The sequence below is a fragment of the Lutra lutra genome, chromosome 12 (genome assembly GCF_902655055.1).
Source record: "Lutra lutra chromosome 12, mLutLut1.2, whole genome shotgun sequence".
Classification (NCBI taxonomy): domain Eukaryota; kingdom Metazoa; phylum Chordata; class Mammalia; order Carnivora; family Mustelidae; genus Lutra; species Lutra lutra.
Window position 1 is genome coordinate 21063197 of NC_062289.1, and position 144179 is coordinate 21207375.

Below are 144179 nucleotides of genomic sequence, written 5' to 3' on the forward strand. Positions count from 1 at the left end.
AAGTAGTCAGAGAGGCAGAGAGAGGGGAGGAAGCAGGCTCCTCTGATCCCGGGACCCTGAGACCATGACCCAAGCTGAAGGCAGAGGCTTAAACTACCGAGCCACCCAGGCGCCCCTAATCAATTTTTTCTATACAATAAACTCAGCCCTCAACTCTTAAGTCCTGTGTGTACAAAAACCGAAGTTTATCATCAATCTGATAAAATGTGCATTACATTTTTCAGTCTTCCAAACAGTTCTTCACATATCATCTTGAATTTTGATAGTACATTTCTATAAGTATTAAGCATCACATAGAAAACGTGCTTCTCTGGAATTTAAATCAGTTTTCTTAATCACTTTGACACTGTTCTTTAAACTCAGTTCTGAATGATGAGTTGGCAGATCCAAATGAATTCCACCCAGATTCCTAAAGGGTTGTCATAATGGGTTAAGTTAGTCTTTCAACACAAGGGAGTATTTACCGAGCCAAAGGCCACTGATAATTGTCAAATGCCTTTATACAAGGAAGTCTAAACTAAGAAAAAATCCTCCAAAATATGATAAATTCTAGGTGGATTCAAGGGTTCTGGTCATTTTAAGAATTTAAGGGTAAACCCCGAGAAGTGGTGGGAATGTTCCAAGTTGCCATTTTTCTCCTTATAAAGCTTTACAAAGTTTCTGGACGATAATCAATCCAGGGATCTAAATCCAGAATCCAATCACTTTGGAGCATAGTGATATTCATCTAATGGGACACTGTGACCCACTTCTTTAATCTGAGCTCCTTGGCAAATTTTGGTAGAGGCTGGAAAGGGAGTATTGGGTTATCTATCACCTCCTTAAATGAACTGTCGAGTTAGCGAATATAAAATGAGATATTTTGTTACGCATTAAATGGGAAGCAAACGTAGGTAAAATCATATAGAGAGGGAAGTTAACCCTACAGGAAATTAAGTAACCGCAGTCCTTCTGACATTCCTCCACAAATGACTCCGGGGCTCGACCCGCCTTCCGGGCTCTGCGCTCGCAGTGGCGGTGGGGGCCGGGGGCCGGAAGGGCGCGGCCCGGGGCGGAGCGGGTGGGGCCGGGGGCGTGTCCTCGAGGAGGCGGAGACAATATGGCCGCCCAGAGCGCTTGGAGGACCTAAGAGGCGGCGACCGGGGCCACGCCCCGAGCGGGAGGGCCGCTCTGTGCGCGTCCGCTCTATGATGCTTGCGCGCGTCCCCCGCGCGCCGCGCTGCGGGCGGGGCGGGTCTCCGGGATTCCAAGGGCTCGGTTACGGAAGAAGCGCAGCGCCGGCTGGGGAGGGGGCTGGATGCGCGCGCACCCGGGGGGAGGCCGCTGCTGCCCGGAGCAGGAGGAGGGGGAGAGCGCGGCGGGCGGCAGCGGCGCTGGCGGCGACTCCGCCATAGAGCAGGGGGGCCAGGGCAGCGCGCTCGCCCCGTCCCCGGTGAGCGGCGTGCGCAGGGAAGGCGCTCGGGGCGGCGGCCGTGGCCGGGGGCGGTGGAAGCAGGCGGGCCGGGGCGGCGGCGTCTGTGGCCGTGGCCGGGGCCGGGGCCGTGGCCGGGGACGGGGCCGGGGCCGGGGCCGGGGCCGCGGCCGTCCCCCGAGTGGCGGCGGCGGCCTTGGCGGCGACGGCGGCGGCTGCGGCGGCAGCAGCGGTGGCGGCGGCGCCCCCCGGCGGGAGCCGGTCCCTTTCCCGTCGGGGAGCGCGGGGCCGGGGCCCAGGGGACCCCGGGCCACGGAGAGCGGGAAGAGGATGGACTGCCCGGCCCTCCCCCCCGGATGGAAGAAGGAGGAAGTGATCCGAAAATCTGGGCTCAGTGCCGGCAAGAGCGATGTCTACTACTTCAGGTACCGCCCTGGGGGCGGGGAGGGGTCATCGGGGTCAGGTCAGGGTCAAGGGTCAGCAGCTGACCTGGGCAGGGGATGTCTTGATGAGAGCAGGGCCTGAGGGAAGTGGCAGAGACAGGCTGGTCTGGTAGTTGAAGGTCCCTGAGCTCTTGGGTGAGAGTTGACCCCAGTACAGTGACAGGACAGGCACAGTGTCTGAATGGTGAGAACCCGGAGGGCGTTTTAATGTTGACGGTGCTGGGGAAAATGTTTGGTGGAAAAAAGGGTACTCTCTCGCAAGGATGGTTAGTCCATAGAAGGGTTAAAAGAAGGTGTAATTCATCGAAACTATAAAACCCAGTCACTGTTGGCTCCTGTCCCAGCCTTTCCCAGATTCATCATCACAAGAGTGTTTAATCATGCACATGTGGAAGAATTCGCTATCTGCAGTAATAAGGTTTCAGTTACTTTGTGAGATCCAGGAAAGTTTGGTATAAAGTAGCTACTTGGAATGCCTGAAGTTTCCTGGAACTGTCTTGGTGTCGCAGAACTTACTCACTTTTGAAAACTGAAACACTGTAATATGTTGTTAGACTCCTAGGCCAAAATTTGTCCCCCAGGGGATGTTTGGCAATGTCTGGGGACATTTTTGGTTCTGATACCTTGGGAGGGTATGATCCCGGCATCTAGTGGTTAGAGGCCAGGGTTGTTGTGAGATATTCTGTAACACACGTGATGGTCCCCACACAAAGAATTATCTGGCCCAAATGTCACCAGTTTGAGCAATCTTGGTCTGCATGATTCAGGTTTTCACCTCATGTGATCTTGCAGTCCTGTGGTCATGCTGTCCATGTCATTGGATGATCCACTAAGCTGAGAGAAGTGCCTGTGGCTATTGATATCAGTGGAATTTTCTTATCAAAAAATTTACTAACTTTTAAAAATAAACCATCCTATTTATAGAAGAGAGTATAAACATGTTATATTCAGTGGTGTGGAGGGCCGTTTTTTTGGGCTGATTGAATCATTTTTCAGGGAATACATTTGCGTGTTGGAGCCCGTTATTGCCAGCCATTTAGCCATTGGAATAAAGTCTTAAAGGATTTACTTTCTTCATCAAGTAGGTTAATACACTGGCCCTCAGGGGGTAGAGGGGAATACACATACATACACTCAACAATGTTTATGAATTGAGAGTACTTTTAAATAGATCACCGCCGGAAAATATGTAAATATGAACATATTCCTGATGGTTGTTCAAATATATGGAAGAATAGTTTCTGTGAATTTATTTCACCTTTTCAAGAGAAAGAAATGGAAGTGGTGTTGCATTAGAACTTATTTTGTCACTTGATCAGAGACCACTTGTTTTGAAATCTTAAATGACAAAATGGCAAACTTAGTCTAAACATTCAAAGGTGATTATCTTATATTTCCCCATTATTAAATACTAAATTTACTTCAGTAATACTGAAAAGGTTATTGTGGAACAATTGTTACTCCTCTCAAGTTCACTTGTTTCATTTAGTGCTATTCACAATTGCTCACTTTTGCACATTCTTTCATTAACAACTTATGTTTTCTTTCTAAGCGGATAATATGCTACTTTCTTTCTGTGAGCTATGTATTGACTGGTAGCCAATTATATATATATATTTTAATATATTTTTTTAAGATTTTATTTATTTATTTGACAGACAGAGATCACAAGCAGGCAGAGAGGCAGTCATAGAGAGAGAGAGGGGGAAGCAGGCTTCCCACTGAGCAGAGAGCCCGATGCGGGGCTCGATCCCAGGACCCTGAGATCATGACCTGAGCTGAAGGCAGAGGCTTTAACCCACTGAGCCAACCAGGCGCCCCGATAGCCAATTATATTTTTACAAGAATATTCTGTGTCTGGGATTGAACTCCTTGAGGAATAGGTGGCTAGTCTGTTCTCAGTAGAGCGTCTTAGACTTTGAATTTCACTCTCCATGGCATTTCTCCTGGGATATAGTTTGTTTGGTTTGGGATGACGTATTTGTTCAGACTAACTTTGGGTTATTGCAGAGTGTTTTTTGTTGTTTTCCTTGTAGTAGCTGGAAAAGTTATTTAAAAAGGCGTCTTGCCGTAGTGCTAATTTTGATTTGTGGTCACTTAATATTTTTTTAAATGTGTTGTAAATTTTTACAAGTGTATTTAATACAAATGTATTTAACTTTTAAATACAAACTCAATAAATATTTTATGGTAGAAAAGCTGATATAGTTAATTTAAAAAGAACTTTCCAAACAAATTGATCTTACAGTAAATGAGAAACCAGTATAGTGATACTTTCAGAATTAAAATCTTTTTATTAGCCAGTGCAGCATGATTTGCTTTTTACTTATTTGTACAAAATGAAAAGACACTTTGAATAGATTTGTGCTGCATGTGTTTAGTTCAGGGTTGGAAGGAATGTTGTCTAATTGTTTACTGACTACCTACAACATGTTAGTTACTTTTCAGGATTGTAACACTCACTCTTGATAACCTTCTGAGAGGTTACATTCAGAGGTAGTGCGACCCAGGGTAGCATGATGTGGTATTTGTAATACAGCAGTTTTTCTGACTTTGACTTCCTTTTGCCGTGATGAATGATGGTGGAGGGCACCTACTCATAGTGAAGGTGAATACATTCTTTTTCAACCAAACTGTCACACTTTGCATATCAGCATCCCCATAAATGCCTCAACCTTTAAAAAAGCAGTAGCTGGGGGGGGGGGGGGCTGGGTGGGTCATTCGTTAAGTTTCTGTCTTCCGCTAAGGTCATGATCCCAGGGTCCTGGGATTGAGCTCTCTGTTCATAGGGGAGCCTGCTTCTCCCTCTCCCACTCCCGCTGCTTGTGTTCCCTCTATTGCTGATTCTCTCTCTGTCAAATAAATAGATAAAATCTTAAAAAAAAACAAAAACCAGTAGCTCACAAACACCAGGCATCTCTGTTAATAGGTGGCTTAAGAGTTAACTCTCCCATTGGTAATGTGAACACCTGCACGCATTTGTTCACACAGATTCTAATAATGCTAACTCCTGAATTAGCCTGCCCCTGGGGAGATTAATTTAAACAAATCTGTGCCTGTTAACGTAGGGTATGGCTTACACTTATTAATTGGTCTGAAATTAAGCTCAATCGTGAAAGCCTCAAATTTTGGTAAAATGGTGTTTTGGCTGTTTCCTGAGACTGCCAGGTTCTAATAGGAAGGCGTGCCTTGAGTTGTCAGTTAAGCAGTGTAATTATGCCTCCTGTCAGGATTACTGATAGTGTGTGGCAGTTCATACATTATCATATAAAGTGTGTTTTTAAAAAAGGTGTGGTTAGATAAAGTTCTGGATCCATTGGTAATAGTTTCTGAAAGTTTGTGGCCGTCATATAAACCCATTATGTGAACAGTAATATTCTAACTGGTCTACTTGACTCCTGTCATTTCTAGTTTTTGGTTCCCTGCAGTTGCTGACTGGTATTTTTGAAATTATTTTCCTCTGCATAGGACCCTATAGGAGCCAACTCATGCCTTTTTATCAAGTCCAAACTTGTTGGTTTCTAGACTTTTAGTTATCATTAGGGTTAAAGATCTGGGAATCATGGCAAACTGTTAAGCTGCTGTTATAAAATATGTGGTTGGATTTTGGAAACAATAGTAAACGTTTTTGTTTCTTGTGTCAAAATTATGATGCATTTGTACCTGATCACTTCCCTGAAAAAAGGATACAGGGGAACCAGAGAACAATTAAAATTATCATAGGGAACAGGTGCATGAAGAGAGACTAAAGTTATTTCACTTTGATCTGGAAAGAAGAGGACTCAGAGGCAGTAAAATTGAGGTCTATAAAATCATGAATGAATGATAAAGGTAGAAGTCTCTAGGGAAGGCAGCAGCGCACAGGGATGAAGAGGTCAGGAGTTGGTCTTCTAACTGCGCAAAACCATTTGGTGCAACCTTGAGCTTGTCACTTACACTTCCTGGTCCTGTGGTTTGTCAGTTTGTAAAGTGCATATGATTTTTACCTGTACCTCATTGTGTTACAAGGATTCAATTTCACATCACTGAAATAAATACGTAGATCTCTTAAAGCTTCAGATATGTTTAAGGACTGATTAAGGAAAACAATTCATTAACTAAAGTTGTATGAGCTGAACATATACATAGGTTTAAAAAAATGTATAGGTATATCTGACTTGCTACCAGAGATTGGTATGCTGCTTTGAGGGCATGAATTCTGAGTCACTAAGCATGTCAGAGTTCAACCAGGCCTTTCCCTCTTTTTTTTTGGTCTTTTATCTTAAAACAAACAAACAAAAAACCACCACCAACAACAAAAACCTCTGCCTTGTAGTCTTTGTTGGGAAAAACTAGCTGAATGGACCAGGGGAGAAATTCATCATCACAGTTCTTAAACATTAAAGTCTCTTTGGCTTTCAGTAAATTGTCTTTTCCCCTAATAATCGGGTTTCTGGCCATCACTATGTAGTTTAGCCTGGTGTCCCATCTGTTACTGTACTGTTTTTTTACGAAGAACCTATGGCTCTCTCACATAGCTGTCTTTCCTCCTAGTACAGTGCTGAACACATAGATGCTAAATAAGTGTTTACCAATTGACATGACTCTTAAAAATATGTGAAACAAGTCTTAAATGACCTGTTAGCCTTTGCTTTATATTTTCTGGTGGTGTGCTGGAGTGGAATTGGGTGAGATAGGAAGTCTAAACATTTTCTAGTTCCTTATTTTCATCATTAATATTGAGGATATTATGGAAGGCCAGAAAGCATTTTAGAGATATAGGTACAATGGTAAGTAAAATGCTCATAGTGCAAAGATACAAGTGAGAAATCAACATTTGAATTTCATTGAGTCTGAGGGTTTTTTTAGCATAGGATCTCAGGTGCCTTAATTCTTTGTGTGTTCTGTGTCACAGTGCTCATAGCTTTGGTAGCCATTAGTATTTATTTTTTTTAAATACTTTACATATATTATCTGACTGGGTTCTTCTAACACTGTTATCTATAGGTACAATTCTCCATTTTACTGATGGGGACTTAGGACAGGGAAGTTAAGTAACATGCTTGAGGTTGTACTGTTGGTAAGGGCAGAGTTAGATTCCTGATGCAGGGGATTTAACCCCAGAACTTTTAACCACCCTGTTCTCCTGCCTCCCATAGAAATCCCTATGTGTAATCCTCAAATATTGCAACATTTCATGCCTAATTTACTTTATTGAGCTTGGCAAGATACTAAAACCATGCAATTAGTTACTATTATATTTGTACCTTAAGTTGACAAAGGGTAAATTTTAAATCCTCTTTGGTACTGAAGCTGTTGTACTGAAAGATGATCTTCCAGCTCTGTGTAATATTGGAGAAGAAAAAAAAAGGGAAAAATTGTAAATCAACATAATTTAAAGCAGTTTTATTCTGGATAATAGAAGTGGTCATTTTGTTCAGAAATGTTTCCCACCTTGTCTCTTACTCGCTCTTTCCATATATTTTTAACTTAGGATTGACCCTATTATTTCTCAGATATTCATATAGGCAGCATGTTGCCTAAGGAGCAAGCTATAGGTCATCTTCATTTTTAAAAGGTTTCACTTAAATTAGAAGAAATCACATTGTAACTTGAGGGTTAAATGTAGCTTATGAGATAGTTTTATATGTTTCCTGCACAAAGCTCCTGTGCTTCTTTCAGAGTTGAGGTACAATTGAAATGTGCCCTACAGACCAATTAAAAAAAAATCTCTTTAGTTGGAGGGAGGAACTAAGTGTAATGTTTATTACTATGTGCTTACTGCATAATTGCAGGTTTGACTTGCTTTTAGTCTTTTTTCTTCCTTTTTTTTTTTTTAAAGACTTTATTTGAGAGAGAGAGAGAGAGAAAGAAAGAGCAAGCACACACACAAGGTGGGGGAGGGGCAGAGGGAGAAGCAAACTCCCCGCTAAGCAGGGAGTTGGACAATGGGCTTGATCCAGGGACCTTGGGATCATGACTTGAACTGAAGGCAGACGCTTAACTGATTGAGCCACCCAGGAGCACTTTCAGTTTTTTTTCCTTGATATTGCCTGATTGAACCCTGGATCTGGAAATAAAAGATAAACAGCTATGGTGAAAATTGTGCTCTGGTAGTTCTTTCTCAGCTGTACCATCACAGCTGTTGGTGTTGTGCTAGAGGAAATTTTGTTAGGGTGCAACATTGCCATCTGTCCTCCATTTGATTTTTAAAAGCTGACATGCAAAGTCTCACCTGCCAGAACCCCCACAATACCTGTAAGAGAGGAAGTACATAGCTCAAAAGGAACCGATACACATATATTCTAAAAATAATCTCAAATTGATGATTTTTTTCAAATTGCTTTTAAAAAGTTTCATTTGTGAGATATAAACTCAAAATTTAATTTTTCATAATTTTAATTAGTGGGATAGAAGCTGGTCATTTGCAAAGGCGATGATACTTTGTTGATATTTTGACATATTGCCTTCCATTCCGTGCATATATATGTTTCTGCTCTTTTATTGTTTTTATACTGGAAGAATCCATAGATAAGATCAAGGATGAGTGTCCTTAAAATGATTTCCAGCATGTATGCATGTCTTTAAAAAGGCCTTTTCCAGAGACCCCTAGCTCTTTTTTCAAAATACAGTCTTTTGGGGTATACTTACCTGTCTATTTTTTATTGTGGAAAAATTCAGATACCTGCAAGAGCAGAAGTAATTAGGCAAGTATAATGAATCTCCCATGAGCTCATCAATCAGTTTTAACAGTGATCAACTCTTGGCCATGCTTGTTTCATCAATATTCAGCCCCCTTTTCCACATTATAGTTTTCATTTTTTCTCTATGATAATAGAGGTAATAGAATTTGCTATCAGTAATATACTGTTTGCATGTAATATTTGTTACATAAATGCTAGTTTATGGAATGAGAATGATTGGCACATAATTTGGATTATATTTAAGGTCTTTTATACCATTTAAATTGTGTTGGTGATTCCTTAATCAAAAAGGTGGAATGCTGTCACATTTTACCAGCAGTCAAATTGTATATAATTTTTTTCTTTAATGATGCTTTAAAAATAATTCTTTACTCCAGCCCCAACTGCTAAGGAAATTCTTTAGTGCTCAGTTTTCCCAAACTCCATATTAAAAAAACAAGCAAACAAACAAACTACTTTCCACTTTTCAGGGAATATATTCAGTTTGTATATTTTAATGTTTATGTTCTAAACATTTCAATATAGAAATTTTCAAATGGATATATAAATGTAGAGAAAATCATATAAGAAATTACCAAGTACCCAGTTTAGCAATTGTTAATTTTATTTCTTCCATATCCCAATCCACTACCCCTGACTCAACCTTCATTATTTTGAAGCAAATCTGACATCAGATAATTTCATTCATAAATGACTACTTCAGTATGCTCTTTGTGAAGATAAAACTATATAAAAAGTTTTATAACCATGCAGAATTCAGTATTTCAAAACTAGAATACAAGAGATGCGAATAAGCAGTTCATGATTATTTACCTGTTACCGGCAGGTAACATTCCACTACTTCATTCTGGGAAAGTTTTTTTTTTTTTTTTTTTTTAAGATTTTAATTATTATTTATTTGACAGACAGAGATCACAAGGAGGCAGAGAGGCAGGCAGAGAGAGAGGAGGAAGCAGGCTCCCCACTGAGCAGAGAGCCCAATGTGGGGCTCCATCCCAGGACTCTGAGATCATGACCTGAGCTGAAGGCAGAGGCTTTAACCCACTGAGCCACTCAGGCGCCCCCATTCTGGGAAAGTTTTATGGAAGAAGTATAGTGTGAATTGGTATTTCTGGGCTCTTGGGGATCAGGGTTGGAGTCATGCATTATAGATCAGGTAAAAGGTAAAAGATATTCAGTAAAGGACTGAAGAGGGAAACCATTCGGCCTGTTCGGAATAAATAAACCAATATAGTTAGAGCAAAGGTCACTGGGTTAAGAAGAGTGGAAAGTAGGTTTTAAAGCTTCTAGGAGGTAGAGGAAAAAGAATGTTACATGCAGGGCTAAGGTGTTTGGCTTCCATTTGCTAATGGGTTAAAGTCATTGAAGGCTATTAAATTGAAACTCTGGTCGGAGTGGTGTTTTAGGAAGAGTCGTTTGGATAGTTGAGAATGCAGAGACAAGCAAATAGAGTCACTTATCTTGTCCTGGTGATTTAGACCCAAGGTGATAAAGACTTGATTAGGCAACAACAAAGGAAAGGAAGGATGGATTCAAAGCTGAAAATGAAGGAACTGGATTTAGTAACTGACAGGAGATGGGAGAATCTAAGTAAGGCAAGAGGAGATAAAATCTACAGAGGGCTGAGACGGGTCACTTTAGGAAAGGCCTGCATGTAAGGATTGGGAGGAAGGGAATTAGAGATGGGGATGACTTGTAGGTAGATTTCTTTGTGTGTATGGCATTCGGCTTTGAGGCAATGGCATGTATTATTTAAATTAATTGACTTGGCAGTTTTCTGATTACATGTTTTTTGTACTGAAGTACAAAAAGTTAATTTTAATTTCAGATCTTAGTCTCAGCCAAAACTTGACTTGTGGAGACAATTGTTATATAAAGTTAGAGAAATCTTTTTCTTTTACTCTGTACTCGTAGCTTAACAAGTAAGCTTTAACATCTAAAGAAGGTAGAAAACAGGGGCACCTGGGTGGCTCAGTGGGTTAAGCCTCTGCCTTCAGCTCGGGTCATGATCCCAGGGTCCTAGGATCAAGCCCCGCATCAGGCTCTCTGCTCAACCTGATGTCTCTCTCTGCCTGCCTCTCTGCCTACTTGCGATCTCTCTGTCAAATAAATAAATAAAATCTAAAAAAAAAAAAAAAAAAAAAGAAGGTAGAAAACAATAGAAAGTTGATGTTTCTTTATTCTCAAAACGTTTCCAGTGCTGTAGTTTAGAGAATTTTTAGTGTGGAGGTTTTTATTATTCCTCACAAAGTACTGTTGGCAAGTGATGCACTTCTGAACACGATCTTCAGCCGTATAGCCACCGTCTGCTGTCCGGGCGCAGTGCTCCTTGACACTCATAGGCCAGTTTCACCGAATTGCACTCTTATTATTGCCATTCCCCCAGTTCATCCTGTTAGAAACTGGTTTAAAGATATATTTGTGTTTGCTCAGAGTCTGGTCTCCTCATAATGTTTGACTAAACATCATGACGATCCGTGTTACCCAAGTAACATGAAAAAAGAAGTTCTGCTGTGTTAGGGGAGTGTTTTCAGAGTGCAGTTGCACAGGCAAGCAACAGGTTTTCAGAAGAATTAGTTTTTATATGGAAACTGGCAAGGCATGTGACAGTTGCTAGCTCAGGGAATGATGATTGCACGTGAATTTATAGAGTTGATAAAATGAGAATATTACTAAATTAAGATGACCACAATTTAAGTAGTTTCTGTATCTCAATGAAGTTTTTTTTTTAAAGTTGAAAGTCAGATACCAAATGAAATTTCTTATTTTTTGATCATCTTTAGAAACCTCTAAGGATGGAGTTAGGCTTAAGAAGTGCTTTAAACAGTTTAGGGGCACCTGGGAGGCTCAGTGGGTTAAATCCTCTGCCTTCGGCTCAGGTCGTGATCCCAGGGTCCTGGGATCGAGCCCCGCATCGAGCTCTCTGCTAGGCAGGGAGCCTGCTTCCCCCTCTCTTTCTCTGCCTGCCTCTCTGCCTACTTGTGATCTCTGTCAAATAAGTAAATAAAATCTTTAAAAAAAAAATGAAAGCAAAGACACAGTTCAAATGATGAAATGTTCTTACATGAAAAAAAGTTCATGTCTTTATTTTAATTTAATCATTCCTTTAGGGTATTTGAAAGGTAGAGAAGTTAAAGGTGAAATCACAAGTCGGTTCAGGGCTGGCATATCTGGGGGCAGTTGGTAGGGAATTTTTTTTTGTGGTTGAAAGTGAAATATTAGTATTTCATTACTGGGATTAGAAGTAATCACTTTGGTTAGAAACTGAAAATGACTAATATCCTTCACTAGTCTTCTAGAATTTTTTTTAAAAAAGTAATTTTCCTAAGTTGTAGTTTGCTGCTTTTAGAATAAAAGCTTAGTCACGTTAAGTTCTGGGGGACTGCAATTTACCGCAGCCATCTTAGAGGGCAGACTGGTAACTTCGTCTAGGTTAAGACCAGAGCTTAAGTGACAGGCAGTCTTTTTGTTAATCTAGCATTATTTCATCTGCCACTGCCAGGTTCGTTTTGGTGCTGTGCACATATTTTATATCTGATGGGCAGAATTCTTATTTAACCATTCTCTTGGGCCTTGCCTTTCTATATGCTTGTCTTCATCCTGTACGGAGGAAGGTCCCTTGTTTAAAAATCTCCTGGGGCAGGCAGGTTGACATTCCTTTTTTTTTTTTTTAAAGATTTTATTTATTTGACAGACAGAGATCACAAGTAGACAGAGAGGCAGGCAGAGAGAGAGAGGGAAGCAGGCTCCCTGCCGAGCAGAGAGCCCGACGCGGGACTCGATCCCAGGACCCCGAGATCATGACCCGAGCCGAAGGCAGTGGCTTAACCCACTGAGCCACCCAGGCGCCTCCAGGTTGACTTTCCTTAAAGCACCAAGCATAAACTATAGCAGTTACAGAGAAGAAAATGGCTTATACCACTGTTCTGAAGGCAACAGTGTGTATGACGAGTACTGTAGCTATCCAGTACGGATGCTTCATAGAGTTCCATCTTACGATGGGGGACAGTGAGTTTGGTATGAATACCAGACTGGTTACTAGTTGATATTCCACCTTTTTTGGGGTATGTTAATGGTTAAAACTTGATTTCCCCTTTCTTACTTCATTGCTAATTTAGTTATCAGTGGAGTGTCTTAGACCTTTCAGTTTCCATTTGGTTTTTAAAATTAATAAACACAGGAACAGTTTAAGCCATATTAAATTGCTAATCTAGATCATAAACTAGGCAATCACATTTCATGAGTATGGCTTTTTTTTAAAAATTAATTAATTAATTTATTTGACAGACAGAGATCACAAGTAGGCAGAGAGGCAGGCAGAGAGAGAGGAAGGGAAGCAGGCTCCCTGCTGAGCAGAGAGCCCGATGTGGGGCTCCATCCCAGGACCCCGGGATCACGACCTGAGCCGTAGGCAGAAGCTTCAACCCACTGAGCCACCCAGGCGCCCCATGAGTATGGCCTTTTACCTGAGTTCTTAAGTATTTAGATTTTCTTAATTTGGAGAGGAGTGTCTAAAACTGATCTCTAATGAGCTTTGGTCTGTGGAGGAATGTTGTAGTGAGGCTCTAGTATGCTTTCCGCTGCAGTAGGTAACGGGCATTTCACCTGTTCATAAGGAATGACTCATTGCAGGGCTCACTGGAGAAATTAGTCAATTGATTTCTTTTCTTTTTTTTTTTAAGATTTTATTTATTTATTTGACAGAGAGAGAGATCACAAGTAGGCAGAGAGGCAGTCAGAGAGAGAGAGGAGGAAGCAGGCTGCCCGCTGAGCAGAGAGCCCGATGTGGGCCTCGATCCCAGGACCCTGGGACCATGACCTGAGCTGAAGGCAGAGGCTTTAACCCACTGAGCCACCCAGGCGCCCAGTCAATTGATTTCTTAAAGAATGACTTTCTAGTTGTCTCTAAGCTAGATCCTTAAAAATAATAGTGCTTATCTTTTTGTGAGAGGTTGCTACCTTGGTATTTTCATCTTCTGGAACACTAGTCTGTCGAAGCTAAGTCCATTCTTAAGCTCAGCTTTTATTGCACTAATGAGGTGTCTCATCAGAGTGATATCTGATTGAGAATGTCGGTTGTGACCTCCTTCTGTAGGTTGCATTTTAGAACTTGAATTGTGTTGCAGGAATACTTACATTATGTGATTGTGGGGAAGAAAATGCTGTGATGATCATCTTCTGTCTTGAAGTCATTGGTGGCAGAATACCGTAGAGTTTGTGACAAAGTGCAATGTGTTGGTTTGGATTTGACCCAAAGAGAAGTTTTGCTCTTCCAGGGCAGTTCTTTATTGCTTGGTTTCCCAGCCAAAATACTCTGTTGTCTTCCTCTTCAATTATTTTTCATTTATTGTTGGCAGTTCGTACAAGGTTAAGTTCTGGATAGGACATGTTGGCTTTTTGGAGAAATATTTTAGAATTCTTACAGTTTTCTTCTGGTAACATATTTATGCTGACGTTAACGTTGATTTTAGCAAATTTGGCTCCGAAAATTTATTAGATGAGATGGGGCATTCTTCCTATAAAAATTTTCTTATAGATGAATGCTAGATAGCAAAAAAAGTTTTAGGAAAGACTAGTTTTCTGTATAATTTTGGCACTTTTATAATTTTTCGGCTTCGACAATATTTCTTATGACAGGTAAGTTATTCCTGATAAGCTTCTCACGTAGGAGTTTGGCCAATAAAACTCATGTCAGCAATGTACAAACACATTTGCAAATGTTTGCCTCCTGCTTTGAGTAGTTACATCAGGGAGCATTTAAATATTGTCAGAATTCAATATTTTTTCTTTTGTAAATGTGAGTTCAGATTGGTAGCCCAAAGAATATATGGATTCCAAGTGTTTTTATATGCGTGTTTTTAATAAGGATTGTTGACTTCAGAAGAATTTTTTCTGAAGTTCTGATCACTGCTAACATTGTGTGTATGTAATACTTACAAAAAAAAAAGCTCTTTATAAGTCAGTTTAGAGATAAGTTTGTAATATTGAAGACATTTGCAGTGTGTGCATTGTGCTGTGCTTGCAGTTTGTACAGGGATTCTGTCCCGTGGCTGCTGGGTGGCTGGTGGGTGGCTGGTGGGCTAATCTGCGGTAACGTCTATTATGTACTCTGTTGGTGTACCTAGTGGAGTGTAATATTCTGTGTTACATTATGTCTTCTTACAGGGAAGCTATGAAATTCCTTTAAAACTTTGCCATTTTTTTGAGGAACAAAGATGTAAAACATGTAAAATTCTGGTGTGGTAACAATCAGGATAGGAAGAAAAATGTGAAAAATGTTTATGTAGAGATCTAGGGGAAACATTGTTATCTTTTGTACAATGAATGTTCTCTTTCTTCTAGTCCGAGTGGTAAGAAGTTCAGAAGCAAACCTCAGTTGGCAAGGTACCTGGGAAATACTGTTGACCTCAGCAGTTTTGACTTCAGAACTGGAAAGATGATGCCTAGTAAATTACAGAAGAACAAACAGAGACTGCGGAATGATCCTCTCAATCAAAATAAGGTTGGTGAATTTACTTAGAGCATATGGTTGCTATTTCAGAAGCTCTCCACAAAGTATCTTACACTGTAATTATGTCACTAGAGTTTTGGCTGCCTGAAACTCCCAATCTCTTCTCCCCCACACCCCGCACACCCAAAGTATTTGGACTTACAGATCTGATTAATTTTCTGGTAGTTGGCAGTACTTTACGTAAGTAAATTGTGCATAGTTGAAAATAGTATTTCAGTATCTGTCTAGGCCAACATAACATTTTTGGCCTACTGGGACTGTTTACAAAAGATTTCTGTGTTTATGTTAATTGTCTCTTCTTTTTTTTTCCTTAAAATAGTTCCTATTTCCCAAAAAGAGGCAAAATTCTAATGTGGCGAGTACGCTTACCACATAGTTTATGCTTACCTATCAGTTTTCAGAATTAGGATTTGAGAAAGGGCAATTTTTATTTTGACTTTTGATGATGTTGAGGTTAATGACTTCTAGCAGTAATATTCACATCCTAATATTGTGATTGGAAATTTTTCCATTAGCTCTTAATTTTATTGAGCTGCTTAGTTAATGGTTTATTGTATAAGAATTTAAATAGTAGCATTTGGATTATTATGCTAATTTAATTGTATCAGAGCACCCAATATCTTTATCAATTATATCAGAGCACCCAATATCTTTACTTTAGCTCCCCCCAAGAGCAGCTAATCTTATATAACCATTTTGATTCCATTTTTCTTCCTTCAAATTTCAGAGATCTGTATGTATTTCCACCACGGTCATTTCACAGACTATGTGAAAATAGAGGAGGGAAAAGTAAGGGTTTTTCTTTCTAGGGTGTATATAACCTTGATACAACCTCTCATGCTGCTTGGGAGTACTGTGTTCATTTTAGGAACCCTGAGGCAGTGTGTAGCATGGGATGGGCTTTGGAACCAGGCAGGCGTGGTTTGATGTACTGGCTCTGTCACTTATTAGCTCAGGAAGTCATGGGTAACTCTTTCTAACCTCTGATGGCTTCAGATCCCTCATTTGTAAAACTAAGGTAATGAACTCTTTCCCTTTGCATTATTGCAAGGAGTAAATAGGAATTTATATGAAAACATCTAATAAAGGATTTGACCCATGTGAGTTCCTCTCCTTTCTCCACTGCACTTTCCTAAGCACCAAACTTCCTTGGTGAACATTGCTTGGTGGCCATATGTACATGGAAATTTTTTGACCCAAGATTTTTTCCTCTGTATCTTTTTACTCTTCCTGAAGATGATACAGGTCTCTGCTTTATGTCTCTCTTTATTCAGAATTCAGCTTAATAGTTTGTTAATAATAGTCTAATTTCCAAAAATTGGTATGGGGGACCGAGTACATTGTTTCTTCATCTGTTGCATTGGTTACCATGCATCGATTTACCGTAGGGACATTGTTAGGCACCTTGTTTATAGGCGGGATGGGAAGGGAAGGCTGAAATTGCTTTCTCTGTTGCTTAACTGTGGGGGTTACTTTGGGTTGATAGCTATGAAGGTGTTAAGGGTAAAAGATGGTGGTGGTAGAGGAAGCGTCAAAGAAAGCGAGAGACTGTAGTGTGTATAGCTCTGTGATTCAGCTTAAGAAAACCCTTATTTTAGGTTGATTTTTCTCCTTAAATATATAGAGCAAAATTAAGATTTAGTTTTCTAAAACTGCCTTTAAAAAAAAAAACTCTAACCACAATGCTGGGTACCTATCAAAAGGGGTCAGATATTATGAAATGAATGGGATGCTTTCAGGCCGCCCTGTTGTTTTCAGAATCACAGTTAAACTACACTAAGTATATGAAGATGTGTTCTTGATAGTTATGATTCTCTAAAAACCAAAAACTAATTCGTCTCTTTAGTTTGTGTGCACCTTTATGCTCTAGCTGCGCTGGACCGCTCATCGTCCTGCACCATGGCATGTGCTTTCAAGATTCTGCTTGCTCATGTGCTGTTTCCTCTGCTTGGAATGCGCTTCCCCCCTTCCCCTCCATCTGGTGAACTCCTCCTCATCCAAGGCCCAGCTCCATTGTCTCCACCTCTGTGAAGCCTGCCCCTGCATTCTCCAGGCAGAACCAGTCCCTTCTTCCATAATGCCTCCCTGGTGCTTTGCCATTGTATTTGTGATTGTTTGTCTGCTTCGACTAGACTGTGAGCTCCATGAGGGCAAGGACTGTCTTTCTTTTTTTTTTTTTTTTTTTTTGGTGTAGGTAGTCCAAAGCCTAGCACACGGTAGGTACTTAGTAAATGTTTGCTTCATGTTTATTTGAGTTAATATCCACCTCATTCCAGAAGTTTATAGTGGTCATAAATATTGAATAAATTAATATACCATACATTATTTTGAAAGTGCCTTTCATTGTCATTGTTTTCTGAAGTTTCTGTCTGAATTTGAGGGGGGGCATAGTCTTATTTTTGCACCTGATTTTATTTTAATTAAACAGTCACAAAAATGGAGTTTTGAAGTTTTAAAAATAAGCTCTCTTTTGGAGTAATGCCAATATTGACTATCTCTAAAAAAGCAGAAAATGTCTTTGTGGCTAATTCTGTATTATTGCTTTAAAAAAAATAATACAGTATGGAGAACACTGGGAGATATAAATTGGTAAATGGGAGTGTTAGCTAGTTTTGCTATATAGTTATAAACTTGGCTAAAGTGCATAATTGTGTTGTTTTTGAGGTTTTTAAAAACCCTCGAAAGAGGGATGCCTGGGTGGCTCCATTGGTTAAGTCACTGTCTTCAGCTCAGGTCATGATCCCAGGGTCCTAGGATCTAGTCCCCAGAGGGCTCCCTGCTCAGCGGGAAGCCTGCTTCTCCCTCTGCCTCTGTTTGCCACTGCCCTGCTTGTGCTCTCTCTCTCTCTCTCTCTCTCTCTGACAAATAAATAAATAAAACTTAAACAAAAAAAAACCCTTGAAAGAATTTGAAATGTTATTAAAATAAACTTCGAAATAGGTTAAATTGTAGTTTATAATGACTGATTATAAACTGAGATCTTAGTTTATGTTCCATATCAAAAGTAAGTTTACTGGATGCAGAATACTTCAGGTATGGTAGAGAAAATATTTTTTGAAGATCTTTGCAAAGTGGCAGTTATTTTAGGATGAAAGGGTACAGTGGAATGGGCATTATCTTTTGATTAATATTTACTGTTTTTGCAGTACCTATTCCTTCTTGTCTCAGTCTCAGTCTTAACCTTACTCTGAAAATCTGTTCCATTCTTGATCATATTGTGCCTTACTGATTTGCCACTACCATAGTTATTTCCAGTTGCCACCTCCATCTTTCTAGTGGATAAAGTGTATCTATCAATTAGGTTGCTGGAGCTGTTCCATTAGGTTAATGGAAAAAGACTAGACAAAGATTTGGAAGTCCTCAGTATGGAGTTTGAAGTGATGAGCAGCTTTCTCCGAAGCTTACTCCGAGGAAGAAATTAGAGTTATGTGGTGATGGAAATGTAGCCACTAGCCATGTGTGGCTGGCTAGTGAGTAGTTGGAATGTGGCTAGTGAGACTGAATAACTAATTTTTAGTTTTGTTTAAGTTTAAATAGCCACATATTTCTGGTGGCTACTGTATTGGACAATATTGAGAGCTATGCCTCTCAATATGTAAATAAGACAACAAAACCTTTGCTTAGAAAGCTAAATATTTAGGCATTTATCCAGGCTTTGATCTTTTAAAGAGGGGTGTTTTAAGGTTTCAGAGATATGACCCTCAATTTTAAAAAGGCAGCTTATTTCTTAAAAGGGTAAGTTTCCTTAAAAATGTAATTGGAAAGACCGGGATTGGATTAAAAAAAAGAATAGGATTAAAAAAAAGAATAGAGTGATTCTGGGTACAAAATATGTTTTGGGAAATCCAGTAGTTTGGTTTTGTTGTTAGCAGTTCCTTTTGTTTCAGTGTTTCAGATGTGTAAACATTAAAATGAAATTCTTATGTTTCTAGTTCTTAATAGCACTGAAATGTGTATAAATTAAAGCTACAAAACTAATACTGTCCAGGTTCCCTAATGTTAATGTGACATTTGTATTTTTATAAAATGCTTACAATATGTATTGGTAGGCAACAAGTTAATTCTTTAGATTGGCTTGTCAGTGCTACTAATACCTTGGAAAGACTCCGTTCTTTCATCACATTTCTCTATTCACACAGATTTGATACATTGGGAAATAAAGAGCATCATGTTGTCTTGTACGGAATTAGTTGTATAAGTCTGCCATTATTGATTTCTCATAATTTACTTTGGTTTATGGTAGTAGCCTATTGTGATTTTATAAATACAGTCTTGGGTTCTATATGGCTGTGTCGTAGGTATGTAACTGGGTGAAGTAGAATGTGCTTATTTTAATTATTCTCAACAAAATAATAAAAATTCTTGTAGTGAGCTAATATATCTTGGGGCCAGTATCTGCAGTTTGGGAAACTAAGTGAACAGGTAGTGATGGTGGGAATCAGACTGGGTATTGGATCTAGAACGGGTGCAGTGTGGAGAATGGATTTGGGAAAAGATGAAACTGGAAGGTAGGGATAGTGGGCTGTTGTAGTCTAGAAAAGTAATGGCAACTAACACTATAGCAGGAGGTATGGAAAGGTATGAGATTCAGTCAAGAGAAATTAGGTATAAGTACTGATGATTGTAGAGAGAACTGTTCATACCTGCTGCAGTTTTGGCTTGAGTCACTTGGGGTGAAGGTTGATAAAAGAATAGGGGAGGAAGAGCAAGTTTGGGGATGGGGTGAAGAAGACCGGTTACAAGTTTTATTTCTTGGAGTTCTGAAGGGATCTGGTGCATGCCCAGGAACTCTGCGGTCATGCTTTGAGAACTCCTGTCATTGTAGATTGTCATAGCTTGTTAGAATCGCTTAACAAAGGTGCAAATAAGAGAAAAGTATCTTGTCACACTGTTAGTAGTGAATAAATGAATAAATTAATTTTGCTGAGAGTAAGAAGGAACTTCCAGAAAGGTAGTAGGAGAATCAAGAAAATTTGGTGTTCTAAAAGCCTAGGAAAGAAAATTTTTTTTTTTTTTTTTTTTTTTAAAGATTTTTTATTTATTTATTTGACAGACAGAGATCACAAGTAGGCAGAGAGGCAGGCAGAGAGAGAGAGGAAGGGAAGCAGGCTCCCTGCTGAGCAGAGAGCCCGATGTGGGGCTCGATCCCAGGACCCTGGGATCATGACCTGAGCCGAAGGCAGCGGCTTTAACCCACTGAGCCACCCAGGCGCCCCGAAAATTTTTGTTAAATGACACGGCGAGATCAAGGAGGATAAAGACTTTGTAGTAACCATTGGTTTCCAAATTAGAAGGCATCTGATAACCTTTCATAACCAGTTTTGAGGGGCCTGGTCTTAAGAAGTCTTTCTTAAAATGCTAGAAAGTTTCTGGGAAATGAGAAATTAGAAGCAAATTTAGCCTGCTTATTTAAAAGTTTTAAAATTTAGATTTATTATTATTTGATTAGGTAATTTGTACACAGGATGAAAGAATAGTCAGTAAAAAGTCTCCCTCTCCAGCCTTTCATGTGTGGTTTTCTTCCCGAGAGGAAACTGTTCTTAATCGGTTGTTTTGTATGGCCTTCCAGAGCTTCTGTGCATTTAAAGACATGGGCATATATGTGCATTTTTATCCCTCTCCCCATAAAAATGGTTAGACTACTCTTACAGAGCTTGAATGAGAGGTGGAGGAGAGAGGACAATATTTAGAATGCATGACCAAGGAACATTATTATTTTTTCCTTCAGTGTATGAAAGAGGCAAATGGAGAAGACAGGCAGGTGTCCAACCAGAGAGAACATTCTTCAGGAAGCCCTCCAGGAACCTTTGAACTGAGTGCAGTATTTTCTGTTATGCATTTTTCTGAGGAAAGAGTCTTATCTTTATCAAATTCTCAAAGGAAAATAGAGCTAAGGAAGTTAATAATGACTGTTTTAGAAGCAGGAGAGGAAGCAAGGCCTTGGCAAAAGATATGAGGGACCAACTCACTTGTTGTATCACAAATTAGGCCTTTGTCGAACAGATAAGGGATTTTTTCAGTTATTCCAGTAGTACCTTAGGGGGCTGACTTATTTGTATCCTTGGGACCCCATGGTCAACTAGTACTAACGAGCTCTGTGGTAGTGTCAGTTCTAATTACCAGCACCTGGTAGAGCACACTGTGTGGTTAAGAACTGCCTCTTGGATTCTTCTAGAATCTTTCCATCCACACTGGAAACAGTGACCTCATTCCTTCTACCAACAGTCCTGACCTTTAGAGAAAGTAACTAAAATCTTTTCCGAAGTTGCTGGTGTCCTCTTCATCAGTGTATTAAGCATTCGTTGAATGGAGTGTCTTCTAGTAGTCTGCTGCTAAATGATGATAGCCTGGACATGTGGTGGTGGAAAGAAACAGTTTCTAGATCTGTTTTGAATATAGAATTTACAGGATTTGCTAATGATTGGGTGGGGAAGAAGACAAAGAAAATACTCAAGTGTGAGACCTTAGTTTTTAGATGAGGGGGAAGATTGGGTTACCATTCACTGAGGTCACCTTAGGAGAATTTATATGGATGGATAAAACACATTTTAAACATGCATAGTTTGAGTTGCTTATTAAACATCCGAATGGAAGTGTCATGAATGCAGTTGGTATGCTGATTGAGAGGTCTCAGCTGGAAGGTCATCGGCACATAGGTAGTAGTATTCCAAGTGATGGGACTAAAGGATATTACCCAGACATAAGGATCTCAAACCAGCCTCTGAGAAAATCCAATAATTAGAACTTGGTTAGAGTAGAAGGAATCAGCAAAGTGGGTTGAGAAAGAATGTCTAGTAAGATAGAAACATGGGAGAGGAGAAAGCTTCAAAAAGAAGCGTGGTCAGTTACACTGATGCCATTGAAGGGTTGAGTGGAGGAAGACTAAGAAACTTCCATTGAATTTGGCAGCATGAAGCTAATTAATAACCTTGGTTTTCAGTGGCAACAGAAGCCAGATTTTAGAGGGTTGAAAATGAGTAAGAGAGAAAATTAGCATGGGCAAATCTTTCAGTAAATTTTGTTTGGATAGAGAAGAGATTCACCCAATGGTAGATAAAGAGATGCTCATTTGGTTAAACTCCCAACTTAAAGGACTTTGACAAGTTTGAGAAGAATGGGGTCTGTAGCACAAGTGGAGAAACTGCAGAGGTCAAGAAAGTCAGGCACATTTGCAGTATGATGATGGTGGACCATAGAACTTGTGCTGGGTAGGGTGGAATGTGGAAGTGGTTAAGGCCGAGTGAGAAAATAGGGCAGTCAATGGACAGGAGGTATTGCTGGGGTGAAAGAAACGCAGAGGGCCGTTCTGAGAAAGTGAGCTGCAATGATAGGAAGTAGGAATTGGAGAGTTGGATGCTTGATTGAGATACTGGAGATGGTGTAGTTACTAGCTATAATTTTAATTGAGTGAGGTTGGGCAGAGGAAGAGATCAAAGGACTCAGGATGTTGGGTGAATTATCCACATGGATAATGAGGTCTCTCAGAAGGAGGATAAGAGTTGGGATGGAGAGAAAGACTGAAATGGAAACTATGTAAGTCTAGCGACGTAAGGAGAAAGGGAGGAGAGGAAAATGTAGTATAGCCAGGTATGAGCTTCAAAGAACTGGTATTTTTAAAGGATCAAAAATGGAGAAATTATTTGAGAAAAATAGAGAGTTATGATAAAACCTATACCACCTCTTGGCCCTTGGATATGCGGTTGAGAGTGAGAAGGAAAAAGGGAGAAAGGAGTTGGGGGAGGGAGAAAAAGAGAAAAGTTTCATTTGAGAGAACCTGAGGGGCAATAGTATCTTCAAGGGATGGCCAAGTCAGTAAGTGCAGGAGCTGGAGAGAATGTTTAGAGAAAATGTCGAGGACTTAGGAAAGCCTAGTCGGTCATTCAGGAGTGTACAGTATAAGATTGGGAGTGGGATGGGTCAAAAAAGTTTAAAAGCCACTGAACAATGGGATAGATGAATGGATGTACAGAATATTATGGGGATGAGTGATGGATGATAATGTATGATCAGAGGGAATTGACTATTTGGTTACTCCTGATACAGGAATGTGATGTGCAGTGGTATTAATTTTGGTAAATGTTAGAACAGAGTATACAGTTGAAATATGGTCCTGACTGTGGGCTGTCTGTGTGACTCAGACAAAGACACTGGCCGGATACCTACAAGTATATGTGTTAAATAGTAATAGATGGAGGAAGTCTTGGGACCGTTTCTCTTACATTGATAATCTCAAGGCAGATAATACAGATGACGATTCTTTACATAATAAAATTGAGATGGATATTGTAGACTGTATTAAATTATATTTTCCACCTATTTAGCACCCGTAAGTTTAAAGCAGAAAATGAGACTTGAAGAGTAAGGTCTGCATAACCAAAGTTTCATGTATAATAGACATTTTATGCAATCATTTATCCCACAGAAAATTTTTTTAGCACATTCTGTGCTTAGGCATTATTGCAGACTCTGAAGATAGAGCAAGGGAAGTCCCTGTCATTATAGACCTAGAGGTCAGGAAGAGAATTAAACCCTACAGAAAATAATTTGTGTGACTCTTTCCACAATTCTCCCAAGGATGTGTACACAGCTAGTGCCAGGCCGGATGTAAAGGAGACAGTTTCACAGAGTAGCTGCCTTAGTTTGAATAGAGCTGCTCTGTAAGTATTGGATTGAAACTCATTCCCATCTTTTGCATAAGTCCTTTAATGACCTGCTATTCGCTAAAGCTGCAAGAAGTTATTTTTCAAGTAGAACTCTTCAGAACTTGTTTTCAGTGATGAATTTCAATCCTCCAGCTTTTCAGTTAACTACAAGTCCTTTTTTTTTAACAAGTCCTTCTTAATGAGCTCAAAGTGTAGTCCACCTATTTTTTTTTTTTTTTTTTTTATATTCCCATTGATCTCCTTAAAAAATCTTGTTCCTCACTTGGGATTTTACACTAAGTGGATTTTTCAGTACAAAATCATAGATTCCAGATATTCTTTACTTTTTTGCAAAAGCTTATGGAGTTTCCACAACTTTGTGGATATACTAAAAAAACACTGAATTGTAAACTTTAAAATGGTGAATTTTATGGTATGTGAATTGTATCTCAATTTTTAAAAAAATTGAAAGTAAAGTGCACTGTTCTTGATTTTGTGAAAAGGCATTAACTAACTGGAATAAATCTGAAATTATTTTTTGATGATAATATTGGTTTGGTCTAAAGATACCACTCAGTCTCCCCTCTCGAGAAGCAGGAGATGGCTTTCCTCCTGGAGAAGCTTAATAGGTTTAAGTTCCTAAATTTCTTTCTTTCTTTCTTTTTTTACAAAATCAGATAGAGATCACAAGTAGGCAGAGAGAGAGTGGGGGAAGGAGGCTCCCTGCTGAGCAGAGCCCGGTGGTGCCGGGCTTGATCCCAGGACGGTGGGATCATGACCTTAGCCGAAGGCAGAGGTTTTAACCCAATGAGCCACCCAGGTGCCCCTCTTTTTTTTTTTTTTTTTTTTTTTTTAAAGATTCTACTTATTTATTTGACAGAGATCACAAATAGGCAGAGAGGCAGGCAAAGAGAGAGAGAGGAAGCAGGCTCCCTGCCGAGCAGAGGAGGTCCCAGGACCCTGGGATCATGACCTGAGCTGAAGGCAGAGGCTTAACCCACTGAGCCACCCAGGTGCTCCTGAAATAGCAACTATTTATTCAGAATTTACAAGCCAATGTGACTATAAAATACATGCCTATTTTGTTAATTATTGTCTTTCCCTAACCCCCAGAATGTTAGCTCTGAAGCAGGGACTTTTTGTTTTGATGATGGTCTTGTACCCAGCATGTGGCTGGCACACAGTAGGCAAATTTGTTCAGTGACTGAGCGAAAGCTGCATTGTAGCAGCTTCATACATGTATCACCTTGTTTGATCTTTGTAAGGATTTTTTAAAAAAAAAGATTTTATTTATTTATTTGACAGAGATCACAAGTAGGCAGAGAGGCAGGCAGAGAGAGAGGAGAAAGCAGGCTCCCCGCCGAGCAGGGAGCCCGATGCGGGGCTCGATCCCAGGACCCTGGGATCATGACCTGAGCTGAAGGCAGAGGCTTTAACCCACTGAGCCACCCAGGCGTCCTGATCTTTGTAAGGATCTTATGAGTGGTTATTTACAGATGAGAAAAGTGACCTTAGAAAAAATAGTCTTTGCTTTTCACATTGGGGTATGAATATCTCTTGGGGGGTATGTACTATATGGAAAGCCATAGAATTAGGATGGTACTTGAATGATACTTGGACGTATCAGTTTTACTTGATCATTTTGGGTAGGTAGAACAGCGTTTTTACATTAAAACAAACATGGCTTGGGGCGCCTGGGTGGCTCAGTTGGTTAAGCGTCTGCCTTCAGCTCAGGTCATGATCCTGGATCCTGGGATAGAGCCTTGAGCCCTGCTTCTGGCTCCCTGATGAGTGGGGAGTCTGCTTTCCCCTCTGCCCCTCCCCCTGCTCATGCTTGCTTGCTCTCTCAAGTAAATAAAATCTTTTAAAAAACTTAAGGGGCACCTGGATCTCTCAGTTGTTAAGTGCCTGCAGCTCAGGTTGTGATCCCAAGGTCCTGGGATTGAGGCCTGCATGAGGCCTGCATGAGCCCCACATTGGGCTCCTTGCCCGGCGGGAAGCCTGCTGCTCCCTCTTGCACTCCTCCTGCTTGTGTTCCCTCTCTCGCTGTCTCTGTCAAATGAATAAATAAAATCTTAAAAAAAAATACAAAAAAACTTAAAACATGGCTAATTTTTAAAATGAAGTACAAAATTTGCAGGATTTAAGATAAAAATGAGTCCTTTTGGCTCTAGTCATAGAATATGTACAGTTCCAAACTGTCATTCAGCTTTAATTCAAAGCCAGGCTGGGAACAGTGATTATTTAGAATACAAAATTAAATTCCTGCTGTTCGGACTATGCTGTGTGACGGCTTACATGGTATACACAACAGGGATGATTTTAAAAGTATTTCTGTATCCTTAACTTCTGTGTGTACTCTTTCCTGTAGTTGAACTAAGCATGCACCTGAGATGGAGGTACAGGCTCTTTTTTCTCCTGTTCCCCTTTCGTAGTCTACCTTCTCTCATTTTATAGGAGAGCACACTTTTTACTTCTCCGCAGTATTACCGTGATGCAGAATGTGTGATCTCTAGTAAAGGAGTAATTTGAGATACTGGTATTGATGCCAAGAAAATGAATTACTTGGTAACAGTTAAGTCTTTCTGCCAGTATAATTCTTTGTCTAAAATTTATAGAGAACTTAATGTAGATTTTAATTATTAAAAATTTTTGATGATTCACAATGCAATATTTTGACATATAACTCAAAAGAAGTTCAGAGATTGACAATAAAACTCATTCTATTTACTCATTTATACGAACAAGTTTTCTTGGTGTTCATCTTTAAAAAATGAAAAATAAGGGGGCGCCTGGGTGGCTCAGTGAGTTAAAGCCTCTGCCTTTGGCTTAGGTCATGATCTCAGGGTCCTGGGATCGAGCCCCACATCAGGCTCTCTGCTCAGCAGGGAGCCTGCTTCCCTCTGCCTCTCTCTGCCTGCCTCTCTGCCTACTTGTGATCTCTCTCTCTGTCAAATAAATAAAATCTTAAAAAAAAAATGAGAAGTAGGAACAGAATTGGTTCTAAATCTTGGCCCATTCTAGCAGCTAGTAATACTCATCCAAGCCCATGAAGTTAGTTCTAAATTTAAAATGTCTTCTTTAATACATCTAATTTTTATTTCACTTACTAATGTGTAATTTACTGTTTGGGGCAGTTATATGCTACTGAGGTAATAAACCAGACATTTATTAACTTTTTTTTAAAATCACTAAGTACTTTATGATCACAAGAAGTTTAAAAAATAATCTCATGATGTATAAATGATCAGTGAAAAGTTTTCAAGTTGAAAATAGGAAATAACTTTGGGAATGGAATTATTCAAAGAGAAAAAGGAGTGAAATAAAATGTTTAACCATTAAAGAGTTTGTTCATGTGTAAGTGGTTGGTGGGTATATTTAGATGGTGTTAGATACGTCTTAAAGTGATATGTTTATTATCAAAATGTCAACATTTAAAATACTGTAGTACATTCTTTGCAATTACTTACATTAAAGTTTGAAATAGTCTTGATGTCCGCTTTGAAATGTAGGTGAGGTATTTTCAAATATTTTTAGCCGGTAGGAATGTAGAAATGTTTGAGAAATCACTGGTTGATGACACATGCTCTTCATCCACCTCTTTAATTACCGGCTTTTCTAGCCTGAGTCAAGCTAGGTCAACCGAAAGGCTACATGATAATTAGACCACACTGGTATTTAGTCCCTTTAAGAACCACTCTCTCCAAGTTTCCTTTAAATTTTATGTTCTTGGCTTTTAAGGGAGGTCACTGAAAAAGAAAAAGCATTTGAAATTTGCTTAATATTTGTTGTGATATTAGTGCCTTTAATTTTTTTCTAGACTTAATACCAGAACAGCTTTGTTTTCCTTATTAATTGGTATGTTTCCTCCTCTCTGACCTGATATCTATATGATTTAATGTTTCTCTTTTCACCCAGACTTCTAAAAATTTTAGATCCACTTTTGGTGCTCAGTGCTAGTATTGATCACTATTAGTCTTTTCAAAAGGAAATTTGTTTTCCCCTGTCACCGATTCTATATTTTTAAAAATTAATTTTTATTGAATATTTGTTCTTTCTGAGTGTACAAAGATCCACCTCAGGTATTTATTGGAAAAAGATAAAGTAAACTTTTGAAAAGAATTTATAGATTTATTTTTGTATTCCTCCCAGCACCTAAGGGGATAGAAGAGAGTCTCAAAAATTATTTGAGTTATTTGAGTACTTCCAGCCTAATATACACATTATTATAAAATACATTAAATTTTGATTTGAGAGCTAGCCTATATACCGATATTTAGCAAGGTGGGAAACTTTTCTTTCTAATATTAAAATGTGTGTGTTTGCTAATTTTTTTTTAAAGATTTTGTTTATTTGACAGAGAAATCACAACTAGGCGGAGAGACAGGCAGAGAGAGAAGGGAAGCCGGCTCCCCAATGAGCAGAGAGCCCAATGCGGGACTCTGTCCCAGGACCCTGAGACCATGACCTGAGCCAAAGGCAGAGATTTAACCCACTGAGGCACCCAGGCGCCCCATGCGTGTTTACTATTTTAATTTTGTGATACAAGAAACTTCTGCTTTACTTTTTCTTATACTGAAAAGAAAGATTACAACTATTAAAGTGTTTGCTTTATAACTCCTAAGTTTATGACGGATTAGTCGTTATTTAGAAGGATTCAGACGGGGGTACCTAGGTAGCTCAGTGGGTTGGGCCTCTGCCTTCGGCTCAAGTCCTCTGATCTCAGGTTCCTGGGATGGAGCCCCGCATGGGGCTCTCTGCTCAGCGGGGAGCCTGTTTCCCCCTCTCTGCCTGCCTCTGTGCCTACTTGTGATCTCTGTCAAATAAATAAAATCTTTGAAAAAAAATTTAGTGTTTTTGTGACAGTGTGGGAAAACCAGTTAGTCCAGTTTTTCAGATCACATGCCACTGTTTTGGAATACGAAATTAATTAGTACAAAAATTCTGTCTTCAGAGCTTTCAAGCCAATTAAAGGGAGAAAACATAATAAAAATAAAAATAAGATCAAGATAAAAGTAACACAGTAGCTTCTTGAATAATTTCTTACTCCATCTCACTGAGGAATGCACTCTTAATCAGACAGTGGAGTTGTGTATTTTGAATACTTTTAGCCAGATTTTTCTTCTAAGTTTTACTTAATGCATCAAAAACACAAGTTAATGAAAAAACAAATAACGATCTTACCACTGTAGCTCCAATAATTTTATACGTTTCATGCTTCCTTCCAGTCTTTGTGAATTCAGGATTCATTTAGAATAGACCCTGCTGTCTCTAGTCATTTTTGTAACAATGAGAATCTTAAGAGGCTCCACTGTTTCCTCATAAAAAAAGTTGCAATATACTTCTGTGTCTGCTGATGCCATCTTGTTCTAATACCAGCAGAGTATATTGTTCTTTAATAAAGAGTGGAAACATTAAAAACCAAACAAGGTATTATTTAGTGATACATACTAATTTTAACTAGTAAAGGAAAAGTTCTCTATAAGTTTAAGGTTGAATATTAACTATTTTAGAGTTTGGGTAGCTTCACCTATGGCCTCAGAATGCTCTACATGTCATAAACGAGGGGTATCCAAACCTGTGCATCACAGAATTACTGGGAGAGTTTTCTTTCTTTCTTTCTTTTTTTTTTTTTAATATTCGTTTATTCATTTGAGAGAGAAAGAGTGTGTGGCTGTGTGTGCATGCACAGGTGAATGGGGAGGGGGGGCCAAGGGAGAGAGAAGCAGAGCAGCAGACTCCCTGCAGCGCAGAGCCCCATGGGAGGCTCAATTTCAGGACCCTGAGATCATGACCTGAGCCAAAATCAAGAGTTGAATGCTTAGCCGACTGAGCCAGGTAGGTGTCCCATCCAGAAGAGCTTTAAAAAAAAAAACACATTCCTGGGCTTCACACTTTTAAAGATGGCATTCTAAGTGGTTATTTTGCAGCCTGTCAGTCAAATTGGCTTACTTCTAAATAATTTTTTGAAAATCTATAAAAATAGGAAGCTAAATGCCTAAGAGACATTGTTAGTCTTATTTAAGATGAATATATCTTGGGGCCCCTGGCCAACTCAGTTGGAAGAGCAGGCGATTCTTCATCTTGGGGTTGTGGGTTTAAGCCCCATGTTGGGTGTAGAGATTACTAAAAAAAAATAGTAAAAAAAAAAAAAGGATGAATATGCCTCATAAAGGTAAGCACATACATTGGAAAAGGACTGAGGCAGAGGAAGGACAAGCATGCCCAGTACATACAGAGAAGAGGGGGTGGGCGGAAGGGGGTTGTGGAGAGGATGGTAATGGAGACATATTTAGTAGTGGGTCCAAGTAATACCATAATTGTGCTAATTGTCAGTTTAATATATTCTGATGCTTACCTTTCTAGACATTGGTAACACTTTTTTTTTTTTTTTAATATTTTAGATAGGTCTTTAGGTTCTTCAGATTAACTTCCCCAAAAGGAGGTTAATCCCAAGCAATATTCTTTTTTTTTTTTTTTTAAAGATTTTATTTATCTGAGAGAGAATGAGAGAGAGAGAGAGCATGAGAGAAGAGAGGTCAGCAGGAGAAGCAAACTCCCTGCTGAGCAGGGAACCCGATGTGGGACTCGATCCCAGGACTCCAGATCATGACCTGAGCTGAAGGAAGTTGCTTAACCAAGTGAGCTGTCCAGGCACCCCCAAGACATTGGTAACATTCTTAAAGCAAAGGTCACAAACTCAACACCTAGGGTTCAGACAGGTAATGCAAACATGAGTTGTTGAGAAATTTTGCTAGAAGAGAACCCTTGACACCTCTTGTGAGCAGCCATTATTAATTAGTTATGGCCTGCTGTGGCCTAATCAAGTCCAGTATTTCTAGATCTTTTGAGTTTTTAAGAGAAGCTAGAATCTGGATTTTATGTGAAATCTCTAGATTTGTAGATGTTCGTTCATTTTATTAAACAGTAAAAACTGAACAAAATACATCTATAGGTTAAACTTGGTTCTCCTGCCACCAATTTGCAATCTTTGTTTCAGAGTAGCATTTCTCCCAGTGGTCCCTGGGTCAGCAGCAGCAGCATCACCTGAGACCTTAGTAGAAATGTGAGTTCCCAGGCCCCACCTCCGATCTCTACTGAATCAATCTCTAGTAGGAATGAGGCCCAGGATTCTGTTTTAAGAGACCCTCTGGGTGGTTCTGATGTGTGCTGAAGTTTGAGAACCATTGTTGTGAAGCTTGGAAGTTGATAGCACAATTTTTATTTGAGGATGGTTGAAAAGACAAAAATCCATTGACTATCCTATAGATTTATCAAGTATATTTCTGTGTCAAAAATACCAGAGGTATATTTTTTTCAGATACAGATGACCATATATGTATGTGTGTGTGTGTGTGTGTGTGTGTGTGTGCATGCATATATATATACATATGTATGTGTATATATATATGCATGCACACACACACACACACACACACACACACATATTCAAAATCAGAATATACAATGATTAAATCACATTTTGTTTTTTTTTCCCCTTCCTTGTCCCCCTGCCCGTCTACCTCCCGTGGTTGTTAGAACATTCATTGCAAATGAACTTAATAACAGCTCTGCCACATTTTGACTTCACTAGAACACACCTTAGATTTTATTTACTAGTCGATTACAATTAGTTAAGTTTGTAGCCAAATTGAGTTCTGTTTGCTAGAATTAGAACTTCCATTTCTAATTCTCTTTTTATATGGGAGTGAAATTTAACTTATGTGGGTTTATGTAAGTCTGGCGTCCTGATAGCTGACCAGTTCACATTTCAGTGGCCAAGTATGCCATTATTTTCCTCCATTCTCAAGTGTTGAGATGATTGCTGTACTAATTACTGTTCTGAAAACCCTCCTTTTTTTTTTCTTAAGATTTTATTTATTTATTTGACAGAGATCACAACTAGGCAGAGAGGCAGGCAGAGAGGGAGAGAGGAGGAAGCAAGCTCACCACCGAGCAGAGAGCCCAATGTGGGGCTCGATCCCAGGACCCTGAGATCATGACCCGAGCTGAAGGCAGAGGCTTTAACCCACTGAGCCACCCAGGCGCCCCTGAAAACCCTTTTTGTGTTACCCATAAATGCATTTGTTCATTTAAAAATCCCAGTATCATGCTAATCAAATTAATTATGAATTTCATAATTTTCTTATATTTTAAAGTACACAGAAAGCTTTTAAATGAGAAAACTTAATGTATGTCTTGGATAATGAAGTGCTAAAGATGTGAGCTTGAGTATTTATAATGCTGAGATTGAGAAGTTTGGAATAATCTGATTTAAAGTAATGGATAATGGTATTTGTCTTTCTCTGATTGACTGACTTTGTTTAGCATAATCTCCAGCTCCATCCATATGATTTCACTCGTGTGGAATTTAAGAAACAAAACAGGGGTGCTTGGCTGGCTCAATCAGAGGAGCATGTGACTCTTGATCTCAGAGTCATGAGTTTGAGCCCCATACTGGGTGTAGAGATTACTTAAGTAAGTAAAAAAAACTTAAAAAAAAAAAAGAGACAAACCAAGAGACAGACTCTTAATTATAGAAAACTGTTGGTTACTAGAGAGGAAGTCGGTGGGGGGATGAGGGAAGTAGGTTATGGGGATCAAGGAGGGCACTTGTGATGAGCACTGAGTGATGTATGGAAGTGTTGAATCATTATTTGTACATCTGAAACTAATATTATACCATATATTAACTAACTGGAATTTAAGTAAAAACTTGAAAGTAATGGATAACAAATTAATTCATCAAATTATATTTATATGTAATATTTACTAATGAAAACATGCTTATATCCACAGGGTAAACCAGACTTGAATACAACATTGCCAATTAGACAAACTGCATCAATTTTCAAACAACCAGTAACCAAAGTCACAAATCATCCTAGTAATAAAGTGAAATCAGACCCACAACGAATGAATGAGCAGCCACGGCAGGTAAGGATCTAATTGACTCTCCAGTCTTATTTGTCAGAAAATTCTGGTATTTTTACCATAGTTCAAGTAAACTGGTTAAAATGGAAAATATTTGGAAAGAAAACTGTTTTATGTCCTAGGCTATTGCATGAATGCTGGAGAATAATATCATATTTAGGTAAAATGTTTTAGGAAAAAAGTTAATTAAAAATGAATCTAAATTAATATTATGGACTACATTTTTATGCTTTTGTGTGGTAATGTACATTAGATTTGCTTCCGCTAATCTTAGTTTTTTCCTAAAGATTATCTTTCCAGGGGATAATGTTTCCCAAGGGGATGAACCATGCAGTTTGTGTTGCTTAGCTTAAAAATATTTTCTATTTATAGAGACTACTTTTTGTTCTGATTTCTTATTATATGAAAGCTGCCCCTCCCCTTTTGAAAAACAGAATTAAAATAAGCTTTGTCAATATGGTATATTGTCCTGTGACTTCCATTTTTGCAGAAATTGAGTTTATATTTCTCTCTCTTTATTGCTTCAAGCTGTATTGCACCAGAATCTGTTCTTAGAAAAAAAGTATTATCTGAGAGGCCTCCCTGCTGCTTAATAATGTCACATAGACAGGGGAGGAAGACTTGACAAAATACTTAGCTTTCCAAGTAACCTTGCTTATTCACTCCCTAATTATGGTCAAAATCTTAGGTACTTCGGGAATTTTTAGTAGCAATTGGGGTGAGGGAGTGGAGGGAGAAACATCTGTGCATATTTTTTCTCTCCTTTCTCTGCCTCCTCCCACTTACAGATTAGAAATGCTGATTTACCGACAACGATTATCTTTTGCTCTCATATTCCCCGTTTAGATGCCTCACTCCACCTTTTCATTTGAATTTTGTTTTTCACTAGTCCCTCAAGTGTCTCACCTCCAGACTTCATAAAGGATTGGGCCAAAACTTTCAGACAGTTGCTCTAGAAGAAACTACATAAAGAAATCCAGTTCCCACATCCTCTGTAGTGTTTTTTCCTCTTCAGGTGAGCCAGGAAAACAGAAGATATTTGGAGCCACATTGGATCAGCATCTTGCTATAGATGTCTCAAGATTTGAAGTTCTAAACTTGCTTTACTGTTGGTCCCCAAGAGATTCAACAGGGGCCATGTAAGTGTATCACATCCAATATAAAAGATGCATACCTGCATGTGCCTTTAGGCTCTTGTCACCACTTAGGTTTTCTTTGGGCCATTCGGCATTCTGTACCAGGCTTTTCCCTTCCATTTTACGACTGCACCCAGTGATAGTCACCAAACCACTGGTAGTTTTAGTATATTCATGACAACAGGGAAGGAATTCTGCCATTCTGAACTTTGCCCACCTTGATAAAGCCATTCCCTGATTGTATTCTTTCTTAGAGACTGTCTAAAGTCTTGAACATCTTGTCCTTTGGCTTTTTGGTGATTTTTAAATCATTTCCTTGTAAAGATTTTTATCAATTGTAATTTTTCAAAGTATGTAATTGGGTAAGACAGTTTGCTTCAAAAAGCCCAAAAGATAAAGAAAGTGGAATAACTAGTAATAATAGTTCCATATTGGAAATTTGAGTTGTCTTACTGAGAATAGGTAGTAGATGGATTTTAGTCTCATCTTTTCCTTGTCAAATAATTCTCAGTATAGTCTATAAACCCAAATATTTTACAGACGAATTGAGTAGCAAATTATAGTGACTTAAACAGTAATTTAATTGTTCTCTGTACCTAAGTTCAGTCACAGATTTGAACAACTGTAGTGATTATATTCACCGGGTGTTTACCTGGCTGTAGAGACACTGGTAATGGAGATTTTTGAAGCTGAAGTAGTCAGATCAATTGCTCCTTATTCACTGATACATTGGGTAGTTTTACATTTTCCTTCTTTTATTAAAGTTTATTACATTGTTTTCAATCGAAAAGAGTATGTCAAAAAAGTTAAATCCCTCCCCCCATCTTATGTCATTTTAACTCAGATCTTTTGAGGGTTTTATCTTCCTTTTAGCTTGCACAGACAGGAAATGTTAAAATTATTTAGGAGGTTACTTCTCCAAAAGTTTGAACTGTTTTTCCCTTTATCCTCATGTCACCTGACAGTTTTTGCTGTTTTTGATTATACCAAGACATTAGTTGACTTTCCCCTGTCTTTATCTTCAGCATTAGAGTTGAGGTAATATTTGACTATTGTCGCACTAATAGGATTTCAGAATAAAGGACTGGGCATTGGGCAACTCTAGGAAAATAGCAGAGACAACTTTTATATTAATGTTTTGAAAATCACAATGTCATTCTGACTGTTGCAGTATAGATCCTGGTTTTTAAGTAAAGGAAAGATGTTGATTTAAATTATATTTTGACATGTATATGTCAGATATATTCTAATCAGCTCTCATTGTTGAGGAGGTAGTTGACAAAAAAAAAAAAAAATAGGCAAAAATAATTCTTCCAACTGTGCTTTTCCACAGCCTCGCTGAACCAGATTGGCAGTATAAATTGCCAGATAGTCCATTTGGAGAAGTTATTTTGATCATCCAGTAAAAAAAACTAGACAAAGAGGTTTCTATTTTTGAGGTTCCTGTGGATATAAATGTTTTTATTACTTAACTATGTCACAGTCTTTTAATAAGGTATTCAAGCCATTGGTATTGTAATTCTTTTTAGAGGGTTGAATTTTGAGACCTAGAACTAGGATTAGATTTTTGGATCTTAACTAGGTTCCACTTTGAATAGGTTGAAGTGATTAATTTAGATGTGAAGCAATCATATATATTAATAATTCTGTCTTATATAACATCCTATGCCTGCATCACCATATGACAGTCTGATTTGAACTCAGTAAAATATATGAATTATAAATTTCTAGTGTATTGATTCCTTGAAACTGCCTTAGCTTTAAAATTACAAATTAGGGCATGTGAACAAAAATGCATTAAACAGAATTCAGCAGGGATTTCTGCCTATAATTAAAACTACATGGTAGAGATGGAATCTGTAAAACCTGGTTATGATAGGGTGAATATATTTATATGTATACTATCAGCATATTTGATAAGTGCTTTTCCTTTCATTAGTTTAAAAAGATATCTGGAGGGGCGCCTGGGTGGCTCAGTGGGTTAAGCCGCTGCCTTCGGCTCAGGTCATGATCTTGGGGTCCTGGGATCGAGCCCCGCATCGGGCTCTCTGCTCAACAGGGAGCCTGCTTCCCTCTCTCTCTCTCTCCCTCTACCTGCCTCTCTGCCTGCTTGTGATCTCTCTCTGTCAAATAAATAAATAAAATCTTAAAAAAAAAAAAAAGATATCTGGAGTGGGGTGAAGGGTACTCTACCAACTATAAGACTATTATCACAAACAGTAAGATCACTGAAATGTCCTTTTCTGGTCAAATATGTAAAGCATGTCCAGAAATCTTTTTAACCTAATTAAATTATGATTTTGTTGTTAAGGGTATGTTTCCCAGCTTTCTTCATTCAATATATGAAGAAATCACGTTTCTGTTTCTTATCTCTTTGATGCTGTCACCTTTGACACTTTCTGGTCTCTTGCTTTTTCTTTTATCCTCAACTCAAAGAAGCTTCATTGTTGAACCATTGCTGCTTCTTTTTAATTATTATAGGGTGCTCAGAGGCTACGGATGTTTTTGATAGTCTTTGAATATTAATTACATATCTTACAGAATATTCACTTTTTTTAACCAAAATATAAATATTTAAAAATCAGCAAAGAAGTGGATTTAAATGTTATATTTGATCCTGGATTTTTTCCTTGTCTTTGCTAATTCTTCTCTTAAAAGATAAGAAACTTTACTCTCTTCAAGAAGTCAGACTTTTTTTTTAATGATTTTCCCCCCAGTTTTATTGAGATATAACTGACATATAACCTTGTGTAAATTGGAGGTCTACAATGTGATTGTGGCTTGATACACATATACACTGCAAAATGATAACCACAATAAGGTTAGGTAACGCAGCCATCACTTCACACAATTGCCATTCTTTTGTTGTGGTGGTGGTGGTCTTGGTGAGAATAGCTCAGATCTCTCTTAGCAACTTTCAAGTATACAATACAGTATTGTTATCTATGTTCACCAAGCTGTACATTAGGAACCCAGAATTTACTCATCTTATAACTGGAAGTTTATGCCCTTTGACCATTTCCTCTCCATTTACCCCCACCCCTGGCCACCACGAGTCTTCTCTTTGTTTCTATGAGTTCAGCTTTTTTAGATTCCACATGTAAGTAAGATCATATAGTATTTGTCATTCTCTCTCGGACTTATTTCACTTAGCATAATGCCCTCAGGGTTCATCCATGTTGTTATAAATGGCAGGATTTCCTTCCTTTTGATGGGTCATAATATTTCTTTAAGCATTCATCTGTTGATGGACACTTACGTTGTTTCCATGTCTTGGCTATTGTGAATAATATTACTGTGACATGGGGTTGTAGATACTTCTTAAAGGAAGTGACTTCAATTCCTTTGGATATGTACTCAGAATTGGGATTGCTGGATCAAATGAGAGTTCTATTTTTAATTTCTTGAGGAACCCCACATTGTTTTCCATAACAGCTGTACCAATTTACGTTCCTACCAGCAGTGCACGAGGGTTCCCTTTTCTCCACATCCTTGCAAGCACTGAATAGCCCTTGTTTTTGTTTTTGTTTTTTAAGAATTTTTAATTTATTTATTTGACAGAGAGAGAAATCACAAGTAGGCAGAGGCAGGCAGAGAGAGATGGGGAAGAAGGCTCCCCGCTGAGCAGAGAGCCCCATGTGGGCCTCAATCCCAGGACTCTGGGATCATGAGCTGAGCCAAAGGCAGAGGCTTTAACCCACTGAGCCACCCAGGTGCCCTCTTGTCTTTTTGATAGTAACCAGGAGTGAATATTTTAAAATATGTTAGAAGAAACTTTTAAGATGAGATTAAATTTTAAAATTATGTGTACTCTAAAGACATTGTGTATGAAAAGCTTGTAAAATATTTCAGTATTTAGTTATTATAACCCATAAAATTAGTCTTCATTCTAGACATTCTAATAGCATTTACTTCTTCCTAACCTCAGAAGGTTACTTCTAGTATTGTCCTATATTAGTGATTTTGTGATTGAGAAATAGACAAGCTAAAGCATGGAATTCCATAGAGGATATTATATTCCTTTTCTCTAGATAGAAACATTGGCTGCCTGGGCAGAGGAACTAGACGACATGTTTTCTGGTACTACTTAAAAGCATTATTCTGGGTGATGTAGGAAAGATCCCCTGTACAAAGGTTCAAATAAATAGTATAGACATGTGCTATAGGTGTTCCAGAAGGACGATTTTACTGTGGCTAGGAGGGTTGGTGAAGTCTTTGGAAAAGATACAGGACATATGCTGGACTTTGCAGACTGAGTGGATTTAGAAAAGCAGATGGGAGGGTGAAGACATTCCAATTAGGGAGAGTAGTGTTAGCAAAGCTCTTAAAATGGGAATGGGCAAGGAATGAGAAGATAAGTTGTTTGGGTATCAGGGTTTCCATGGGAAGTAGTGGGAGTTGAGAATGTTGTAATGGGCTTCCTTAAATGTCAGTCTTTACAATTTTAAACATGTTATCATTTGCTATATTTATAAGAGAAAAAATTTGGGATAGACAAAATTTCTCATAATTCTTTTTTTATAATATAATTACAATAGTATTTTAGCATTTTTTATATTCTTTCAATTTTTTTAATTTTTTAATTTTTTTTAAAGAAGGTTTTATTTATTTAACAAAGAGAGAGAGAGAGAGCACAAGTAGGCAGAGAGTCAGGCAGAGAGAGCAGGGAAGCAGGCTCCCTGCTGAGCAGAGAGCCGGATGCAGGGCTCTATCCTAGGACCCTGAGACCATGACCTGAGCTGAAGGCAGAGGCTTAACCCACTGAGTCACCCAGGTGCCCCCAATACTTTTTAAAAAAGATATTATTCATTAGAGAGAAAGAGAGTGAGCATGAGTGGGGAGAGGGAGAGGAAGAAGCAGATTCCCCACTGAGCAGGGAGCCTGATGCGGGGCTCAATCCCATGACCCAAGCTGAAGGCAGACACCCAACTGACTGAGCCACACAGCTGCCCCTATTCTTTCAATATTTTAATGTATCTTTTGATAGTATCTTTGATCATCTTTTGATAGTCACAGTATATATACATATATAGACATACTTTAATATGTATACATACCATTATACACGTTATCCATGTTTTATATAATTAATGTGCTATGATTTTATGATTAATTTATATTGCTCCAACAACTGTGTATTATGCTAGCATGATTTACTTGACCATTTCGATAGTGTTATTTCCAATTTTTCACTATCATAGGTAGTTCTCCAGGGAGTCTATATATGTACATTCCTTCCTATATTTTACATTGTTTCATCAGACTAGATTCCCAGAAAACAATTAGTGTGAATATATAATGATTTTTGATAGATACTGGCAAATAAATTGCCAAAGGTTTACACCAATTTATTTATTTGTTTATTTATTCAAAGATTTTATTTATTTATGACAGAGAGAGAGCCAGAGAAGGAACACAAATGCAGGGGAACTGGAGAGGGAGAAGCAGGCTCCCCGCTGAGCAGGGAGCCCAGTATTGGGCTCCGTCTGCAGGGAACCTGACCTGAACCAAAGGCAAATGCTTTATGACTGAGCCACCCAGGTGCCCCAGGGTTGCACCCATTTAAAAGTCTGTGGATAAGTTATGTGCACACCAGTTCTAGCTTACCTTCATTGCCATTGAGCATTATCGGTATTTCTTCTTATTGGTAATTCAATATATAAAAAAAAAGGTATTTCATTGTAAATTTGCATTTATTTGAATACCCATGTAGTTAGACAAACTAAAGCATTTGTGTTTAACTTTGCAAATGAGAAGTGTTTAGAGTATTTTGAATAAGGGAGTAGCTTTTTTACTACCCCTCTGAACTGAATGTAAATGCATCTCCTTGTGGCCTAAGGCTAATTCCAACACCTGGCTCCCCAAATGCCTTCCCTCCTACCTTGTCAGAGATCTCACTCTATGGATTATGTCCACTACAATTCACCATCAACTTCTCTCTCTAAATAGCTTCTTCCCCAAAGCTTTTAAATATACACAAATCTTCCCTATCTTAAAAAAAATTATTCATTTTACTCTGTGTCCCTTTTAAGATTTGTTTTCTTTCTTTTCCTTTGATAGTCAAGTTTCTTGGAATTGTGTGTATTTAATACCTACCTTATCTCTTAGTATTTATATCTCTGAACTCCCACTTTTGTTCCTGCTCAGCCATTTGAATGGCTCTCATCTAGATTGCTGATGATTCCTATTAAATTGGATGGACAAATTTCAGTCCTTTTTTTAAATTAAAAAAAAAAATTTTTTTTCCTAAATAAATTTCAGTCCTTAAATTGCACTACTTGACCTGCTTTAGCATTAAGCACTATGACTACCCCTGGCTCCTGAAATACTTTTTTATTCTGTGACTCTGTACTCTTGGTTTTCCTCCTTCCTTGTTTTTTCTCACTCCCCTTCTTCGGTTCCTTTTTTTCTATCCATCTTTTAAAATCATGGGGCTTCCCAGGGAATACTGTGCATTCTCTCTATATAAGGCCTGCATGGATGACTTCATTCATTCTCATGGCTTCAGTTATCTTCTATATGTTAATGATTTCCAAATTTATGTCTTTACGCTGAGCTTCAGTTGTTTGTATCAATCCACTATTAACATTGTTTGCTTGGAAGTCTCACCAGCACTTCTTTTTTCTTTTTTCTTTTTTTTTTTTTAATTAATTAATTTATTTATTTGACAGAGAGAGAGATCACAAGTAGGCAGAGAGGCAGGCAGAGAGAGGAGGAAGCAGGCTCACTGCTGAGCAGAGAGCCCAATGCGGGGCTCGATCCCAGGACCCTGAGATCATGACCTGAGCCGAAGGCAGAGGCTTAACCCACTGAGCCACCCAGGTGCCCCAGCACTTCTAATTCATCTTGTAATCTCAATCGTCCTATCAAACCGGCTCTTTCTTCTGTGTGCTGTATCTCAGTGAAAGTACCACTGTCTACCTGGCTGCCTAAACCAGAACCCTGAACATCATCCTAAACTTTTCCCATTGTTTACTGCAAACATCTAATTAGCCAGCAAGTCCCATTGACTTTGTAAATACTCACTTGCTCCATCTCTATGCCAGGTAAATGGCATTTCATCTCCTTTCTCTGCTTCTTGTCTTATTCTCTTCAGTTCATTCTTCATACTGCATTCAGAAGCTCCATCTGACGTGAAGATCTGATAGCGCTATTCTTCTGAAGACGTTTCAATGATTCCTGTTAAATTTTAAGGAAAAAGCCTCTAAATATGATGTATAAAGTCAAAACACCTGACATGACTCACAAAGTACTTCATAATTTGGCTTTTGCTTATCTCCTTGGCCTCTCTTTTCTTGTTCTACACGTGAATCACATGAAACTTTTTGCAGAGTTTTGAATGTGCTATTCATCCCCCCACCCCATGCCCACATCCTGCCCTTGCATTCTCTGGTCATATCTCATGCTGCTTTCTTTCCTACATTTAATTACCCATTTTCTACTCCTCACTCAAGTCTGAACTTAGATATCCCTTTACCTGTTCAGAGAACCTCTTATCAAGTCTGGAGTTAGAGTTCTGCCTTAGTATCTCTCCCTTCTCTTCTGCTCTAACTCTATTAGTTATTCATTGCTTTATCCACAGTATCTCCATTATGTTAGTGTTTAATATGCATTTGTTGAGTTATGAATTAATGAAATTTTTAAATTAAAAATACTTTAACTGAGTCTTCAACCTGTGCCAGCACTTAGCTAAGTAGTGGGGATACTGCAGTGAACAGAATAGCTCCTGATCTCACAGATCTTATCTCCAACTGTGATAGGGGAAGAGACAGACAAATACGTATATATTTATCATGGTATGATAAAGTGCAATGAAAAAAAGAGCAAAGGAGAGAATATGTGTTCTTCAACAGTGGAGAAGTATTGGGAGAACATTCTAGATAGAAGTCTTAATCTGGTTATTGTATGTAGTATGAGAAATGACTTAAGGCTAGGAGAACACTGAAGAAACTACAGGAAATTAAGGCATAAATGATAAGGTCTATTTCATGCTAGTCATAAAGTAATTGACAAAATTTGTTGACTTATCAGCCATGCCCATGAGGAGTCTCAGAATTTAGGTAATGGGGAGAAAGATACCATTGATAGGAATATGGAAATATTGAGGAGTAGCTCAGTTTTTAAAAAATAATAAAATATGAATATGAGTATTAGAAAATTTGTACCCTTAAAGCAATCATGGGATCTCCGGGTAGTAAAAGATGATGGATTAGAGCCCAGGAGAGAAAACTGGTTTGAAGACTTGTCAGTTTTTATGGAGGTAGTAGTTATGGTGAGAAGTTAGATGTAAAAAAATTTTTTTTTCTTAAGATTTTATTTATTTATTTATTTGACAGAGATCACAGGTAGGCAGAGAGGCAGCCAGAGAGTGAGGAAGGGAAGCAGGCTCCCTGCTGAGCAGAGAGCCTGATGCAGGGCTCGATAGCAGGACCCTGGGATCATGACCTGAGCCGAAGGCAGAGGCTTTAACCCACTGAGCCACCCAGGCGCCCCAGTTAGATGTAAATTTTTAAAAAATTAATGAATCCATGGGTTATTCATTCATAGTAACCTTTAATCATCATGTATTTTTGTAGTCCATCTAAAAAATATTTCAGCTATCATGTAGGGAGATCCATGACATTTTTCAAAGTTTTAATATTTATCTAGGTAACATAGGAATATAGATGAAAAAAATACTAAAAAATTTATGTTTCAAACGAGTAGTTTCCTACTTTTTATGTCTTTTAGTCTCATTTCCAGAAGGATTTATTCTTAATTCTCGCTGTTTTCCTTTATAATTGCCTCTGTGTTTCTGAATAATATACTTAGTCTGCTATTTTGTTGTTGTTGTTAATTTTTGACATTATTTCTTGATTTCTCGCAATGGTAAATGAGTACATAGTTCGCTGCTATCATGTTCCCAACCAACATAGTTTTATCATGTTTTTGGTTTAATAGGGTCTACATTATTATGACTGAAAATATTCATGGGTAGGTCAAATAATGCCCAATCATCATCATCAGAATGGCTTTCATAATTTGTTTTTGTTGTTAATCTTAAGAATTGTATGCTAGTTTTCTTTATAGTTAATCTTCCCTAATGCCTTATTATTTCTGCCACAGGCCTATCAGTAATATTTTTCTTATGCTGAAATCCATGGTGTTCCATCTTGTGTTTTTCCTGGAGTCACCTTGATTCCCCTTAGGCTGGATTCGTCCGCTAGTCCTGCTGGGTAGCTGTGGCTCTAGGGATTTCCTGTGGTACACTTCTGCCCTGGACTTACCTAGATTTCTGTCTTCTTCTGTCTCAGTATACACTCTTAATTGTAGCTAATCCTCAAGTACCTTTCTCGTAAAATATAGTGGGAAGTAAAGTTTTTGAGAACCTGCCCATTAGAAATAACTTTATTCCTCTTGGACATAATCAGGTTTGACCCAGCATCATTTACCAAAGAGAGCATTCTTTTTCATTGCTCTGCATTGTCACATCCGTCATAAATGAAATGGGAAAGGGTGGAGGTTTTATGAAGGTCAGTTTTTGGGCTTCCAGTTTTAGTTTTGGTATATCTGTACATGTGAATCAGCTTCTACACTCAGGCCTATTTCATGAGTCTGTTTGTCTCTTCTTTCCTAATAACTCACTGTCTTCATTACTGTAGTTTTATAAAAAGTCTTGATATCTGGTAGTATACATTTCCAGCTTTGTTATTCTTTGTTCAAGATTATCTTGATTAGTTTTGACTTTTTTGCAGTTCCATATAAATTTTAGACTCACCTTGTTCACTATTCTCCAGAGCTGCTAGGATTGTATTCTACAGGACAATTTGGGGGAGAATTATCATTTTTACAATGTTGAGTCTTACAATTCACAAATCTTATATATTCCTCTGTTAAAACATAACATTATATTAAAATTTTAGTTTTTAGTCTAATGATCTTATATATCTTTAATTGATTTCTAGATATTTGATGTATTTTGATGCTACTCTAAGTGATTACATTAAATTATTTTTGTTTTCTAGTTGTCTGTTGCTAATATATAGAAAAATTTGATTTTATAGATTGTACTCATTTATCTTTCTAAATTCACTTATTAAAGTAGTCAGTGAGCCTCTTCAACTTTATACATGAACAAACAAACCTGTCATTTGCAATTGAGAATTTTATTTCTTCCCTGCTGACCCTTAAACCTTTTTTTTTCTAGTCTTATTTCACTAGCTAGAACTTCTAATACAGTCTTGAATAGGAGAGATAGCAGACATCTCTCTCTCATTCATGTTACCAGGGAGTGATTTTAGTGTTTCTCCATTAAATATGATACTTGATGTAGGTTTTTTTGGTAAATACCTTTTTTAAGATTAAGGAAATGAAATTCATTTCTATTCCTCATCTGCTAAGAATATTTTTTTGTGAATGGGTATTGAATTTTATCAAATTCTTTTTCTCTACCTAGTTAAATGGTGAAATGGTTTTTATTCTTTATTCTGTTAATATATTGAATTACAGTGATTAGTTTATGTGGTGGATTGCACTGCTTGATTTTTTTTTTTTTTAAAGATTTTATTTATTTATTTGACAGAGAGAGATCACAAGTAGACAGAGAGGCAGGCAGAGAGAGAGAGAGAGAGGGAAGCAGGCTCCCTGCTGAGCAGAGAGCCTGATGCGGGACTCGATCCCAGGACCCTGAGATCATGACCTGAGCCGAAGGCAGCGGCTTAACCCACTGAGCCACCCAGGCGCCCTTGATTTTTTTTTTTGAATGTTACATGAGCCTTAAATTCCTGGATTAAGCCAAACGTGGTCATGATGTATTATCATTATTACTGTTGTTTAGATTTGCTGTTATGTGGTTTAGGATTTTTTGCATTTATATTCACTAAGAGATTGATTTGCATTTTTCTTTTCTAGTAACTTTCTTCTCAATCTTTAGTGTGGAGGTTTTGCTGGCTTTGTATAATAAGCTAGGAGGTGATCCTTCTTTTATGTTCCCTGAAGAGTTTGTATAAAATTGGTACTTTTCTCTGTGTTTGGAGCATTCATTGTGAGGTATCTCCTTCCTCTGCCCCCCCCCCCAACTTTTTTTAAATGAGAAAGCTTGAAATTAGGTTCAGTTTATTTGATAGGTATGTAGATGAATATTCATATTTTCTATTTTTTCTTTTAAAAAATGTATGTATGTATGTATGTAGGTAGGTAGGTATGTGACGGGGAGAGAGAGAGCACAAGCAGCAGAGCAGCAGGCAGAGGGAGAGGGAGAAGGAAATTCCATGCTGAGCAGAAAGCCCAGTGTGGAATTTGATCCTGGGACCCTGGGATCATGACCTGAGCTAAGGCAGACACTTAACTGACCGAGCCACCCAGGCTCCCCTCTATTTCTTCTTGTATCAAATTTAAGAATATGTTTTTCTAGTATTTGTAGATTTCATAATTTTCAAATTTAGTGGTTTAAAATTGTTCCTAACATTTCGACAAGTATTACATGCCCGCTCTGTGTAGGCTCGTTTGATAACGCTCATGACAATCTTCAGACAAGTGGATGGTACTGCCCATCCATCCCCCTCAACTCTGAGTCTTGCTGTTTGCATCATTCTTCCAGCCTCTTTTGCCCAAAGTGTTATCTTTTGCCTTAAGGACAGATCTCACTATAGTTTGCCCAGTCACATGAGTCAAGCTTTTCCTTGATTTACATAGTGATTTTCTTGTCATGATCTTGCCCTTTCATCCTGGGCCACTCTCACAAAATGAGGAGGCAGCTAGGGTTTGACTTTGATGTTTACAGACCGTGGTATTTAAGTTAAGTTGTTTCTGCTGACCAGACCTAGACAACTCAGATGTCATACGGGGTTGATTTGAAATAGAGCACTTTATGAACTGGACAGTGAATTCCTTCTGGGCGGAAACATCATTCTTCTGTATAGCCCTAACCCAGGGTCTTGCATATTTAGCTTTTCATGAGTCAGTGAATATAAAGTGCACATTTTCTGGGTTTTGCTTTAGTCTACAAATACGTGACAAGGCCCTTTGTTCTTTGATTAGCTTAGAAAAAGCCTTAGAAAAGTGAATCAAATATTCATTGAATTTATGAAATTCTAACATTAGAAAATGAGAAATTCAATAAAAATTGTGTATTTTCAAAGAATTTCCTCATTTTTTAAAATCAGTGTTTTGATGACTTGAGACGGATAAGACAGTGATTAGGATTTCTATTTTACTAGTGAAAACACAATCAAAGAGATTAAGTGACTCGGGTAAGCAAGGCAGCACCTCTGTTTAGTAGTTTAGTCCAGGATCAAAACATTCAGCTCCCAAACCAGTGTCTTCCTGTTACCCTGTACTCCTTCTACATAGCCGTAGGTCCATCTCTAAAACATGTGAGTGCCAACGCCATGTCTAACATGATGGTTTTCACAGAGATGAAGACTGTGCTGAGTAAAATTCTTAAAATTGTGAGATTTTATTTATTTTTTTTATTTATTTATTTTATTTTATTTTTTTTTAAAGATTTTATTTATTTATTTGACATAGAGAGAGAAGCAAGAGCGAGCACAGGCAGACAGAGTGGCAGGTAGAGGCAGAGGGAGAAGCAGGCTCCCTGCCAAGCAAGGAGCCGGATGTGGGACTTGATCCCAGGACGCTGGGATCATGACCTGAGCCAAAGGCAGCCGCTTAACCAACTGAGCCACCCAGGCGTCCCAAATTGTGAGATTTTAAAGGTGACTCTAAGTTCTTCTATTTTACAAATTATTAACAGATTCTTTAAAAGGTATATCCCATTCATCATTGTAAATATTTGTTTTTGTTAGAAAAAAATTCTCATAGTCTTATTTCCTTGACTCCTACCATTAGTTTTAATTTGTTTCTTAACAGTAATAGAAAATACAGAAGCATATAGAGAACCGTCATAAAAGAGACTTTCCTAAGTCTTCTGACAGCAGATGATTTCAACAGTGAGGTAGGGCTTGAGTCAGGAACTGGATTTGGTAATTACGAGGTTACTGTGACCTTGGGCAGGTCAGTGTTAATATACTACACTTGATCTTGGCCAAAAGGCTGAGAAGCGATCAGTATTAATATACTAATAGGAGTAGAGTAGAGTTTAGGAGGAAGAGAATGAATGGAAGGTCCAGGAAATAGAGGGAAAGTTTCTTTTCTAGAAGAAAGAGGAAGATAGAGCTGGTTTGAGGGAGAAGTTGTGTGTGTGCATAGGGACATTTTTTAGGTTATCAGTGTTGGAGTATATCAGTCTCTTCAGGGAAAGAAGCCCACGGAGGGGAAGAAGGAAGATGGAAAATGTAGGAAGAGAAGTTGGGCAAATTGTTGGGGCAAGAACGGGAGGAGGCCGAAGATATGACCAAGAGCCAAGTGTAGAGACAATCTGAGAAAAGCAGCAGGATACTTACTCCTCTGAGACAAAAGATAAGTAAAGAAAGGGTAAATGACTTGGAGGGGTCTATTGTAGAAGGGATATTTGAAGAGGCTCAGGGCCCTTGCGCTTGAGCTCCTGGCTTTCTGGTCAGCACAGAGTCTGTGGTTACAGCTTCTTGGCATAGGAGCTAACTAACGTTCAGCTTGTGGTACATATTCAAAATAAACAGTGAGAAATAGTTCAGATATATAGGAGTTTTAGATGAACTTGGTTTCATTATCGAAATTTCAGTATGTTTCTGTATATAATCAGTTTACTCTTTTGGTGGAGATTATAATTTCAAAAGGTAAGGGAGGATGTATTTTCAAACAGTATATGAGGGCTAACCTCAGTTTTAAGGTTTTCTGTGGCTCAGTTTGGTGAGATGCTTTTTCTCTGGCCTTTTAATTTAGAATTGCTCAGGTCCTACCTGTAGGTAGGACATTAAGATCTTATGGAAATTAACACGTTCAAGATGTTTGGTTCTGTTTTGTTGCTCTACCTAGACTTGAATACCTAAAATCATTCTGAATGGAGGTGCGCCTTTCTTGGTAGTTGGTGGCAGATTTGAACATGCATGTGGTCTCTGACCCTTTGGGAATAACAAAGAACTCTTTCTAAAATCTGTACATACAGATTCTTTCTAACTTATAGGTTGGGATATAAAATGTCATGTTTCAGTTATTTGAAACTCTACAGCTTCCAGTAGAAATGGTTTTATAAATGGTTCTAGAATCCCAGACCGGCCTATAAAAGACCATTTAATCTTAGGTGTGTCTGAATTATTAAAAATGATTACTGTTTATAACCATGTTTCTATCTGGGAGTGCCTTAAATTTCAACTCTTAAGGTAAGAAATATTTCTCCCACCTCAGCTTTGTCTTACACCCTTGCCTGGCAGTGACAGAAGACGTGCCCAGCTCCAAGCTCCTTGGCATGGTTCTTACAAGGCTCAGGAGTGATGATCTCTGATCGAGACTCTTGAAAGTAGGGAAAGGAGCTGGCGGCAGTCATGGCATCTACCAGTGGAGGGCTCTTCTTTCTGTTTCAGCAATGAGATTTGGGCCCCTAGCTCTGTAAACCTCCCACCTGTCCTCTTTGTCTTTCTCTGAACCAGGGGTTCTCAACCAGACCTGATTTTGTACCATCTTCCCCCATATACCCAGGGAAATTTGGCAATGTCTAAAGCCATTTTCGGTTGTCACAATGGGGGGAGTGCTGATGGCAGATATGGCACTGATGGCTGATGGCAGGGATGCCACTAAGCAGCCACAACAAAGAATTGTCCAACCCAGAATGTTAATGATGCCAAGACTGGGAAACTTCTTTGGGCCGTTGCTCCTGGTTCAAGTTTTTTTGTTTGTTTGTTTTGTTTTGTTTTGTTTTTCTTTCTCTTCCTGCTTCACTGCATAATGGAAATGTAGTTTGTATTCCTTGATTCTCTCCTACCTTCCATTCTTGAAATAAGCTCAGAGCCCTTTTGAGGTTTTTCTAAGGGCTTTACTATCATCACAACATGGAAATAGATGGAATAAAAATAACAAGAAAATTACAGTTTCAGGAAATCTTAATTAAAAGCTACCCATGTTATCCACCGGACTTTAAATAGAATAAAATTCTGATCCTTCTCTGGGCTTCCCACTGATCTTCCCCATAATGGTTTCCTCATTCCCTGGGTTCCCTCCTTCTTCACTCATACTACTCAACTGTAGGGGCCTTGGCAGTGATCCTTTCACAGTCTTCCAAATGAGCAGTGGCAGGAGGGATGAAAAATCCTTGTATTATTGGGGCGCCTGGGTGGCTCAGTGGATTAAAGCCTCTGCCTTCGGCTTAGGTCATGATCTCAGGGTCCTGGAATCGAGCCCCGCATTGGGCTCTGCTCAGCGGGGAGCCTGCTTCCTCCTCTCTCTCTGCCTGCTTCTCTGCCTACTTGTGTTTTCTCTAGCAAAAAAGTAAATAAAATTAAAAGAAAAATCCTTGCATTATTTTAACTGGGAATTATAGGAAGGTTCCTTTGTGCATAGGCCCAGCCAGAACTATTTTCCGTCATCTTCCTTCTTTTATGAAATTCACAGAATGAGATTATATCACAGCATTTTCCTATATCCTGCTGCATGGCACAGGGGTCTCCTTTCCCTGCTAGTTTCTCCTTTCCCCCGGCACTGTGTTTCCCACCTTGGATGTCATGGGTGTGCGGGTGCACAGGCCCCATGCTTAGGACAGCCCAGGCCTATTGCTATCGTGAAATTCTTAATACTTTTTGAACAAGGGACTTCATGATTTCATTTTCATTTCACTGAGTCCTGCAAATTATGTGGCTGGTCCTGCTCATCAGAGTTCTCCCGACCAACTTTGGTCTAGGTGAGAGGCAGTCTGGCTTGGATGAGAGGAGGAAAAGGAGGAGTTTTAACATATTTGTAGAAAGAAAACCCCAGCTGAAAATCTGGGAGGGAAGGGCAGATTCAAATGCATGTGCTCAGTCTTCATGTATGAATAGTTATCTTTCAGAGTGGATAATTTGTTGATTTGTTTATATTTATTAATTTTAATAAGATGTCCATTTACTTATTGAATGCTATTATGTGATCAGTATGCTGAAAAATGTAGTAAAATGATAATTGCTCTGTACTGGGCATGTTCAAGTGTTTGTAAAACCTCCTCATTTAGTTTCTGAAACTCTTTAAGATTGTTTTTATTTTCCCTTTCCCTAGAGTTGGAAAATGACATTGAGATAGGTTAAGTTGTTTAACTTTAAAAAACTAGTAAGTGGATAGGTTAAGTTGTTTAACTTTATAAAACTAGTAAGTGACAAAGCAAGAATTTGAACTCAAGCCCACTACCAGTCACTCTGCTACTCAGAAGTTAACCTTCCTACCCTTCCTGCCCTTGACAATTTACTGTCAAGTTGATGCTATGAGCATAAACAGAAGGTCAGTTTCTCCTAATCAGTGAATTTTTTTTGAACAATACACAGGCACAGCAGTGCTTTTCAAATTAAATATAAGGGTTGATGAAAATAATACTGGTATATTTGATCTACATGCTTTTTAATATTTCATGAGAAATAGATTACTAATATAATTAACCTAAAATAGTATTCTTATAGAAAAAATTACAAAGTCTTCAGTTTTGTATGCTCACTAAATCACTCCCCCTTCCTGTTTATGAAATGCCTGCTACCACTCTGTTGTGAGTGGGACTCAACTGAAAGCATTTTCTTGGATTAGGGGGTCTCAGACTTTAATTTCCATCCACCAAATAAAAATTTGATGTTCAATGGGGTCGGTACTTGCAATTAATTCTAAGAAAGCTAATTTGCAGAGAATATATATAGCATTGGTTCTTTGGGTTTTATCATGTAAGCTTCCCCAAATTATGGTTTGGTATCTTAAAACTCCATGCTAGCTTTAGCCTAAACATTACAAGCCTGGGTCTCTTAATTCTCCCCAAGGAGGAGGCAGATATCAGCACAAATTGCCTACAATTGACGACTTACACAGTCTTACTTAGTAGGCAAATGGATTAAGAGTAACTCAATAGGGCTGCCTGGGTGGCTCAGTGGGTTAAGCCTCTGCCTTCAGCTCAGGTCATGATCTCAGGGTCCTGGGATCAAGTCCCGCATCGGGCTCTCTGCTAGGTGGGGAGCCTGCTTCCTCCCCTCTCTCTCTCTCTCTCTACTTGTGATCTCTCTCTGTCAAATGAATAAAATCTTAAAAAAAAAAAAAAAGAGTAACTCAACAATTTTCTTGGCATTTTTAAAAACTTTTGTCAGCCTGTGATTTCATGAGTGGAAGTGTCTGAGGCCTGTTACCTTCTGATCTAACATAGAGCCAAATATGTAAATGCTCTTGCAGAGCTGTTATTGTTAAGATCAAGACCATTTAATCACACTGACCTGAGTTTTAATTGCAGCTGCACCACTGACTAGTTATGCAACCCTTGGTAAGTGACTGTACATGGGACTAATAATGTCTTCTTAAAAATGCTGTAGGAAAGATTCATTGGATTTCTGTACATAAAGCACTGAGCACAGGACCGGGCCTCTGGATGGGGCTTGGTGGTGGGTAAGTGGTAGGTTGTCCTCTTCCTCCTCCTCTTTTCCACCAAGAGAATGTGACTGAGCCTCAGCAGAACTTTGGGTCAGCCCTTTCTCTATTTATGCCTAAACAATTTGATATGCTCTTAAATATACCTTGACACATGTCTTCTTGCAGTGAGGAAGAGAAAGGCAAATATATTCCTCCAGTTCTCTGCAAGGACAGAGTAGAATAATATACTTTTTTACTTTTCTGGTGTAATCAGGAATAAAACTCGGAGATCTTGGTGATCAGTATAAACCAGCCCTATGTGTGCACTACCATTCTTTTTTTTTTTTTGGGCTTAGAAAGATCTTTTTTTTTTTTTTTTTTTTTTTTACAGCTTTATAAACATATATTTTTATCTGCAGGGGTACAGGTCTGCGAATCGCCAAGTTTACACACTTCACAACACTCACCATAGCACATACCCTCCCCAATATCCATAACCCCACCCCCTCTCCCAACCCCCTCCCCCCATCAACCCTCAGTTTGTTTTGTGAGATTAAGAGTCACTTATGGTTTGTCTCCCTCCCAATCCCATCTTGTTTCATTTACTCTTCTCCTACCCCCTCAACCCCCCATGTTGCATCTCCTCTCCCTCATATCAGGGAGATCATATGATAGTTGTCTTTCCCCGATTGACTTATTTCGCTAAGCATGATACCCTCTAGTTCCATCCACGTCGTCGCAAATGGCAAGATTTCATTTCTTTTGATGGCTGCATAGTATTCCATTGTGTATATATACCACATCTTCTTTATCCATTCGTCTGTAGATGGACATCTAGGTTCTTTCCATAGTTTGGCTATTGTAGACATTGCTGCTATAAACATTCGGGTGCATGTGCCCCTTCGGATCACTATGTTTGTATCTTTAGGGTAAATACCCAGCATGCACTACCATTCTTTCAACACAAACCAAACCAGTCATTCATAAACTGAGATCCCTGGGCCTGCATCAGACTCACCTAAGACATATACCTATGTCTGTATATAATAAATCTGGCCCCATAACCCAGACCTACTGGACAGAATCCCTAGGGCTGAGACCTTGGGATATACATTTAAAATAAACCGCTGTGGTTATCCCTCTGTGTGAGAACACATAGAAATACTGACTGGTACTCTCGTCTTCCATCCTTGCCTGCTTAAGCTATTTCCTTGGCTTACTTTGCTGCTTTGTAGGACTCTTACACATTTCTTTCAAGATCTGCCTCTTCCTGAAAGCCTTCCAAGATTCTCCCAAATTGAAGTTAAGTTTGTATCTGCATTGTTGTGGTTGTCATGGTCTACCTTGTAGCGTTTTGCTAGTTTCCCACCAAACAGCACTGAGAGGGCAGCGATGGCCAGTTATCCTAGTAACTCTCTCCAGAGCCTAGCAAAATACTTCACACATAGTGGGTACTAAAAGAATATTTGTTGAATTTGGATTGATCCTCTGATTACTTTTTTCCAGTAAACCATCTTGTCCTGACTTCCGCAGAAAAGTAGATTCCTTCATAGCACATATCAGGCTCAGGGTTTGGAGGGCAGTACTAATCAACATAACTAGCCCAAGTTCCCAGTGCATCAGAATAGGGATGTACGTTTGTGTGTGATTTGAGCAGTTCCTTTGCAATCCCTGTTTCTTCCTTATCCTCTTCTTTGGATATCCTCTGGAAGCCAAGTTGAACAAATCCCCCAAAGTCCCAGTTAAATCCACAGCAATTAAGAAAATAAAATGCTACTATAGTTGTATCTGGGTTGGTCTTATTTTCAGAAAGCAGATTGATCCTCTCACTAAAGAAGTAGCTTTCATAACACACTACCCTGTTTGTCCCCGAGGACTCTGAGATAGACGAAGTACACCCATCTGTACTTCCACTGGTGGGGTAGAGGTACTTCCTCCGTCCTTGTGAGGAGCAAAAGTGTGGAGATGAGCTCCAGCATCCAGAAGGGTGGTTCCTTCAAAGCCATGCAGCTCCTGTCATTGATATTTTAGACACTGTTGTGGTTTGGGATTACCTTTAATCCCAGCTTCTGCTTCTCCATCAGCTAGTCAGCTGGATAGGGCATTGCCCAGATTTTTGGCAATATAATGTGAAGCTCCGAAATTGGAGCTCTCCAGTTTTCTTACATGCTGGAGGGTGACAAAAACAAACAAACAAACAAACAAACAAAAACCACACCAGGGTATAGAGACATCTAGAGAGTCTAATTAGTGGGGATTAGAAAGATAATAACTGAGGTTGATAGCAAATTTTGGGATTTTCTCTAAATATTAAATCACCATTCCTTTAAAGTGTTAAATTGATTATTTGGCCTCACATCAGGCAACAGGGTTACACTGAGAATATCAATGGATTTGGCAGGTGAAATCGGATTTTCACTGGGTAGGTCAGGATTTATGAAAGCCACAGTGCTTCTGGAGGTGTGATGCAAGAGACTGGATAGCTATGGTAGAGGGAGGCTTCTTACAAATTTAGGGAGATTCATCTTTCTTTCTTTCTGTCAGTCTGTCTGTCTTTGGACTTTTAGTGGCTGGAGAAGGAATGTAATAAGAACTCCAGATGGCCACGATTTGTCACCTAGTATAAACAAGGAATTCACAAATGAGCAGGTCAGGAAATTTTAAATTTAGGAAGAAGAAGACTTCTCCTCTCCCTGTACCTCTCCACAGCATGCAGGGTTATAAAATGATCAGAGGTAAAGAGAAAAGGTCATTGAATTTGGTAAGAGGAGCTGACTACCTCCTAAAGTAAATTTGGTGAAATGAGGAAAGGGATGGGGTAATAACGTTGAAATGGGCCTAGAGGATGGATTCTGCATATTGGTCATTCCTTAAGGAACTGGCTTGAAAAATAAAGAAAATGGTAATTCTAGCAGCTGGAGAAAGTTCATATATATTAAAAACCAGAGAACAATTACAGCACCCCCAAAGAATTCCCTTGTGCTGGTCTTTGTAGTCAGACCCTCCCTCCACCCCTAATCCCTGGCAACTATCCCTATAGTTTTTTCTTCCTTGGAATATTATATAAATGGAATCATACAGTGTATAAAAGACTAGCTTCTTTCACTGGGCATAATGCTTGTGTCAATTTAAAAAAGTATTTTAAATTACAAAGAAGCCCCCAGCCCCAAAACAAAACAGGTAATGGCCTGAGGAAATGAATGTAGGGAAGGTGAGTTAGGAAGATATGGATTTGTAAAGAGACATCTATCTCTTGAAGACTGTTTCAGTTCTCACAAAAATTAGGTGAGCTGATTAGTGTTGAATGAGTGGTAGAAGGGACGGAGAGCAGGGCACTGGTCACCCGTACCCTCCATGCGTCATCTTTGATCAAACTAGCCTTTTCTTCCTTCTCTGGCCTTTCCCATATCTCCCGCCTCCTCTGGGGAGCATGAGTCGGGGTAGAAATACACGTTCAACATACACACATACGCACACGTAAATCCATGTAGCTCCATTTTCATGGCATAAGCATTTCATTTATAGAGAGGTTTTTGGTGCATATCTGATTCAACTCCAGGCTCCGTTGGGGGCTGTCAGATGGCGTGTGATGATGCCAGGACTTGTAATCTAGAGCCATACATGTGTTTCTCAGTTCAAGGTTTATTCTGCAAAATAATCCTTTCTAAGTTTTGTATCATTATCCTTTCAATTAATAGGAATTTAGAAATTGAGAGTGAAAAATTGTGGAATGTAAATAATTGAACTTTTGATATCTAAAATTAGAATTTTATATAAAATATTAGTGATCATATCTGTACATAACTTCCATACTTTGGGTAGTGTTGATTTATTTTGCAAATTAAGTTATAATTTCATTATAAAAGCACTTACTAATCTCATACTCACGGATTCTTCCAGATACTTTTTCCTTTTTCATTAGGAATTAACTGGCGTTTGTTTTCTTTGTTTTTTTCCATAGTTGTGATAATCAGTACATAGATGATATTATTTCCCACAAAAAGTAAATAACAGGTGGGGTTTCTTGGGACATTTATCACATTTATCAACTATTACCTTCACCTAACTATTGTTTACCCATGATGATTAATGCATTCATTTCCTCATATATGTTGACCATGTTTTCTGCTGATGACATAATTTATAGGGAGATGTAAGGAGTCGTTACCACAGAGAAGAGAGTGAAGCGTTCCATTGCAGGTCACTCTTGGTGCTCGCAGGGGGGTTATTAGAGATCCAACATACTACTCTTCTGCCATAAGGAGATTTTATTGTATCTTGCACTTATCTGGAGGGCAATTACCTGGCATTTTTCATATATCTCAGAGTCAAAATATAAGCCCTCAGAGTGGTCAAAATTTGCGAAAAGTCAATATGATAAACCTTGCGCCAACTCCTTGACAGGTTCTTTACGGATATGGCCTTGTTAGACTCCACGTTAACCTTATGCTGTCCTCATTGCTGTCACATTTACAAAAGAGGCAATGGAAGGTTTAGACATCTAGAGCTGGGGTTTCAGTTTAGGTTTGTGTGTCCCTCAAGATTCTCACTCTGAGTCCTGTTACTCCATATGTGGGCATTCAATATTTTTTTCTGTACCTACTTGTGACAGGCCCCATGTGTCCAGGGTTAAAGACAGGTACATGGAGTCCTAAGGAATTCCTATATCTGTTTTTGGGCTGTAGTAAATAAGAGAGAGCCTAGGAAAGAGATAAAGCTTGAGGACAAAGACACAGTGTATTTCATCTAGTGCTGTGTCCACAGTGCAGCTCCTAGTTGGAGCTCAGTAAATACCTGTGGAACAGATGGATGACATTACTGAGAAGTAATAACTAACTAAGAGAGAAAATGAAGTATAGGAAGGTTATAAAAGCAAACAGCAGAACTGTCTTGGACCATTTAGTGTTTGAACAATTGCATTCCGCAGTGGCCCCGTGGAGTGTGAGGAGCCTTCATTGTGCTGACTCAAGCCCAGAATGAGGATGTAGGGCCACTGAGCCACTAAGGTGACCTGGGCTCCACACAACAGGGGGAAAGTTGCCCATGAAAGGGACACCCTTTTTAAAGAGCAAGGGAGTATGCAAAACATTTTAGAGATATTTCCATTAAAACTGGCTCTTTACCCCTTAAAAGTATGCCAAAGGGCTAACCTTCAGTATTGTAGAAAAATCACACAGGTGGAGGAGCTTTTTCCCTAATGATATTGGATGAAGGGGTATTACATAATGTGTTTTCTTTTCCCTCATAAATTATAACACTAAATTTTCATACCAAATGAATCTCTAAAGCTTCAAGTTATATTCTTTGGAAGAGACCTTATGAAGTACTATATGTAGTAGTAGATGGCATATAAAAATCTGTAGTACTGTAACAATTGAGTAGATTGCATAAAATAAAACATCTTTTGATTAATGTCATTGAAAGAATTGTGATGTGTTGAAATAATTCATATTTGGAATGTCACTTAGTATCTATAAGGAAAAAGATGGGGAAATTAGGAAACTATTGAAATGATTTCAATTTCATCATTCAGCAGCATCGATGCGCTACTTTCTTGTCCCAAGAATGTGTATTAACAAGTGATGTTTTGCCTTACAGCTTTTCTGGGAGAAGAGGCTACAAGGACTTAGTGCATCAGATGTAACAGAACAAATTATAAAAACCATGGAACTACCTAAAGGTCTTCAAGGTATTATCCAAATCCAGTTGGGCAGTATCTGCTCTGTGCCAGGCTCTGTGGTAGCTGCTGTGGAATCAGAAATGATGAAGACAGGGTCTTTACGCTGGGGAATTGGATGCCTTGCTGGATGATGTTCTTTTTGTGTTTTAGTAAACCCAGGAAAAATGGATCTGAAAAGCTTGTGTGTTGCAGGGATGTTTCAGATTTTTTTCTGTTTAAAAATTTTGGCTTTAGGTTAGGTTCATCATATAAATTAACCCATGTGCTGCTTTTAGAACCAAATGCAGCTGAATGGCAGAATTTCTCAAGGTTCCTGCTCAAAGCAGCATCTGGCTCCAGCACTTGCCCTTTCACTCTTCCTCTTACCTAAAGAACAGCTAACAACTCTTTTGCCTCTCCCTGCACCAACTCCTGCTGCCTGTAGCCGTGGGAACAGGCGCACCTCGGTCTAGTAACAGCAGCAAGTGCGGTCTGGGTTGTAGAACTCAGTTACCTAGTGTGCCTGTCATTTCCTATGTTACTTCCAATTATAGAGAAGCATTGCTTCTCAGGCATTAGAACTTTGGCTTCTAAATGTTGATAGTGTGGATTGCTCAAAATTTCTCCTCATTCATGGTTATGACATTGTGTCATCCCTCTATGTTCTTGAAAATTATTGCTTTAACTGGTTTAATAAGTTTAGGACTTTAAGCAATGCGTTTAAATGTGGTCATGTTGCCTACCAGTAGTCCCCTAGAAGTAGTCAAGGTATGCAATTATACTATTAATTTGGATATTTTGTTTGGCATTTGAAAAAGATGTGAAAGCTGTAGGTAGAACATGCTTGCATTGGCTTTTCCTTTGAAATCCCAAAACAAAGAAAATTGTGGAGATATTGGTAGAAATTAATGTTAAAAACTGTAAGAGAAACTATTCTAGGACTTCAGGGATACATTAATAGGGAGACTTGGGTATAATATGACTTTAGAATGCATTTAGATCACTAAAATACTTGACCCTGCTTGAGGAAATGTAGCCAACTTTAAAAAGTTGGCTTGGAAAATGTATTTTGAAGTTGTGTTAAAGTTTTATTGAAATGCTCAGCCATTTTGTTACTGTTTTTTTTTTCTTTAAGGTTTAGTTTTTTATTTTGGGTGGTGGGGCAGAGGGAGAGAGAGTGAAGCAGACTCTGTGCTGGGTTCGGAGCCCACATGGGGCTCGATCCCACAACCCTGAGATCGTCACCTGAGTCGAAACTAAGAGTCAGATGCTTAACTGACTGTGCCACCCAGGAGTCTGTTGTTACTGTTTTCTTTTAATGTGAATTCTTTGGTATACCGTAACTATGAGTAGATACGATATTATCCTTTACTTCTTTGGCTTGTGTCGTTTTAAATATATGATTCCAGACAAGCATAAACATATCAGTTGTTTTAGGTTACATAAGATTTGCTTAGCACATCTAGAAATTTCCCAAAATTTAGCTGGTATATATTTCTAATTGCAGGAGTTGGTCCAGGTAGTAATGATGAGACCCTCTTATCTGCTGTTGCCAGCGCTCTGCACACCAGCTCTGCACCAATCACAGGGCAGGTCTCCTCCGCTGCTGTGGAAAAGAACCCCGCTGTTTGGCTGAACACATCTCAACCCCTCTGCAAGGCTTTCATTGTCACAGATGAAGACATTAGGTAAGGCCGTTTAACATGGCTTCAAAAACTTGTTCTTTACACTGGATACATTTTAACAGATCTTTTGTGAAATTAACAGAAGGTTTATGGATATCGGGGAGGGTATGTGCTATGGTGAGTGTTGTGAAGTGTGTAAACCTGGCGATTCGCAGACCTGTACCCCTGGGGATAAAAATATATGTTTATAAAGCTGTTAAAAAAAAAAAAAAAAAAAAAAAAAAAGGATGAATCCCCAAGTTTTGTAGCAACATGGACGGGACTGGAAGAGATTATGCTGAGTGAAATAAGTCAAGCAGAGAGAGTCAATTATCATATGGTTTCACTTATTTGTGGAGCATAACAAATAGCATGGAGGACAAGGGGAGATGGAGAGGAGAAGGGAGTTGAGGGAAATTGGAAGGGGAGGTGAACCATGAGAGACTATGGACTCTGAAAAACGATCTGAGAATTTTGAAGGGGTGGGGGGTGGGAGGTTGGGGGCACCAGGTGGTGGGTATTGTAGAGGGCACGGATTGCATGGAGCACTGGGTGTGGTGCAAAAATAATGAATACTGTTATGCTGAAAAAAATAAAAAATAAAAAAAAAAAAAAGAAATTAACAGAAGGTGTTAAAACAAATACATGCTTGGAAAAAGGTGGAAGTGTCATGGTGGTATCCGAAGGACCCATCGGTTGTACTCTCTCTACATTGTTACTGAGTGTCTTCTGCACTTGGGAGTTCTGGCTTTCTGCTCTGAAGTATCCCTCGCATTCAGTGATGCCTTTTGTGATTGCTTTCCTGCATTGGTTTCTCTGCAAACCAATCTCTCTTTAAAGCAGATCACAACCATGCTGCTTTAAGCAGAGTTGTGTTTTTAGAGTTCAGTTTGCTTATCCTGATTATATTTACTCTCTTAAGCTCAGTTTAGAGATTTATTTATCTCCACTTCATCTTGTTTCAAGTAAAGATTTCAGGTGGTTTCAAAGACAGGCACACACACAATAAAGCCAGATGAGAAGCCAAATGGCAAAGATCAAGCAAAGGGTAGCACATAAAGCAGTAAAGCAGTCAGGAGAAAGGCAAGGATACAAGCTGCATCTCTTACCACCTTCTGCTTCCTAAGACGGGGCCACAAGTTAGGTTTTTGTTTTTGTTTTAAATATTGTATTTATTTATTTGACACAGAGAGAGAGAGAGATCACAAGTAGGCAGAGAGGCAGGCAGAGAGAGGGGGAAGCAGGCTCCCTGCTGAGCAGAGAGCCCAATGCTGGGCTTGATCCCAGAACCCTGGGATCATGACCTGAGATGAAGGCAGAGGCTTAACCCACTGAGCTACCCAGGCGCTCTGCACAAGTTAGGTTTTTAGCAGCAAATAGTGAAAAGAAAACATACAATCCAGATTGGTAATGCCTAGAAAAATGTGCTCAAAAGGAGCAAACTATTTCAGATATTAAGACCAGAAAGAAATTCTTATATGGGATTTATGAATTTGAGTATCATTACCTTATAATGAGGCTGTAGTGTATTGTATTTTCTTTAAAAATAGGACAGTGTGTCTACTTCACTATTTCTACCCTCTGAATGTTAAATCAGGTTTTATTGGAGTATTATTCCTAGACAAAACCAGCAGGTGGCACTTTTGAATCATATAATTTTAAAATATGTTTTGTGTTTGTATTTTTTTTTCTAAATCCATAAAAAGTTGGCATGAAAATGTTTTTAAATGAATGAGTCTAGCTACATTTGTAATTGGAAAGCCTTTCTTGGGTTTTAAAGTAGTTCCTTTTGCCAAGATGTAGCATAGCTCAAAGTTGCATTCATGTTTACTGATTGTATGGAATTTACGATCAGCTTTATTTTTAAAGAAAAACAAAATGTAAAATCACGGGGAGAAGTCACCTTGCTCTTTGGCTTATTCTTACCCTCGAGGGAGGAAATTCCTCTGGAGGCAAGTTCTTACCTGTCTTGGAATGAATACCCAGTTAATCAGCAGGGTTTCTGCCAGGTTATCACGGCTGTTGACTGAGGGCCTCTGAGTGATGTCATGAGAATGCTGATGGCTTTAACAGCAGATCTTTTGATGGTAGAGGAAATCTCAAAGCCAGATCTGCATGATTTCCTTTTAGGGTAAACTTGTTTAACAAATTTTCCATCTGATTTCATTGTAGTAACAGAAATTATTAAGCAAACATTTCTTACTGAATTAATGCAGTTTCTAAATAAATTACTGCACATGGAACTTTTACCCTTTCTGTAACTGTGCAGCCAATATTCTGTTTATATTAAACCTTTAACTAAAGACTATTAAACACACATATATATATTAGCATATTTGATAATGTTTTCATCCATGGATGTATTTGGGGTTTTTTTTTGTTTTGTTTTTGGGGCTTGGACTCATGACCCTGAGATCAAGATCTGAGCTGAGATTGAGTTAGACTCTTAAACTGAGCCACATAGGCACCTTCTGTATTTGTTTTTATTTTTTTTTCTTTATTTTTTTTTCTTTAGATTTACTTATTAGAGAGAGAGAGAGAGCTCAAGCAAATGGGGGAGGGGGAGAGGGAGAGAATCCCAAGCAGACTTACCACAGCTCAGAGCTGGAGGTGGGGCTCGATCTCCCAACCCAAGATCAAGATCTGAGCTGAAATCAAGAGTCCCTCGCTTAAGCAACTGAGCCACTCAGGTGTCCCTGTATTTGTTTTTTATTATAAGTAACAAGTTCTCACAAACTTAACAGCCTAAAGCAACACCCAACCACTCACAGTTCCATAGGCCAGAAGCCTGGGCCAGACACAAGTGGATTCTTTGCCCAGGGTCTTACAAGGCTGAAACCAAAGTGTTGGTTGGACTGCATTCCCTTCTGGAGAGTCCTCTTTCAGGTTCCTGTGACTGTTGCAGAATTCATTTCCTTTTAGTTGTAGGACTGGGGCCTCTGAGTATCTTGTTGGATGTGGGATAGGGCTGTTCCCAGGCTTTAGAGTCAGATGGCAGTGCCTGCCCTGAAGTCCCCTCCACATTCCCTCTCCAGCTTTTTTCCAGGAAGGGCATAGCCCCTTTTAGGAGTTTCTCTTATTAGGCTGGGCCCTCTGGGATAATCGCTTTTGATTAACTCAAGGTCTGTCGATTAGTAACCTAGTCATAGAGGGATAGCCCAGCCTATTTACAAGTTCTGCCTATCCTTAAGGGGAAGGAATTATATTAAGGAGTCTATCCAGGGCCAGGGCAATGTTAGAATTCTTCCTGCCACAATGGGCAAATGCTCTAATTTCAGCTTCCATAAGTACGGGAAGTAATGCTCAAGACAAAAGAGAATCAAGCAAACATTAGAGTTTAAGATATACTTTTCCAGCCAAAAGCACAATTTGCTCTATTTTCTTCCTAACAGGATTACTCTAGGGCACTTGCGCAGATTCTCATACTCTCTTATTAGGAGTGAGAGATTGCTAATGCGACTGATATGCCATTTGTCATAAACCTTGAGTCACAAGGCCAGAGGCAAGACTAACTAACTATGTAAGAAATAAACAGTGTGTTCTTCTTGACCCTGCTCCAACTATATAAAAATCTGTTCAACTCCAGTTCCTTTTAATATGACAGAAGCTAGAGAGCTCAGACTAACTCAGTGACAGTCTCCTTCTTTGTGAAAATTCAATAAAAAGTGGAAGCCTATACCTTTTAACTCTGTGCTGTTTTTGGACTTGGGTACAGAGGACATTAAAGTTTTTGTGCCTATGTGATTTCTGTTAGCGTCTCATCTTGGATAGAGTCTCATGAAATAGATCAGATGGAATCTAGTAAATGTAACTTTACAAATGGTTGAGGACACATAAAGTGCACATACTCAGTGAATCTTAGCACCAATTTCCAGAACGTTCCCCTCCTACCCTTGTGCATTCCCAGGTTCGAGCAGTGCTGTGCTTTGTTTTCCTCAATATCAATAGAGAATATCACCCCACCCCACCCTGACTATGGAACCCTCAGTATTCCTTGTTGTGTCTCTTACTTGTTACTGTTCCATTTCCCATTTGACATCCATCCTAAATGCCTTTCCCCTGGTCTCAAGAAGTGCTTTGTCCCACTAGAAAGTCAGGGCTAACGCTTCTACACGTACCTTTGCTTCTTTCCCTTTCATGTTTTTTTTCCTAAGACTCTTAACTTTCCATTGTTTTCCCTTCTCTTGTGTTTCTTCTTGGCCTCCTCTCTTGGCTCTGGATGTGAATTGCCATTTACTAGCTTGCCTCATTAGAACTATTTTAGGGGAGCGCCTGGGTGGCTCAGTGGGTTAAGCCTCTGCCTTCGGCTCAGGTCATGATCTCAGGGTCCTGGGATAGAGCCCTGCATTGGGCTCTCTGCTTAGCGTGGAGCCTGCTTCCTCCTCTCTGCCTGCTGTTCCGCCTACTTGTGATTTCTCTCTGTCAAAAACAAACAAACAAACAAACAAAAAAAAAACAGCTATTTTGGGAATCCCTCTTTTGTACTGTCAGGGAACTGAATTTTTTTCTGATTTTGAAACCTTAAGTACATAACAATAGACTTTCTTCCTGTGCTTTGTTTCCCATCAAATGGTTCAGAAACTTTTTTTTTTTTCTTTTATGACTTGGTATTACTAACTTTCACTTTTGAGGTTCCACTGCAATCCCCCAAACACAGAGAAACTTGTGGCATGTTCTTAACCATGCCACTCATGTCAAGGAGATGCTGTTCAGTTTCTCTCCATGGTACATAGGGTCCTGTGGTCTTGGCTTCTTTATGATGCTGCTGTCAGCAGGACTGGGAACCCGGGAGAGAGCTCTGTCTGTCTTTCCCCTAACATAGCCGCAGAATGCCAAACTCAGTCATGTCCTCACTTCATCTCTCTGCTTGGTTGAAAAAAAAAATCTCTTCTTTATTCTCCGATAATTTTTTTCTTTTATTCCTGCTTTCAAGTTATTTCTAATATCCTTTATAACAACAACCCCAAGTCTTGACGTTTTTGAAGTTGAAGAAAAAGTCACTGAGCTAAATCTACTCCTACCAGAATTCTCTGTGAGGTGTGGAATACCTGCTTATCTAAATATTCCTCTTTTTGGCAAGGCTCACCTTCTGTGCAGTTTGGTTTTGTGGGCGTAGGAGAAAGTCTTGCAAAGTCTGGGGAGAAGGAAATGTATTCTTCTCAGGAATTTGCATGATTTTGAACTAAAGATAACCTGTAGTACCAGTTGCATATTCCCATTACTTGCCAGACTGTCAGTGTATTTTTACTGTATTTTGTAAAAGGAAACAGGAAGAGCGAGTACAGCAAGTACGCAAAAAATTGGAAGAAGCACTGATGGCAGACATCTTGTCCCGAGCTGCTGATACGGAAGAGATGGATATTGAAATGGACAGTGGAGATGAAGCCTAAGAAGATGATCAGGTAAACTGGGAGCAGAGAGAGAGAGAGAGACTTACCACTGACGGTGTTTTTTTTTCTTGCTTTTGGCCTTTGTAGCCTGCCTCAGCCGAATCTAAAAAAGCTTCTCCGCTGCAGAGACAGGCAGGTACTGTTTTTGGCCTCCTCTCTGTTTAAGAATCGGGTCCTTTCGTCCTCTTGACATGCAGACATTCACGGCCCTGCAGCCACTCGCAAGGGATCTAACCTCCTTCTTTAATGCCAGGTGGAAAACCTGCAAGGTGTCCTTAGAAACAGGCAGGGGAAGGGACAAAGGACTCTTCCAGGGAGGGGGCAGTGGCTGCAGGAGATGAAGGTGGCTGTTGTCCCCACCACGCTCTTTCTGGGGTCTGTTGTGCCCTCCTTAAAATTACGGCTGTAAGGTAGGCAAAGACCCTTGTTTTTTCTAGGTTCTCTCTAGCGCAGGCTTGATACAGAAAGAATGGGAAGGTCATTTTATAAGAGAATAAATAATTTACCTTACAGCATACAAACTTGGACCCTATTGTGAGCTCACATGAGTGTCACAGGCAGTGTCCTGATGGCTGTATTTTCTCGTTAGGTTGTTGTGGTCAAGTCCCCAAGGGCTCCTGCGGCACCTTGCTTTCCAGCTGCCATCCTGCTTTGCTTTGGTGGGTCTTGTCTTATTTTGTGCTCCCCATAAGCCGATTATTTATTTGTGTCCTTTGAAGCCAAAACTGAAGGGTATCAGGGAGAGAAAGAGAGACAGAGGGAAAAGGAACAGAGAGTCCTAACTCCAGTTGTTTTGGGACCTGTCCTGCCTGTCCCTTTCAGTCTGGGGACCTGCCCCTCATCCCACTAGTCATTCTTACCTTCAGTGCTAGTTCTGGGGACACAGTGGTGGCCACGACCACACAGTCCCTGTGCTCACAGAACTTACTGTATAGTTGTATTGAACAAATGCTGACATAGCTCCGTAATTACCAACTGCGATAAGTGCTCCGAAGGAAAAGCAAAACTACCCAGAGAGCCGGTGGCAGGGGAGCTGGTATGATGTGAAGGGTCACCAAAGCCTCTCTGAGGCGGTGACGTTGACGTTGAGTCTCAAGGGTGAGCAGCGGTAGGCCAGAGTCTGGGTAGAAAGGGTTCCCATCAAAAGAAACAACAAGGAAAAGTTGCTGCCTTTAGGGAACAAAAAAGAGATCTTCACAGTTAGAATGTAATCTGGGGAGGGTTGGGAGAATGTGAAGAGGTAAATCGAATCATACTTAGCCTTATGGGTTACTGGTTAACATCAAAGCCAGTGGGAATCCACTGAAGCCTAAGGAAGGTGATGAGATGTGCTCATTAATAAGATCCTTGTGGGGGCCCCTGGGTGGCTCAGTCATTAAGCATTTGCCTCTGGCTCAGGTTCTGATCCCGGGGTCCTGGGATCGAGCCCTGCATCAGGCTCCCTGCTCAGCAGGAGGCCTGCTTCTCCCTCCCCCACTCCCCCTACTCGTGTTCCCTCTCTCGCTGTGTCTCTCTCTGTCAAATTAAATTAAAAAAAAAAAACAAAACTTAAAAAAAATGGTTATAAGATCCTTGCGGCTGTTCCCTGAGAAAGAGGATGGGAGCAGGAGAGCCTGGAAGCAGGGTGACCAGTGGGGAGGCGGTTGTAGTCTGGCAGCGAGAGAGACAGTGGCTTCACAGGGGTGTTGACAGTGGGTGCAGAGAAAAAGAGTTAAGCAAAGGTCCATTTGAGATGTATTTGGAGACAGAATCGAGTGGATCAGGTGAGTGAGTGGAAGTGACGGGGGAGAGTGGTATGGATGGCTCTAGGTTTTTCCCTGGAACCACCGTGGGGAGGGCCAGGGGCCTGTTTGGTATAGACACAGACGGGGTACTCTGTGCGGGGAGGCTGAGTTCATGGTTCACACAACCATCCCATCCCATCTGTGCCTTTGTGGGAATTCAGGGAGCGCAGCTCATGCCGCAGGGATGAGAAATCAGGTAATAATTGTAATGCCTTCCATTACATATTCAGTGACAGTGTCACCATTTGGTGACCATTTTCTGAACACACAGAATGTTGCAATCCAGTTCAGTGCTATTTTAAGTTTTTTTTCTTCCCCCTTATTGAGGACAGGGAGATGCCATGTTCATCTTAATTCTTGTTTTCTGCTCTGGCAAGGGTATGTTTTATGGGCTCTGATGAGTGTGGTTGGTGTTGGTCAAATCCTTCGGAGGGAGGCCTGAACCGTGTTTCTTTTGTCTGAGGGCTTCCGCCACACTGTCTCTGGAACGCGGGGTGGCCATCGGGACGGTGTCTGTGCTTTCTCAGAACGGACTCTAGAAAAGCCCTCCTCTTCTTCAGAGCTTTCCAGCTTTTTGTTGTCTCTCGGGCTCTCCTAAAAACAGTTTAAGACAGTTGAGGATCATCTAACTGAGGTTTCACTAGACCCTTGCTGGCTTCGCAGATTACTTTGCAGGTGCATATCAAGGCGGCACCCTAAGTTATGTGAGCCAGCATGTGTCAGGGACGAGGCACTTTGCTCATATAAAAGCTGGCATTGCTCACTGCCTGGCACAAATGTGGTTAATGGTGGGAACAAACTAATTAATACTGAGTGATTAGACTTTTAATATATACTTACTATAGCTGTTATTTCGGCATGTTGGGTAGAGAGAGTTTCATAGTGTATGTATCACACTGCAAACTTGAGAATGGTATTATTAGACCAGGCTAGTGGACTTGAAGGTTGTGGAAGAATTAGAAGCATTCCTTAATTAGCAAATTAAATTTGCCTAACTGACTCATTTAGCTTCCTGTACACTTAAAGTGTTTCATAAACCAGACCACTGCTGCTGGACTTCATTATGTGTTCATGATAACCTGCAGAATAGGTAGGACTGGGCTTGACCAAAGGGTAGGTCATGGCCCTCGTCACATGGCTGTAAGAGATGGAACCAGCATCACGTAGTTCCGTTCGGGTCTGTCAGCCTCATTGTGACATGGCTCCCTCACGCTCCTTATTAGCAACGTGGGCCTTGATTTAATTGTTTTACGTATGTCCTCAATAACAGGTTGAGATTTACTGTGTTAAAATTTTACAGTCATAACGGGGTGCCAGGTTATCAAAATTTTAGGAGTGCTTGCAAGAGGAAGAAAACTGTAAAAACCAAAGATGTCAAAATATTTAGCTACAAATGGGATACAGGATCAGATCTATAAATAGTCCTGTCAGCAATTGCTCCTACCAGATCAGCCAGGTCAAATGATGAGAAGGCTTCAGTGCTTGTCAGCCATGAATGCTCCGAAGTAAAATAAATCATGGTTAGTTGACGTTTTTCTAAATTCTCTCAAAAATTTTGTGTTTGGTGGGAGGGATGGGGTGGCGGGGTGGTGGACATTGGGGAGGGTACATGCTATGGTGAGTGCTGAAATGTGTAAACCTGATGATTCACAGACCTGTACCACTGGGGCAAATAATACATCCTATGTTAATAAGAAAAAATAAGAAGAAGGGCAAAAAAAAACCTGTTTGGATTTAGCTGTCTATTACGGTTTTCTTTTTTTATTTGTATGATTTCTTTTTTTGTACAGGTTTAATTATAGATAGAAAATATTTGCGTCAGCATACAAAGCTATACATTTGATTTCTCTGAAAATGACATGAGTATAAATTTATTATTAAAGCACTTGAAATAATGAGGGGATATGTTGAAACTTTTTTTATGTGCAAAGTGCTATAACTAAATGTTAAGGCTTTAAAAATGTGGTTCTAAGTGAAATTAAGCTTCTAAGTACTTTTTTAAAGTTCTGCTGACCTCACCTGAGAAATCATCGCAGTACTTAAGTTTGTTTGTTTTTCCTTACAGGTAACTTTCGACCAACTTTCCCCAAGAGCAAATTTCTAGAATTGAACAAAAGCGTTTCCACTGGGTTTTGCTTGTAAGAAAAAACGTACCCGAGCACATAGAGCTTTTTAATAGCGCTAACCAATGCCTTTTTAGATGTATTTTTGATGTATATATCTATTATTCAAAAAATGATGTTTATTTTGAGTCCTAGGACTTAAAATTAGACTTTTGTAATTTCAAGCAGGACCCTTAAGATGAAGCTGAGCTTTTGATGCCAGGTGCGATCTACTGGAAATGTAGCACTTGACGTGAAATATTTGTTTCCCCTGTTTTAATATGAACCGATCAGGAGTACCAAATAAATCTCCCAATTAAAGATTATTGTGACTTCACTGTATATAAACAGATTTTTATACTTTATTGAAAGAGGACACCTGTACATTCTTCCATCATCACTGTAAAGACAAATAAATGATTATATTCACAGACTGATTGGGATTCTTTCTGTTAAAGAGCACACATAATAAGTAGCCTCCCCCCTTAGGATTCCTGATTTATAGTCAGCTGTGATCCCTGGGCCTTAGGTTTCGAACGGAGGTGGAGAGTACCGTCTGGTACCGTCCAGATAGTACTGCCAGGTCCACATCTGTCGGTTTTTTTCTGGGACACTTTGGATCTTCTAATGTCCACTGGCCCTGCGAGTTAGCAGGTGCAGGTTAGACCCTTTGCCACAGAGAGATGCAGCTTTCTAGACGGAGGTGCTTCGTGAGCCAGATCGTATCACTTTTCTAATCAGTACCTGGCCTCCGCAGTATTAGCATCTGGTTGTTGTTAAAACTCCTCAGTGTAACTTCATTCCCGCTTGAATTCCTTGATACCTAGATTACTAGAACTGGCACAATGTCATTAAGTGAGTTTTAAAATCAAAACATGTTTAAGTTAATCTGATGCCAAGGAAAGGAGGGGAGTGTTCATTAGCAAATTTAAACACATTTTGAGAAATAATACCTTTCTGTGGGAAGGGTATACGTACTTCTTCACTCTGAGTTCTTCTAACATTAGACCCAAAAATGATGTGGTCCCCAGTGTGACCAAGTCCATGTAACTGTCACATGTACATTCTATTGCGGCTACCTCCAGCACCCTTCCCATTCCTAAGGAAGGGAGAGAAAATAGTCAAAGCAATACATCTGGCTAGGTGGGGGCTGTTGTCTCTCTGGACCTTATGCCAAACTACGTAAATAACACCTTTTTGGAATTCCTGATTTATGTTCAACTTGGATCTCTGGGCCTTAGGCCACTAGTATCCTCAGAGCAGTCTCGCTGGCAAATGAGAGGGATGCTTGCAGACGCTGGGCAGACCACTGGCCAAGGAGGCATGTTCTGGGCCCATCAAACTGCCCCAGTGGGGCTGGCAATAGGAAGTTAATACTGATTTCTTTTTAACACCTGTTGTAACTACTTAGAATGGATGTCCAAAGGCTTTTCTTAGACTTCCTCAAGTTCATGAGTTCTCTTTTGTTATCAAGCTTGGGGTAACTTCACCTTGGGGGTCACATGTTCTTTTTACAAAGTTATCCAACCAAGATAGACATGCTTTTATGAACAGCTTTTGTAAAAGCAAAAACACAATGTACACACATACACAACTTTGATTTTTGTTCTTCTATACTTTGCTCAGGTAGAGAACAAGGTATGAAAGCCATTACATGGTGTCCAACTGGGACCATCTCATAAATCCAGGTATTCCCAAGATATCCACAGGACAACATGTCCAGAATGAAATTCATTATCTTATCCCCCAAATCTACCACCATCTTGCATTCCCTAACTAGGGTAAAAGCAAGTCCTCTGATCCAATTGCTCAAGGCAGACGCCCATGAGTGATCCTAGATGCCGCTCTTTCCCTTGCATCCACTGTCCCATCAGTCCTGTTAGAACTGCTAGGTGCACTTCTCATACCCATACCTCTTCTCCATTCCCGCAAGCACCACCTTCCTACAACCTCCTTTCCTCTCCTCTGGACTTTCAGTCCCTTGCTCCCTCCCTCCCTCCTTCCTTCCCTTCTCCTTCTCTCTCCACTGCTCCCTTTTCTCCTCCATGTAGTCATCAGAATGGTCCTCAAAACCAACATGACCGTATCATTTCCACACTCAAAATTTCACACCTCTCTGTGTAATTTTTAAGAATTATTTTAAGAACAACTTTTTAAGAGTGAGCACTTTGCAGTGAAGAGAACCTGTGTTTGAACCCTGATTTTGCCATGTGTGTGACTTGTCAGGTTACTTAATCTCTTTGAGCCCGTTCCTCCTCAGTGAAATAGGAATAATAATACCTACCTCATAGAGTTGTCGTGAGGACTAAGTGAGATACTGTTTATAGAGTGTTTAGCACAGTGCCTGGTGCATAGTGAGCGCTCCGCTGGGGCTTGCTCTCGTTATAACCCCTGCAGATGTCTGTTTTATGTCACTTCCAAGAGGCATTTTCTAATAACTGTAACTATTCTCCACCCCCCATAAGACTCATTTTCTGCCTCAGCACTCCTGTTTATTTCCTTTGTAGAATTCTTCCACATCTGTATTTATTTGTTAACTTTTTGTCTATCTCTTACTAGAATGTAAGCTCCATGAGAGCGAGGATGTGTCTGTCTTGTTCCCTGTTTCAATCCCCAGCACTTAGCCTAGTGCCTGGCACATAGTAAGCACTTAATAAATGTTTGTTGAATAAATGGATGAATGATCAAAAGGCTCTTCATGGTCTGAAATCTGCCCATCTGTCTGCCTCATCCTGCCACTCTCCCCACTGCACCTTCAGCGCAAGAAAAACCGCATTACTCAGTCCTTTGAAGTGTCCCTTGGGCCTCTGTGTCTTTGCACCTGTCATTCCCTTTGCCTGCCTGTCTACATGGCAACTTCCCGGTTATTGGTCAAGTCTCAGCTCAGTGGCTACCTCCTCTCTGAAGCTGTTCCTGATTTCTCCAGGCAGATGTTCTTCCCTCTTCCAGATTCCCACTGCATTTTGTAAATACCTCCATGGAAGCACTTTACTGTATTGTATTGTAAATTTGTTTGCATGTCTGTTTCTACATTTAGACTGTAAGCACCGTGAAAGCAGAGATTGCATCTTTTCATCTTAATGCCCCCAGAGCCTAGCACAGTGCCCAGCACATAACAGTTTTGTCAATAAATATTTGCTGAATGAATTTGTAAATGAACAATGAGTCTTGCACTGGGACAGGTATTGCGAGACGTATGTATTATCGAGGGAAGGAACGCCCCCGGTGACTTCCAGTGTATTTCTTTGTCCTAGAAAAGAGATCTAGAAAGCATTATGTAATCTCTCTGAATATAAGATTACTTGTTTGAATTTTAAAGATAAGTTGAATAAAATAGGTCTTCATAAATGATTGCAAAAGATATAAAAAAGCTTTGTGATCTCTCAAATGCTACAAAGTCCAAAATAAACATTTGCACTATTAGTATTTCCATAGTAAATGCTATGCGAAAATGTACAGCAATAAATTTTGAAGCTTTAAAAATGTTTGTGTAAGTCTGGCCCGTGCTTCCTGGACAGAAGGTGCTTTAGGTTGGGGTGTAGGTCCCCAAAGCTTCTGGAGCTCATTCAGTGACCTTTCATTTGCTGAGACAGTTGCTCCATCACAGGCGGGGATGTCTGCGGAGCAGAAAGGACGGAAAGCTTCTCCACAGAAGCAGAGGGAGGCCGAACTAAACCTTGTGGGGCCGTAGCCCCTGCCTGGGCTGTCACAGTCCCCGACCCCGCTTGCCTTCGCTGCGGGGATTCAGACATGACCTCCATACAAAATACACTGTAACGGTCCCCGCGGAAGGTGCAGGTTTACGATGATGGTTCCATCAGACACTTCCAACAGGATTCGCTGGAGATGGCTTTGTGATTGGGAACAGGAACAGAGAGATATCATCCGCATGTCTCAAAGGGTCTGGGGTGGGCTCCAAAAATTTAAATTACACACTGATTTCTCTAGAAGGGCGTATATATATAAGTTACTTTGTTGATTACTCAGCTTTTGTTTTTATAGCAGGAAGACACGTTTTTATTTCACTTCTATAGCATCTCATAATTTATAGAACACTTTCACCCCCATTAATGTCATGTTTGAATTTTAACTTACGTTTAAGCTATGTTATAGGCACGTTATCCCCATTTAAGAGTTGAGGAATCTAAGAAGCAGGCAAGTTAAAGGACTTACTCTGGCCAGAAATATGCAGAGGTCTTCTGTTTCTAGAATGCCCTGCAACCTTCCAATGCTCTTCCTCACTTGGGTTTCAAGCTTGGGTTTCAAGCTGCATTTCTTTCTGTGACTTCAGAGAACAACACAGTTTGGTTTATTAAGTGCAATGTGACTCTCCTGAAAGCTTATATAGGGCAGGGTGCTTTTTATTTTTATTTTTTTTTAATAGGAAACCTGCTTCTTTTATGTGGGAATGGACAAAGCTTTTCCATTGATCTCTTCTGCTAAGCAATCTTTACTGGGATTACTTCTCTTTTATAAGAGGTGGGAACAGATGCAGTTTCTTACTTAGTCACAGAATGTTGGGAGTTCTTTTTCTCTGGGGGGTTAGCATTTTCTTTCTGCTGTAGTACATTCAGCTTTTTGCTTCATGAGCTTGATGCTGTAGGAAGTCCAGCGGCAAGATGCAACTGGACTGTAGGCGCTGGGGAAAGGGGCTTTAAAGTGGGGTGTGTCTACACATGCATCTAAGGCATGAATAAAAGCATTCACCAGGGGTGAGAAAAATATATGCCCTTTTGATATTTGTTTGCTTCTCATCCTTTTGAGATCTAAGTTTTTGAGTGTTTTATTATACACATATTGGTAGAGTAGCACATGCATGTAATTTATAAGTAAATATCCCCAAATAATTGGGATATATGCTTTTGTTTTTGAACGCTTTTTTAAAGATTGATTTATTTTAGAGAGAGAGAGAGAGAGAGAGATTGTGTGGGGTGAGGGGCAGAGGGGGAGAATCTCAAGCAGACTCCCCACTGAGGCGGGGATCCTACACAGGGCTCGATTCCATAACCCATGAGATCATCACTCATGAGATTATGACCTGAGCTGAAACCAACAGTCAGATGCTTACCCAACTGAGCCACCCAAGCACCCCAGAAAGGGTTTATTATTAAAAGGGTTTGAAGACCACTACCTCAGTGCAGGACTCCTTATCTGGGGCTCAGGGACCCCTGGAGTCGAGGAGCCTGTTCTTGCCATTGGATGCAAAGGTTTGTGATAACCTGCGCGTCTGAGGTAGCCACAGCCTCCACAAAATTCTCGATGGAGAATATGTGTGCCAGCGGCTGGTGTGTGGCGCGCATTTCACAAAGAGTAGCAGCCCCTTCCCTCCAAACAAGCCGAGTGACTTTTCGGGGGATTAGGATCTGCTTTCTGAGGAGCTACCCTGAATTTTTCTGACTGGGCAAGCGTTCCTTGGACGAAGAGAGAACCCAAGCAGGGGATATTTGGGGGAGGGGGGAAGTGGAGGATGAGCTGTCCCAGTGCCCTGATAGCAATGTGATTTACACTGAACTGCTTGGCACCCAACAACAGCTAGTTGTGTGAAAATAGAAACATTTGGAAACGTAAGGAGAAAGATACAAATGACAGCACGGTGAAAAATGCTGTTTATGGTGGCATGAATGCCTTCTTTGAAAATCTTTCCCTCCCTCCCCTGTGTCCCTCAAAACATAGAGTCACTCAGTATAATGTTATAAATGAGGAAACCACAGCTGTATAGCTATAACAGTTATTTTTAAAAAACTGTGGTGCTGCCTCGGATCAAACCAGATTTGAGTGTTCCCAAAGCTGCTGTGAGAAGGGATGGATTAGTCACCTCACACTCGGCCCTGGGGAAACACAGTGACTCAGTGAACAAAACACATTCTGCTTTCCTGGAACTTTAAACTCATTCAGGGAACAGTCACAATCTTTGTTCTTCTAATTTTTTTTTTTAAATGAAATCCAAGAGGCTCCACTGCCATATCCCTGAAGACCAGTGGAGAGGCAAGAGGTAACGATGGGAGATCCCTACCTGATACGGAGGAATTCAGGGAAGAGATAAATGTGAAAAGGAAGAAACCTATACTCTCACGAACATGTCCACTTAGTGCGCTCTCTTGTTAATTCAGATGTCTACACCTAAATTTAGATCATATCCTCAAATAGAAAAGGAAACCTCTTATCTTTTCCATTTCCTTATTTAACCATCTGTGGCAGGCACAGAGGGTTGGTTAACCCACTAGCCATTTGCAGATGTTCTGGTGCCAACCCTCATGCTCCTGATTAAGATCTGATGCTTAGATCTTCAGCAACTGTCATGACCTCAAAGAGACAAATATGAAGATGAAAAACCAGCACTGCAAGGAAGGTGGACTGGAAACCCAGCAAGAGGCCAGATTCTCAATGGCGATGTTGAATTCTTGGACCAGCTCTGATCATACCTCCCCTGGGCTTTTTGTTAAATCAATAGTATCAACATGAAATGAATGAATCTCCCCCCACCAAGCTATTGCTAACTGGTACATGCCCAAATTTAGACTTTGTTTTGTGTGCTAATGTTCAATAAGTCACCCAGAGTTCTTTCAAGTTTTCCTTCTCATTATCATTTTTCGTAGGTTACTCATATCAGGCTTTGTTAACCCTATCTGGGTTACTATAGTGATTTCTATCTGCTCTCCCTGCCACTAACTCTTCCAGCCCCATGCCTTTTTAAATATTGTTGCCAGGTCTCGCTCAAGTGCCTTTAGATTATCTGATGTTCTGAGTCACATTTCTGCTGGGTTTCTATCCTTTTGGACCAGGTCTGAATTCCTCAGATAACCCTCTTGTCCTTGGTCTACACAGCTTACCTACTGACACTCCCAGCTATAACCCCCTTTCTAAAAACATCTTAATTTTTTTTCAGTGTTCCAAGATTCATTGTTTATGCACCACACCCAGTGCTTCATGCAATACGTGCCCTCCTTAATACCCACCACTAGGCTCACTCATCCCCCTGCCTCCCTCCCTTCCAAAACCCTCAGTTTGTTTCTCGGAGTCCACAGTCCCTCATGCTTTGTTTCCCCCTCCAATTTCCCCAAATTCACTTTTCCTTTCCTTCTCTTAATGTCCTCCATGTTATTCCTTATGCTCCACAAGTAAGTGAAACCATATGACAATTGATTCTCTCTGCTTGACTTATTTCACTCAGCACAATCTCCTCCAGTCCTGTCCATGTTGATAAAAAAGTTGGGTATTCATCCTTTCTGATGGAGGCATAATACTCCATTGTATATATGGACCACGTCTTCTTTATCCACTTGCCTGTTGAAGGGCATCACAGTTTGGTGACTGTGGCCATTGCTGCTATGAACACTGGGTGTTCATTGCTGCCATGAACACAGATGGCTCTTCTTTTCACTACATCTGTATCTTTGGGGTAAATACCCGGTAGTGCAATTGCAGGGCCATAGGGTAGCTCTATTTTTAATTTTTGGAGGAATCTCCACACTGTTTTCCAAAGTGGCTGCACCAACTTGCATTCCCACCAACAATGTAAGAGGGTTCCCCTTTCTCCACATCCTCTCCAACACTTGTTGTTTCCTGTTCTGTTGATTTTGGCCATTCTAACAGGTGTAAGAGTAAGGTGATATTTCAATGTGGTTTTGATTCGAATTTTGCTGAGGGCTAGTGATAATGAACATTTTCTCATGTGTCTGTTGGCCAGTTGTATGTCTTCTTTGGAGAAGTGTGTGTTCATGTCTTCTACTCATTTTTTGACATGACTATCTGTTTTTTGGGTGTTGAGTTTGAGGAGTTCTTTATAGATCTTGGATATCAGCCCTTTGTCTGTGGTGTCATTTGTGAATGTCTTCTCCCATTCCATGGGTTGCCTCTGTTTTGTTGACTGAAACGGGTTTTTTGGTTCCTTTGCTGTGCAGAAGCTTTTGATCTTGATGAAGTCCCAAAAGTTCATTTTCACTTTTGTTTCCTTTGCCTTTGGAGACTTGTCTTGAAAGAATTTGCTGTGGCCGATGTCGAAGAGGTTACTGCCTATGCTCTCCTCTAGGATTTTGGTAGATTCCTGCCTCAGATTGAGGTCTTTCACCCATTTCAAGTTTGCCTTTGTGTATGGTGTGAGAGAATGGTTGAGTTTCATTCTTCTATACATACCAGCTAAAACCCTTAATTAAGATAGAGACACTCCTATCAAGTATGATATACATTACCTCTCACAAACTGAAGACCATGGTATGTCCTTCTTTTTTTAAAATAAGAATTCTTTTAAAGATTTTATTATGTATTTAATTAAGAGAGAGGGAGACACAGGGAGAAAGAGAGAGACTGGGGTGAGGGGAAGAAGGGAAGGGAGAGGGGGAGAATCCCAAGCAGACTCTACATTGAGCACAGAGCCAAACCGGGGGTTGGGGGGTCATAGGATGGGGAAGGAGGCTTGACCTTATGACCCTGAGATCATGACCTGAGCCAAAACCAAGAGTTGAACACTTAACCAACTGAGCCACCCAGGTGCCCCTTGTCCTTTTTGACCGATGCCAAATTCTTTACCATACACTTTGTGGTAAATATTTTGGTAGCATATACTAACTTGGTTATTACCAGGATCTTGAGCAAAGTTCTGTTGATAATCAAATTAGTATTTAGGTATTCTAGAATGATTATACTTAAAGAGCAATTAGCATTTAGTGCCATTCCACTAAAGCCTCATTTTTCAACTTTTATTACTACACAGGAATACTTCTTTGTACTTATCACATAAAATAAGCAAGAGAATCTCTCTGCTGCTCTTTCTTCACAAATTATATAAGATAATTAAGACATAATTGCTTTCTTTTTTCTTAATCTGGAGCAAATAAATGGTGTAAGAATAAACAACAAGGCCACAGACTGAGTAATCTTGCAAACACTTTGCCTCCTGGAAAGAAAAAGCAATAATCTCCACTAAACTTGAGCAATAATAATTATTTCAGCAATTACAAAGTCATAGGTCTTTCCTACCTTTAATTTAATACTTTTCAGACCTTTTAAAAAGTCCATCCTTTTAAATAATCCATCTCTATCATATTAGAGTTTTTTTGGTTCTAAACTTATGCCTCTAGTAAAAGTGGTAAACCAACTCAAAATAGAGTTATCATATCTGGGGAGTCCTCAGGTTCCAAAGTCATCAAAGAAAGTGAAAATATATATAGTCAAAATTACCCTCAAGGGGCTCCTGGGTGGATCAGTGGGTTAACGCCTCTGCCTTCGGCTCGGGTCATGATTCCAGGGTTCTGGGATCGAGCCCCACATCGGGCTCTCTGCTCAGCAGGGAGCCTGCTTCCCTGCTCTCTCTGCCTGCCTCCTCTGCCTACTTGTGATCTCTGTTTGTCGAATAAGTAAATAAAATCTTAAAAAAAAATTACCCTCAAAAACTAAATCTCCTATTTAGTATACCATACATAGTTTGACATATACGACTCTATAAAGTAATTCTAAACATTAGTCTGAAGCAGTGATTCTCAGTCTGGAGTAATTCTGCCTGCCTCTCCCCTGCTTCTTCCACCAGGAATATGGTGGTGTTGAGACGTCGGTGGGTCTCCCAAAGAAGGGAGAGGCTGCGGTCGCTACTGACATCAAATGAGCAGAGGACAGGGATGCTGTTACAAATCCTACAAGGCACAGAACAGCACCCACAAATGTCCATGGTGCCAAAAGCTTGGCGGGAAGACAGAGACTTAAAAAAAAAAAAAAGTCTTTATGAAGATATCTGTGCATTCTATGTTGCCTTTCAGGTAAACGTTAGTCCCCAGAAGTGAATGGGGGATGGGTGAGTAGAGAATTCTAAAACACTCCCTCATGCCTGAAGGATTACATACCATTCTGTTTTTTTAAAAAAAATATTTGTTTTTAAAATCATATGCACTAAAGTTTAGGCTTTTGGAGTATTTGAGTACTTGAGTATTGAGGCCTATGAGTAGTGACTGATTTATGTATATCCTCCTCCATAACTGAGAGAGGAAAGTTCTCTCACAACCACCTTCCCAAATTCCCTTGTGCCACCCCTTAGCCGTCAACCCCTTCCCTACCATAAACCCTTGTCAGCCACTGGTCCCCTCTATATTCCCCATAGTCCTTGTCTTTTGTAGAATGTCATGTGAATGGAATCATACAGTATACAGCTTTATGGGACTAGCTTCCTTCACTTAGCCTAACGCATTTGAGAATAAGTCATGGTTCATTCTTTTATTGCAGGGATGTTTGTTTATTTGTTGTTATCCATTCATCTGTGGAAGGGCATTGCATTGCTCTGCTGTTTCAATAACAAAACTTGGTAACATATCTTTTTTTTTTCTTAGATTTTATTTATTTATTTGACAGAGAGACAGAGAGAGAGAGAGAGGGAGAGAGAAAGCGTGCACATGCATCGGGGAGCAATAGAGGGAGAGAGAGAAACAGACTCTCTGCTGAGCAGAGAGCCTGATGCAGGGCTGGATCCCAGGACCCTGGGGATCATGACCTGAGCTGAAAGCAGACACTTAACTGACTGAGCCACCCAGCTGCCCCAACATAGCTTTTTTAGTCTTAACACATCTTAAAGGGTTTTGTTTATTATTGAGAGGATTGAACAAAAGAGTAGCCTCATATTCTGTGCATAGGGAAGTTCTAAATTCAATGAAAGTCAGATACACATATGAGTAAATTGCTCTGTTTTTTCCTCATTCTGTATTTTGCTTCAGAGAGTTGCATCCATTCACCTTGATATCTATGCTCAGGATTGTGCTGGATACAATAATGCAAATACCACCTACTCTCCAAACGCAACACATGCGTTAGACATCACCTTTGTCCTCTGGTCTAATCCATTGTAATGTGGAGATGCTGTTTGTGTGGTGATCACAATCTTTGTGCAAGAGGAAAATGTTATCATATAATCTTAACGATATTCTTATGGATTCATAACTTAACCTGATATTCATTTTAACATTTTTTAAGTATTCTGAATGATCTCTTTCTTGTCTTTTGAGAAAGACACTAAGCTATTTCACTCTTAGTGATGAGAATTTCTTTGGCTATCCTAGCATTAAACAAATATGGATAGGAGGGATTTCTGGCCATGACATCTACCATATGGCTGATGCACAGAATCGGTCCAGCCGATCTGTCTGGAAAAGGGCATGTTGCCTTTCTCATTTATCAGTGTGTGAGCCTCCTGACGCTTTGCCAAGAGGCGGACTTTCTGGGTAGATCTTGGTCAGTGTCGCTCCAATGACTGTAGCATCTTCCTTATTGTAAATTTCAGTTTTCAATTTCTTTCCTTCCTTGGTGGCTGACTCATTTCTTTGTTTTGTCAGACAGTGTTGGTGACAGGTTTTGGTTAATTCCTGAAGAAAATAATGCTGGCATCTGACTTGGTCTTCTATGGTGATGTTAAAGAATAGAAAATTGGCTATTAGATTAGTGACTTTAGTAAATAGCTAACAGTTTGACCCAGTGATGCTCTTTCAAACGATCTAGCTACTTTACGAACTGTGTGTAAAGATACAGATGACAAGGGGAAAGGATCCATGGGGCATAAGCCCAGGGTAACTCCTGTGGTCACATTAATTAAGGCGCCACACTAGAAAAGGGTTTGAGCTCTGCAATGAGTGGCCCTCCCTGCCTTAAACTTTCTATTAGTGCGGAGAGAAGTTACACAGATCCAACACTTCCAGGAGAGATCCTTTTTTCCTATTACGGCCCATTTTTATTTTCATGGAAAAAGCATAGCAGTACTTACTCCTACGTTCATAGCAGAACTTCCAGAGCTATCTCATGACATAATAAACAATGCCAGACATACACCTCCTTACATTCCAGACTCACCATACCCCCACAAGAGAAGGGTTATTATCCCCATTTTGCAGATGAGAAGAAGGAGTCCTGGGGACCTTCAGGAAGACCCCTCAGGGGGTGCCTGGGTGGCTTAGTGGGTTGGGCCTCTGCCTTCGGCTCGGGTCGTGATCTCGGGGTCCTGGGATCGAGTCCCGCATTGGGCTCTCTGCTTGGCAGGGAGCCTGCTTCCACCTCTCTCTCTCTCTCTCTGCCTGCCTCTCTGCCTACTTGTGATCTCTGTCAAATAAATAAATAAATTCTTAAAAAAAAAAAAAAAAGGAAGACCCCTCAGCTGGTGGACACCAGATCCAGGGCAGAGCCCAGGGCCAGGGAACATGCAGGACATCTTCCGTACCTGTCCACTCTGGCTGTGGGGGCAAAAAGAACATTCACAGGAAGAACAGCATGAGGGACCACCACGATTCTACAAAGGAATGTATTTGTGAAAACGAGAGAACAACCTTTCTGGCAATATCCTTGTGAAGACCCCAGAAGTGAGAGAAATAACAGGACTTCTACTAAGTGGCAATGGGGAGTCTGAGGGGAGCAGAGGGTCTGGGAAGAACAAGAAAGTAAGAAAATACATCTTGTAATAGAAATACATATGTTTTAAAATGGAATGCTAAAGAAAAATGTAAAGGAAGGGCTTATGTCAAAGTCCGAAAGGAAATGGGCACACTCGTCCCATGTTGAAAGAAGCCACATTAGATATTTTAGCAAATATTGCTTCTTCAGCATTTCGCATCTTCGCTGAAATGGCATGCTTTATTTCTCTAATGCTTCACTTTCCCTGGCCTTTGGTTGGAGAGGCAGCCTCATTACCTTCATTTTTTACTGGCTGTCAAGATAGCTCAGGTTCAGATGGGCCACGCTGAGGTAATGACCCAGGCAGGGTAAATGGGAAACTTTCTGTACTCTTGGGAACAAGTCATCAATTTCGTATATTTCCCGAGTGCTACATTCTTTCTAAAAATAGCATAAAAAATGTATGCAAGCTAGTTTCTGGATTGTTTTTATTCAAGAAAATTTTAGATGGGCCGTGCCAGCTCATTCATCAACCTCCACGAAGTACTTAAATGAAATGCGCTTCATGAAGCAGGTGCTGAAAGTCAGTGCTGAGTTTCTAAAACAACTCTTTGGAGGTTGTATTCGCCAGGCTCTCTCAGAATCTCATCCTGGTTCTTTCCCAGGGCTGCTGTGTAATCCTAGCCAGGGCTAGATCAAAGGGAAATGTTTCCATGATGAGGCTGCTTTCCCTTCGCCTTCCATCTTCCTTCTTGTTGGTCATTCCCACAGCGTGCAGAGCTGCACTTCAGGACCTGCACCAAGAAAGGAAAAAACAGGCAGGGTTGGCTCACAGAATGGGGCTATTATTTTCCTAGAACCATCATTCGGTGTTAACATTCACGTCCTATCCGCCCGCAGACGCGGCCTTGCCATTACCCTCAATTATGAATGGCGACAGCATAAGTATCGCGGGAGATACCATCTCTGCTCTCTGGCCAAAGCGGACTGGTGTGTTTGACACAGGACAGCCACAGCCTCCCCCCGCCACGCCACGCCCCCCCCAACACCGACATCTACATCATCCGTGCTTGTACGCACTTGCCCCCAAGTCTTTCTCTCTCACCACATAATTAAATCCATCTGGATCTGAAAGCTTTGTATTTATTGCTGGCTCGTTTGGATACTCTCTTTTGGTCTCACATTGTGACAGTTGAAGAATTTCAAAAGAGGTAGGATTTTGAAACAAGGTCTCCAGAGAATTCATAACAGCAACTGTTTCTCTTCGCTTCTTTTCAAGATCCCCACATCAGTGTCAAGACATAAGTGTCCTTCCTCTTTTTTGCAACTCTTTTAGCTCTTTGGTGTGGCCTGGGCCATTATTCTCCCTGCTTCTATGACCCTGTGTGTTGGTTTGCCAGGGCTGCTGAAAGAACGTGCCCCAGACCCCAGGGGGCTTATGCAACAGTTTGTTTTTCCACAGTTCTGGAGGCTGGAATCCAAGATCAAGAGGGTGGCAGGTCTGATTTCCCCTGAGGCCTCTCTCATTGGCCTGTACATGGTTGTCTCCCTCTCGACATGTCCGAGTCCAGATTTCTTTTTCCTACAAGGACACCAGTCAGCTTAGACGAGGGTCTACCCAAAGAGCTCATTTTAACTCAATTACCTCTTTAAAGACCCTCTCTTTAAATAAGTCACGTTCTGAGGTACTGGGGTTTAGAACTCAACATAGGAATTTGAGGGGGATGTAATTTGGTTCTTTACACTCTAAATACCTGATTTCAGTTTAATGCAGGACTCCTTGTCTGGAGCCTGTGGACTACTTTGGGTCCAGAAATGTGCTGAAATTGTTTGCCAAAGCTTACTGTCATGCTTTAGGAACATGCTCCTATCAGACTCTTAAAGGGTTCACAGTGCAAAAAAAAAAAAAAAAAAAAAAAAAAAAAAGTTAGGATCTAATGGCTGACGGAAAAGGCGTTGTTGTTCATCTCAGAATATTTTTCCCGTAAATAACAAGGCCTCCTCACCATCGTGTTTGTATTCCACACACACATACAGAGCATTGCACAGCCCTTACCGCGTACCAAGCGGTGTTGTGAGCGCTCCACGAATACGAACTCCGTTAACCCTCACAGGGAAGCTACGAGGACGGTGATATTGACAGATGAGGAAACGGAGGCACACGAAGGTTAAGTAACTTAGATCAAAACGTGAGTGACCAGCAGAGCCAGGATTCAAATCCCAGTAGCCTTGGTGTAAGAACACTAACTTCCCACTAACTCTTTTTCCATCTTGTGATGCACGAGGACGCCAAGCCATGGTATTTGCATCCTGAGAGTCAGTTATCTTCACAACCCTTGTTATAACTTACATTTTCACCCCAAATCTATATTGGAAGTATTTCAAAGGGATCAACAGCCTTTGTGGGGCACGCCTGCTGCTTTTGGCAGCTTTCAGTTCTAACACCCACTGCCTCCATTTAGTTGATGGTTCTGTGTTTCTACAATCACACCTTCAGGCAACTGCCAGCCCTCCTTGAAGTTAAACTGTTTGACTCAGATACAGGGGCAGTGGTGATGCCTCCTAAATTGAATAACACTCAGTTAGCACTTTCTTAATACAAATAATAGTCTTAAAAACCCTACCAGGCTTTCTGCCCTATTGTAATCATTCTATACGGACCCAACATTTGGAAGGAAAAGGAAGACATTCTCCATAGAATTTTTAGTTTTCTGTAGACTTTGGGGGAACAGTAGTGTTGTCACTGGGTCATTGAGAGGACGTAACCCCTGGCTGACCTTCCAGCTGCACCCCCACTCCAGGGCAATGAGAGGCACCCCGCCCTCTCCGCTGTCTTTGGGATGTACATTCCATGACCAGTCATTTCCAGGAGGCAGCCTTGAGAGAGTAAGGTGTTGCTGAGACCCTCTGGACGTTATACATGGTGACTGAACCCTAGCGAGGCCTCTGTTTCAGCTTTGAGGATTCTTTTTTTTTTTTTTTAAATTTAAAGATTTTATTTATTTATTTGACAGAGAGATCACAAGCAGGCAGAGAGGCAAGCAGAGAGAGAGGAGGAAGCAGGCTCCCTGCTGAGCAGAGAGCCCGATGCGGGGCTCGATCCCAGGACTCTGAGATCATGACCTGAGCCGAAGGCAGCAGCTTAACCCACTGAGCCACCCAGGCGCCCCAACTTTGAGGATTCTAAGGGACGGTGCAGAGATCTGCTGGGTCTTGGGGAGCCCAAGATGTGCCTCTATAGTAAGTTCCCTTGCTCGTCGAAACTGCCCTCCTTCCGACCTGGAGGGACATGCCTATGCTCGGCAAATGGGGCTGATTTTGAATTTCACCTTGGAAGCTCCTGAGGTTGAGAACCAACAACAACATTCTCTCATTTCCAGGCCAAAAGAGGCCATGAAAGGAGCAGTTGCCTTTTTGGGCTGAGTTGCGGGCAGGAGTTAGCCAGCAGCGTTTGCTTTCACGCCTGTTTTTGGCTGCCTTGTTTCTGCTGTCTCCTACCTTCTAGCCCCGTGGGACAAGAAGAAATGCCTCCTTCCCTTGGAGGAAAGGTGCCCAACCAACAGAACAGGAGAGGAAAGTAAGTACAAATCCCGTCCTTTTGTCATTTGATGAGATTTGTATTCTCCCAGTTTTTCAGAGATTATAGATGTCACTGTGAAGCCTTAGAACTTGGTAGCAGCGTTTGCTCTGATGCTTTTTTGAAACTCAGATGTGTGTGTGCAAAAAGATATATTTTGAAGGTACAAGTGGTCCTATGTGTGTTAGGACTGACGGTGTCAGGATTCCCTGTGAAGGAGAGTGGAAGCCGTAGACTGACTATTGCCAACAGTAAGGTGGATACATGCGGTAAACGGTTACATATTTATATGTATTTCTCGTGCTTAGCTTCTTGGCATACTTTCCGAGCCACAACTACAGTGGAAGCTGGAAAATTTTGTGAATAATTATGATGCTCTTGAATCTATTGAAGGAAATGCACGAGATCCTAATGGGCGAAAGGTGGTGTGTAACTTCCTCAGCTGTGGAAATTGTCAATCCAATTATTTCAGCTAAGTCACCCGTCAAATCAGATCACTGCCCAATCTATTGCTGAATTATCAGTAGTAAAGGCAGCCTGAAATGCCAGATGAATAGTATCTGGGACAGTGTCGAAGGCACAACTCTAATCTTCGTGGAACTGGCAACTGGTTTAGCCACAGGATGTGGGTTGCTTAATGACATTTCATGTTTTTATTTTTGGTATCACATCAAGTGTTTAGACTAGAAATCATGCCTCCCCCACCTCATTGCTCCTAATCCCTGTAGGGACTCATTTTTAAAAAGAAAAAAACATCCACCCATGTAGATCCAGGCTTAAAAATCCTTCTTCCAGAGTTCATAGGGATAAAGAGGTTTATCTGAGATTGTGTTTCTCAGGCTCACCACTTTTCAATAAATTCAGCCTCTTCCCAGGTGCGTGCTCTGGAGAGGCTGGTTTTGTTTGAGGTGTTAATGATCATCACTGCTGAGGAAAGGAGCTTAGGGGTAGCCCTCTTATAGGTGAGACCATTACTGCCCAGAGAAATATTGATTGGGAGCCTCATTTGAACTCTTACGTGCTGCGACCAGGACAATCAGGGAACGAGGACCCTGCACAGTGCTGCTTCTCCCATTAACCCCAGTGACCATTCCCTCTGTGGGGCATGGGTCCTCAGGGAGCCCTGAGCCCCGATGGACGGCCAGCTGCAGACAAAGCCACTTTAAACCCAGAGATGGCCTGGAAGGGCATGGCCCCTTAGGTAGGTCTGAGCTGCCTCAAGGATAAAAAGGTCCTACATGGTGTTTTGGAGGGGGATTGAGCCGTGGTTTTAGAACTATTGTTTCCAAAGACCCTTACATTTCTCCTTTGTCCCTATATGTGACACTGTGTAGATTTCCTGACCGGAACGGTGGCTCATTTGAATTTTAGAGCCCATATCCCAGCCCCTCTGGGACCGATTGACTTGGCCTGTCTGCCCTGAGTGGGGTTGACCCCTCACTGCGATCCGGGGGGTGCACCCTCAGCATCAACCGCCCCCCAAAGTCAGGCTTGCGGACTTGGAATCGCAGCTCCCCCGTTGTTCCATGTGCGTGATTTCTTTTCTTCTTCCTCGGTGTGGGGGCAGATCCCCCAGTGGCCGCGTGTTAAACATCCACATTTCAGTTGCCGGAAGTATGTGGTGTAAGATCCTTGGGAGAGCTCGCTGCGCCATGGTTTCCCCAGCCTGCGGCCGCGAGGCACTAGGCATCCCCATGATGGCGCCGGCGATCGCAGGGCTGGACCCCACCTCCTCTTTCGGAGGGAAAGGAGGCAGAGGGAGAAGCCAGGCTGGTGGTGCAGACAGGACCCCGGGGCCGCCTGGGCCCTCAGACCAGGAGCCCAACTTCCCACCGCTGTACGGGCGGGGACCGGGGACCGGCCTGGCTGCCGGCTGGGCTCGGTTCTCAGCTGCCACGTGGGGCAGGAGTCAGAGGCACGTTTATTATTATTATTTTTTTAAATTTATTTCTAAAAAGATATTATTTATTTATTTGACAGAGAGAGAGAGAGAGAGAGATCACAAGCAGGCAGAGAGGCAGGCGGGGAGAGAGGGGGAAGCAGGCTTCCCGTTGAGCAGAGAGCCCGATGCGGGGCTCGATCTCACGACCCTGAGACCCTGACCTGAGCCCAAGGCAGAGGCCCAACCCACCGACCCACCCAGGCGTCCCGAGGCACGTTTAAAATGCATGCGCTTGGGGCTCCTGGGTGGCTCAGTGGATTAAGCCACTGCCTTCAGCTCAGGTCATGGTCTCGGGGTCCTGGGATCGAGCCCCGCATCGGGCTCTCTGCTCCGCAGGGAGCCTGCTTCCCCCTCTCTCTCTGCCTGCCTCTCTGCCTACTTGTGATCTCTCTGTGTCAAATAAATAAATAAAATATTAAAAAAAATAAAATGCACGCGCTTGTTTCCAATCTGTCTAATACCGGGGCGAGCTTCACTGCGGGCGCCGGGGGCAGGAGCGGTGCTGGGACGGAGTTGGCTTCTATTGAGGCGGTTTTAACGGGTGACCCTTGGCAGTGAGATCCCGTTTTCCTCTTGTCCCCTGCCCTCCACACCCCTTTGGATTTTAAGCAAGTAGAGCCGCATTTCCCGTTATTTATTTATTTATCCCCCCACCCCCCCACCCCGGGCCGGACGCCTAGCACATTCCCAATGAAAGGGAGAACCTCTAGGGGTCAGTGCGGCGTAAAAAATGGCCCGAGCTCGGCCCGGCCGCGCCATCCTTGAGGTTTCCATCATGGCTCTGTCCCTTATTCATTCTAATGAGGGAACGGTCCCATTACTTCATGCTGAGCCCGGCTCCAGAAGCAATCCCCTTGATGGCCATTTTCCTTTAATATAAATTTAAACATTTGCAATCAAAGGCAGCTCTAATTTGAAATTTAGGGCTGTGTTCAAATTTGTTGCATTTCACCAATTTTGCTGGAACCGGGAAGGGTGCCCGCCTCCCACTTGTCCTTTCAAAGCTCCATCCCTGGGTGGGCAGAGGCCTGCTGCCTTTTCACCTTATTTCCTTCCCTTTTATTTATTTATTTTCTTAGTGAAAAAGGGCCTGCCTGCTCCCAGGCCTGTGTCCTTTTGTATAGAGATGTTCTTTTGGCTTTCGTCTTTCAATTTGAAAAGTCCTAATTTATTTCATAATGTTATCAAAGGATAGTTAAGCTTTCTGGCCTGGTGTGGGGGTGTGTGTGGGAGAGAGTGAGAGAAGTCAGCACTCATTGAAATGGTGGGTGGGGATGGTGCCCTGTCTGTTGCTTCCCTGGGCACATACTGCAGGAGTAGGAAGAAAGACCCTGGGGATTTCTTGAGGTACAGGTTCCTCAACTCCTCCCTTTTACTCCTCAAGCCTCTCAATCACTGAGACAGTCCAGCTTCCACTTCTCTTCTCCAGCCTTTGATTCTGTGTGATCTCCTGAGGCCCTTGGCCCTGTTGAACATTTCTTTCTGATGTGCTTTTTGCTGTTCATTTGCACTGTTGTGTCTCACAACCTCTTAAATCTGGTATGGTATTGGCACCGCTATGTCTAGACCTTCTCATTCTCCACTAACAACCTTGTGAGTCCATCTTGGCACCCTGAATGTGGGACCTAGAATCTTTCTTGGTGGTTCCAAGGAGGCACTGCCAACAGATCAAAGTTGACATGATGGGTGTCCCCCTGCCCAGCTTGCCTTACTTACATCTCTCCTACAATGAAAAGAATTTCATTTTGATATGCATCCTTTCCCTGGATGACATCCTCCTCCCATAGTTCCAATAGCACCCCAGTATCTAGCTCCAGAGCAAGTCTTTCCCTGATCTCTAACACAGGTAATTCTATAGCCTATTAGATTCCTCCATCTGGAACGCCTACCAATACTTCTAATGTCACATGTCTAAAACCAAGCTCATCATTATACCTCCCCCAAATCTGGGTCTCCTGTATTATTCTCCAACTTTGTTAGTAGCATCACTATCTACCCAGTAACTCAAGCTAGAAGCTCTCTTCCTTTCTTGCAGTCTCCTCCTACTCTTACCTCCTGTATCATCATTGCTTTTCCCTCAAAATTCAACCAGTAACAGAGAGTGGATATGAGGAGCACCAGATGAGTGGAATGAGTATTTGGCAGAGAAGACTTTAGCATCTTCATAATCTCCATTGACCTACCACTCATATCCAGCCATCCCATGTAAACATACACTAAGTGTAACTAGCATATTTACTCTACAAACACAGCTTTCCCATTCAACCTCTCCTTTCAGGAAAGCAGGCTCTAACATCCTGCCTGTGAATTTTGGTGCTTTCTACAAGAGCAAGCTTACTAAAGCACAAATCTAGTCACACCATTCTCTAACAAACCTTTTCTGATTTCTCTTTGCCTATGAGATAAAGGCCCAAACTCCAAGCGTGTTATCTGATGTTCTGTCTGGCTCCAGTCTATGTTTCCAGTCATATTTACTGTCCTTTCCCCCTCCACATCCAGGTCCCTTGCCTGACATGTTTTTTGCACACGTAATTAGTTCCTGTTTTCAGGGCATGTTTCTTGCAATTATCTTCCAGGTGTACTTTTATTTCTAATTCTTTATTTGGTCACTCAGCTCGTATGTCACTTCTGTGAAGCCTCCCCCAACTTATGCAAGTAGACCAATTCAAATTAGATAATCTCTGTTGTGTGCTCCCTTAGCACATGATGTGTTTCTTAATAGCGTCTGTTATACAGTGTTCTGATTGTTGCCTTTCTTTGCCACCAAATTCCAAGTTCTTACCAGGAAGGACTGTCTGCTTGCTTTTTGTGTCCCTAGCACCTTGCATGGTATCTAGGACATGGCAAATGTTCATTAATTGTTTTGTGAATGACAGAGGTAGTGGATGTGCTAAAGAAAGACAGGAGCATCATTGATGACAAACTGTTACAATTTTGCTGCAGAACAGTCCCTAGTAAGAGCATTTAAAATCCAGAAGTGTGGTTCTGGGCTCTACAAGGCACAAGGGAGCCCTACTCCTGGCCCCACCCACCTGGAATAAGGAGCTCAAGAAAGATGGTGCTTGTGGAAGAGTAGGGATGAGTACTTTGGCCAGACTCTGTGTGTGTGTGTGTGTGTGTGTGTGTGTAGGGGAGGGAGGGAGGTGGAGAGCAGGGATAGGTAGTTCCGTATAGAACTATCTGTTGTGTAGACTGTTTATAAGCAAGATAAGCATATCCCGTGCTTGCCCATTGTCAAAGATAATAAAACCAGTTGATTTTCAAATGCTATTTGAGCTGCTACTGGGAGCAAATGTGCAGATGGGCACAGAGGAGTGTGCTAGATAGAGTCTCTATCATTGAGTCATTTACTTCAGCTAAGGCGGTGAGATTTTTGCAAAGGTGGATGAATGATCTCAGTTTATTATCCAGACTGGGGTGTTTCTGAGTGGGAAAGGGACACTATTAAGTATTTCACCAGGAATATAGGTACAAACCGGGACGGTGCCACGGAAACCCAGACAGATGGTCATACTAATGGAGACTGTCAGGTGTGTCCTATGGACTACAGGTGTCCTAGTTTCAGGGAAGAAAGTCATCACTATGAAGTTTGGGGTTCACAGAGAGAGTCCCTGAAGAGGGGCACCTTGATGTAGACCTCAAAGGAGGAGGAGGATTTGGTGTGGTGAGAGGAGGTAGGAGAGAGTGTTCAGTGAGGAAAAGGGAGTGAGCATGAATACGATGGTGGCACATTGAACAATTTGTATAGCAGAACACGAACAGACCCCTTTGTTGGGTGTTGGGTCAAAACCCAAATGACACACGGAGATGGTTTGCATTTGAGAGGCAATAAATAGGAACAGGGGAATCCAGGAAAATTCGAGGCTTTGACACTGGATGATTGAAAAGGTGGTCGCCCTAAAAAAGTAGATGGAAATAGTTTGATAATTAAGAAAGATAATTAAGTAGGGGAAATAGAAAGATAATCAAGTAGGGGAAATTTGAAATATTTTTGCCTTTTGATTTTGATGTCAAAAGTGGTATATCTTTTAGAAAACTTGGATAATGTGGGAATTATGGGTGAGGATTTAGGTATCTTGTGATTCTGATATCCTATTCCTGGAATATTCCCAATGTTATATTTATTCTAAAGGAAAACATGGAAACAGCAGGAGGAGTGAAGGTGAAGTCTGGTTTCCGTGTAGTTTTTCAAATGGTTTGTCTTCTGTGCTTTAGACAATATTTCACTCATAAAAATGTATTTGTTTAAGACTTATTGGTCCCTTACTCAGTGCCAGACACTGTGGAGGAAATGGTGTTTTTTTTGAGAAAGAGAGAGAGAAAGAGAGATTGCACATGGGCTTGGAGGGAGGAGATGGTAGAGGGGAAGGGAGGGAGAGGGAGAGAGACAGAATCTCAAGTAGATTCCTCACTGACCTGATGCAGAGGTCTATCTCATGACCCTGAGATCATGATCAGAGCTGAAACCAAGAGTTTGGCGCTCAACCGACTGAGCCCCCCAGGCACCCCAGAAATGGCATTTAAAAGTGACGTGGAAAGATTCGCAGGTGAAAACTTAGGAACAAGTGTCACATGAATGGTGATGAAGAGTTTGGAGAAGGGAGAGATCAGACACCTGAAGGAAAAGACCTATTGGAATATACTCCCGAAACATGAATTCCAGTGGTGGGAGGGATAAAATATAAGAGATGTCGACAGGCTCCTTGAGTGTTTGAGGTTTAGACAACTGAAGATCCTCTAGGGTTTTTATCTCTGTGGAGTCTGGGTTTTTAGATCTTTCCCCAAAGTAGTTCCTTCTGTTTTCTTAGTTCTTGACCCATCTTCATTCATCAGAGCTGTTGCTGTTTTAGCAGTGACAATATTTATGTGGCATCTTGGTGAGTTGTGACAAGGCTTAATTCCATGACATTGTCTAAAGGTTTCTGACTGTGCACAAGACTGATGGAACTCTCTCAGGTGACAGCAGCTTGAGCTGAAAAAGATGCTTTTAATAACAAATACTCTTCCTTCTGGCTCCTTCCTGTCCTCCGATTTCAGGATCTCCAACAGCCAGTTATTCCTACGGTCTTCTGAGAGTATTTCTGCCGAGGCTCTGGTTGGTGCTGTGGGTTCCAGGGAGGCTGCAGGTGGAGCTGCTCTTTATGGGAACATCTGTCAATGCTGGGAAGCTGGGCTGTGCCTGCCCCCCGACCCCAAAGGGCCCTGTGGCCTCATGTGTATGCACCCATACTGCCGAAGCCATCCAATGGCCGCTCCCTTCCCATGATGACTTGGAAAGCAAGGTGATGTCTTTTCCCCAGCTTTGCATCACTTTGTTCTAAGGCACTGCTACCTTCTGCCTCTGAAATAACAATGAAGATAGATGTTTCAGTTTTTGTAAGTGGCCCTCGACTTCTTGAGACCCTACCATGAGACCGGAACTCCTTGGGCCAGAGGACGGTGTGAGGGAAGGATCCTGCGTTACTAGAATGCTTCCTCCCCTGAGATTCTGGGACATGGTCATGGGACGAGGGGTTGGGGCTTGTCAGCTTCCTGTAGGATGACCTCTTAGGTAGACCTTCTCCAAGTCTCATATAACTGTGTCTCTGCAGAAGTGACTCAGCTACTCTGAAGACATCCCCGATGTGTCTTTTTTTTTTTTTTAAGATTTTATTTATTTATTTCACAGACAGAGATCACAAGTAAGCAGAGAGGCAGGCAGAGAGAGAGAGAAGGGGAAGCAGGCTCCTTGCTGAGCAGAGAGCCCAATGCGGGGCTCGATCCCAGGACCCTGGGATCATGACCTGAGCCTAAGGCAGAGGCTTTTACCCACTGAGCCAACTAGGTGCCCCCCTGACCCCCGGTGTGTCTTTTTAAACACCGTCAGGATGACATCATAGTCTTCTGCCCTTTCGATAAAGATGCTACTTTAGGTCCACAATTTCTGCTGTGGGAAGCAGAACAGTAAAGCCTGAAGTGATCGTCCCATCCCTCCACCAGAGGGCAGATATGTCCTATGTCTTGAAACACTCTCAGGTTATGTTTTACAATAAAGACTGCGTTAATAGAAAAGGTGACATAAAAATTATGTTCCCGTGTCCTTCTCTGCATATCTCTAATATTTACAAGCATCTACAGGGTGTATTAGCATATAGAATATTAATATCTATCCTACGTGACTATGTATATTGTTAGAGTGGTTTAACTTAGACTTCCACTGATAGTGGTTTTATGGACACAGAAAAGGTAGTTAGCGATAGAAATTGTTTCATGTCATGCTGGATTTCCTTTGAAGCAGAAAACATACATCACAAAAGTGATTTTAAGAAGAAAGAATGGATAATTAATTGTCACGGCATGCCATTTTGCCAGACTCTTTGCTGTCATATCCTACTTTTATCTAAAGTATCTTTGAAACAGCAGTCCTGATTTACTGATTTATTTCTATGTCAAGCTTTCCCCCCCACCCCAGCTTGGAGAAGAGCTGTCTGCCATTTCTAGGTGGCACTATTTTGATTTTGAGTCTCCTTTTTGTTAATTTACTCCAACTAAATGGGAAGTTAAGTCCTCATGAATGTTATGGCTGATTTGTGGTTTTAGGGAGTTCTCTAAACCCACATAGAAATGGAGCCTGATAGTGGCAATGTGAGGTACAGTCTATTATGGTTTTCTCTTTGTTGAGAAAACCAACATGTAGACATTATCCCAAGGCCCTGATGAAGAGAAATTCTTTATATACCTTTATTTAGGCCATGGTTTTTAAAAAAATTGGTGCAATGGCGTATCTATTATTTTTTTTTTAGTACATATGTGTTTCTAAAAATATCAAACCATTGTCTCACAGTTAGTTTCAAAGTTGATACCATGTTCAGAGCCCAAAGGTGTTCTGGGGCTTAGGTACTTCCTTTGCCTTAGTTCAAAGGAAAAACTTTACATATCCTGCACTATTCTAGGGACATCTCAAGAGAGGAGAGAGCCAGGGTAAAGGCCCTGCATTAATTTTGTTGAAAGAGTGAGTGTAGGGTGGCTCAGTGGAACGATATTGCCTGAGATCAAAGTTACAACCTTTGACCATCTCCAGTATGTCCTGCCTTTTCCTTACTGTTAGGAAATACAAAGACTCAAGAAACCCAGCCAGGACCAAGTTCACCTACCAAGGAGTGCAGTTTCAATACCAAGGAGAGCAGCGGAATTCCAGAGGAGGAGGAAGCAAAGCACGGAACTCATGGCTTTCTCCCCATGATTCTTTAGCCTTGCAGTTAATTTAATTTTTTTTTTCAATTTTTTCCCTCTTCTTCTGCTAATTTTTTAAGCTGTTACCCTTTTCTTTTTTAACGTTTTTTAACTAGTTTATTTAATATATATATATAATTTTTTCCTTTTTATATTTTTTCTTTATTGGTTTTCTTTTTTTAATTGTTTTTTTTTTTTTTCTTTCTGAACCTCTTTTTATCCCCTTTCTCCCCCCTCATGATTTGGGATCTCTTCTGATTTGGCTAAAGCATATTTTCCTGGGGTTGTTGCCACCCTTTTAGTATTTTACTTGCTCCTTCATATACTCTTATCTGGACAAAATGACAAGGAGGAAAAATTCACCACAAAAAAAAGAACAAGAGGCAGTACCAAAGGCTAGGGACCTAATCAATACAGACGTTGGTAATATATCAGACCTAGAGTTCAGAATGATGATTCTCAAAGTTCTAGCTGGGCTCGAAAAAGGCATGGAAGATATTAGAGAAACCCTCTTGGGAGATATAAAAGCCCTTTCTGGAGAAATAAAAGAACTAAAATCTAACCAAGTTGAAATAAAAAAAGCTATTAATGAGGTGCAATAAAAAATGGAGGCTCTCACTGCTAGGATAAATGAGGCAGAAGAAAGAATTAGCAATATAGAAGACCAAATGACAGAGAATAAAGAAGCTGAGCAAAAGAGGGACAAACAGCTACTGGACCACGAGGGGAGAATTCGAGAGATAAGTGACACCATAAGACGAAACAACATTAGAATAATTGGGATTCCAGAAGAAGAGGAAACAGAGAGGGGAGCAGAAGGTATATTGGAGAGAATTATTGGAGAGAATTTCCCCAATATGGCAAAGGGAACAAGCATCAAAATTCAGGAGGTTCAGAGAACCCCCCTCAAAATCAATAAGAATAGGTCCACACCCCGTCACCTAATAGTAAAATTGACAAGTCTTAGTGACAAAGAGAAGATCCTGAAAGCAGCCCGGGAAAAGAAGTCTGTAACATACAATGGTAAAAATATTAGATTGGCAGCAGACTTATCCACAGAGACCTGGCAGGCCAGAAAGAGCTGGCATGATATATTCAGAGTACTAAACGAGAAAAACATGCAGCCAAGAATACTATATCCAGCTAGGCTATCATTGAAAATAGAAGGAGAGATTAAAAGCTTCTAGGACAAACAAAAACTGAAAGAATTTGCAAACACCAAACCAGCTCTACAGGAAATATTGAAAGGGGTCCTCTAAGCAAAGAGAAGCCCTAAAACTAGTAGATCAGAAAGGAACAGAGACAATATACAATAACAGTCACCTTACAGGCAATACAATGGCACTAAATTCATATCTCTCAATACTTACCCTGAATGTTAATGGGCTAAATGCCCCAATCAAAAGACACAGGGTATCAGAATGGATAAAAAAACAAAACCCATCTATATGTTGCCTACAAGAAACTCATTTTAGACCCGAAGACACCTCCAGATTTAAAGTGAGGGGGTGGAAAAGAATTTACCATGCTAATGGACATCAGAAGAAAGCAGGAGTGGCAATCCTTAGATCAATTAGATTTTAAGAAAATACAAAGACTGCTGAAAATGTTATGGTAGCTGAGCCAAAGAGCACCCCCCATCCCTCTCCCCCACCCCCATGGTGGATAGGAGTGTTGCAATGTAAGGAAAATGAGGAACAGGAAATATTGTCTCAGGGAGTTTCCTTTTTCTCTGTCTTTTCCTCACTGTTATGGTTTGGAGACCTCAAGGATGTTGTACCTGGATGTTCTAGTTCCTGGCAAACTGCATAGGACGAGGTATACTTCTAAGCCTCTATTTCAGGAACTTAGCTTATATTTTTGCCATGTAAATATGGTCTGTGGATCAGCAGCTTTGGTATCACCCAGCAACTTGCTAGATGTGCAGAATTCTGTGCTTCACCCAGACCTCCTGAATCAGAATCTGGATTAAAAAAAAAAAATCCAAGTGCCTCACATGTGCATTAAACTTTGAGAAGTGCTGGCTTAGATTTCTTTTTCTCTCTCTATCTAAACCAGGGTGTTCTAGAGTAGACTTTCCCTTTTCTTACGCTGCCTTTTTGCTGGAATACTGGTCTACCCAGTGCAAGTTATCCAAAAGTAGAACCCTGGATGTCATGAACCTAATGATTGTCATGAACCTAATGACCAGATTTCATATGGACAAAAAGGTTGCCAGTTTATGGCCATTTCCTCTGTATGTCTTTTTCTCTTTGAGCATCAAGTATGAGATGCAGTTCGACATGCATTAAGCAGCTTTGACAAAACGCCAACTTACGAGACATAAAATAAGGGAGTGATTATTCACATTGTAAAATAGTCTCTGCCTTACAAGGAAATTTACTAAGTTATTTTTTTAAATTGCCCCAGGATACATTTGAAATAGAATTCGACTCAAATGTTGAGTTGCAGTCCCATTTTTGAGACAGCATATCATACATATCATAGATGGAGACATGATTGCACAGTTAGTGGTTTTAGGCATATTATTAATAAATTTCTGAAAGAGCTCTTGACCACCCTCCTCATTTCTTTTTCCCATTTCATTCTAATTTCTCTAAGTCTACAGTGTGGAATGACTTCTTTTTATTCATCTACCTTTTATTCATCTAGCTCTTACATAACTCAATTGCTTCACATCCCTATGAGGCCAAGACTCCACGGAGCTTGAATTAGGAAAGAAGACACCTAGAGATGAATCCAAGAAAAAATACCCTTTAGCCTGATGAATAGTAATAGTGGTATTATGCTTGATCTGAGCCTGTAAAATCCTCTGTAGTAGTAAAACCCTGACAAGGGAACGTAGATCCATTCTCTCAGAGCACTGAGTGACACCATAGGAATATTCTTCAGGTCCCAAAGTATTATTGACAACTGGTAAACCACATTGGAACAACCACCCAAATCACCAAGTCCTTCATGTTCTCATGGCCTTTGTTCATATCTGTATAATGGTACCTAGGTTTCTATAGTGCAATCTTATTTTTAATTTTTCCTCTAGGAGTTTTTGGGGGCAAGAACTTTGCTTTTTTCAACTTTAGGCATCCAGTACCTAGCACATAATAGTATTTCACAAAAGTGTATTGGGTGAAAGCTTTACTAATGTACAGCATAATTACTGATACCTTCAGAAAGAGCAAGAATTTGACATTTGAACAAAGCATCTATAGAGTGAGGGAAACACCAATCAGTTGCCTCTTTTCAGAAAGGCAGCAGTAACATGGTTCATCTGAAACAGTAGATAATAAACACTAGTATTTGGCTTAGAAATTGTAGCCATATTTGAATAATAGTAACTATGAAACATTGGAAGCACTAAAAGACAACAAGAAGCAGAAGCAGCAAGAGAAGGAGGAAGAAGAGGAGAAAGAGAAGGAAAGGGAGAGTGGGGAAGGAGGGGGAAAACGAAGCCTATTTCTGTGAAGAGTTTTGATTATCCTGTTACACCTCAGGCAAATCATGCTTGTGAACTGAGGTATTTTTCAGGTCAGTACGAAGAAGGCAACTCTGCTTGAACCCTTGCTTGTTAATATAAGCAGATAATGTTTTAAAAAGTAGGACTCCTTTTTTCTTGCTTAGAAAGAAGAATCAGAATCACATATTTGTCACCTACGTACCAAAGTAAATGTAGAGAGTACTCCCAGACACATTAGAAATCTGATAAGGTAGGTGACATTCCAGGGTACCACTCTATGTAGTCTGTGCCTCCCCAGCCAGGTGCTTGAATCCTGCCTGCTGTGGTCATTTGGGTCCACCATATTCAGAGATCTCTTTCCCACGCTATCTAGAGGTGGTCTTCCATTCAGAAATTTGTGAAGATATATTAGTTCATGATGATGGAACTCATGCTTTGGGATGAAAGTTACACATGTTTTATGTACATTTAAAAATAATTATGTACAACAAGTTAAAAGTGACAGTTGGGTTCTGATATAATTTTTCCTGTTAAGGAAATGGTGAGCTAATGTAAACAGAAGGAGCCCTGTTTCTGTCCAGTTGGACATCTCTCCTACCATTGCATAAACTGTGGCTATTCTCTGAAGTATTTTCCATGGAGCTAGTTTTCCTTATTGGTGTATCCAGAGATTACACTTGCTTCTATCATGACCCAGTTGGCTGAAAATGCTGTTTTTGTTTTTAAGAAGGGGCAAAAAAATTATTTTACTTTTAGTATTCTACTATATTCACTGGGTAGCCTATTACCTCCAGCAAAACTGTCATTATTATTATTATTATTCCAAGAATGGGATAAAAGTTGTTTGTTCCCATAGCTTTCTCATCTTCTACTCCAATTGTTCTCAAGGCTTTGGCCATCTGCCTTTAAGTTTTCCATGATCGACACTTTAGTGCGTGGAGGAAGATGATTTTCCATTGTTCATAGGAAAAATAACTCCTTGATCAGAGTGAAAGCTGAAAATGGATCCATTGGAGAGAAATATAGGCACCCAGATGCTTCCCATGTGACATTAAATATGTCCCTCTCCTAATTGCAACAGCTAAGTAGTGATCCTTTTTAAAAATACCATACTCGGGGCGCCTGGGTGGCTCAGTGGGTTAAGCCACTGCCTTCGGCTCAGGTCATGATCTCAGAGTCCTGGGATCGAGCCCCGAATCGGGCTCTCTGCTCAGCAGGGAGTCTGCTTCCTCCTCTCTCTCTGCCTGCCTCTCTGCCTGCTTGTGATCTCTCTGTCAAATAAATAAATAAAATCTTTAAAAAAAAATAAAAATACCATACTCGATATCCCATAGAGTTTCAAAAATGGAGTTGGTGGCAAGAACATGGATGGACAGAATACAGAAAAAGACAAATATAATGGGAGTAAATCTTTGAAGACGATTGAGCTGGCATTAGCATTAGTCAAGAAGCACCAGATTTCTCATGAATGAGACAGAGTAGAAAGTTAAGGTTTCTTCACTAGTGATTTTTGGAGTCACATGACAAGTAGTCCTTTTCCTTCTCCTTGGGAAAGAGCTAACCCTTGGAGATGTGACACTTGCTGGAATCATTCACTTTACTCAAGCCTACTTGGTTGTTGTTTTTTTAAACTTTAAGGACTTACAGCCACATTTAATTGAGCATTTCAGAAGTGAAACTGAATATACACTTGATTGATTTCCTGGAATGTCCATCTCCTGTTGGTTAGGGTGATGCATGGATAGTTTATGAGAGTGTGTGCTGTAGCCTGAGACCTAGGAGGGAAGAGGAGTGTTTTGAGGCATGACTGGGTCCTCAGCATTTTCTCACTATGGGGCTTTACAGGCTGCTTGATTCCATGGACTTATGGATACTGTAATGTGTCTAGGGAACTTTTTTTGTGGCTATCAGCGGTATGACCGCAATCGTTATGAAATGTGGCTCAAGCAGTTGACAAGTGATAAAACAGTTGATCTCTCATCTTCTAGGGGCTGTTTTAATGCTGTAAGCACTCTCTTGAAGAAGATGGGAAGCAAAGCTATTGACTTTTGCTCTATTTTTGGGTGGGTTAGGCTTAAGTTGTGTTGACAGATGCTTGTCTCCAGAGAACTTGTTGGAAGGAATAAATACATCTGTGGACCATACAGGTCCTTTTTTCAGAGTGTTCTAAGAGTGAATATGGAAGGATTCCTCAGACTCATGTTTTATACTGCAAAGAATTACCACTAATTATTTGGGAATGTTGGTTGTTATTGTTTCTTTTGCATAAGAGGATTTAGAATTTGGGGGATTATCCAGTAGCTCAGGGTTATCAATCCCAATTATCCAAAGATCAGATCCTCCTGACATTGGCTAGAGTAATTGGAAGAAATTGTCTAATGATGGTTCCAGCCTTCTCAACACCTGTCAGCCCATTTAGAATTGTTACATTAGCCTATAACTGTCATTTCCAACATCCAAATTGTTTCTGGCCAGGAAACTGTTTAAAGTGCATGATGTACTTCTTGGAAATATTTATAAGAGAAAAATCAAACTTTAGCATGTGGTAGGAAGTATACAGACAGGTCTGATCTATGAAAAAGCAGAGAGGAGCACAAAATTTAACTTCAGCACTTTGGATATTTCCTTTGAGTGTTAATTTCCCTTTTCTGTATTCCCCAGCTGGCTTAGGGATGCCTACTTTCCTTTTTGTCTTTATAATAAATTATCCCTGTTTTTCCATGTCAATAAAATATATGTATCCACCAACAATTTTAATGGGTGCTTATTATTTTGTTGTGAATGTTTTCACCAAGCCCTAACTGATGGACTTTTATATATTTATATAAATTTATGTATTTATATGTTTATACTTCCAGTTTTCTGCTCTTCTTTGCAATGCTTTCTAAGAATTTTCACATATACAACTGTGTATCTTTATCAGATATCTTAAAAAGATAATTTATTTTGAGTGGAATTAATGAGTCAAGCTGTATATGCAGTCTAACATTGATTCATGTTACCAAACTGCTTTCCAGAAGGTGCAAATTTACATAATCATCAAAATACATCAGGGTACCTTTTCTTCCAAACCTAGCCTGAACTGGTCTTCGGAATATCTTCCATCAGTTAGGGAGATGAAAAATTGTGTCTAATTATTTCAATTTTTATTTTTTGATTATTAGTGATTTTAAATATCTCCTCATGATTTCTTAGAGTCCTATAGTTTTAGTTCTTACATTTAAGACCATGCTAACTTGAGTTAATTTTCATATGAGGTGTGAGGGAGCAGTTTGACTTCATTCTTCGGGGCATGAATATCCAGTTGTCGAAGCACCATTTATAGGGAGGGCTCTTTCCTCACTGAGTTTTCTTAGCCTCCTTGTTGAAAGTCAATTGACTATAAGTGTATGGGCTTATTTCAGGACAATCAATCCCATTCCATTTTATGCCAGTACCATACTGTCTTTTTTTTTTTTTTAAGTAATCTCTACACCCAAAGTGGGGCTTAACCTCATGACCCCAAGATCAAGAGTCACATGCTCTACCAACTGAGCCAGCCAGGCGCCCCTACTGTGTTTTGATTATTGTAGCTTTGTAGTCAGTTTTGAAGCTGGAAAATATGAGTCCTTCAACTTTGTTCTTTTTCAAGATTGTTTTGGCTGTTCCTTTCATAATTTCATGGAATATTTCTATTTCTTTTTTGAACTGCTTATTAATATCTGCAATAAAGACTTACTTGATTTGTGAAAGGACACGTTTTTTCATCTCTTCTGGCTTTGGGGAATGGCATGAAATGAGATTGTGATGTGATACTCAGCATAGCATTTTGGGTATTATCATTCTTTTATTGAATATCATGTGAAAAAAATCTAGATCAGGCAAATTTTGAATAGGAAAAAAATTAAACTTCAGTTACTATCACAAGCAAGTCTCCTTTAAGACAAAGATAACTTGAATCAAACAGAAGAAGGCACATTGGAAGGCCTGGGAGGCTCAGTTGGTTAAGTGTCTGACTCTTGATTTGCTCAGGTCATGATCTCACCATTCTGGAACTGAGCTCCACACTCATTGGAGAATCTGCTTGAGGATTGTCTCTTCCTCTGCCTCTGCCCCTCCACCTGCTCATGTGCTCTCTCTCTAAAATAAGCAAATAAATCTGAAGAAGAAGAAGAGAAGACTCAGTAAATAGAAACATAGGCTGCATCAGTCAGCTGACCAAACAGGAGCGTGGGTGTAGTCTAGGATGTGAGATGATCCACTGGTGGGTGGAACAGGAATATTAACATTTATTTTTAAATTAATTTTATTTCATTAAAAACATCTATTTTTTGGCATATGGTTTATAATGTTTATGGTATGTGAATACAGTGATACCTGTGTATATGCTGTGAAAAAATTACCTCTATTAGCCGTAGATGTTAAATTGTTAAAAATAATGGCTTTCCTGGTAACGGTGAAAAATAAAGAAAAATAGGGGCCTCTGGTCTCATTCTGTCTCAGGCCATCTGGTGTTGAGCACTCTCATGCATTTCCTTTGCTTCAGTGCGCGTGTAACTTGAACCCAGTTACTTGGCCATCTAATTTTAGTTCCTCTTGGTTAGGGGGGTCATGGAAAGTTGAACATTTTGGGTGGGTGTTAATCTCTGCCTTTGAAAGTTGCCCTTAGCTTCTTACTCATGGGCTGTGCAAGTTTAAGACTCTGCTTAGGGCGATCAGCAATTAGAGCCAGAACAACAACATATTTCTCCCACTCCTTCCTACTCTCTTCATTACTCTAGCCTTTCCCAGTCTTGGCCGTGTTTTTGGTCACTCTGTAATCTCAAAGCACTAGACTTTATTTTTGACTTTGATACCCATCAGAATGTATCTGGGCCACATTCTCAAGAGCCCTAATCTGTTTACTAGTGAATCTTATACTAAGAAAAAGCAACATAATGGGAAGAATATTGGGTCTGGAGTCAGAAGGATGTACTCTAGTGTCAGCTGATAGATCTGATCTTCCTAGTCCTTTTAGGCAAGAAAATGGGAAAGCATTTTCACATCATTTAAATTTGTTAGCAAAATATTCCCATTATAAATAATCTTGAAAAATGGCTTCTACAGACAAATGGCTGTTGGGAGAGTGAGTTCTGACTACAGGGGAGGATACCTTTACTTGTATAAGACAGAAACATTATAACATTGTAACATATAATATTATAATTGTAATATTTTGTTATAATATTCTATCTAATGTGCATTTAGCAAATTATGGGCAACTACACACTTCTCCATCATCACTGAGCAGGGAAGGCTATTCCTGCCTTTTTTATGTGAGTAGAATGCTCTGTCTTAACAATTCCAAGCTCAGACTGCATATTCTTGAGATCATATCCACTAATCCAGTAATTATATTCATAGAAATTTACCAGAGATTTTAAAACACTCCAAAATGTTAACAGTGATTATTTGTCAGTTAGTGGGATGCAATTTCTTACTTTCTGTTATATCTTCAGAACTTAGTTCTATGAGAAGAACTTTCAAATAAGAAAAACCCAAATATTATTAAAAATGGTGTTCTGAAAAACATGGCATGTAGAAATAAATGACAGCAGGTCACCACTAAATAACACTATGAGCCATTACCTATGTATTGTAAACTCTACTGTGTTTTGATTATTGTAGCTTTGTAGTCCATTTTGAAGCTGGAAAATATGAGTCCTTCAACTTTGTTCTTTTTCAAGATTGTTTTGGCTGTTCCTTTCATAATTTCATGGAATATTTCTTTTTTGAACTGCTTATTAATATCTGCAATAATGACTTACTTGATTTGTGAAAGGACACTTTTTTTTTAAAGATTTTATTTATTTATTTATTTGACATACAGAGATCACAAGTAGGCAGAGAGGCAGGCAGAGAGAGAGGAGGAAGCAGGCTCCCCGCTGAGCAGAGAGCCCGATGCGGGGCCCAATCCCAGGACCCCGGGACCATGACCCGAGCCGAAGGCCGAGGCTTTAACCCACTGAGCTACCCAGGCGCCCCGGACACTTTTTTTTTTTTTTTTAATCTCTTCTGGCTTTGGGGAATGGCATGAAGTGAGATTGTGACATTGTGACATTGACAACATCTAGGCTTTGCCAATTTCTATCTGTTTGACCATGGACAAGAAACCTTTCTATGTCTCACTTTTCTCAACTGTATAATGGGGATTTCCAGCCACAATAACTGAGCATCTACTATATGTCATAAACTATTTAAAATAATGGAAATAAAGAAGTGAAGCCCAAGTAGACAAAAACCTTTGCCTTCTTAGAACTTACATTCATCTCCTTTATCAGAACAACACAAATAAAGTAATAAGTATTAATTATAATTACAATGATTATTATTAACACTGTACTTTTTTTTTTAATGAGAAAATGAGATTCTAGTAGCAAGTAACTGAATTAAAAAGAAAACATGTGAAAGATAATTGTTGGTAAGTCATGACCTGCCTTTCTTGGAGCTGGGTCAGAGCCTAATGAATGATTTATACGAAGTCATTCTATTAAGTAACCCAATTGCTCGGTGGGCCCCCAAACTGGTACAGGATAGACACTGAGGTGGACAGTTCTTTTTCCTCTGGACATAACATGAAGTCAGAGGACTAGGGCATTTCAATGGAAAGTCTCCCCATCACTCAAGCCAATGCCATGGGCTTCTATCAAATCTATTCTGTCCACATTCTCTCTTACATATATTTTGAATTGACTCTGTTTCATTTTATTATTATAGTATATATGTGGAACACCTCAGGGAGAGAAGCCTTTCAAGAGAAATGATGGTTCACAAAGTCGCCCTGCAGGAAAAAACAAAACGAAAATAAAAGTTGTCTTTGAAACACCTGTCAGCATGTATTTACCTACATGCCAGTTAATGTTTTAGAGAATTCTTTTCAGAAACATGAGCATAAATATATATATATGTATATATTTTTGCAGGCTCAGAGTTCGTTCTAAGTAGCTTGAAGTTCCTTGCATAATTACTTGTAAGATTGAAAGAAGAAGAAAAAGATACAAAAACAAAGAAAACTCATGTCCATTTTCTTCCTCTTTACCAACTTTTCCACTATAGAGATTAGTTGAAAATGCTATGTTTTCAGGTTTTTTTTTTTCCTGACCCAAATCTCTTGAGAGTATGCTGTGCAATTTAAAGCATTATAAACCTTGAGGATCACACTGTTATTATTTATAACAAGCTCCTATTGGTTGGGGGGGTAAGGTCACTACTGCAGCTTGAAGTAATCTTTTTCTTCTTCAGGAAAAAAATACCTAAGCTCTGCTGACAAGAAAATTAGATCATAAAGGAGAAAATGGGACAGTATGGTTTATTTTATAAGCCGTACCTGTTTAAAAGATACATTGTTTAATAGGAATTTTACAGTGCTTCTGGCTATATTCCCTTCTGTCATATTTAGTGAGGAAGTTTCCAAGGTAAAAAATTAAACACCTTTGGGTTTTGCCTCAGGCTCCATTTCTGTCTGGTATAGATCTCAGCAAAGGGCAACATTATGATTTTGTTTAGAGTTTTGTTTAAGACAATGAACAGAGAGTTATGGAAAATATATCTTTGAACAAGTCTTCACATCAGGAATGTGTATTTTAAAAGGTGGAAATAAGATGTAATTTTGTTTGTGAACAAAATCAATTAGCTTAGTGCCAGGAGCACTGACCAAGGATTCAGGATAGCTAGAGTCTGAGTATAGCTTTGGCACTCATTAGCTGTGTGTCTTTGGGGAAGTTGGTTTACTTCTCTGGACTTCAATATATGCATACATACAATGGAGGCATTAGGCTGCATCACTAGCTTTTAAATATTTCCAGTTACATTTGATATTATTATCCCATATAAGTATTTATGTATATGAATATATACATAAACATAAAAATTTAGTAAAAGAATTATTCTTGCTCCATATCTGATGCCCTGATATTTTCTAATCTATTCCATTCCAGTCTCTTTCATTTAGAGAAAAATGTTGGTTGAAACTTACTGAATTGATTTCACTCATAGGTGGTTGCAATCAAACTTCCATAAACCCTGGGCTAGATAGTATTTAAGATCTTTGTTAAGTCGAAACACTTTTAAGTAGAATAATGAGGGATTATGGAATTGCTCTTAAGAAAATACCTCTTCCCAGGGAATGAATAGCTCTTTCCTTTAATGGGACCCATCAACATATTTGGATAATCAACTAGATTTTTGCATATGAGGTTATTTTCTTCACCTTAGGTGTGGCAGGATGTTAGCTTCTGGAATCCTGTGTATTAGTGGCTGCCTCCGTGGCCACCAGGGCAGATTTAGCAGAAGTCATGAAATAGGTGACATTTACAGAATCCCTGTCCTCCTTGGCAAGCCTCCTCCTTCAGATTCCTGCTTCACTACATGTCCAAGAGATGGACACAGTCACTCTACAATGCAGGTGACCTTGGGCAAGCATGTGAGGAGCCAGCTAAGTTCCAAGCATGTTGGTATTAGAATATTTAGCAAACCAAAGACCAAAACTCCTCTATCTCTTTTTCTCTTTTTCTAAGGATTTTATTGATTTTTTTTGAGAACAGGACAGAGAGAGAGAAAAAGAGAGAGAGAGAGAGAGAGAGAGAGAGAGAGATCATAAGCAGAGGCGGCAGAGGGAGATGGAGAAGCAGGGTCTCCGCTGAGGAGAGAGGCTGGGGTTGGATGTGGGGTTAGATCCAAGGACCCTGGGATCATGACCTTAGTGGAATGCAGATGCTTAACAGACTGAGCCACACAGGCACCCCTCTTTTTTTAATTTTTATTTTTTTGTTAAGTAGGCCTCATGCTCATCGTGGAGCCCAGTATGGGGTTTTGAACTCAAAACCCTGAGATTAAGACCTGAGCTGAGATCAAGAGTCAGATGCTAACCCACTGAACCACCCAGGTGCCCCCAAAACTCATCTTTAATGCGTGAAGGCAAACTTATCTGAAAATGAGAACCGACTTCTCCAGGCAAATCTCATTTCCTCTAAGCCTTTCTATTACTGTCTTTACTGTTCTCTCATTTTCCTGAATTCTTGGTGTTATTTTAACTTACATCATTGCTTCTCAGGGTTCTGGAAGAATTAATGGGTATGGCATGATAAAAGTATCCAGTGAGATTGAGACATGATGGTAAAAGAGAGTGAATGGGTTTATTTATTCCTGTTGAACATTGTGAAACTCTGATGAAAGAATTTAGTATGCAATTTACCATCCTTACCTGACTGTGAAACCCTTCAGAGTCTCCTCTAGAAGGAGGAAGCCCAGTGAGGGTAGGGAGCTTACCGGTTTTTTGTTGGGTATTGAGTTGATAAGTTCTTTTATTTAATTTTTTATTTTTCAGCATAACAGTATTCATTATTTTTGCACCACACCCAGTGCTCCATGCAATCCGTGCCCTCTACAATACCCACCAACTGGTGCCCCCAACCTCCCACCCCCCACCCCTTCAAAATTCTCAGATCGTTTTTCAGAGTCCATAGTCTCTCATGGTTCACCTCCCCTTCCAATTTCCCTCAACTCCCTTCTCCTCTCCATCTCCCCTTGTCCTCCATGCTATTTGTTATGCTCCACAAATAAGTGAAACCATATGATAATTGACTCTCTCTGCTTGACTTATTTCACTCAGCATAATCTCTTCCAGTCCCGTCCATGTTGCTACAAAACTTGGGTATTCATCCTTTCTTTTTTCTTTTTTTTTTTTTTTTTTACAGCTTTATAAACATATATTTTTATCCCCAGGGGTACAGGTCTGTGAATCGCCAGGTTTACACACTTCACAGCACTCACCATAGCACATACCCTCCCCAATATCCATAACCCCACCCCCCTCTCCAAACCCCCTCCCCCCATCAACCCTCAGTTTGTTTTGTGAGATTAAGAGTCACTTATGGTTTGTCTCCCTCCCAATCCCATCTTGTTTCATTTACTCTTCTCCTACCCCCTCAACCCCCCATGTTGCATCTCCTCTCCCTCATATCAGGGAGATCATATGATAGTTGTCTTTCTCCGATTGACTTATTTCGCTAAGCATGATACCCTCTAGTTCCATCCACGTCGTCGCAAATGGCAAGATTTCATTTCTTTTGATGGCTGCATAGTATTCCATTGTGTATATATACCACATCTTCTTTATCCATTCGTCTGTAGATGGACATCTAGGTTCTTTCCATAGTTTGGCTATTGTAGACATTGCTGCTATAAACATTCGGGTGCACGTGCCCCTTCGGATCACTACATTTGTATCTTTAGGGTAAATACCCAGCAGTGCAATTGCTGGGTCATAGGGCAGTTCTATTTTCAACATTTTAAGGAACCTCCATGCTGTTTTCCAGAGTGGTTGCACCAGCTTGCATTCCCACCAACAGTGTAGGAGGGTTCCCCTTTCTCCGCATCCTTGCCAGCATCTGTCATTTCCTGACTTGTTAATTTTAGCCATTCTGACTGGTGTGAGGTGATATCTCATGGTGGTTTTGATTTGTATTTCCCTGATGCCGAGTGATATGGAGCACTTTTTCATGTGTCTGTTGGCCATCTGGATGTCTTCTTTGCAGAAATGTCTGTTCATGTCCTCTGCCCATTTCTTGATTGGATTATTTGTTCTTTGGGTGTTGAGTTTGCTAAGTTCTTTATAGATTTTGGACACTAGCCCTTTATCTGATATGTCGTTTGCAAATATCTTCTCCCATTCTGTCAGTTGTCTTTTGGTTTTGTTCACTGTTTCCTTTGCTGTGCAAAAGCTTTTGATCTTGATAAAATCCCAGAAGTTCATTTTTGCCCTTGCTTCCCTTGCCTTTGGTGATGTTCCTAGGAAGATGTTGCTGCGGCTGACGTCGAAGAGGTTGCTGCCTGTGTTCTCCTCGAGGATTTTGATGGATTCCTTTCTCACATTGAGATCCTTCATCCATTTTGAGTCTATTTTCGTGTGTGGTGTAAGGAAATGATCCAATTTCATTTTTCTGCATGTGGCTGTCCAATTTTCCAAACACCATTTATTGAAGAGGCTGTCTTTGTTCCATTGGACATTCTTTCCTGCTTTGTCGAAGATGAGTTGACCATAGAGTTGAGGGTCCATTTCTGGGCTCTCTATTCTGTTCCATTGATCTATGTGTCTGTTTTTGTGCCAGTACCATGCTGTCTGGATGATGACAGCTTTGTAATAGAGCTTGAAGTCCGGAATTGTGATGCCACCAACTTTGGCTTTCTTTTTCAATATTCCTTTGGCTATTCGAGGTCTTTTCTGGTTCCATATAAATTTTAGGATTATTTGTTCCATTTCTTTGAAAAAAAAAATGGATGGTACTTTGATAGGAATTGCATTAAATGTGTAGATTGCTTTAGGTAGCATAGACATTTTCACAATATTTATTCTTCCAATCCAGGAGCATGGGACATTTTTCCATTTCTTTGTGTCTTCCTCAATTTCTTTCATGAGTACTTTATAGTTTTCTGAGTATAGATTCTTAGTCTCTTTGGTTAGGTTTATTCCTAGGTATCTTATAGTTTTGGGTGCAATTGTAAATGGGATGGACTTCTCAATTTCTCTTTCTTCTGTCTTGTTGTTGGTGTAGAGAAATGCAACTGATTTCTGTGCATTGATTTTATATCCTGACACTTTACTGAATTCCTGTACAAGTTCTAGCAGTTTTGGAGTGGAGTCTTTTGGGTTTTCCACATATAGTATCATATCATCTGCGAGAGTGACAGTTTGACTTCTTCTTTGCCGATTTGGATGCCTTTAATTTCCTTTTGTTGTCTCATTGCTGAGGCTAGGACTTCTAGTACTATGTTGAATAGCAGTGGTGATAACGGACATCCCTGCCGTGTTCCTGACCTTAGCGGAAAAGCTTTCAGTTTTTCTCCATTGAGAATGATATTTGCGGTGGGTTTTTCATAGATGGCTTTGATAATATTGAGGTATGTGCCGTCTCTCCCTACACTTTGAAGAGTTTTGATCAGGAAGGGATGCTGTACTTTGTCAAATGCTTTTTCAGCATCTATGGAGAGTATCATATGGTTCTTGTTCTTTCTTTTATTAATGTATTGTATCACATTGATTGATTTGCAGATGTTGAACCAACCTTGCAGCCCTGGAATAAATCCCACTTGGTCGTGGTGAATAATCCTTTTAATGTACTGTTGAATCCTATTGGCTAGTATTTTGGCGAGAATTTTTGCATCTGTGTTCATCAAGGATATTGGTCTGTAGTTCTCTTTTTTGTTGGGATCCTTGTCTGGTTTTGGGATCAAGGTGATGCTGGCCTCATAAAATGAGTTTGGAAGTTTTCCTTCTATTGCTATTTTTTGGAACAGTTTCAGGAGAATAGGAATTAGTTCTTCTTTAAATGTTTGGTAGAATTCCCCCGGGAAGCCGTCTGGCCCTGGGCTTTTGTTTGTTTGGAGATTTTTGATGACTGTTTCAGTCTCCTTACTGGTTATGGGTCTGTTGAGGCTTTCTATTTCTTTCTGGTTCAGTTGTGGTAGTTTATATGTCTCTAGGAATGCATCCATTTCTTCCAGATTGTCAAATTTGTTGGCGTAGAGTTGCTCATAGTGAGTTGATAAGTTCTTTATAGATTTTGGATACCAGACCTTTATCTATTATGTCATTTGCAAATATTTTCTCTCATTTTGTAGGTTGCCTTCTGGTTTTGTTGACTGATTCCTTTGCCATGCAGAATATTGTTTATCTTGATGAAGTCCCCAAAGTTCATTTTTAAAAAAGTTTTATTTTATTTTTTTCAGTGAGCTAATAGTTCATTTTTGCCCTTGCTTCCCTTGCCTTTGGTGATGTTTCTAGGAAGAAGTTGTTGCCTGTGTTCTCCTCAAGGATTTTGATGGATTCCTGTCTCACATTGAGGTATTTCATCCATTTTGAGTCTATTTTTGTGTGTGGTGTAAGGAAATGGTCCAGTTTCATTTTTCTTCATGTGGGTGTCCAATTTTCCCACCACCATCTATTAAAGATAATGTCTTTTCCTTTGCCTATTCTTAACTGCTTTGTTGAGGATTAGTTGACCATAGAGTTGAGGGTTGTTATCTGGACTCTCTATTCTGTTCCATTGATCTATATCTCTGTTTTAGTGCCAGTACCATGCTGTCTTGATGATGACAGCTTTGCAATAGAGCTTGAAGTCCAGAATTGTGATGCCACAAGCTTTAGTTTTCTTTTTCAACGTTCCCTGGCTATTCAAGGTCTTTTCTGATTCCATACACATTTCATGATTGTTTGTTCCAGCTTTGTGAAAACTGTCAATAGTATTTTGATAGAGATTGCATTGAAAGTGTAGATTGCTCTGGACATTTTAACAATGTTTATTCTTCTAATCCATGAGCATGGAATGTTTTTCCATCTCTTTGTGTCTTCCTCAGTTTTTCATGAGTGTTCTGTAGTTTCTAGAGTACCTTTACCTCTTTGGTTAGGTTTATTCCTAGGTGTCTTATGGCTTTCGGTGCAATTGTAAATGGGATCGATTCCTTAATTTCTCTTTTTTCAGTCTCATTGTTAGTGTATAGGAATGAAACTGATATCTGTGCATTGATTTTGTATCCTGGCACATTGCTGAATAGCTGTATGAATTCTAGTGATTTGCAGGTGGAATCTTTTGGGTTTTCCACATAAAGTATCATGTCATCCATGAACAGTGAGTTTGACTTCTTCTTTGTCAATTTAAATGCATTTTATTTCTTTTTGTTGTCTGATTGCTGAGGCTAGGACTTCTGGCACTATATTGAACAGTAATGATGAGAGTGGGTATCCTTGTCGTGTTCCTGACCTTAAGGGAAAAGCTCTCAGTTTTTCCCCTTTGAAAATGATATTTGCTGTGGGCTATTTGTAGATGGCTTTTATGATATTGAGGTATGTTCCCTCGATCCCTACACTTGGAGGAGTTTTAATCAAGAAAGGAGGCTTATTTTATTTTTCTGCATCAATTGAGGGGATCATATGGTCCTTGTCTTTTCTTTTATTAATATGAACTATCATGTTGATTGATTTGAGAATGTTGAACCACCCTTGCATCCCAAGAATAAATCCAAATAGGAATTAAAAATGAAATCAGAAAAAAAAATGAAATCAGCACTTTGACTTCTCTGCTTAGGCTTTGTCAAGGGGAGAGGTGTGCATCATTGTTGGAAGGGAGAATTGTGTAATAATTAAAATCATAATAGTAACAATGCTTAATTTGCATACTAATCTACAGACTGACAGATTGTGTATATGGACATTATTTATATATTTAAATATTTATACATATATGTTTTTATATATGTATAATTATTTAACCCATCTATGAAGTTGATATTATTCTTACTTTACTACTGAGCAAATCAAGGTTCCTTTAATATGACTTGCCCACCAAATGCATCTAGGAGGTAGAAGAGTTGGGATATCATCAGTTTTAGTTAAATTGCTGGCTGATGTTACTGCCCAAGTATGAATTACTTTTTTTTCCCTTAGTTTTTGGCAAATATTTTAGAGAAGTGTAACATATAGAAATAAAATACACATATGCTGGATTTTCACAAAGTGACCACAGGCAGGGAAGCCGCACCTAGAACACGTTCAGTTCCTCAGAGTCCCTCCCATGCTCCATCCCAGGCATTGGGTCTCCCCACCTTGACCACTAAACAAAACCACTGTCCTGCCTTTTGACACCAAAAGACACATTTTTGTCTTTTCAAACATTATATAATTGAAATCATAAACTAGGTACTTCCTTATATATATTTTTTAAGATTTATTTATTTATTTGAGGGGCGGGGAAGGGAGGCAGAGGGAAAAGGAAGAGAGAGAATCCTCAAGCAGACTCCCCACTGAGTGTATAGTCCCATGCAGGGCTCCATCCCAGGACCCTAAGATAATGACCTCAGCCGAAACCAAGAGTGAGTCGCTTAACTGACTGCGCCACCCATGAGCCCCCTTGTATTTTTTAAAAAAGGAAGTATTAGGAACTTATAAATATTTCTTTAGTGGAATGTACGTATTATTTCAGATGATTTTAACTGATTCCTTTTGATGAGCTGTTTTGTTCTCCCCTGATGAGTTGAGAAGGCTGGCTTTGAGATGAAGATGAATACACTTCTGCCAAAGGGAAGTTACGCTTGATTTGGAGCTCTGTTTGAACAGGTCAATTAATCAGATCGCGGTGTTAAAATATTGCCACTTTCAGGAATCATTGCAGGTGGTATTAAATTATAGAGTCTAGTCTTGATGTTTATGAATAACTCATAATAAATAAATAGACTTTGCATTTTTACAGAGTGACTAATAGAGTTTGACTTATTTCTGTGGGCTGATTTAATGCATTCAATCAACTGCCAGGAATGAGTGCCAGGGAGGCATTGCCAGCGAACAAAGTCAAGAGGAGGCATTGCTCTTAAGGGAGGATAAGGCCTTGCTCTTAATAGATAACATCTTCAGACATTTTACATAAGCCATGTGGGTCTTACCAACTTAGAGACTGTCTTCACCTGCTAGTTAGGTGGCTCTGTCAACCAGACAACTTGGTTTTCTAATGTACCTAGAGAGCTTCCATTAATGTTTAAGAGGAAACTACAATAGATTGGCTCTCAGTGCCTTAGTTTTTACATCTGTGAAATGAGGATGATGATTTTACTTGCTTCATAGCATTGTCATGAGGATTAAATGAGATAATACAAGTAAAGCCTTTGTAATAATATCTGGTGAATGGTAAGCACTCAAGCAGTGTTAGCTAGCAGAGATGGGCTAATGTATAAGTGGGATAGATGGCAACCTACATGGTGTTTTTTAGTGGCTCTAAGAGATCTCCATCTATAAAAAAGGTCTGGTTTTGTGAAATGTCAGAGCCATACGTCAGAGGCAACAAGGTCAGACCAGCCCATTGCCACTCACTCAATCTCTTCCAGTATGTCTAGTACTTCCTGCTAGGTCCCCCTCATGATTCTGTTCCCTTGTAGAGGCTGCTAGTGCAGACTGTCTATTTGCAGTCTTGATACATGACCTTGAGCTCCACAACCCACATCCAATTGCCAGTGAGGTAATTTCAACTGAATATCCTACAGGCACCTTAATCTGGACGTGTTCAAATGTGACTTCACCATCTTCTCCCCTTCATCTGGACAAATTAATTAGTTAATTAAATGACTCACTCAGATGCTCATCATGATTATACTAAATGCTGGTACTATGCCAACACTGGGAATACCATGACAGGCACCATGGAGTTGTTCCCTATCCTCATGGAGCATTCAGACAGGGAAAGAGCCTGGTCACACCACGTGGTCAGTGCTGGGAGGGGCAGTGCATGGTGCTATGGGAGTATACAAAGGAGGATTAATTAATCCAGACCTGAGCAGTCAGGAGGACTTCTGAGAGGAAGTCACATCTAAGAAAAGACCTGAATGAAGTTCGCTTCAAAGTGAAGTAGGGCAGGTAAGCACCAGTGCCTAGGCTGACACGTAGCATTGTGTTAGTGTTATTCTCTAGCCCTCATTTTCCACATATATCACATTTTCCATATATCACAAAAACCTGTTGACTCATATACATATGGTGTGTGTGTGTGTGTGCGTGTGTATGTGTGTGAATAAGAACAGTAACACTTATAGATGTGTAATTCATGCCACACAATTTCTTAATTTTTAAAAAATTTTTATTTTATTGGGGCGCCTGGGTGGCTCAGTGGATTAAAGCCTCTGCCTTTGGCTCAGGTCGTGATTCCAGAGTCCTGGGATCGAGCCCCGAATCGGGCTCTCTGCTCAGCAGGGAGCCTGCTTCTCCCTCTCTCTCTGCCTGCTTCTCTGTGATCTCTGTCAAATAAATAAATAAAATCTTTAAAAAAATTTATTTTATTTTATTTATTTATTTGAGAAATAGAGAGAAAGCATGAGCAGGGGCAGGAGCAGAGGGACAGAGACAAGTGTACTCCCCACTGGGCCAGAGCCTGACACATGGCTTGATCCCATGACCCCAAGATCATGACCTGAGCAGAAATCAAGAGCTCAATGCTCAACCAACTGAGGCACCCAGGTGCCCCCTAGTTTCTCAGCATTTGCCATATTTAGAATTCATTACAACCCAAGGAAGTAAATCTTACATTGTTCTTCTTTTATAGGTTTAAAAACAGAGGCACAAAGATGTTGAATATCTGCCCCATTGAGCACTGCAGGTAAATGGCAGGCCTAGGATCCACTCCTGGGGTGTGCTCTACTGCTCCCTTTTCTCAACCAGTGTGTTGGTGAAGCTTCTCCAGTGCACCCCCCAACCCTTTCCCCCTCAACCCTAGTGTTTTCCTACAGGCCTTTCTTCTTCATGCGTGGCCTTCCAGTGATTCTATGTCTTCATCCTTACTGTTTGCAGATAGCCTCCCACGTCTTTCCTAAGGTAATCTTTCTAAACTGGGACTCTGATCCTATAACCCTTCCCTGCTAACCTTCTGGACTCTTCCCTCCCAGCATGCAGAGTCCACTTCAGAGTTCTTATCTTGCCGTGTCTGACCCGCTGGAGGCCATGGGGCCCTGGGTCCCACTCTGGCAGCATGGCTCACCAATGCCCACTTGAACCCCAATATTTCTCCAAGGGGACCATGGGTCTCTCCCATTTCTGAATCAGTGCAGTATTGCTTCTTCCTTCACTGGTCAAGCCCCCTTCCTCTTTTGGTTGGACTGATTCTTCCATGTGCTTCACCTTCCCTAGTCCCCACCCCCTTCTGAGTCTAGGTGAGGGGGCTGGACTCAGTGTTCTCACACCACACGTCTCCCCTCATCCCTGCAAGCCTCTCCATATTGTGACAGCACCTCCACTCCAATGAACTTTCTGTTTCCTGTCTTTCTGCTCTAGACTCTGAACTGTGTGGGCAAGGGCTGTTCTTATTTATTTTTACACCTCCTGTCCATTGCCGGGCCCAGAGTAATGTCCAATAAATGATTGATGAATGAATAAGTAAAAGGATGTCAGTTACAGAGAAGAGCCCTGGGGCAAAGGATCTGAGAATGGATAGGGCTTGCTTGATGGAGGAACAGGGCATGGAAATAGCAAGTCAGGGGGCACGTTGCTAGCAGTTGGAGGAATTTAATAGAGGCTAAGACGCAATTATGTACCAGGGGAGGGAGTGTTGGAGGGATAAAAAGAGAGTGACTGTGCTGCTGATATCTCAGTGCTCCTGTGGACAGTCTTCACTTCTCTTATTCTTTTATCCAGTATGCACCCTGGCATCATCAAGGTGGTTAACAATGAAAAAAATCAGTCCCACTATTGTCTGTCCGTCCTTCTGTCCATCCGTCCTTCCTTCCTTCCCTCCTTCTTTTTCATTACTTCCTTCTTTCTTAAAATGGCCTTTCCAAATAACAAAATTAATATATATGATTTGTCGAAAGTGAAAACGTAATATTAAGCAAAAGTTTGACCAGTGTTACTGTATTTGTTTCCTGGGGCTGCCGAAACAGAGCACCACACACCGGGCGGCTTAAAACACTAGAAATTTATTTTCTCACAACTCTGGAGGCTACAGGTCCAAAATCTGGGTGGGGGCAAGATGTCCCTCTGAAACCAGTAAGGGAGAATCTTTTTTTCTTATTCCAGCTTCTGGTGGTTGTAGCTGGTCCGTGGTGTTCAGTGGCCCGCAGCCACCCCCTCTGATTTCTGCTGCCATTTTCTTATGACGTTTTTCCTGTGTGTTTGTGTCTTCATGTGGCTATCTCTTCTCTGTGCCTCTCTCTTTTGTAAAGACAGCAGCATATCGCAGTAAGGACCAAACTGCTCCAGTATGACTTCTTAACTAATTACATCTTCAATGACCCTATTTCCAAATATGATCCAAAAAGTACCAGGGGGTGAGGACTTCAACATGTCTTTCTGGGGAACACCATGATTGAACTTATAACAACTATACTCCTACTTCAGAGGTAACCACGGATAACACTTTTTATTTTCTGCATCTTTAAAAAAACACATCTGTATATTTATATGCAGTTTTTAACCAAAATGAGATGTTACTATATATACGCTCTTTTATATCTGCCTTTTTTTAAAGTTAATGATTAACTGATTAACTTTTAAAAATTACTATATATGTGCTCTTTTGTACCTGCCTTTTTTTTTTTAAGTTAATGATGAACTGACTAACTTTCACTATCTGATTTCTTTTGTTTCACTTTGCATCTCTTGTCTTTAGGCTTATTTACTGTGATTTTTTTTAGCCATTATATCTGAAATGTGATCCTATAATGCTTTTTTGAATTCTCAGCACATTTTCTGATTATTATGGAAACTTGCCGTGTTCCCTGTGGGGATAAAAAAGAAAAAAGAAACAGATGTAAAGGCCCCATTTCATTATGCATAATCCAGGTAAGCATGTCTTCTGGATGTTTCTGCTCTAATTGACATTCAGAAATTGAAGGCCAAACTGAGTCCCCACCCTCCACCCCAGTGGAGGAGGGCTGAGGTCAAGTGTGACCCTCGTTTGAATCTCTCCGATTAGATTCAATGAGCTGTGTGCCTAATGAAAAGTTTCATCTGAAGGCTCATTTGTTCAAAAGAACTTTTTCTTAACCTCTCTTTCCTCTACATAATGCCAAAGTCTGCAAGGAAAATGCAAAAGAAGGAGGCTTTGCTGCTTAAGCATAATCCAGATAAAATAAAATATTTTGACTAAAATAAAATGAAACATACCAGGGAAGAGGATAGAATCTAATCTTTATTTTCCATCTCTCTTTCTCTTTTCTCTTTTCCCTTTTGCAACTGGCCCTGCTGCTTTTCAGAAATAAGAACTTGTTTTCTGCCTAAATAAAAAGAACACATGTTTGTGATGCCACTAATGATTGAAAGGCAGCCGTCCAGCAGGGCTCAGAGAAAATTGACCCCCCCAGTGATCAGGTGTGGAATCCCTCTGAGACAGGTTCAGCTCCGAATATTTTTTTTTTAATTTTTTTTTATTTTTTTCAGCATAACAGTATTCATTATTTTTGCACCACACCCAGTGCTCCATGCAATCCGTGCCCTCTACAATACCCACCACCTGGTGCCCCCAACCTCCCACCCCCCACCCCTTCAAAATTCTCAGATCGTTTTTCAGAGTCCATAGTCTCTCATGGTTCACCTCCCCTTCCAATTTCCCTCAACTCCCTTCTCCTCTCCAACTCCCCTTGTCCTCCATGCTATTTGTTATGCTCCACAAATAAGTGAAACCATATAATAATTGACTCTCTCTGCTTGACTTATTTCACTCAGCATAATCTCTTCCAGTCCCGTCCATGTTGCTACAAAACTTGGGGATTCATCCTTTCTTTCTTTTTTTTTTTTTTTTTTTTACAGCTTTATAAACATATATTTTTATCCCCAGGGGTACAGGTCTGCGAATCGCCAGGTTTACACACTTCACAACACTCACCATAGCACATACCCTCCCCGATATCCATAACCCCACCCCCTCTCCCAACACCCTCCCCCCATCAACCCTCAGTTTGTTTTGTGAGATTAAGAGTCACTTATGGTTTGTCTCCCTCCCAATCCCATCTTGTTTCATTTACTCTTCTCCTACCCCCTTGACCCCCCATGTTGCATCTCCTCTCCCTCATATCAAGGAGATCATATGATAGTTGTCTTTCTCCGATTGACTTATTTCGCTAAGCATGATACCCTCTAGTTCCATCCACGTCGTCGCAAATGGCAAGATTTCATTTCTTTTGATGGCTGCATAGTATTCCATTGTGTATATATACCACATCTTCTTTATCCATTCGTCTGTTGATGGACATCTAGGTTCTTTCCATAGTTTGGCTATTGTAGACATTGCTGCTATAAACATTCGGGTGCACGTGCCCCTTCGGATCACTATGTTTGTATCTTTAGGGTAAATACCCAGCAGTGCAATTGCAGGGTCATAGGGTAGTTCTATTTTCAACATTTTGAGGAACCTCCATGCTGTTTTCCAGAGTGGTTGCACCAGCTTGCATTCCCACCAACAGTGTAGGAGGGTTCCCCTTTCTCCGCATCCTCGCCAGCATCTGTCATTTCCTGACTTGTTCATTTTAGCCATTCTGACTGGTGTGAGGTGATATCTCACGGTGGTTTTGATTTGTATTTCCCTGATGCCGAGTGATATGGAGCACTTTTTCATGTGTCTGTTGGCCATCTGGATGTCTTCTTTGCAGAAATGTCTGTTCATGTCCTCTGCCCATTTCTTGATTGGATTATTTGTTCTTTGGGTGTTGAGTTTGCTAAGTTCTTTATAGATTTTGGACACTAGCCCTTTATCTGATATGTCGTTTGCAAATATCTTCTCCCATTCTGTCAGTTGTCTTTTGGTTTTGTTCACTGTTTCCTTTGCTGTGCAAAAGCTTTTGATCTTGATAAAATCCCAAAAGTTCATTTTTGCCCTTGCTTCCCTTGCCTTTGGTGATGTTCCTAGGAAGATGTTGCTGCGGCTGACGTCGAAGAGGTTGCTGCCTGTGTTTTCCTCGAGGATTTTGATGGATTCCTTTCTCACATTGAGATCCTTTATCCATTTTGAGTCTATTTTCGTGTGTGGTGTAAGGAAATGATCCAATTTCATTTTTCTGCATGTGGCTGTCCAATTTTCCCAACACCATTTATTGAAGAGGCTGTCTTTGTTCCATTGGACATTCTTTCCTGCTTTGTCGAAGATGAGTTGACCATAGAGTTGAGGGTCCATTTCTGGGCTCTCTATTCTGTTCCATTGATCTATGTGTCTGTTTTTGTGCCAGTACCATGCTGTCTTGATGATGACAGCTTTGTAATAGAGCTTGAAGTCCGGAATTGTGATGCCACCAACTTTGGCTTTCTTTTTCAATATTCCTTTGGCTATTCGAGGTCTTTTCTGGTTCCATATAAATTTTAGGATTATTTGTTCCATTTCTTTGAAAAAAATGGATGGTACTTTGATAGGAATTGCATTAAATGTGTAGATTGCTTTAGGTAGCATAGACATTTTCACAATATTTATTCTTCCAATCCAGGAGCATGGGACATTTTTCCATTTCTTTGTGTCTTCCTCAATTTCTTTCATGAGTACTTTATAGTTTTCTGAGTATAGATTCTTAGTCTCTTTGGTTAGGTTTATTCCTAGGTATCTTATAGTTTTGGGTGCAATTGTAAATGGGATGGATTCCTTAATTTCTCTTTCTTCTGTCTTGTTGTTGGTGTAGAGAAATGCAACTGATTTCTGTGCATTGATTTTATATCCTGACACTTTACTGAATTCCTGTACAAGTTCTAGCAGTTTTGGAGTGGAGTCTTTTGGGTTTTCCACATAGAGTATCATATCATCTGCGAAGAGTGATAGTTTGACTTCTTCTTTGCCGATTTGGATGCCTTTAATTTCCTTTTGTTGTCTCATTGCTGAGGCTAGGACTTCTAGTACTATGTTGAATAGCAGTGGTGATAACGGACATCCCTGCCGTGTTCCTGACCTTAGCGGAAAAGCTTTCAGTTTTTCTCCATTGAGAATGATATTTGCGGTGGGTTTTTCATAGATGGCTTTGATAATATTGAGGTATGTGCCGTCTCTCCCTACACTTTGAAGAGTTTTGATCAGGAAGGGATGCTGTACTTTGTCAAATGCTTTTTCAGCATCTATGGAGAGTATCATATGGTTCTTGTTCTTTCTTTTATTAATGTGTTGTATCACATTGATTGATTTGCGGATGTTGAACCAGCCTTGCAGCCCTGGAATAAATCCCACTTGGTCGTGGTGAATAATCCTTTTAACGTACTGTTGAATCCTATTGGCTAGTATTTTGGCGAGAATTTTTGCATCTGTGTTCATCAAGGATATTAGTCTGTAGTTCTCTTTTTTGTTGGGATCCTTGTCTGGTTTTGGGATCAAGGTGATGCTGGCCTCATAAAATGAGTTTGGAAGTTTTCCTTCTATTGCTATTTTTTGGAACAGTTTCAGGAGAATAGGAATTAGTTCTTCTTTAAATGTTTGGTAGAATTCCCCCGGGAAGCCGTCTGGCCCTGGGCTTTTGTTTGTTTGGAGATTTTTTTTTTTTTTTTTTTAAAGATTTTTTTTTTTTAATTTATTTATTTGAGAGAGAGACAGTGAGAGAGAGCATGAGCGAGGAGAAGGTCAGAGGGAGAAGCAGACTCCCCACGGAGCTGGGAGCCCGATGCGGGACTCGATCCCGGGACTCCGGGATCATGACCTGAGCCGAAGGCAGTCGTCCAACCAACTGAGCCACCCAGGCGTCCCTGTTTGGAGATTTTTGATGACTGTTTCAATCTCCTTACTGGTTATGGGTCTGTTCAGGCTTTCTATTTCTTCCTGGTTCAGTTGTGGTAGTTTATATGTCTCTAGGAATGCATCCATTTCTTCCAGATTGTCAAATTTGTTGGCGTAGAGTTGCTCATAGTATGTTCTTATAATTGTCTGTATTTCTTTGGTGTTCGTTGTGATCTCTCCTCTTTCATTCATGATTTTATTTATTTGGGTCCTTTCTCTTTTCTTTTTGATAAGTCTGGCCAGGGGTTTATCAATCTTATTAATTCTTTCAAAGAACCAGCTCCTAGTTTCGTTGATTTGTTCTATTGTTTTTTTGGTTTCTATTTCATTGATTTCTGCTCTGATCTTTATGATTTCTCTTCTCCTGCTGGGTTTAGGGTTTCTTTCTTGTTCTTTCTCCAGCTCCTTTAGGTGTAGGGTTAGGTTGTGTACCTGAGACCTTTCTTGTTTCTTGAGAAAGGCTTGTACCGCTATATATTTTCCTCTCAGGACTGCCTTTGTTGTGTCCCACAGATTCTGAACCGTTGTGTTTTCATTATCATTTGTTTCCATAAATTTTTTCAATTCTTCTTTGATTTCCTGGTTGACCCATTCATTCTTTAGAAGGATGCTGTTTAGTCTCCATGTATTTGGGTTCTTTCCAAATTTCCTCTTGTTATTGAGTTCTAGCTTTAGAGCATTGTGGTCTGAAAATATGCAGGGAATGATCCCAATCTTTTGATACCGGTTGAGACTTGATTTAGGACCAAGAATGTGATCTATTCTGGAGAACGTTCCATGTGCACTAGAGAAGAATGTGTATTCTGTTGCTTTGGGATGAAATGTTCTGAATATATCTGTGATGTCCATCTGGTCCAGTGTGTCATTTAAGGCCTTGATTTCCTTGTTGATCTTTTGCTTGGATGATCTGTCCATTTCAGTGAGGGGAGTGTTAAAATCCCCTACTATTATTGTATTCTTGTCGATGTGTTTCTTTGATTTTGTTATTAATTGGTTTATATAGTTGGCTGCTCCCACGTTAGGGGCATAGATATTTAAAATTGTTAGATCTTCTAGTTGGACAGTTCCTTTGAGTATGATATAGTGTCCTTCCTCATCTCCTATTATAATCTTTGGCTTAAAATCTAATTGATCTGATATAAGGATTGCCACTCCTGCTTTCTTCTGATGTCCATTAGCATGGTAAATTCTTTTCCACCCCCTCACTTTAAACCTGGAGGTGTCTTCGGGTGTAAGATGAGTTTCTTGTAGGCAACATATAGATGGGTTTTGTTTTTTTATCCATTCTGATACCCTGTGTCTTTTGATTGGGGCATTTAGCCCATTAACATTCAGGGTAAGTATTGAGAGATATGAATTTAGTGCCATTGTATTGCCTGTAAGGTGACTGTTATTGTATATTGTCTCTGTTTCTTTCTGATCTACTACTTTGAGGGTCTCTCTTTGCTTAGAGGACCCCTTTCAATATTTCCTATAGAGCTGGTTTGGTATTTGCAAATTCTTTCAGTTTTTGTTTGTCCTGGAAGCTTTTAATCTCTCCTTCTATTTTCAATGATAGCCTAGCTGGATATAGTATTCTTGGCTGCATGTTTTTCTCATTTAGTACTCTGAATATATCATGCCAGCTCTTTCTGGCCTGCCAGGTCTCTGTGGGTAAGTCTGCTGCCAATCTAATATTTTTACCATTGTACGTTACAGACTTCTTTTCCCGGGCTGCTTTCAGGATCTTTTCTTTGTCACTAAGACTTGTCAATTTTACTATTAGGTGACGGGGTGTAGACCTATTCTTATTGATTTTGAGGGGGGTTCTCTGAACCTCCTGGATTTTGATGCTTGTTCCCTTTGCCATATTGGGGAAATTCTCTCCAATAATTCTCTCCAATATACCTTCTGCTCCCCTCTCTGTTTCCTCTTCTTCTGGAATCCCAATTATTCTAATGTTGTTTCGTCTTATGGTGTCACTTATCTCTCGAATTCTCCCCTCGTGGTCCAGTAGCTGTTTGTCCCTCTTTTGCTCAGCTTCTTTATTCTCTGTCATTTGGTCTTCTATATCGCTAATTCTTTCTTCTGCCTCATTTATCCTAGCAGTGAGAGCCTCCATTTTTGATTGCACCTCATTAATAGCTTTTTTGATTTCAACTTGGTTAGATTTTAGTTCTTTTATTTCTCCAGAAAGGGCTTTTATATCTCCCGAGAGGGTTGCTTTAATATCTTCCATGCCTTTTTCAAGTCCGGCTAGAACCTTGAGAATCATCATTCTGAACTCTATATCTGACATATTACCAATGTCTGTATTGATTAGGTCCCTAGCCTTTGGTATTGCCTCTTGTTCTTTTTTTTGTTGTGAATTTTTCCGCCTTGTCATTTTGTCCAGATAAGAGTTTATGAAGGAGCAAGTAAAATACTAAAAGGGTGGCAACAACCCCAGGAAAATATGCTTTAGCCAAATCAGAAGAGATCCCGAATTGTGAGGGGGGAGAAAGGGGATAAAAAGGGGTTCAGAAAGAAAGAAAAAAAAAACTATTAAAAAAAAGAGAGCCGATAAAAAAAAATATAAAAAGAGGAAAAAATATATATATATTAGATAAACTATTTAAAAAACGTTAAAAAAAAGAAAACGGTAAAAGTTAAAAAAAATTTAGCAGAAGAAGAGAAAAAGAAAAAAAATTGAAAAAGAAAAAAAAATTAAATTAACTGCAAGGCTAAAAAATCATGGGGAGAAAGCCATGAGTTCCGTGCTTTGCTTTCTTCTCCTCTGGAATTCCGCCGCTCTCCTTGGTAGGTGAACTTGGTCCTGGCTGGGTTTCCCGTAGATCTTCTGGGGGAGGGGCCCGTTGTAGTGATTCTCAAGCGTCTTTGCCCCAGGCGGAGTTGCACCGCCCTTACCCGGGGCCGCGCTGAGTCATCCGCTCGGGTTCGCTTTCGGGAGCTTTTGTTCCCTGAGCGCTTTCCGTAGAGTCCGGAGGACGGGAATAAAGATGGCGGCCTCCCGGTCTCCGGCCCGGAGGAGCCGAGAGCCCGGGGCCCCACTCCTCAGTGCGCCCTCAGAGAACAGCGCCCAATGAGTCCCGTCACCCTGGCCTCTGGTCAAGCTCCGAGCTGACCAAGCCTGTGACCGGTTCAAGGCAACCCTGAGCTGAGAGTCACTCCTCGGCTCTGTCTCTGCAGCCGGCTTCCCCGTTCTAATACCGGTAAGCTCTGCGACACTGAGACACCCCCGATCCTTCTGCGACCCTGCGGGACCTGAGGCCGCGCTTACCCCGCCTGGGCTTCACCCCAGTTAAGCCTCTGGAGTGATGTCCCTCAGCAGAACAGACTTTTAAAAGTCCTGATTTTGCTCCGTTGCTCCGCCGCTCGCCGGGAGCCGGCCCCTCCCCCCGCGGTCTATCTTCCCGTCGCTTTGGATTCACTTCTCCGCCAGTCCTACCTTGCAGAAAGTGGTTGATTTTCTGTTTCTGGAATTGCTGTTCTTCTTCTCTTCAATCTCCCGTTGGATTTGTAGGTGTTTGCAATCTTTAGATAAGCTATTTAGCTGATCTCCCGCTACCCGAAGTAGTCTCAGCCTGCTACTTCTCCGCCATCTTCAGTGCCATCTCAGCTCCGAATATTTTATAGAGAGAAGGGGCATCAACAGTGTGGGAGGTTTTATGGGATATTTGGAATACACTTCCTGCCCACAAATATTTTTTCCTACTGACCCACCAAAAAGCCTGACATTATGACATTGTGCACTTCTTGTGACAATGTCACTGAAGGACAAGCTTAAAGCATGAAGGCTACATGAGCTCGGTATATAGTAGCTGAGAACCTGGGGCCATTAGAGACAGCTAATGCAGAACAGAATGCAGGAGAGTTGAGCTTTGTTGGAGGATGCAAACCAAGAGCGTATGGGTATTTATAGCATCCAGTGGTACAGATGTGGGGGTGTCATGAGGGAGGCAGGAGTAGAGGGGCTTAGAATGGAAGTAAGAGAGAGGATGTGGCTCCTGGAAGTATAGCTACCGATGACAAAGGACAGCCCACCTTTTGGAGTCAGACTACTTGGGTTCAAATCCGAGTTCTGCCACTTATAAAATGGAGACTTGGGTCAGTTTATGGTCTCAGTTTCTTTATCTGTGAAGTGAGGGGTGGGGGTAAGAGCTGAATTATCTCAGAGGGTTGATGTGAGGATTAAATAAAACACGGAGCTTGGGACATAGTAAATGTCTGATAAATATTAACTCCTATTATTAGTTATATTAATATATTAGAGGAAATGTGTTCAACACTAGCCAAGGAATTTTTAATATGCTGACTTTAGCAACATTATAACTTTCCATTCCCACAACAATTTTATACTAGTAGTCCCTTGTAGAGATGAAGAAATTGAAGCTTACAAAGATTAAATAATTTGGCCAGTTTTAGGTAGCTAGTAAATCCCAGAATGGATTTGAATCTAAATTGCTCCCAAGCTTACTCCATGAAGTATGGGCCCTGCAGGCTGCTAATTTGCAAGCCCAGGTATCTTCAGTGGGGATCCATAGATACATGATCCAAGGTGGGATTTGGATACAAGTGACTTAATGAAGGGAGAACCTTCAGGAAAGAACCTGTAGCAGAAGGGGGAGAGCAAGATAGGAAGGAGAAGGGCCACCAGTGAAGATGTGGTCTAAGGCAAAGTCTAGTCTTGGCATGGTCACGGCGGGGGAGAGGGCAAGGAAAATAAATCAAGTTGTACACCACAATTGTTCCCTCTTGAGGTCCATAGGCGGCTTTATTTACTCTCTGAATCAGTAGTCACTGGCTTTGGACTGCCCCCTCTCCTTTCCCTTTCACCTCTTAGGTGAATGAGACTTTTATTCCTGTGTAGTTACCCAGAGGAAGGAACAACTGTGAGCTATTAGTTTCTAATATTGCCAGTGGCTAGGATGAGTCTATCAGCCCAGTATGGGTATATCAGATGAAATCAGGTATACCTGGGTGCCCTGGGTATACTCAGATGACTTGGTGGTATGCCAGCAAAAAATATTACCAGGAAAATCAAGGGGACAAGCCCAGAACAGGGGTCAGTCTGGGAGTAGTATTGACTTGCGATGATGTGGAGAGATCTACTGTCCTGTGGAATGACAACCTAATCAGGAAAAGTATTCCTAGTCATTGAATCCAAGAGTCAAGATGAAGATAATGAAAGAAAAATTTGGGAAGGAAGGTATTGCTAAATCATAAAGTTGTGAAAATCTGGTGAGGCCAGGTCAGGAATGAGGACTGAAATCGAAAATACTCCTTCATCTCTCAGCATATAGGCACTGATCTACAGTCTTAAACAAATGTGACTGTAGAACATGGAAAGAGAGGGTGACCAGATAATGTGACTTTTAGGATATGCTGAAGGGTAGGCTGAAGTTGCTTAAATGACAGACTGACAACTCACCCAACCAGTGGCTGATCTAACCTGAGAACAGGTGGAGCCAGCCTGAAATGATGGCAGGGATTTAGGGGTGAAGGGTGCATAAACTAAATTTCTGGGTCAACTTCGGCAGCACACACCGTGGCTACTCCTTTTTGTCCCCGTGGAACATGAACTTATCACCCATAAAAATGAGGATGTTCTCTCCAACTCTAAAACTTGATTCCATTTTGTTAGTACTCAATCCAGATACCACTGAAGTGTGGCTTTCACCCAGATTAGATGTGACACTCTTGATATGTATCACCAGTGTGAAATGATGGGTTTATTGCTTATTTTTTTGTGTGTGTGTTTCACCTTGAAAAATCAATGAAAAGCTTTGGACTATAGCAGTATTGGTTTTAGTATTACTTTTTAAAGTTAGCTTAATTTTTTTTTTTTTTTAAAGTAGGCTTCATGCCCAGCATGGAGCCCAACATAGGGTTTGCACTCACAACCTTGAGATCAAGACCAGGACATTCAACTGGTGGAGCCACCCAGGCACCCCTAAGTTAACTTACATTTGTTAAAAAAGTAAACTCTATACCCCATGTGGGGCTTGAACTCCTCACTTAAGAGTTGTATATTCTACCAACTGAGCCAGTCAGGCACTCCTGGAAGATTGGTTTTAAATCACACTTAGCACATGTTTCGGTAGAGATGGATGGTTATGGCATGGAAGCATTCTAGGCCGGAAAGTGTGAAACCCATGAGGCCGACTTGTTGATTGTCTTTGGAGCAGGCCTGGTTATCAGCACTCCAGACTGGCAAGATCCACATCCCCTCACAAAGTGTAGGTAGAGAGGGCCACTTGATGGGCTTCTTGTGGATTTGGAGCAAAAGGGTGACCCCAAGTGGTAACTTCTGGTCTAGCAACATGGTTCTGGAAGCAATAGTCTGGTACCTTAGTGGACATTCATCCAGTAGCTGCGCTGATCTGTAGGATCTCTAGTGTTGCCTCGCTCATTTAAAATTTTACTTTTAAGGGGATGATGTACCCTTGGTTCTCTCTGTGTTCACATATCTCTCCCCCTCTGCCCTGCTTTTCTATCCACATGACTCCAGTTGGCTTAGCCTCACCTATGGTAGTCGAAAAGTAGCACCTGGATATCATGGTCTAAGTGATATGCTGATACTTTCCAAGTAGCTATTCAGAGTGACCCAGGGAGACTCAAAAAGAGACATTCAGAGGACAACCTTGAGCTGACGCCCACTCGTATTCCTGGATAAAAATGTTTTCTTTGAGCTTATAGCAGTAAATGTCAAGTCACATATAGGTTAGAGTATTTTCTTAATCCACTACTGTACCTGAACTCTTCTTCAGGCATGGGCTTAGTACCATGCACACACATGTCATTTAAAAAAATTATCTGTCATAGCTATATGTTTAGAAAATGTTTGTAAGTCACTGAGCATATGGATTTCTTGATTGAGTTGACCTTGGAGGGTTAAGAGAATTCTTCCCTGAGAGTGCTGGTTGTAAGCACACATGAGTCTGGTCTCACTAGCTCCAGCAGGTGAGAAACAGATCTTTTCTTTTCCAGTTCTTATTGCAAAAAGTTTCCGGGCCTGAGTCCTAGAGCTGGGTAAGCTGTTCATTCCATGAAAATGTCCTGAGAGTCTATTATCACTTGCTTAAATGGGAGGAAGTCAATCAAGGTCCACTTACATAAGGAGTATAAGTTAGAATCGAATTTTAAGGGAGAAAAACTGAGATCACTGTGCAAATTGGGTTGTTTTAGAAAAACTGAGATCACTGTGCAAATTGGGTTGTTTTACACTACCCAGTATATAGCCTGTCTGTATCTGAGTGAAAACGATGACCTATTTATCCCCACGCTCTATGAGTTCTTCCACGCTCTGACACTTACTCTGATGTGAGGCTAATCTATTAAATCACTTTCTCTATCTCATTAAAAGCATGGCTTTCTGTTCTTTTTTTGCTCCAAGACTGACCTAAAAAAGACCCCTGTCTTCCAAACCACCATGAACTTCTTCTTAGCTCCTAGGTTTTACATTTGGGACAGCAAACACAATTCAGGCTTGGCCTTCCAGTGTGCTTTGTTTCATGCACCCCAGAGCCTGGGGTGGGGGAGCACCCCTGCTTTCAAAGCAACCTCCTCCACAGTGAAGGTGCTGCTGCTTCTTAGTTCAGTCATTAATAGAACATTCAAAAAAAATCAGCTGAGCTTAATTTTTTTGTCATCCTAATGAATGGGAAGTAGAATTTATAAAGAAGATAAACTAGGGATGGTTTTCTTTATAAAATAATTTAATATGGGATTCCTTTTAATCACAACCACGAATATATGTCTTTGACTGGTACATCAGCTAAACTTTTCCAAAAATGCTGTACACTCCCACCACTAAAAGGATCCCATTAGAACTCAGAACAGAATTTCTGTTGTCACCGTTTAATAAAAGCAGAAAGAGTCACAAATGAAATCATCAAGTGATTTGTTAACTACTAGTGGGAGACCAACGACTTATTATTGCCCCCCATGGAAAGCTGAAAACACCCCCCGGAAGAAAAGCTCAACACAGGAAGTATTTTTAGCTACTTAAACAGCCGACGGTAAAATGTCAGTGTCTCTGTTAAACAACTGTCAGAAGCCTGACTACATATATTGACTTGAATTGAGAGAAAAAGAAACTAAGAAACTTAATTTAATTCTAAGGCAGCCCCAAAGTTGATCATGTTTTGACACCTGGATAAGTGCCTCGCACTCCAAAAGGGTATGGTCTGTGATGATGATGTGAACGTTGCTGACTGTTTATTACTCATTTCTGATGGTTTTGAACATGAATTCTGGTGGATTTGTGGTCTACAGCAGAACCCAAATTGGAAGATGAAACAGGCTATTTTATTTGTGGCTTAGAGCATTAGAATTTCCCATTTCATGTGAAAACCTGCTCATGTAGAGAGCCTGGCTCTGAGAGTATGTTAGAACTGGAAAGTTTCCAATACTCAGAGAAGAAAATTGAGACCTGGAGAGTAACCAGTTCACTGAAAAGTCTGATTTAGGAAGGGGATGGGAATGACATTGTTCCATTTTTCTTCAGCCATTGCCTTTAGCTGTACTCAGCTGAGTCTCTTCTTTCCATCCCTCTATGACGTTTCCGGCTCATCCCATAGCTTTCCAGCCACTTCCAGTTATTAGCAACGTTGGTCCAGTCTAGGCCAATTTAAAGTGATCTTAATACAATTTGCTGGTCTTGTCCCCTCCTGGCATGGGCCAGCCTTGATTCCGAAGGACTTGAGAAGGGGAGGGAGAGCACTGTCAACCATTGCACACTTTCTCTCTGCTCTTCCTCTCTGCTCGCTCTGCTGTGGGCCTAGTTCCTCTGGGGTTAGAGATGGCAGGAGGGAATAGGGAACAAATTGTTTTGTTTACTTAACCAGTTAGGGGAGTGCAGTCTTGTGTTGCGTGTTGGCCCAATACGGTCCCTGTGGCCGTTGTCCAAACGCTGGCTCCCTCAGGGCAAACGTGTGAGTTCTTTACAGGATTTAGTGAGATTTTGTGAATCAGGCTGTGGATAGTCCAGCACCTAAGGCTGGTAGACTACTCTATAGGTGTTTTTGTAGAGTTCTGCCTGATAGAACTTGGGTAGAGTACTGAAAAGATAGCTTTAAGTTGATGCAAAGTCACCCCTTTGCAAGGACACTCATCATCCTCGTTCTTCTAGATCTTGGGAGTGCTGGTTTCTCTGTTGCAAATTTGTCCTTGTTCTGCTATCTAAAATGCTAGGCTTATCAACCAGTCTGTTGCCTAAGCAGATGTCCAACCAGGGAACCAGTGCCAGAATCCCTTTCTGGAAACTCCTGCCTGCCTCTCCCTGCTCTAGCACTCCTTTCAGGGCCAGTAATGCATGACTCTGGATTTTCCTTTGCTCACCTCCCACCCTGTTGGGAAGTAGGCTGGAGGTAGAGGACTAACCCAAACCCATGGGAGACAATCACAGGAGCTGTAAGGAACAAAAGGATGGAAAGGAAATCAAAGCGTGCTGTTGCCAAAGTGAGTTACAGTTTCTTAGCTGTGGAGACTGTCTTGATTAAAGCTTGTGCTGGATCTTGCCGCTGCATCTGTTTCAGAGGCCAGATTTTCCTGTTCTTCTCTGTGATTTATTACTCTTGGTAATAAATGCACTGTGGCAATGAACAAAATGTAATGAACTGTGTTGGCGAATGGCATGGCTTGTGACTGTCCCACTTACAGTTTTCTCCATTCGATGAGACGCTGTTCTAATCACTTGTGAAGTTTTACTCTTGCTTAGAGGAAGAAATTGTAATATCTCATCGAATTTGTACATGTAAAACCGTACCAGACAGCACATTTTCTCAAGCGCTTTTTAATCATTTGTCAAGAACACAAAATTTAAAGTAGTCTCGAGCTTCCAGGCAAAAAAAAAAAAAGCTCTTATTTGGGTTAGGTTTACCATTGTTTTCATGAATCCTTGTTAAGAGTTTTGCAAATAATATGATGTATTTACAACCAACAGAAATGTTCAGTAGCTTGATCTGTTGATCAAATATGATTAAAGAAAGCTGTGAAACATCTTGAAATGTAGAGCTTCTGGTTGGAATGTATACAAAATTTCATGGTCTTTCAGACTCATTTTCAATTTTATTTTTTATTTAATTTTTTTTTTTTTTAAAGATTTTATTTATTTATTTATTTGACAGAGATCACAAGTAGGCAGAGAGGCAGGCAGAGAGAGAGGAGGAAGCAGGCTCCCTGCTGAGCAGAGAGTCTGATATGGGGCTCCATCCCAGGACTCTGGGATCATGACCTGAGCTGAGGGCAGAGGCTTTAACCCACTGAGCCACCTGGGCGCCCTCATTTTTAATTTTAAAGCAGCCTTTTCTTTTTCCTTGAAATAATTTTCACTAAAACCCAAAGTGGGAAAAAAAAAAAAAGCATTGGCGTTAGATAGGTCATTATTTAAATTAGGCTCTGCACTTACTGCTACATCATCAACCTGGCTACATAACTTAGCCTCTCCAGGCCTGTTTCCTCATCTATAAAATGGGGTGGTAGTCACTAACTCATAGAAAAGCCTTGACAATTATTTGAGAATATGTGAGATGCTTAGACTAGAGTTCGCACACACGGCAAATGCTCAGACATTCCATCACTGTCATCAATGATTCTTGTGGCAGATAGATCCCACTACTGGCTCAGTTCCTCCCTTCCTTGTATCTTTGCCCTTTGCTACATGACTTTGCAGACCCTTCACCACAGAGGTGAAGTCCATTTCCCCCCCTTCCATCTGAGCTCAGTCCTTTGACTGGCTTTGGCAAATGGAATGTTCACAGAAGCTTGAAAATGCACATACTGTGTTTTTGTGGTCTCTCTTGATTCTCTGGCCCCAGGCCCTGCACCATCCATGAGGATTGCTGGAGGACATGAAGGGGGGGCTCAGGGGGCTCCAGTTAGCCCAAAGGAGCCATCCTGGAATGGCGCAATGGCAGCTGACCGTCAGACATGGGATTTAATCCAGCTGGGACAGGTTGACATCACTGGCCAGCACACTGGTCAGCTAGACCAGTGATGACAGGGTGGTTCGTGCAGCATCATTATTGTGGCAACAGGTGATGGAGACAGTCATTAATAATTATTTGTTTGAATTTGTGGAGCAATGTCCTTTGAGTGTATGAGTTATCTCCTCAACTAGATTTATACTTCTTTGTTTTCTCTACAGGGAGATGCTTTTTCATACAGCACTTTGTTATGATAGTAAGTACTCAGCCTATTTCCCAGCATATTATAATCCCCGGCAAAATTAGGGAGGCCATGTGTTTGCTCATTAGTGGAATGAATGATAGCCCTGTAACACACATTTGGGTTTAATTCTCAGCTCTGTTTTTTTTTTTTTTTTCCCTAACTGGGTAATGTTAGACTTACTTAACCTGCTTGATCTTGTTTCCTCACCTAAAAGTGGAAATAATAGTATCTCTTCTTTTAGTAAGTGAGATAAGATACACAAAGCACAGATTAGGCATTCATGAAAGCAAACACTTAATGGCTTCTATAGAGTTCCTTACATAGGTTCAAAGACTTATTTGAAAGTCTTAGCAATGGATTACCCTTCTCATACCTTTGGTCAAAGAATGATATTCCTACATTGTAAAATTAGTTTGTACAGCCTTGATGAGGACATGCATGAAAGTAAGTGAGGAAAGGACTTTAGGCAGGTCAACTGAATCAACCTTGGGCGTCAATAGAGTGATTGATAGAGACCTCAGCCTGTTCAACCCTTGTCTCCTAGCCACTTCCCTTCATCCTCCCTTATGTTCTTTCTACTTTCTCATGCCCAACATACCCAGTGCCCTTCTGTGGCCTGCTGGATGCCCAGAACCCTCCGTGGGGCTGTCCTTCTGGGTAGAAAGTGGCCCATGCTTCCATCCCTCTGCCTCTCTCTCCTACTCAGTCCCTTTCATTTCAAATGCAAGCTTCCTACTCTGCTTTCTCTAAAACATGCCAAAGGATGCTGTGCATTTACCTTGAAGAAATGTTTCTAATGATAAGCAGGAACTTAATTCATAATGAGTGGATCCTGAGTTTGTTTGGTTGGTTGGAAGGGCCTTGCCTCACCTCCTTTCAGCTCTACTTTACAGATGGTTACTGGCTCTAACTTTAGAGTCAGCAGGCTCTGCTTAGAAAAGTTAGAAGATTGATAAACCACCTGAAAAATAACCCATGCCTAAGATTTTGCTTTGAATGAGAAGTTTCCAAGACCGAGATTGCTCATACTGAAGGTAATTTAGCAAAGCGGTTTTGAATCCAGGCAGGGAACAGGACTGAGTGCTTTGCTTTCCCTTTCTCTTCTCGCATGTTGTCCTTGAGGCTTTTTCTCTCTTGCAGATGGAGGTATTCTCTTTTCACCTTTGTAGTTGCTCAAACTTGTTGCTTTCTCACCCAGACTCTAAAGGCCAGTTCTCTGCTCTCCTTAGCATCAGTAAAACTAGAAATAGTTAACATTTATCAAGTATTTAATGCATGCCAAGTACCGTGCTGGGCAGGCATTTAGTGCATTTAATTATCAATAAGTCAATGAAGCTGGCATGACCATTATTCTGTTTTTTTAAGATAAGGAAATAAAGCACCGAGAAATACATTACATAATTTTTGTAAAGTTTGCTTCCAAATTTGGATTTGATACTTCGGGAAATGATTTATCTAAAACTTAGAATGTGATCACTGTCTACAGAAGCTCTTCACCAAAGACTGCAACCCTAGTCCTGTGAGATGATCTGTGAAGGGTCAGAATCACCAACAGAGTGTGCCAAGCATATATAGTGAGTATGCACAGATGTGCATATAAAAGACCAGGAAATTAGTCCCAGGAAAAAGACCTTTTTTAATTCATTATTTTCTGAACTAATAAACCACAGCAACATTTTGCTCGACATCAGTGGACCTTATTATGTTCTACAGGATGCGTGCTGGAGAAACGTACTTATGCCTGGTAATGGGACTGGTTTTTAAGCAAGCACAATGAAATGTGAATCCAAATATATTCTTTCTCCTTTGGAGGAAGTCACTTTAGGAGACTGTTCATTTATTCCTGTGATGTTGTTTTAAATCTTAAAATGCTTCAATGCTTTTTGGAAACTTTTCTTTCAGTGTTCCCTTTAGAGCCAAAGCCACAGAGGAAAATCAATCTCATTACTTTGTAATCACATCTTGTTTCTCACCCAAGAGAGTGTCTGTGAACTTGGTCACCCAGCTCATTCACCAGACTTGGTACTAGATAAAATTTTTCTAAAAAGTAATAAATAAAACTTCAGAGGAGGGACGCCTGGGTGGCTCAGTTGGTTAAGCTGCTGCCTTCGGCTCAGGTCATGATCCCAGGGTCCTGGGATCGAGTCCCGCATCGGACTCCTTGCTCAGTGGGGAGCCTGCTTTTCTCTCTGCCTCTGCCTGCCGCTCTGCCTGCCTGTGCTCGCTCTCTCTCGCTGACAAATAAATAAATAAATAAAATCTTAAAAAAAAAAAACCCAAAAAACAAAACTTCAGAGGATGAAGAGTTTCCATGGGTGAAGATGCTTGTATTGAAGGTAATTTAGCCTCCTGCCTGCTCTGAGGTGCAGAGTTTTTGAGCCAAGATGTCAGGTGGGATTGAGTGCTCTGAGCCACCACCTTAAAATTCTTTGTTCTTATGTTCTCTGTCCCCTCAACTGTCTCTGGACAACTCCTTCCATCACTTTCCTGGTTCTTGGCTTGAAACAGTTCATAGCTTTGTCCCCTGCTTGGTGTTGATCTAGGCTATCCTCTCAGGCTGCTGCAATCCCTTGGCTTCTGTCCTTTGCATGCTCTTACTTGCTTTCTTCTTTGGTTTTCTGCCTGGTAAAGTCCTTGACTATGATTTCGGGGTGTCTGTTCCTGAGTTGAAACTTCTCAACTGTTACCCCTGGGTGTCTGGATTCCATTTATTCCTGTGATGTTCTAAATCTTAATGCTGTTGCTACCTTGGTTGAACCTCCCTAGAGTCTCCAACATGGCCACTCTCTATATTTCCAACTGGCACTAGTGTCAGACTTACAGAAAGGATGCCCCTCACTAAGATTCTCCATTGTTGCCATTTTTGCCACTTTGGTTTATCATTCTTGCTGACACCAATGTGGAGGGTGCAGCCAGCTGGTAGGGAGCAGAGATAATGTGACAATTGCAGAGCTGAAGTGATGAGTGTCTGGACCAAATTAGGGCAATGAGGAATAAGGAGGAGGGTCTAGATGAGAAAGCTCTTATGAAGACAGATCAGCAGGAATTAGCCTTCCATGATATGGCTGTAGGCAAGGAGGAAGAAAATGTACATGACTTCCATGTTTCTTTATAGACAATTGGTTAAAAAATTTTGCTGAGACTGGGGACTCTGGAGGAGCAGAATGTTTTAAGGACAGAAGCTTCAGTGTGTGTAAATATATATTTTATATATATATATATATATATATATATATACACACACACACATTTAAAATTATATATTAAATACATAATTCATTTATTTATTATTTATTCATTTACAATACATTTATATTATAAATTTATTTATTAAGTATATAAATTAAATATATTACATATTAAATATATATTATATATTAAAACCATATATATAGTTTTATAAGAAGATTTTATTTATTTATTTATTTATTTTTTTAAAGAAATTTTTTTTTTAAGATTTTATTTATTTATTTGGCAGAGAGAGATCACAAGTAGATGGAGAGGCAGACAGAGAGAGAGAGAGAGAGAGGGAAGCAGGCTCCCTGCTGAGCAGAGAGCCCGATGCGGGACTCGATCCCAGGACCCTGAGATCATGACCTGAGCCGAAGGCAGCGGCTTAACCCACTGAGCCACCCAGGCGCCCAGATTTTATTTATTTACATGAGAGAGAGAGCGCTCACAGATGAGTGGGGGGGAAGGAGAGGGAGAGAGGGAGAAGGATAAGCAGACTCCTTGTTGAACAGGGAATCTGAAGTCTGACGCAGGGCTCCATCCCAGGACCCAGGACCCCGGATCATGACCTAAAGGCAGATGCTTAACCCACTGAGCCGCCCAGCTGCTCCAAGCCTCAGTGTATATTAATTGTTACCAGCTTAAGAATAATAATAATAAAAAAAAAACAGTGACAAAAAGAAATACTCCCTGCTGAGATGCTATTCCAGTGAATTACAATTACATATGTGCATAAATTATTCCTTAGTACATGCTAGGATTTGAAATTTATAGAAACGTGATCTACAGATGTAAGAGCATAAGAAAGAGGATCTATAAGACAGATAGAAAAAAAAATAGCGAAGTCAATTGCATTGGTGGCCCCGTGTGCTAACATCTCTGTGTAGTGACTCCCAAGACAGTGATTTGTGATTTGCTTCGTGCATAAAGATGTATAGTTGGGCAAGGTTGTAAAAATTTTTTTGAGGAAAGTTACTACATTACAAGTCATAATAAACCTTTATTTTGGCAAGCAAAATGAACGAATTTGTCTGCATGATTAGGAGAAAACTCTAGCAGATCATCAAGATATACAGGAGTTGGCAGCATGTGCATTTTTTGGGTTGTTTTTCAGAAACATATTTATTTCCCCTCAAAGGGGAAGAAAAATCTTGATGATAACATTGCTAAAAAGGAGAGAAGTCTAGGTGCTTTATCTGCCCACAGTGAAAATGACTTTTCCATCTGTATATAGTGTGTTTCATATTTCATATTCTGCTACAGAATTAAATTGTTAATAAGTGGAAACTGTGTGAAAGAAATTTTTTTCAGAATTATGATTCATATTTGGAAAGGATAAGCATCTAAATGTTAATGACAATAATATCATTACTGCTATGCCTGAAAATAAATCTAGGTAGGAAGAGATCCGTCGTGATTAAGAAGAAATCAAGTTTATGTAACATTGTGTGTCAACTATACTCAAAGAAAAAAATTTAAAAAAAGAAATGAAAAAAGTTAAAAGAAAAATGCATAAAACAACACCACCATAAAAGGAATTAGGTTTGCATCAGGATCCTGCTTAAAATTCACACTTCCTGTGAAATGTCAAGGTCACACACCAACTCTCTCTTGTCCTTTAAAGTGGCTTCCAGCACAATCTGGTTAAGAGTAGGACCATCTAACTTAGAGTGAACTGGAGGCTGACATTTTGAATCATATCAATTTTATGGGCCGTTTTAATTTAAAAAAAAAATAGTTCAAGAAAGGATGTCCTTCACTAAGATTCTCCACTGTTGCCATTTTTGCCCCTTGGTTTTATCATTCTTGTGCTCTCTCTGTTAGTACCTCTACATATCATTACTACCCTTTTCCTTGAACCACATGAGAATATGCTGCCTGTCACTTCTAAGTACTTGAGGGTGTATTTCCTACAAAGACTGTCTGCAGCACAGACATCAAGATTACAAGTTACATGGATACATTGCTATTATCTAATTCACTAAACCCATTCAAATTTTTCCACTTGTCTTAATGATGTCTAGGATCCAACCTAGGGTTACACATTCTAGGTAGCTATAAAGCCTCTTTTTTTTTTTTTTAAAGATTTTATTTATTTATCTGGCAGAGACACACTGAGAGAGGGAAAACAAGCATGGGGAGCGGGAGAAGGAGAAGCAGGCTTCCTGCCGAGCAAGGAACCCGATGTGGGGCTCAATCCCAGGACCCCAAGATCATGACCTGAACCAAAGGCGGATGCTTAATAACTGAGCCACCCAGGCGCCCTGCTAACTTTACTCTTTACTCTTCAGTTGGGAGCAGCTCCTCAGTCTTTTCTCATCTATAATGGTTTTGATTTTTTTGAAGAGTATTAGTCAATGACATCATAGAATGTTCCTCATTTACATTTATCTGATATTTCCTCCTGAGTGAGATTATGCGTTTTTGTCAGGAACCCTATAGGTAGGATGTTGTACCCTGTGTCGTTTCGGGAGATGGCATCTCTCGGGTTTCTTCACTGCAAAGTTCATTCATAAGTTGTACTTGTTAATAAGTGTTATGAGTTTGGATTCTACTGTGAGGAAGAATGATATCGGTATTACTCATGGATTCCTATTTTATTCAAAGAATTATAATCTTACAATAGATAAGAATTATCTATTTTGATGCTCAAATCATCCCAGATCCAGCTACTGGTAGTTCCTTCCAGCTGGATTTCTGTCCCTTTGAAAGTTCCCTGACGTTGTTAGAGCACTTCCTTACTTTCTTCCGCAAAAAGATGTTCCAGGAGCATCTTGTACTTTCCCTGCCTCAGCACTGGAACCAGCTGTTTGTTCGAGGGGTCCTGGGTCATTTTGGTGGAGAATAGTCTTTAAAACCATGCAGGACTTGCTTACTCCTTGTTGTCTCTCCTTGTGGCCCTCTTGGTGGATAAGTCTTGGAAATATATGTATGGATATGCAAACACATATGTGTGTGTGTGTGTGCGTGCGTGTGTGTGTGCGTGTGTGTGTGTGTGTGAGTGCACGCGCGCCTATGAGTGTCTGTATGTTTCCACTTGGTAGTTTTCGAAGTGTGGTTCCTAGACCAGCAGCAGCAGCACCGAGGAACTTGTTAGAAGGGCAAATTGCCAGACTCTCCTCCAGATCTACTGAATCCAAAACTCTGGTAGCAGGACTCAGAAATGTGTGTTTTAACAAGACTCCTGGGTGATTCTGATGATGCACTTGAAGTTTAAAAACTATAGATCCGCTGATAAATTCCGTGTCAGCGTGTGTGTGTTGTGTGGATCAGTGGGTCAGTAGTTTTTAACTTAGGGATACATCAGAATATTTATATATATTTGTTTCTGTATTATTTTTATCTCTTTGTGTGTATATATAGATATCTCTATCTATCCATCTATCTGTCTATCTACAGAAAACCATGAGTTTGCTTTGATACTTCCAATTCCAGTTCCAATCCAACAATGGAGGGTATATTCTGGATTGTTCTTTTCTATATTTATAGCTCCCTTCATTGATAGGGAGAAACTATGCTCCCAATTTTCTCAATATATAGTCACCGTTTGTGTCCATTCCTCTGCATGGAAGCAAACTCTTGACCCTGGCAGGGATATTACCATTCCTGGTTGCCTTCTTCCCTTGGCCCCAAACCCTGTTGGCCACCTCCAAAAATATTAGAGAAAGGAAAGGAGGGAGCCATATTGATTTTTCGAGAATGAAACACTAGGAAAATAATTTTAAATTAATGTATGGAGTGCCAATGTCAGTCGATTCATACTAACTGGATGTTTACTCTTGATTACCAGGTGATAAATATCATTAAGTTTTTCCAACCTTACCTGGATACTGTTCTTTTCTCAAAATCCAGTCTCTTTTTTAGTCCTTCATTTCCCCTTTACCTCACCTCCATCATTTTTATTGTCAGTTTATTGCTTTCATTAAATTGAGATGTGTATACATCATTCGATTTAGTCTATACCCTCTCTCTGTACACAGAGATCTACTGCTTTAGCAGCTGATTCTTGCAGAAATTTGCCTTTATCTTCTTTTAAAATTTTATTATTATTATTATTATTATTATTATTATTATTATTATGAGAAGAGAGAGCCTGAGAGTGGGTGGTGGGAAGGGGCAGAGGGAGAGGGAGAGAGAGAATCCTAAGTAGTTTCCACGCCCAACTCAGTCTCACAACCCTGAAATAATGACCTCAGGAAATCAAGAGTCAGCTGCTTCCTGACCCAGCCACGCAGGCGCCCTCTTTCTCCTCCAGGCTCAGTTCACCTGCGTGGATAGAATTCTGCATAGGTATTCCCATTTTTTTTTTTTTAAAGATTTTATTTATTTATTTGACAGAGAGAAATCACAAGTAGGCAGAGAGGCAGGCAGAGAGAGAGGAGGAAGCAGGCTCCCCGCTGAGCGGAAAGCCCGATGCGGGGCTTGAACCCAGGACCTGGGATCATGACCTGAGCCGAAGGCAGCGGCTTAACCCACTGAGCCACCCAGGCGCCCCGGTATTCCCATTTTTGAGCATTCATTCAACAAATGTTGTTGAGAATGTACGAACTTCATTTTGAAAAAGTTGAGTCTGAGGTGCTTTTGAGACACTCAAGTGTAGGTGTCTGCTTGGCAACTGAACATACAGAATAGGATTCAGAGTAGAGTCTTTTGGAGGTGGAAAGAAATAAAACAGCGACTCATCGGTATGCGTACAGGTGGTACTTTAGGCTGTGTAGACGAATGAGATCCCCTAGAGAGAAAAAATGTAAAGTGAGAGGGGAGGGCCTGAGACCTATCCTTTGGGAACTCTGATATATTTTTTGGTCAGGGAGAGGCGTGTGCATCGAAAAAGAAGATGGAAAACGTTGGTCGGAGCATTAGGAGGAAAGCTATGAGAGAAAGTGTCATATTAGTCAAAGGAGAAGTGTTTCAATAAAGAGGAAGTTTAATGACGCTTGGAAGCCCGGGAAATAAGAACATGCGTTTATTTGGACTTTGTGTGGTCTTATCAAAGGACCAAGTGAAAAGTCGCGTGCAGACTTGTTTCTGTGGTGTAATGGGACTAGGAGCTTGGTGCGTAGTTGGAGTAGTGAGTGGGAGATGACAAAAGAGAGATTGTGAATACTTAATTATTTTGAGAGTTTGGCTTTGAAGAGGGACACAAAGATAAAAGCTGGGGCTGGGGAGGAAGAATGATAAGCCAAGGGGTTTTTCTTTAATGGGAGAGAATAGACAGTATGGAGGGGTTCACTGGGGAGCAAGAGGTTGAGGAACAATGAAGTCATGGGGTCTTCCATATGGATGATGAAATCACTCAGAATGATGGCTGGGTGTGAGTTAAATACTTTAGCAACGTATCAAAGTCCTTAATAAATGAGGAAGAATGGCCAGAGTTCTCCATTTCAGGATGCACACACTTAAGTTCACATTTTAATGTTTGCGGGTATAAATGCAGCTTTTAGTTGCTGATGAGTTTATTTATTGGGGTCATTTTGTTGTCCTCCCCCTCTTCCTCCCAACCACTTAAAGGACTTGTGAAACTTGCAACTATTTGCTTCCCTAAACTGAGAATGCATGATTTTATATCTCTAACTCTATCTCTATTATAGTTGTGTGCCTGACCAGGTTTACTTAAAATTTCAGAGACTCAGTATCCTCGTATGGAAAAAGAAGGTAATTGTACCTTCTTTCTTTTAGAGATGTTGTAAAGATTAGGTTAGTTAGATCCTATTAAGCTCGTAGTGTTTCACTTGGCAAATAGTAAGTGCTTGATAACTAATAGATGTTTTAATTTTTGCATTCAAAACTTCAATGCTGCCCATAATAAAGGACATGTTAATAGATATTATTATAATTATAATAGATATTATTGCTGTGGCTTGATAAATACTGGATAAATAAATGGATAAAAAATGGAACAGCCCTTTCCTGTGTTTAGTTTCTAGACACACTTGTTTCAGGACCCACTCATCTCTGATAGAAGGAAACCATACAGGAATTCCTGAATTGGCTCTTTGAGATTCTTTTTTTTTTTTTTTTAAAGATTTTATTTATTTATTTGACAGAGAGAGATCACAAGTAGGCAGAGAGGCAGGCAGAGAGAGAGGGGGGGAGGAAGCAGGCTCCCTGCCAAGCAGAGAGCCCGATGCGGGACCCGATCCCAGGACCCCGAGATCGTGACCTGAGCTGAAGGTAAGGTAGAGGCTTAACCCACTGAGCCACCCAGGTGCCTGGCTCTTTGAGATTCTTACTGTGCTTTGATTTTAGTATTTTTGGTTAAGTAAGTTGCTAGACTACAGAGGCACTGTGTTATTGTGATACTTAAAAGTATTTAATTAATAAAGAAACTTTAAAAATAACCCCCTTCCTTTATAAAATTATCTATGAAATACAACGGCTGAGAATTCAACCTTTGTTGTCAGGAAGTTCAGATTTACAGTCCTTGCTTTCTACCAGCCTAGGCTTCCCCTGAATTTATGCTTTACTTTGGCAATCATTCACAATTACCTACCTACCTAGAAGATATATGGTATCTCTCTGTGTACAGAGCACAGATATTTCTAAAACCACCCAGAGAAGGGACGAAATATTTGAGTTCCAGGTGTCGAGGCTATTGTCTGATCTTGAATTTCTTAACTCATTTACACTTTGCTTTTCACCAATAACTTCACATTAATATAGGGTTTCATGCGGGATGCTCTTCTGGTCATTTTTATTAGGTATAAAACATGAGTAGTGCTTTAAATATTGTCGTGTTTGGGGGACAAGTTAGGCAGATTTGGCCTCTTCCATAAACAAATCTTACTTGCTCACTGTCTTGGCCACAATTTTGGTCCCTATGTTTATCCACATTTTTCTTCATAAATAAGAAGCCTTCTTAGGATTCTAGAACATATTTAGTGCTAAACTCTAATTTAAGGAACCAAACTATTATAAATTCTGGAGTTTTATTTGCAGAGCTTTACATTTGAGTGCCAGATGGTTTGACATTTAAGATGTTCTGGTTTTTAAATTTGAAATGAAGGGTGTGGTGTGGGAAGGAGTATCGGAGACTTCGGGGTCAGCCTCTTGGAATTTTGATGTGTTCTCCATTTGTGGGTATAGTCATCACTAGGCAACCTTATGAAGCAGGTGAAATCTGTCTTACTCTTCCAGACTCTGAATTCTGAATTGTTTTCCAGTCTTACTGGTTTGATTTCTCCCCTCTCTATAGGAACGCAGAGGCTCTGTACTCACTCTACTCCCCGCCCCCCATTAAGACTATCAAAAATGGATCCATATCTCAATTATACTATGTCTTGTTTCTCAAAATGCAATCCATAGCAATCTAAATTAGAGTTATTTGAGAGGCTTGTTGAAAACATAGATTTCCATCCTTACTCCATTGGGATATCTTGGAAATCTGCAGGTTATCAAATTTCCCAAGTATATATGAGGCATGATAAATTTTGAAAGCACTAATTAAAAAAATTCTCTCTCCAAAGATATTTGTCTTTCAGGAATTTCTTAAGCCGAAGAATACAATCGGAGTCATGCAGTCGTAGGTATTTCTGTGTTGCTGTTTTTTTCCCTAGTACCTTAGAAATCAAACCATGGTAGATTGTATGGATGTTTCTGCATAAAGAATTCTGGGGAAAAAATTGATATTTTTAGGGTCTGATGAGGTCAGCCTAAGTGGAATATTATACCTGTTATAAGTAAAAAGAAAATCAATCAGCTATTTCCTTAGAAATCTGATGTTGTATAAAAAGCGATCCTTCCAGTGAAAGATTTTAGAAATAATGTTTCCTTATTTTCCTCCAGAGAGGATAAAATGGACAGATGACAACAGGATGAATTCAAGCTGAAAGTTAGGATGAACTTCTGTATGTTTTTGAAAACCAAAATGCATTTTTGAAGCAGTTATCTTGATAATCTAAGCTTAAAAATCATTTTTTTGAAATATCCAGAGAGTCATGTCAATAATTTCTAGGAAACTCACCTTATATTGACAAACCCCTTTGTGACTTTATGGGAGTTGATGTACGCTTAATGAAACAAGGATGTGGAATATATTCTTTTAAGGCATTTATAGGATTTCGATTTCCTTCCTTGAAGTTCCCAGATAAGTTGACCAAGAGCGCTTCTACATACAAAATTGCTGTGTCCAATTAATTCATTAGAAGGTAGTTGAATTCAGTTGAAGGATTGTTTATTTTAGGTGGCAGGTATGTCCTTTAGTATGCCAAAAAAAAATCAATTTGATCAATTTTGTGTTTTAGTTTTTAGTGAGTTGCTTTGGCATCATGGCCGGCAGTCCAGGCTTATGGTTTCATTTGAGGAGAATAATTTTTCTGGACATCACTCAGAACACTTCTTCCTAATGCTAAATGGCTAGCTAGGGGGTCTGTATGCTGATGCATCTGCTTCCTGATGAAACTTTTACTTTGGCAAGGTGAGAAATGTCACCTTGGGTCAGCCCCAAGTTTTGTCTAACTCAGATTCTGCCTCAGGCAATAGAAATAATGAATTGATTTAGAGAGAGCATGGGAAATTTTTTCGCAGACTCTTGTGTTTTAACCAGACAATTAACCTTAAATGTTCTAAATAAAGTATCAGGTCCTGGTGAAGATGTTAAATGCCCATATCAACAACAATTAAAGGAAACTAGCAAGAAATTATGCTGTCAGTTTCATTTCAAAAATTGACTTTATTTTTAAGAGCAGTTATAGGTTCACAGCAAAACTGAGCAAAAGGTACAGACATTTTCCATATACTGTTGTTCTACACATGCATAACCTTCTCCATTATCAAAATCACCCAGCAGAATGGGACATTTGTTACAACTGATAAACCTACACTGACATGTCATTATCACCCAGGTCCATAGTTTATATTAGAATCCATTCTTGGTGTTGTACATGGGATGGGTTTGAGTAAATATATAGTGTCATGTGTCCTCATCACGGTATCATACAAAATAGTTTCACTGCCCTAAGAATTCTCTGTGTGTCACCTATTTATCTCTCCCTCCTTCCAGACCATGGGAACCACTGATCTTTGTACTGTCTCCATAGTTTAATCTTTGACAGATGTCATATAATTGGAATTGTATAGTATGTATCCTTTTCAGTTTGGGTTCTTTCACTTAATAATATGCATTTGAGTTTCTTCCATGTTTTTTTTTTTTTTTTTTTTTTCCTGGCTTCCAAGCTCATTTCTTTTTATCATGTTGCGTTTTTAAAAAAGAAATTTGAACCTAAGAGGAAACTTCTGGACTCTTCCTTCTTTTTGCCTCAATTTTTATCCTTAAGTTTTCACATTCTAGTTACCATTACCTTAAAAGCCAACTCATGTTCTAAATTAATGTCTTTGTTTTTTCTCTTTTTCCACCTATTTTTTCCCTAGAATTTATTTCATGCCAGTTGTGGTCTTGGCATTTTCCAGGTTCTAGAGGGCTACTTAATAAAGCTTAAGACTGGGGTGTCTGGGTGGCTCAGTTGGTTAAGTGTCTGACTCTTGGTTTTGGCTCAGGTCATGATCTCAGGGTTGTGAGATTGAGCTCTGCATTGGGCTCATGGTGGGCATGGAGCCTTCTTAAGATTCTCTCTCCCTCTCTATCTGCCCCACTTGAAAAAAAAAGCTTAAGATTTTTTAAAGAAGACTAAAATACAATCATTGTTTTAACTTACTGTAAAGTTGATGAAATGGAATAAATGAAAATACTATTGGAAGACATTAGTTATTAAGTATTACAATATATCAGACCTTTAGCTAGACAGTTTATACACATTAACTTCTGTCATCCTTGGAACAACTTTGGAAGTTTGGTATTATTTTTCTTGTTTTACATTACGACAATTTGGGTTAGTAAGAATTGAAATTTGGGGCACTTGGGTGGCTGAGTCAGTTAAGTGTCTGCCTTCCACTCGAGTCATGATCCCGGGGTCCTGGGATAAAGCCCTATGTTGGGCTCCCTGCTCAGTGGGCAGTCTGCTTCTCCCTCTCCCTCTGTTGCTCCCTGCTGTGCTCTCTCTTTCTCAAATAAATTAACAAATAAAATCTTAAAAAAAAAAAAGAATTGAAATTCAAACTCAGTCTGGCTGACTCTGCAGTTTTCCTTTTATTACACCAAAACTGAATAAAGAGATGGCACAGAAAAATATCCTAATGGTCGATGAAGAGTAGATAACTATACGACTATCACCTTAAGCTTCTCAAGTAATAGGATTTTATAATTTCCTGTGCTGTGTAATACAATTTTTACATTGCATGATGTTTTCCTCTTGATTAAGCATTTA

At 40.3% G+C, this 144179-nt stretch overlaps 1 protein-coding gene across 2 annotated transcripts; it reads left to right on the forward strand.

Moving 5' to 3' along the window:
• Positions 1-1185: 1185 nt before the first annotated feature.
• MBD2 (methyl-CpG binding domain protein 2) lies at positions 1186-71257 on the forward strand. Of its 2 annotated transcripts, none has more exons than XM_047697087.1 (7): positions 1186-1836; positions 14880-15039; positions 32490-32627; positions 56774-56864; positions 58342-58522; positions 63762-63900; positions 70812-71257. In XM_047697087.1, exons 1-6 carry the CDS (start codon positions 1298-1300, stop codon positions 63886-63888), a joined length of 1236 nt encoding a protein of 411 aa, XP_047553043.1. In that variant the 5' UTR covers positions 1186-1297; the 3' UTR covers positions 63889-63900; positions 70812-71257. The 2 variants fall into 2 exon arrangements, with proteins under 2 accessions (XP_047553043.1, XP_047553042.1); XM_047697086.1 differs by lacking the exon at positions 70812-71257 and adding an exon at positions 67738-68207 and having other exon boundaries at positions 1188-1836.
• Positions 71258-144179: the final 72922 nt, after the last annotated feature.

What these genes read in the sequence shown, in the direction of transcription:
- MBD2 (XM_047697087.1), top strand. Translation starts at nt 1,298, where the DNA reads ATGCGCGCGCACCCGGGGGGAGGCCGCTGCTGCCCGGAGCAGGAGGAG. An exon ending in TGAATGAGCAGCCACGGCAG is followed by an intron (nt 32,628 to 56,773) that starts GTAAGGATCTAA and finishes TTTGCCTTACAG; the next exon opens with CTTTTCTGGGAGAAGAGGCT. An exon ending in ACTACCTAAAGGTCTTCAAG is followed by an intron (nt 56,865 to 58,341) that starts GTATTATCCAAA and finishes TTCTAATTGCAG; the next exon opens with GAGTTGGTCCAGGTAGTAAT.